We start from the raw sequence: 144,179 nt of genomic DNA on the forward strand, positions 1-144,179 counted from the left end.
ATGAAGTAAACAGGATCAAGAATTTTAGAAACACTCCTTGTGACAATCCCAGTGATTGATTAGGAAACCTAAAAGAAACTAAAGTAGAAACTAAAATATTGGAAAGGGAAGAAAATTAAATATGAAACCCAGAACATGACTATCTGTGGAGCCCCTTTCAGACCCACCTGTAAGTTTTTACATTTTTTGGAGTCAACCCAGCAGTAGGAAGCAGTTGAAAAGCTCCAGTAAAAGTACCCCCAGGTACGTGATTTTTCCTTGACTACAGTTGCAGACTTCAGAAAGCACCCCACGGCTCCGAATACAGTGCTATTTAGGCTCCCATGGTATAAAGGCTCCCGGACACCGCGATATTGCCACCCTGGAATCCAGACGAAAAGCCACATTCACAACAGATAAAGAGCAGTAGAAAGACGCAGGGGTAGGCAGAGAAAGAGGGATATAGAGATAAGTATGGTTTTAGGGGCTGATTACGATGCCATAGTAAACGGCACTGATCCTTGGTCGATGCCGTTGCCACAGCATCATAATGAGCTGTTCAGATTAATTTCTGACCGACCCATTTGGATGGAGTCAGTTGGAAAGGAATCTGAACTGGATTTCGGAATGGCTTCCGATGGACTCGAAGAGCCCATCTGTCATTCGGAAAGCCTCCAGTAATCCCAAGGAAGGCTCTTCCCATCCGAGAAATTACAATGTCGGATTCCGACATCCTTTCAGTGCCGGCTTTTCCGACACAGAAAGGCTGTCATAAGTTGACTTTGGGGGCCCCCAGCAGCCCCCGATGGGTGCACAGCCTCCCGTTGGAGGTCGAGGGGGCACCTGTGGTGCGCCCCTGTTGATAACTTCACCCCATGGCAGGCATCTTGAGGTGCTTGCCATGGGTTGTGGGGATGAACTGCACCTCATCTCTTTACAATGAGAGCAGGCATTCCTGTCTGAATGCATGCTTCCCTTGTAAAGAATAGGAGTAAGAACTAACAGTGTTCGGTCTCATTCTAATTGCTTGGTTGGGACCGCCGACAGGAGGTCGGTCGATCCCAGTACCAAATCGATGTCAGACGGACTGAGCTCCATCCGACATCAAAATCGGGCCCACGGAGTGAAGTGGAGAGGTAGAGATAGGTACAGATAAGGAAAAGGAAATGATAAAAGGAGAGAGGTAGGGTACACTGAGGGATGTATGGGATGGAAGAAAGGTAGGTAGGGCAGGAAAAGAGGCAAGTTACACAGAAGTATATGTAAAGGTAGACAGGTAAAGAGGTGAGTCAGTGACAACAGTATTAGGAGATGCATGATATAGAGAGAGAAAGAGGTGAGCTAGAGATATGGCTAAATGAGAAGAAGTATAGAAACATAGTTTAGGTAAAGAGAGTACTAAAGCATATAGAAGGTGAGATAGAGGCTGAATAATAGAAAAGGAGATGAGGTGTATAGGGAAAAGAGGTGAAGTAGAGAGACAGAGTTAAGGTTAGAGAAAGAGAGGTGAGATTGATAAAGAGGTTGATAAAGAAAGAGAGAGGCTGAGGTAGATAGCTGTAAGGTACAGAGAGAGATGAAGACAAAGATGAAAGTTATATAGATATATAAAACGACAGCTATGTAGAAAGGAGTGCAGCAGAAAGGTTTTTTATTGGGGCGAGGGGGGGTTATATAGCACGAACTTGACCCGAAGTTATCAGAGCACTTTATATGAGCGCCAGTTGTGTTACAGATGGACACATTTATTTTTGTTAGGCACAAGGAGATTCATTGATTTGCTCAGAAGCACAGGATGTTGAGCATCCCTGCCGAGACTCAAACTCAGTTCCCCAGGTTGAGGGCTACAGCTCTAGCCATTAGGCCACATTCTCTCCGTAAGGTTGAGTTGAACTAGAGGAGAAGGTGATAGGAGAGAGAGAGATAGAGAAAGTAATGATTGAGAACAAGGGGGCATATTATCAAGGGAGTTTATCTCCGCTTTTTTGGCTTTAAAAGCCAAAAAAGCGGAGATAAAATTATCTCCCTATTACCTAGCTGTCGCTAAAACCAGTTAGCGACAGCTAGTAGGAGATAGCGACCATCTTGGGCCCCACTTTGCATGTCAGTGATATTTATCACTAATGACATGCAAAGTGGGCGTGCCAATATGTTAGTGACTGAAAACAGTCGCTAACATCGCTATCTCCTATTACCAACTTTTGGAGATATTCGCGCTAAGCGCGAATATCTCCAAAAGCTAACACCTGCCCTGAGCAGTTGTTAGCCATGTTATCCAATGGGAGGTGGATAACATGGCTAAAAGCATTAGCTCGGTAATACATGAATATCGCTGACTTTTCAGCGATATTCATGCATTGCGGCGATTTTTATCGCATTTGCGATAAACCTTGGTAATACCAAGGTTTATTTGCGGTAAAAATCGCCGGAGCTCAGCGGTTAATATTTTTCTCTAACCAAGCAATAGCGATAATTATCGCTATTGCTTGGTAATATGCCCCAAGATGTAGTGAAAGCGGTAGTAAAAAAGGAGTAAGGCAGAGAGAGAGGGGAGGTGAAGGGAACAGAAGTAGAAAGAGCGGGTAGAAGGAGAGGTGAGGTAGTGAACAAATGGTGAAATAAACAGAGAGGTTTGGTAGCAAGAGAAAGAGAGAGTGGTGGGTTAGAGAGAGATGAGATGAGCTATGGAGAGATGTTAGATAGAGAGAAATTAGTTAGTGAGGTAGAGCATGGTAGGTTTGAGAGGGGGATAAAGGGAAGTGAAGTGTAGAGAGAGGTGAAATAGACAGAGGAAAGAGGCGGTGGTGAGATGGGTGTGGACAGGTGCAGAGGTAAGAATGAGGAAGTGAGAGAGTTGACATAGAGGGGATAGAGTGGTGGGAATGTGCTGATAGAGTGGAGGAGGACTAAGTAAGGTTGTGAGACAGAGTCAGAGGTGGAGTAGATATAGGTGTATTGAAAGAGAAGTCAGTTAATATTTCACATGAAAATATTTTTTTATTCTAATTTTCATGTTATTTTTTCCCTATAATTTTCCATGTGGAGAGCCCCACCTAGACTGTGGAGTGTAAGTCAAAAATAAATGTAAACAATATTTCAATTTTAAATACTAGTGTATGTTTACTTTATATATTTACTAGAAATGTTGAACATAGGATGCTACAGCACCATTACATTAATTTCGAATTATTAATTAGTGAAATTATTTGTCTTAAGTTTCAATTAAAAATATATTTTCACCTAATGTTTTTTTTAATGAGCACTAGTAATTATTAAAAGTGAAGTACAGAATTTTTTTAAAAAATAATTATTTTTAAATCAAATTTGTTACATTATTTTTCTAAAGTTGAAATAGGTTATGCTATTAAAATATGTTTTAATTAATTAATAAATATGTATTATTTAAAAATATTTTTTTAACATTTATTTATATTTTAAAATAATTGAATTTAATTTAACTTCATTTCCTATGGAATTTTATGGTCAGTACCTTTCTCAGTTATTTACTATAGGAGGTTGTAGCAATATCGCTGGTTGACTATGTGTAGTGCTGGATTTACTACTGTGATTTGTTTTAGTAATAATTTACACTCAGAGTTTGTAAATTCCAAAAAGTATTATCAATAATAAATTATTTTGGGATTTGAAGAGCGAGCCTAATCATCCTTGAGGGCATCCAGGCAGTGTCCATAGGCACACAGAAATAAAGTGATTTGCCCAGAACCACAGGATGTTTAGCTGATGCCGAGACTCAAACCTGGATTCCAGGCTCCAAAGTCTGCATATCTGGCTGTTGCTTAAGGGTGAGATACCTTTGTGAATCACGCCCTGTATGTTTGCAATAGGGTCTTTTTATATGGAAAGAAATCAATGAAGATATTATACTGTCTGGCTTACTCTAAAAGTGTGATAGTCCAGTTTTTTTTTAATTGTTTATGTATATGATTGAACTAGAGTGTTCCATGGGCTTTTCTTAAGTCTCCACTACGGCAACTTTGTATGGCTCACATGCATCATTGGACCACAGTTTAATCTAACACAATAGTTGTCCTCGAGGCAGAGTACCAGGACCTTTAGTGGCTTCTCGGCGGATTTCATAAACGGAAGAAGCACTGAAGAAAGTTAAAACCACAGGATTAAAAGACCAGAGATACCAGAATCATACCAAAGAATGCTACCATTTTGAAAATCTATGCGGGTTGGAATTATCACCGCATATTAAGATATACTTACTTACAGAAATTAGCCTTGAGAAAGTCGTGGGACGATTTCCCAGTTACGACGAAACACGTGTTGGCTGTTGAGAACTTCCGGGAAAACTTACACTGAATAAAGTGGCCAACAAAGAAGAAAAGAATACTTACCTTCTGTTTATTATTGCATCTTTTTGTGGAAACAAGTCACATACTTGTGATATTTAAACTATCATGTGTGCTAGGGAGTGTTATTTGTTCAAGAAGGCTGTGGCCTATCATAAGGAGAGGGGTGGTTTCTCCTTACCTTATAGCACCGTCAAATACAGGGTTCTTTTGTGATAATTTGTGTACATTTTCTATGTGGCGCCGTTTACCTAAAAAGAATACCACTCTCTGGTTTACTTACCATAGGCCTGATTTGGGCCAACTCCTTCAGTAAACTCCACACACTTGGTCATTGTTCATATTTATACGTTATTGTCATTGATTTTCATAATTTATTATATGATCTTATGTTAATGCTTGCTTCTATGTACTTTCACTAGACTGAAATAGTTTTACTCCTTTCCTAATATAGATTGTCTTTGAAGTCAGGCCACAGACATTTTAATTGGAATTACTTTCTTTGAAAGTAAGGATCAAATAAAGTTTTGAAGCCTTTGCTAGTATATCTTACTGTACATATCGCAAGCTTTTACAGAAACGTTGGCCATGATGCCTGTGCGTCATCACCATCATCATCACCTCCATCAATAATCAAATGTTCATAGCGCTATACACCTTTAGGCATGAAGCGCTGAGAAGAAAAAGACCACGAAAAGAAAAAGGAGAGTGTTTTTTTCTTTTTACTTCATTGAGGTTTTATTGAGAATTCATATGGTCATCAGCAATCAAAAATGTTTACATAAATGTCACAGGACAGCTTGCACGAAGTGAACCTTTTATTGAGGGTTTGGTTGCTAAATGTCCTAAAGGAACCTTTAGAAATATTATCTGCTTCAAATGTTGTTAGTTTGTTGACATATCCGATGTCTGCGAAAATCATTTCTGCAATTTAGTGTTATTGCTCTGGGTTTTCCTTCGGCCTGTTTATGGGGTCGTGTATTGTGACACATGTTCTAACACACAGGGGAAAACGGTGGTCCCAGGCCATGATTCAAATGGCACATCAAAATGGCAATTACACTATGGAGTTTGACTTAGTGCAGTATGCAAATGAAGGCCAGGCAATTTGGCAGAACTAAAATGGCTGACCTTTCAAATGTTCCTTCTGTTTCATGTGTCCGAAGGAATCAATTTCCAGGTCATTTGTGATTTTACATCACTCCTGCTAATGCCAAGAGTGGCACAGCTTCATCAAGCGACTTAAACCTCTACTCAGTTCTGCATACCCGCATGGGCTGGTCATTTCTTCTCTGCTGGTGCCAAGAGGTGATGACTGGTGTATGTGGGCGCTACTACTACCGCATTCCGCTTAGCTCATTTTAAGTTCCTTGACTTGGAAGAAGACAGCAGGGATTCATGACTGTATTTACAACGTGAAAAGACTTCAGGGACAAAGCCGGTATCTCGCAAAAATGTGCACCTGGTAAGATTTTCCATTTCTTTGGTTTCTATTTTCCCATTTTAGTTGACTTATGATTGTTCAGCAGCTTAGCCAAGGGAAATATTCAGAGATGCTCATTTAACGTGTGGAGAATCATATTAAAAAATATTTTGAAGTCAATGCGCGGTTGTGATGGACTCATACACATTGAATTGCGTATACGTGGGCAAATAAAAAGAGACTCCAGAGTAAAGGAACTATATTGTTTCTTGGGTTTTTTTTCCTTCATTTTATAGTATTAATTCTTCACAAGTATCATCAATTCTGGTAACATAATAGTTTTAGATTTGTAAACTGAAACCTCAGTGCATTTTCTAAGAATATTCTGCCAGGAATATTTCATGTTTCCTTCTGCTGTTATAGACTTCTAAGGGGAGCAAGCCGACTTTCTTGCTTTTATATTGCATTCGCAGTTCACAAAATACTTTTTACATTTTTTTTTTTTTTTGCAAGAATCTGGGAATGCTGTGGGGTTGTGTAACCAGCCCTCAGACAGTCCTAATCATTAATGAATTTTACACAAAGACAATCTGATTTTGGCATCAGCAGCAGTGGCTGTGTTAACCACCGCGGCTACTGCTGTGAAGTGAACATCTGCACATTAGTTAAGCAACTGCCACGCTCCCAGCTTTTCGTGTTCCATTACAAGGCACCAGCGGCTCTCAGGGGGGCCAATTGGCAGGAGCGGAGAGCAGCCAATAACAGCAGGAAGAAGCAAGGAACAGGTGCTCCTCCAGTCAGCTCTGCGTGTAAAGATAAGTGCTGTGGATGGGCAGCTTTCTTCCCGAAACACTCAAAAATAGACACGCTTTGGTGCATGCACAATTGGCTTGCACTGTAAGTCTCGGAATTAAGTGTTTGCTTCGAGAGAACGGGTTTTAATTGAAAAGCTGTGACACCCCCCACTCCCCTACTCCATTTTCAAGTAGAACTAATCAGAAATACCGCTGACAAGATTATGAATACGCAGAATATTTCAACTTGTTTCGTTTTCCTTGCAGGTACATTGAAGCAGTGGCGGCCATCTTGATGACCACTTGTGTTTGAGGGTAAGTTTTGGGAGAATTGACATAGTTTGGAATGAGATGCTATCTGTGTTTTTTAAATTGATTACAAAATTGCAGATTTCTGATTTGATACGAGCACTAAGTTCTGAAATGCAAGTCTCGTGGTAAATAAGATAGCCGTCCGAGTGTTATTCGTTCAGGCTCGTTGCTCCAAAAACAATGTAATTGAGTTAGTTTGAAATTACTCATGACTACATATGGTATCCATCCCTTGGTACAATGTGATAGTTACTCAAGCACACTTCAGTGGCTTAGTTAATAAGTATCGGTACTTCAGTGGTACTGATGTGAAAGAACAAAATGCTGAGAATGTTGTCAACATTTAGGAAACTTTTTCACAGAAAAAATAATTTTCTGGATTAGATTTTTAAACAAGTCTTATTTTCTCCCTACAATTAGAAATATTTGTGACCTGCCAAATTTTTGGTCTAGAATACATATGGTGCACTGAAAACTCACTCATTCGGTACGAGGGGGGAGGGGGGGGGATGTGTGAGAGTTTGATGTGTTGTTACACAATCCCTGTACAGTTTTCTGAAATGTCTTACCCGCGTTCTATCTCCATGTCAATGCAGGGTACAATTAGTACCCTAATTGTTCAAAGGCCCTGTCTGCTGCTGTCTGAGGGGTGGGGCCAGCAGACAGTTTCATTCAAGGCCTCTCCCAGCAGCTTGCAGTAAAGGTGTGGCGACAAACGCACAGCTCTGGCAGATGGCGCTCTGCTTTTGACTCCAGCTGAGCTCAGCAGGGTTGGTGCTCAGAAGGTTAGGGCTTGTCAAAAAGACTCCTGTCTGCTAAATGAATAACAAAGTGAAAGCTGACAGTTTGCCTCGTAGAGAAACTTGGATTTTTTTTGTTTCCATTTTCAGTTATATGGTCGGCGGCTGCGAACACCCAGCAGTCAGATGTTCACTCTCGGCAGAAGCGCTAAGTAATGACACGGTCGCAAGCAACTGGGAGAGGAGAAGAAGCCAGCACGCCAAACCAACTGGATATTCGGTAAGCCCAGAGCCAGTCTCTGCTATTTTCAAATTTTGTAGTGCTCTGTAAGAACATCTCTTAGTTTGGAATAATGTGAATTAATGTTTTTTGTGCTCAAATATTTTATTGCATGTGGATAAAAAGAAGTACAGTTTCAAAAACAGCAGCCACACATAAATATCAGAAATTGATGCATACAAGTAAGAAATCAAAAAGTTAAAAAGAGATACATGACAAAAAAGACCTGAACTGGGACGAAAAAGTTATCATATAAAAAAAGGACATTTTTATCATGACAAATAGCAGGTATTTAAAGTTAATCGAGTAGTAAATGTGATCCGAAAGAAAATGGGTCAGATAAAATACCACCGTATGGCGCAGTAAGTAAGGCCATGTGTGACAGAATGTGTATCGCTTGGTAAATATGACTAAAAACGTTTTTACCATTAACAGCATTCAACAACAAAGAGAACAGTGAGAAAAGATGTCAAAACATTGCATACGAATACTAAGCTTTTCATGAATAAGTATATGTCTAAGCTCTCTTGACGTGGATACAAAACAAATAACTGGGGTTGAACAGAACTGATAAAAGTCAAATACGTACAGCATATGTGTGCAAATGTAAAGGACTGCTTATGGAACTTTCCTATACAGCATTGCAAAGTGTTATGCGTTTGGAAAAGTGTTTTTCCTTTCTATGTGCTACAAGTTTTTTTTTGTCGTTTATTGTATCCCAGTCCACACAGCTCACCCTATTCACAGAGCTTTTTCTATGAGCAGCTGAGACTTACTTCCGACTTATTTTTAATTTTCCAGGAGTAAGACATAGTTATGTGCATCAGGTCCAGTAAGAATAGGACATGTGAGCCATCTTCTTGCTTGGACCGTGCTGGCTCCAGGTTTGGCATGCTGCTTGAGTGTACTCTTTCTGCACACGTTAAGCATTCCAGGATTTCAAAAGAATTTCTTAGGTTCTTATACAGTTGTCTGTGCAACTTACTAACACATTTTGGTGGGCCCTTATATCGCTTCTATTAATATAACATTTGCAAGGGAGGTGGTAGTTGAATTTCCTGACTTTAAAATATTGCAAAAGTTCTGCAACTGGTAACAATAGGATCACTTGATCTGTTTGTGTTCCTCACTTTCAGTCTAAATGTGCATCACAGTGCTGCCTTACCAGCAGTGCTTAATTTGAGCCTGTGGTTCCAGTGCTCAGCACCAGCACTTAATTGTCAGCAACGGCTCTAGTGATAGTCCCCTACATAGTGGCGCTATCCGTCCAATTTTGAGATGAGCATAACAACAGTGTTTAATAAGTCAATATCCAGCACTTAATTGTCAGCACCAGCTCTAGTGATAGTCCACCACATGGTGGTGCTATCCTGCCAATTTTGAGATGAGCATAACAACAGTGTTTAACAAGTCAATATCTATTAAAAAAGAATAATACTTGCCGTTCATGCCATTATTATTGCTTTGGGTGGCCTGAAAAAGCCTGAAATATCACACTTGTAGGAAGGAGTGGTGTGCAGATTAGTAGTTGCGTTTGTACTGTCATTGGCAGCATTTGCAGGGGCAATTGGTGGTGCGGGCCACAATGGACTCCAGAGAACAGCCCTGAAACTTACTTTTTTTTACAAATTAAGCACTGCTTCCCAGGTAGTGTTGCTGTATACATATATAAACCTTTAACAATCAAGTATATCTTTGTGTACTGGTGGGTTCACTTACAGGGTTATGCAGAAATTCAGTATCAGCGACAGATCCTAAATTTATAATCCCTAATTAGGGCATATAAACCCTAGTTGAAGGTTTGCAGCTATGGGATGAAGACCATCACCTCCTCTATCCTAGCGGAGGACCTTCCCCCCTATTTACATATTTTCTTATATGATCCCAGGTATGAAAGCAAGAATGAATTTCTATGAAAGCAAGAATTAAATTCATTATTGAAGCTTTGCCAGAATACTTTGCTTATACATTGCAAGATTTTACTGAAACGTTGACCACGATGTTTGTACTCTTTGCTGTGATGGTAGTCACACTCTGGTGGTTTTCCTCATGCATTGCAGGTTTGTCAGTTCAGTGTCCCTTTTAAACTGCCCACTTTGCAAACTTTTTTCATTTAGAGGACGCAAACTCCCAAAGCAGTAGTTTGACCCGGATACACAGGACGTTTTCTTCCTGTACGTCGACCCATTCTACATTTTCCCTACCCATTTCCTTCAAGCCTCTCATGCCGAGCATGGGCAGGGAAAGTTGGCAATTGTTGCCACCATAGTGGCAAAGACAACTGCCACTATGGCCCTTCAGTCTTTTTGCGGATGCATTGATGGTTCAGGGGTTACTTTTAGTGGAGCCTGCAGAGGCTCTGTCAGCAATGTCAGTGCTTAATTTGTAAAATAATAAGTGCCTGGATTCTGACTAGGAGGCCACTGCAGTTTGCACCACTCATCGCCCCTGTCATCACTGCCAACATAACTACTAATCATCTCTCTCACCTGCAAGTGCGACCGTTCATATTATTCCAGGTCCCCAAAGCTAAAGGAATGGCTTGGAAGGCAGGTATTAGTAATGTGTTATGTATATTATATTCATTAACAACTGTTGTTCTGCTCATCTCTAAATTGGGTGAGCAGTGTCGCCATGTGGCAGACTGTCATGAATGCAGTGTTAACAATTAAGTGTGGGTCCCGAGCACCGGAAACCAAATAAGTGCCTGTGCCGAGCACCGGAAACCATCAGCTCTAATTAAGAAATGATCAGCAGTAACCTAGTAGTTTAACAAACTCTTACTAAAGGAGGGGAATAGGCAATTTGGTGGGATAGGGCAGCATTATAAACTCTAAATGAAACCCTAAGTGTTGCTTTACTCAAATAGATAGAACATTTTTTGAAGCTGCCGACAGTGCAGACCGCCTCTGAGTAATCAATTTTTATGGCAAAGTCATTCACTTTCTTGGGTTTACAGCTTTAAACATAAACTCAAAATGTAGTCACAAAATCCACAAAAAATACTTGCAAGGTTGTAATCAATGGATTGTAGTTAGCAGATTGCTTGGGTTGTTTGACAATTTTAGTTATTTATTATTGATGATTTTTTCTTGTCTTATATTAGTCTAATTATGTGCTTAATGGTATTATTTTGTTTGGGGGTATTTTTTATGTTTTAGGGAATCTCATTATTGTTGATTGTTTTAATTCTGTGTATTGTTCTATGTTTGTGCAATTATATAGTCCTACTGTTTTGTATGTAAACTACCTGAAGCTTCTGTTCTGTTCTTTCATTGTGTGTGCAAGTGCCATGCATATGCCTTTAAAACTTGGTAAGAGTAACACCTGTTATGTACAGCGCTTAGAAAGAGCTGGTGTGCTGCAAGAAGTTCTATATTAAACAAGCATTTGCAATTCAATCGGTCTCGCCTTTGGGACCTTATATGTATTTAGCTATGCAGCACATTAGCATGGGTGCTGAAACATCTACTGTTCTTTAACATGGAGGGAAACTAAGCACCAAAATGTGTGACATGCCAGGTATGAGAACACATGGAGAGAATTATTGATTTTCATCAGGAAATGGTATGATCCGAAGCTCTGTTTTTAATATAAAATCAGGGCCTTCGGTGGTCATATCACTGAAAATACAAGAATTGAAAAAAATATTTTGTCTATGGGAGCTCGTGGAAGACAATTTCTATGGACTGGAATCTAGAGAATGCTAAAGTGACTCTGATATTTTACTGAACTCTGTTGGTTGTTTTCTATCAAGAAAGTTAAATAGAGGCAGTTGCCAGAAAAATTTAAAAAAGAAAGTCCCTCAGCAGAAATAGAGCATATATAGAAAGAGGAAGTATCAAGGAGAAATACAGATATTTCTCCTCCTTACGCCTCTCCTGGGAAGGTATATCTTTTTGGTGCAATCCCAGGTTTACCAGTACTGCTCAATCTGGGAATGCATCCAAATCCTTGGGAGTTGTGTGGGAACACCCATGCAGTGCCCATGGAATGCTTTTCAAGCGGAGAGTAAGGCAAGGTAGCAATTAGCGTAGTGCAAGAGCCATGCAAACCAGCTTGTAAATAGGCCCCTTAGACTCCAGCATCAAACAGCAGGGACAAGGGTGCACAGCAGGAAACCTGCACAGTCGGAGAAGTCATTCTGGGATATGCAGCAGAACATATCTGGGATATGCAGCACAACATATCTGGGATATGCAGCAGAACATATCAGATGCTGCTATAAATGCACTTGAGGTGTACAGTGCGAAGAGATTTGAGTGCATACCTCTTATTTATGCAGTTTATCCTTTCACCACAATGCATGTGCACATTTTCAACAAATCTGTTCAAGAAAGGAAGGCAAGGCGAGAGACAATGGCAAAGAGAAACTCAGAAGAGAGTTAGAGCCCTAAAAGATGTGAGCAGGAACAGCCATGGGCATAGAAAATTATTCACAGGAACTATGCATGGTTAGAGTACAAACGGAAAGGCAGTGAGTCAATATGACACATTAATACAAGTCTTCAGGTTTGGAGAAAGACAACAGAACCCACAAACGTCCTTGGCTTTCCTTTCATCAGAAGTGCTCAAAGACTGACTGGAAGGGAACAAGACCAACGAGTAGGCTGCCCTCTTGCGGTGCAGCTTGTAGCTTTTGGTCTGGTCTGAATGTACATTCAGGAGGGGAGAGACCAGACCAGAGGCTACAAGCTGCACCTCAAGATGTCAGCCTACACTTCTCTCCCACCACCCTATGTGGAACGTTCAGTGATTTAAAAAGCTGAGAGCAAATGCAATCTCGTTGCCGGATTGAATACGGCCGGCCGCTTAACCATGTCCAGGGGATAGTGTGCCTCCTGACGTGAGTAATATATAAAAACAAGGGAGGGTTATCTTTTCCCCCTAAAGTTGGTCCTGACAAAAGCCGTTGACCCGGCAAGGGTGCATGTCGCCTGAAACATGTAGACCAGTTTTTAACCTTTCGTAAGTGATGTGAAGGGCACATTACACATCCTGTTTTTCACATTCACCTTTATTTTTAACCATTTCCTCAAGATCACCTCCTGGTGGAGGCTAACACGCCCTGATGATGATACTATCAACCATGACTCCATGACTACGCCAATGGCCAAAGACATACCAAAGGCGGAAGATGGCTGTTGAGGGTCCTACATATTGCTTATCAGGATCCCTCGAGGCCTCACAGCTCCACTCCTTTTTGATGCTTTGTAACATATTTGGAAGCTAAGTTGGACCCAAGACTGCTTCTACTTCAGTCTCTTGATAGATTGTTACTATGTGTTTAACACCATTTTTATATTCAGAGTACAGTGGTATTACAGCATTTGGTAATATGATTGCACAGAAAATATGTGCCTGTTTGCATTAAAGAAACGACAGTCCTTGTCAAAATGAACTATAAAAGTCACTAAATTAACCTGTGCTTAACCCTCTGGTAGCTTGGCACAAAAGTAGTCAGACTTAACTTAGAGGTACTGAGTAAAGTATTTATGCTGCACACAAACAGTAAAAAAGTGAAAATGCACCACAGGAAAAAATCTCACACCAATCTAAAAAACTAGAATAAGATTAAAAAAATTATTTGACTCCAAAATGCCAAAAATCAAATCGATAGAACCAGAGCTATGAATTTATATTTTTTTTAGTAAAAACTAGTGCCTATAAGATCAAAGCACCAACTGCAGGCATCTAGTTAAGTGAGATGGGGGCAAGTCAAAAGTTATGGCAGTCCGCGATGGAGCACAGTACAAATAGGTGAAGTCGATTGGGTCCGGTCTCAGCTTACCTTTGGACTTAGAAGAAATTTTGAAGAAAAATATCTGAAAGGGTTACATTCAGCAGGGCAAGGCAGCTGGAGGTGACCGTGAAGAAGATGTTGTTGTCGGGGAGCTGCTGGACGAAGTTGCAGTGAAAATTTCTGTCTATGGACTTTGTCACTTTTTAGGGAATCAAAAATCCCCAGCAGGATTGTTGCGGGCCAATCACCCGAACTCGATGCTTTTCCAATGGGGCATCTTAATTCCCCAAATCCCAGTGGGACCTCACGTGATAGCAATGAATAGAGACACTGCACCCTTGTGAGTTTTCAAGGAAAAGAGGGATTGGGATAAGAGAGAAAGAGAAATACTAGCTCTTCAAATGATGCTGATTCTTCGCGTCAGGACTTGTTGGGCTCAGGACACCTTGATGTCTTGACTCTGGTATGAGGCCACTGAGATCAGGGATCAAGTGTAAGAAGGAAGTTTGTCCTCTAATGAAAGACACTTGTTAGCCCTACTTTGGTGAGCGCAACATAACATAGTTATACATCGGTCTGTGACATACTCATATACAATGTTTGTTCTGTGAAATAGAGATGTTCTCATCAGAAACTGTGCCAAGAGACTTAGTGACTTTGCAGCATTTAGGGCAAACAATGTTCAAAATGCTCAAACATAATCTAGTTCAAGAAGTCTTTATTCGATTAATTCATCATAAAAGACATAAATACAAGTACACAATAACATATAAAACCAGTATTAAATCATCGACATCGAGTTGACTTCATACAGAACTATACAAAAATTTAAAAGGTGTCATACATGACCATACTACCACTGTATATACAAAAAGTTTAGGCAGTCACCGCTAGATTGTGTTTAATAAACCTGCATCTGATCACCCATGCCCACCCAAGAAACTTAGCAACCCCCACAACAATAAGTGGATCCAGATTGGTTTTTAACAGTCTCAAGGCTTCAGCTGCCGATCTTGTACCTAGTTGTCTACACACTGGTTTGAGCCACTTGGTTCTGGGGGCTGAGTATAGTGGGCACATGTACATAAAGTGAGAAAGACTTTCCCCAGTGCCCTGACAGTTAGCACAATACCCCAAACCATCCGTTCCCCACTTTTTGGTGAAGTCCCCTAGGGGAAGAGAACCACATCTAAATTGAAAAAAGAGTTTACGGTCCAGAGGTTTGGTAATGGTTTCCCAGTACCTTTCTAACCTGGGTGTGTCTTTATGTACCATAAATAGACCAGCAAGACTGCTCGAGCTCGATTTTGAGAAAATGTTATGCATCACCCATTCCCAGTAACATTTTTGAAGCTCATTTTTTGATGGAAATTTGGCTGTCTCGGGCGTAGACCACAACTCAATGAGGCCCAAAGATAGTAAGGTGGCCCTAAGATCTTTGAACCAACCGATTTTAGTGGCTCCAGGACTATTTTTTACCTCCAGACAAGCTTCTGCGTAGTGGTGTAATTCCGGCTTTGTCCACAGGCGTCGCCAGAATGATAATGGTCGAAATTTTGCATAATCGACCACCGAGTGGCAGCCCAGATCAAATACAAGAGGGATTAGAGGAGTTGACTGAGGCAGACCTGTTACCATCCTTAGAAATTTGTTTTGGGCATGTTTCAGGGATTCCAGATTACTTCCACCCCATAGCTCTGCGCCATATAACACCGCTGATAAAACCTTTCCACCATAGATCTTCATCAGCGGTGACATAGGCTTTGTGAATGACCCTTTGTGTTCCTTAATCAGGACTCCGCCCAACTGTTGGTGTTTCAGGGTCATGAGCTCTATCTGGTGAGTCCAGCTTAGGGTGTCACTGAAGGTAACGCCCAGATAGGTGAAGTGCTTGGTCTGCTCCAGAGGGGTATCCCCCATTGTAACCCTAGCCTTGACCAGTTTGTGCCCCCTCATCACCATAAATTTGGTTTTGGCTACGTTCACCTCCAGCTCATGTTCGCTGCAGAAACTCTCAAACCTCGACAGTGCAAGCTGGAGGCCCTGTCTGGTTCGTGAAATCAGGAGAGTGTCGTCAGCGAACATGAGCAGGGGGATTTTCATGCCAGCCAAACTTGGGGCATCAGTGGGAAATCCGTCGAAGTACTTAATAACTCTGTTAATATATAGAGAAAACAAGGTTGGTGCCAAAACACATCCCTGTCTAACACCTTTCGACACAGGGAAGGTCTTAGTCACCTCACCAGGTTTGCCCCACCTCACAAAGGCATAAGTCTCTGCGTGGAGGTTGACTATAATGCGGACCAAAGTGGGAGGCATACCCATTTCTAGAAGGCAATTCCAGAGCCCAGCCCTCGGGACAAGGTCAAACGCAGACCGAAGGTCTACGAATGCCGCAAATAAGTTTCCTTTACCAAGGGTGACCGTCTTCCAGTGTAGAAGCATAAAGCGGAAAGCCTGATCCAGGGTGCTTACTTGGGGTCTAAACCCTGCTTGGAGAGGAGTGAGTACGTTATGTTCCTCAATCCATGCCTGGACCCTAGAAAGGACAAGACGAGATACTATCTTTTGTACCGCATCAATAAGACTGATCGGCCGGTAGTTGGATGGAACCGACCGATCACCCTTCTTGAAGATGGGCAAGATCTCGGCACCAGCCCATGAGACAGGTACCTTGGCGCCCATAGCCAACGTATTTGCCAAATGCAGTAGATAAGGAACCCATAAGTCTTGATCCTGCTGGAAAATATCTGCTGGGATGCAGTCCGGACCGGGCGCTTTGCCCCTGGGGATGGCATTCAAAACGTTTACAACCTCTTTGGCTGAAAACACAAGGGTATCAAAGGTCAGTGGCCAACTAATGGGAGCTTCCCCCTCCCTAAGACACCTAAACTGTTCCTCAAAGTGGGACACCCATTTTAATTGATCAACGGAAGCAGGGCTGGGTCGATCATCCTGGGACTGTCCCCATTTGAGGAGATGCCAAAATTGTGTGAGGTTCCCAGAGCCGCAGGCCTCAACAAGGAGGGCCCAGCGCTCAACATCCCATGCGGCTTTGGCCCGCCGTTTAGCTTCATTGTAAGCCTTCCTGCTAGTTTTGATTAGGGCTGGGTTCCTAGATTTTAGTGCTTTAAACAAGTTTGAATGGGATTTGCCACACTCTTCATTAAACCAGTTCGCAGGTTTTCTCGCCTTTCCTAAGCCCTTTTTGGCTACAATTTTAACAAATAGTGTCTTTAGGGATGCAAACAGGCTGGCATGAATGTCTGAAATATTGGGGTTTGTCCGGTTCAGGTCGTCACACTTCTCTAGTTCCCTAAGGGAACCGGAAACCAGAGTTCTTATTTCCCTACGTGCATTCACGTCTACAGCAACCTTTGGCCATCGAACCCTCCTCATATCGTTAGTTAATACCACGGCCTCTTGAACGAGATTAGAATGTCGCACATCCGGCCCGGCAAAACTAAAGTCCTTCAGTTCTGCGATGAGTGGTTCGTGATCACTTTCAGGCCGTGGACTGATTGACATATCCGTTACCAAGGGCCACAAGGTTGTATCGACTAAGATATAATCGATGCGACTACTATGCCTGCCATTGAAGAATGTTGGGTTGCCCAATCTATCCGATCTTGTACGACCGTTTAGGGCGCGCAACCCCCAATTCAGACATAGGCCTTTGATGTAAATGGCACATTGGGACCACTTAGTAATTGGAGGAAGCTCGAGTTGTGGAATACCCCACATCATGTCCTCGTCCTCAGTTAGCATCCCATCCTCCCTGCTTAGAGGTTCGAAGCAAGTATTAAAATCACCCATTACAACCACATGACCCACTGGTTGGGTAGAGCCAAGGAATTCATCTAAACATGTTAGGGTGGCTGATACACGACCACCAGGGGTTCCTCTGGCATAAACATTAAACAACAAAATATCCAGCCCGCTATTAGATTTCATGTTAACTATAAGGATATCAGGACAGTCGATATAAATTTCCTTCACAGAGACCCCTACAGTTTGGCGAACCCAAATAGTGAGGCCCCCCATGGCCCTGCCTTTTGGGCCTCTAACTGCGGGTTTGTTAAAACTCAGAAAACCTGGTAGAAAAACTGGATGGGTTGACCAAGTCTCCTGAAAAGACCAAACATCACCTTGACTGATGAAGTCAGCCCAGTTAGGTACGCATAAACAGGATTCTATACCCGCCACATTCCAACATCCCAAAGTAGTACCCTTAACACAAGCTTGAACACACGGGACTATTGTATCTAAAGGGGGGGGTTCACAGGGTTGAAGGGAAAATTCTTCAGATGGAGGTACCTCTGTGAACAACCCTTTCCTTCTCGTACTTATTAACCCATCCTGGGTTGCTTGCACTGCAGTAGAGCCTGGGTGAGAAGCAACCTTAGAGTATAGTGTGTCAAGAGACGGTGTAGGTATGACCAGCTCACTTGGGTGAGCTAAACTTCCCTCCTCACAACACTGGAGTGAGACTTTAGAGCTTGCAACAGTACGTGAGAGGATACACAAGTCACCGCCCACACACGAATTGTACAGGACATCGTTACTATTCTCTCTTGTTTGTCAATCATTGGACGACAGCCCAGAGAGAGGATGATATAAGTTTCTCAGGGGAATGTTCCAAAGGTCTTTGGGGTGGGAAGGCCTAATGGTATAGGGATTTACAGGAAATAAACTGGGAGGCTGCTGAAACTGTGAAAAGGCAGGTTTTGGGGGAGCCAAGGGAAACGGGGGATTATTTGCAAATGGCATTTCCAGAAGTGATGGGGGACCAGAGGGCTGGATATATGGCTTAGCCCAGCCCGGCGTTTGTACTGGGCAGTTGTAGGTAGATTGGATATAAGAGCGATATAGCGCCTCTGGGTTGAAGTGGGGTACATGGAAACTTGGTGTGAAGTTGGACCATTTGAGGAGGCTTTTAGTGTTTTTGTTAGTTCTACCAGGAGGTTGACTATTTGAGTTGATCAGGGTTTCGGGGTAGAAATAACTTAGATTCCTTGTGGAAATTCCTCCCTCATTGTTTCCCACATACCAATCTGTAAGGTGAGATACAACCCAATGGTCCCTAAAGTTGATGATCACTATGTCCCCCTCAATATCCTTAGGGCGCACCCCAACCCACTGACATCTTCTGACCGTGACGATATCCCCGTTAAGGTTAGGAGGAAGGGGTCTGTTAGTTTTTAGCCAGAAGATGACTTTGTTTTTTAGGCTTTCGTCATTTTCTCTATCCCCTTCCTGAACTGGAGGCACACCTGTCATAACAATAACAAAATTTAATGAGTCTGGCGGCAAGTCTACATTTCTCTTTGATGGTAAGGGTTTGTTCTTTTTACTGTTGGCGCCAGCGGGTTTACCCATCCCTTTCTTTGTCTGCGGTGCTGAACCTTTAGCCAATGGTTTGCTGACTACCGCACTGGGGTTAGCTGCCGCGGGGGGTAGTGTTAAAGTGGGTTTCGCAACCACCGTTGGTGCTTTATTTGAAATGGTGACTGCTTTAGAAATATTGGTGGTGAGTTGGCTGGTACTTTTAGGTGGTTTGCCAGTAGCAAGAGATGAACCGGCTGGTTTAGTGGAATGGCCCTTGTTCTTATCCAGGCCAGTGGTGTGTGTAGATTCAATGGTCGCCACAAGGCGATCCAATTTTTCACCCATAGTCCTCACACGTTCTAACAGGGGAAGCATATAGGATTTTATAAGCTTTTCCAAGATATCAAGGGACACCTCACTTACCCCTACAGTTACTAACTCCGGGGAAACATGATCACGTGTGTCCAAGGGAAGAGGCTCTACTAAGGGCGGTGGAACAGGCTCAATAATTGGGTTAGGTCGGGGCGGTGGTGGAGTCTGACAGCTACGCCCTTTCCTTTTTACCCCTCCCTTTCTCCTTTTCTTCCTTGGTGGGGAGTGAACAACCCTAGTAGCTTTGTCTGACGTGGTTCCTGGCTTTAATCCACTCGACTCAGGAATGATCTCGCCTGGATCAATATAGACCAGAGACAAGTTGGACAGCATGGGGGTTGGTTCTACTTCCCTAATGGAAGTCTCGGGGATGTTTGTTTCAATTATGCTTGAGTGATCGATAGGAGGACAAACAAGCTGACCTCCGCAGGTGGCACTACTACAGGGCGGAGAGATAGCAGGAAACCTAAATATACTTGGGGTAAGGTTGAGATCAGTCGCGTCGGCGTCAATAGCGCTCAAGCCTTGGGCGGGAAGTTCTTTTGTGGTATTAAAAACTGGTAGTGGGTTTTTCTTTAACTGCTCAATTGAGCGTCTGCGCTCAGCTCTTCTTTCGGCAAGAAGTAAGTCCATATCTACCTCCTTAGCAGATTTCTTGAAAAATTTATCTAGGGGGCCCAGAACAGAGACACTCACACCAGGCGGAGCAGAGTGGCTCATGTTAAAGGAGGATAGTTCAGAATAAAGGTACTTGATGTAATAACTATAAACCACTGCTAACTATCCACAATGTAAGGATACTAAAACACTGCATACAACAAGCAAGATGTAAATCACCTAGCCCAGCCCGGCCTCCTTCGGCCCCGGACGGCCACAGACGGTCCCGCCCTTGTCCCGGGCTTCTCCCGGCATGCTCCCGCGCGCTCCCGCGCAGCGGGTATGTCCACTCCTCTTTATAGGTGTGCTTGGGACACCAAGGGGGCGGGGCCGGCAGGGAGAGGAGCCCAGCTGGGAACGGGCGCGCGGGGACTCCTGGTCCGTGGAGTCCACCCGCTGTTCCCTCGCAGCCCTGCCGGTCACCAGGTGATGCCCCTTGTAATCAGTCTACAGCCGCTGATAACCGCAAAGCGGGACCTGCGCAGCGGGTCCGGCGAGCAGCAGCGGCTCAGCAGGCTGGAACACGGAGTGACAGGGGTGAGTAGCGTGGCTTCCAGAAAACATAATCTACACCCAACCTCTCAAATCCTGAAGGTTTGTTAAAGTTTGTGGGATTGACTGTCTCTATTGCCTTGCCTTTTGAAGGTGGAGCTGTTAGAGGAAATACGTCTTTCCCGTGGCAATATACACTCTGGTTAGCAAGTCATTGTTCTTTGGCAAAGCTTTCTAATAATAAAAGAAATATGCCTAACTTTGTTCAAGCGCTGCTCAAAAATGAATGCCGTGCTTTCAGTCACTGCGCCCTACTACATAGGACTGTTTTACCTTTCTGTTGGGCGTACTAAATCAAGAGTGACTTAGAGCAAGGAGCGTGGCTAAGTTCACCTTTTTGTTCTTGTGCTATGTTTACAGGAAATGCGCTACTTAGACAGCGCAGCGGAAGCAAGAGAGTGATGCTGGAAGATGCTGCATGCCGAGATGCTGTTGCTGAAGAGAGGACTGCAGGAGAGGAAGGCATTGTCGCGAGAATCAGTCGAAATAAGGTAGGCGCCTGCCGGAGAAGAGAATACCAGGCAGGGGCAAGCTGAAGACAGGAGAGTGCTTGCCAGGAGTCATACGAAGCCAAGCACTGGTTTCTGTACAGCGTGGCTTAAGTAGTCATGGGGGGCCAAGTCATTGCATGTGTATAATTGCCAGCAGTTGGCACCTCAGTGTAATTATTCACTTATCTTTCCTGCACGTTGAGCACATGCTTCACAGTTTGGACAGGGCATGTGGAAGAAGTGTTCAACTTGTGTAAAGCACAAGCCACAAGTGCTGTGCTGAACAGTTGTCATGCTCATTAGCATATACATGTTGTCCACTCTTTTTACAATGTGAACAAACAACCAATGGTACCTAGCACTGCCTCCAGGGTTACAATGAGTAAGTAAAGTTCCATGATAGGAATAAACAGCCAATATTATCGCTACCAGAGTTAAGGGGTATGTGGCTGTGAGGTGGCACGCACAGTGTGATGTTGGGGTGGTATTCACGACAAGGATGAAACTGCAGGTTGTACCCAATGAGGGTTCCACAAGGCCTGATACACCTTCTGTGAAGAGCCGTTGACTAGGATCTGATGCTGCGGAGAAGAACATAGCAGGACATTCTGCAAAGTCAGGCTGACCAGTGATGCACCTTGGGCGGACCGTTGAGCACTTACATCTTGGTCTCCTGTCAGTTCTCAAAGCATTTTTGGCTGTACATTTTCTAAGTCCGAAGAGTCCGAAGTTTTGGCTGTTTTGCCACCTTTAGCACCACTTCAGCCAACTTGCCTTGTGGGTCACTCTGATAGTCCTTAGTTTGAGCAGCAAGGGAGTCCTTTAGTGGCAGGACAGTCCTCTGATAGGTCATGGCTGGCTTCAAGCAGCAGGGCAGTCCTCTGAAGTGCAAAGCAGTCCTCAATCAGCAGGGCAGCCCTCTGAAGCACAAGTCATGCCTTCTGAGTGTCCTCCACAGATCCAAAAGTCAACCAAAGAGTGGTCTGAGGGTCCTATCTTCATACCTTGTGCTAGCTTTGAAGTGGAAGAAACATCTATAATAATGTCCTCCCTCACAAGAAAATGCCTCACAATAGAAAAAAACGAATTTTGAAGTTTTTCACTACCAGGACGTGTAAATCTAAAAAGTTCATATCAAACTTTGTAATTTACAATGCACACTGCCCTATGGGTTGTTTAGGATCTACAGTAGGGGTGGTTTATATGTAGTAAAAAGGGGGATTTAGGCCTGGCAAAACGTATATTTTGCTAGGTCGAATTGGCAGTTTAACACAGCATACAGGCTGCAATGTTTTAAAGGTCTGCTCAAGTAGGTGGCAAAAAAGGTCCAATAGTAGCAGTTAATTTACAGGCCCTGGGTAGATGTTATACCATTTCCTAGGGACATATAAGTAACTTAAATATGCCAATTGGGTGAAAGCCATTTTACTCATGTTTAAAGCAGACCGCACAAACATTTTAGCACTGTTTAGCAGTAGTAAAGTGCACAGAATCCTAAGGCTATCAAAAACGAATGTCAGCAAACAAGAGGGGGTAGGCAAAAAAAAGGTTGGGGGGAAGACCACCCTAAGGCTGACAGATCTACCAAGCATGCAGTAACACTCTTTCCATATGTAATCCCCAATATTAAGGCACCTTTGTTATGTTATGTTATGTTATGTTATATTATATGGCTTATAGAGCGCACAGCTGCCCCAGCAAAGGGGCGTTGCGGCGCTAATAGCAGTCAGAGGGAGTGGACCACTGAAGAACAAAAACAGTCTAGAGTGAGGGGAAAAGATGGGTTTTGGTTGCACTGCGGAATGCCAGATAATTGTTTAGACTACGGATTGACAGTGGAAGAGAATTCCAAAGCCTGGCCGTCAGTGTGCAGAAGGCACGTCCCCCCACCCGTGCTCTCTTCGCCATAGGAACCACCGCAAAGTATTGGCCCATTGATCGGAGGTTGCGGTGTTGTATGGCGTTTTAGATTCCGAATGGATTTTCCCGATTCATGCCCTTATATAAGTACAATTCATGTTGCCCTTACATAGGCATAGAAATCAAGCCCTTATGTAGGCATAGCCAATGCAAGCCAAATACAGGCATGGCTACTTCCATCCGTTCACCAAACGTCACAACGATTTCTTGGAAAACCCGCTCAAGCCATTAGGGACTTCCCCTTGCATGAATATTGATTTCTCCAAGAACTCAGTTAGTTTTACAATGAACATCTATTCCTTAGGGGTTCATTCATGACGTTCATATGCCGACTTTATGTCAAACATGGCATTTCTAAACACCTTCAAGGTATAAATATACCTTCACTTGCTATGGCAAAGCACGGTGGTTCGGAGCAGTTTGAAGACCTACTTGCCCGACGCAGCTCGCTACAGCAAGTGCCCAAGGAAGCCGACTCTCCAGCTGACGCACTGATCAGGAAGCTGCCTTTCTCCTGCCGAGAAACCAGGTCCAGTGTTTCCGGCTCCCCATGCAGGGTGTTGGGAAATCGAGTCCAGAGACAGATATACCAACCTTCTTCATTCTAAGGTATGGAGCTGATTAGAACCTAGAAAAACCTTTGGCAATTCTTGGCAGAACTAAAACTTATTTATTTTTATTTTATGTAGTTTGTAGAGCGCGCAGCTACCCCCGAAGGGGTGTCCCGGCGCTAAAATTCAGGGGTTGCCAAGGGAGAGGGGGAGTGAGAAAAGGGAAGTGGATAGACTAAAATCCGGAGAAGAGCCAGGTTTTAAGTTTGGCTCGGAAGATAGTTTCGGAGGGACAGAACCTCAGCTCGAGCGGAAGGGAGTTCCACAGTCTGGCAGCAATGACACTGAAACCTCTGCCACCGGTTCTAGAAAGTCTGAACCGGGGAGAGATCAGGAGGCGGAGGTCATTGGATCTCAGGGATCTGGTGGAGCAGGATATTGAGACCCGTTTTTTCAAATAGGGAGGTCCGTAGTCGTTTACGGCTCGGTAAGTAAGAGTGAGGACCTTAAATTGAATACGGCTAGCCACTGGGAGCCAATGGAGTTCTCTCCGGTAGGCAGAGATAGATTGACGGTACGGGATATTACCGATCAGTCTGGCTGCAGCATTCTGGACAATCTGCAGCCGGCCTATCAGGTACTGGGGAGCCCCAGCATAGAGACTATTAGCATAGTCCAAGTGGGACGTGATGAGAGCCTGGGTCACAGTGCGACGGGAGTCCAGGGGGAGATAGGGTAGAATTTTTTTTATCATGCGTAGTTTCATAAAGCAAGCGGAAGTAACTTTATTAATCTGGGTTTTGCATGACAAGGAATCATCAAATTGGAAACCAAGGTTCCGCGCCGAGTGGACAGGGGACGGGGCAGGATCAAGCGCAGTGGGCCACCACCAAGCAGAGGGGATGGGGGTTTTCTGATTGAAAAACAGAACCTCAGTTTTATCTGCATTTAGTCTGAGGTGGTTCGCAGTCATCCAGCCACTGATGTTATTGAGGCATTGGCGGAACTTGAGGAATGCGGAGTCCGAGTGGTCCCTAAAGGAAAACACCAGCTGTGTGTCGTCAGCGTAAGAGACCACCCTCACTCCGTAGGACTCCACAACGTCAGCCAAGGGGGCCAGGTAGACATTGAAGAACAGGGGGCTGAGGGCGGAGCCCTGCGGCACCCCACATGATAGAGGTTTTTTCTCTGACCTAAAAGGGCGTAGCAGTACCCTTTGACTTCTGTGTGAGAGGAAGGACTCGATCCAGCCGAGGGCAGTGCCACCAATGCCAATCTGCTTTAGTCGATCGAGGAGGATGGGGTGAGAGACCGTGTCGAATGCTGCGGACAGGTCGAGGAGAACCAGCATGGCCTCCTCGCCCCTGTCCACGCATTCTCGGATGGTTTCAGATACTTCCAGCAGGGCCGTCTCCGTGCTGAATCCGGCTCTGAAACCGGACTGGGAACCGTGTAGCAGAGAGTGATCTTCCAAGTATTCCGTAAGTTGGAGCTGTACGGCTTTTTCCAGGACCTTGGCGGGTTTGGGAAGGAGGGAAATAGGACGGTAGTTAGTAAAGACAGCGGGGTCTGCGTCAGCCTTTTTCAGAATGGGGATCACCAGAGCCTCCTTCCAGGTGGTAGGGAAGAAGCCATGGTGAAGGGAGGCATTCCAGACGGAAAGGAAAGGGCAGGCAAGTGAAGGTGCCAGTTCTCCCATGATTTTCGCGGGAACAGGATCAGAGGGGGCACCCGATTTACAGCAAGTGAGTAATCTGATGGCCTCGTCCTGGTTGAGTTTGTTGAATGAGTGGAAGGACGGAGACTCTGGGGGACTGGTGAAGGAAGACTGTGTGACCAGCTCGGTGGGGAAGGAGACACAGAGTTTATTGATTTTTTCCAGAAAAAAATCTGAGAGTCCCTCACAGAGATCCTGACTAGCGGTGTTCTGGGGGGCCCTGGCCGGAGGGTTAATAAAGTCTTTAACGATGCTGAAGAGCGTTTTCGAAGAATTTTTAGCTTTATTAATTTGAGCGGCAAAGTGGTCTTTCAACTTATGCTAAACAATACTTACTTCTTCCCTCATACTAGACCTAGGTTAGATACATTGGGGTACGCATATTTTAGAACACCAGTTGAGTATTTTAGTCTATGTTATTTATGTATGCATTTTTATATGGCTTAGAAACCATACAATGCTATTACAGTATTATTTCATAATACTATTCCTGCTGTACGCATTATACTTTGCATTCTGTCTAACGATTTTATCAGTTCACCTCTCTTGTAAGAGAAAGAAGACTGTTCAATAAACCTTTTATTGAAAACGCCTGTCTCTCTATTTCTCTGCAACTCTGTTGAAACGAAGCATTCACGATCGATTAAGAGAAATACTTATCTATGGTTTCTACGACTCTGAAGATATTTTCCAGTCTTAGGGAAACAAAGTTGTCATGTTTATGCGGTTGTCAGAAACTAATCCCTTCTTGTGAATTCGAGAAAGTTTCTAGGGACCTCTGAGCTAGCTGGCACTCACAATTGAGTTTAGTATATTCGATAGAGACCTACTGACCTAGGTCCTACGTCAAATCTATAGGATATGTTATTCCAATGCGAAGAGCCTATTGGGAATATAGGAACTACACTACAGTGGGGGGAGTATAAGGCAAGAGCAGTGAGGCCAGGATGGCCGGAGAGGAGGAATTCAGGATCTTAAAGGCGATGCACAGAGATTTGAATTCCACCCGTCTGGCCACCGGCAACCAGTGAAGTCGGCGGATGGCAACAGAGGTGGAACAAGTCCTTGGGAGGCCAAGAAGGGTTCTGGCCACCGCGTTTTGGACTCTTTGCAGTCTAAGAATCTCTGACTTATTAGTCCCCAAATATAGCGACTTGGCGTAATCCAATCTCGACAAGATGGCAGCCTGGATGATGACCTGCCGAGTAGACAGGTTAAAGTATCCTAACAGAGGTTTAAGCCCACGCAGAATGCCCATACAGGTTCCTGCCACTTTCCTGGTGGGGGCCTGGAAGCTGAGAGCAGAATCCACCCAAACACCCAGATTCTTTACTAATTGTTTGGGGATGGGGACATGGCCCACAGTAGTAGGCCACCACTGTTCACTCCACAGCTCACCATCCTGCCCAACCAGCAAGATTTCAGTCTTACTAGCGTTGAGCTGCAAACAATTAGCAGACATCCACTCAGAGATGGCCAAAAAATGACTCCGAAACATACTGGCATCCTAAGCTGAATTGCCAGAGAGTGCCACAACCAACTGAGAATCGTCTGCGTACAATATCAGTGTCAGGCATCTACTCCTAGCCACCACCGCTAAAGGTTGAACATGCAAATTAAACAGCGTAGGGCTTAACGCTGAGCCTTGTGGCACCCCTTGTTGAATGGTATGGGTCCAAGAGGAATTTGTGGTACTATCATGATTACCGATAGCAGTAATGTAAATACTAGAATCATGGTTGTTTCTTAAAGAACCAGAAAATCATCAAATGAAGGGCTGGATGAGTAGTGGGCATCATTAAATAAAACCTCTGGCCAATGGGTTTGCTCCTTGCATAAAAAAGAAAGCATTCTGAATACTATATGTGCTGCATATATTGTTTAAGCAGTGGATTATGACACAAGGAATCATTCCTAACAGATCACTGACTGTGGATTTGTGTCAAGCCTGTACCTTTGCCCCAAATATTAAAACAAGTAGCTTAACACTTTCCATTCAAATATTCTAACAATAAACTGTCTATATGCAACTTAATATGAGATAAAGTAATCCCTCCCATACAATATAAGGATATTGCAAGTCACAGAGGAGTTCTGTGATAGTATACAGGAATAAGGCAGCAGTCTGAGTTCCTTTATAAAAGTCATGAATCTCAGAGGTGTCTAGCTATATCCTTTTCACGTATGGCACGCTGTATTTTATTTTGAATACTACATGATTGCACCATCACACATCCTGAACACCACTTACATTTTCATGGTCTTGCTCTTTCACATGAAAGACATAATATGTTTGGAGACATGAAGAATGACTAAAAGTAGAATCTGTACTGTAAAATTAGTTTACGGTAATTCAGACTAAAATAATATTATAGCTTAGAATTTGTGGAAACATGGTGAGTTTCTATCTTTCATGTAATGGCATGTAGCATTAACAAATATAAACATGTTGTTATAGGTACCTTATTTCTGCTTATTTAAAAAAAAAATCAGAAGAACAATAGGCCAGTTCTTTTTTGTTGGTTAAACTGCAGCTGTAACTGTGCTCTGTAACAAGCCATTCACAGTAGCTGGTGGTTCTGCCAGCAGGCATCTTGATGTAACAGCTCTATTGAAATATTGTCATAACGCATTAAAGTTGAATTAGTACACCATTTTATTAAAACAGGCGACTAGAGACATCACAACTTGAAAATAAAATGAAATTAGATGAAGAGATTATAGGCTCCCATAAGTTATCAAATTAGACAGCAAATATATGCATTAAGACATGTATGGAGTGAGATATAATTCCTTGAATGAATGGGTAGCAATGTGGAAACACTCTGACTTACATTTACAAATGAGCAGCAGTTGTTTTGCTGTGCTGTATATTCAACCACCAACAGCTGTGCTACAAAATGTATACTGAGCCACGTGCTAGAGGTGCCTTGGTGAAATGTTGCATGCTGTTACTAGGTGTCAATGTGAATACCAGTGGTATTGTGGAGTGAAGCACACTCATTATATGTGCTGATGTGCAGTGTCACAGGCCATGATGTCATTGAGGACTCAGATTCTTTCACTACATGCTACAGGATGCAGCACCTCAGCTCTTTAATACATGGCATTATGCAGTGAGGCACAAGCGCTCACTTCTAGTGTCAAGTTGCTCTATATAAAACTCTATAAATAAATAAATAAATTCACCATAATGCAGATCCACTGACCCTTCTAAAAGTCTCTTTGAAGTCAGATACCACTTTGCAGTGATATAGTCTTTTACTAGATGTCACTGTGACATCAAGAACTAGCACTAGGTGCACGTTGAGTATGATGCCACCAGACTGTGGTAAATACCCCATTCTTCTTGTCGTAGTGCCTTTATATGTAACAGTATTCCAGAGCAAGTCTCCGTTTATAACATTTTATACAGATAGTTTTTTCACACATTTCATCTGGACAAATATAATAAGATGGCCATTCAGCCATATGTCCTGTGCGTCTGATTACCCTGATTTCAGGCACCTTTCAGACTCTTGCTCTGTTTCTCTGCTTAAACTCCTTGAGAGCCTCCTCTTTTGGATTGTTGGCTATAGGCCACATTTTTATGACTTCTGTGCAGGGCCTAGCATGGTCTATAATGTGCAATGGGTTGGTGGCCATACTACCAGCAGTAACAGATGTGGTTCTTGGAAAGCGGCATATCAGTCTTGGATTATCAATGTTGCTTTGCTGCTTTGCTGTTATGGTTTGGACTCTTAAATCACTCCTCAAAACTGTTTAACTTGTGGTGAGAAACCAAAACAACTGCTTTGGAAGTCTACTGTACACCATGGCATATGGCACCCAAAATTGTCCATCAAATCTAATGATTATAAGTATGAAATATAGACACAGATTATACGGTGTGTCTAAATTAGTGTGAAGAGCAGAGAACATTTGCCCCCAGATGGCAGGGTGCTTAGCCAGTTTTTTAGCATAAATGTCTATGGACTCTGGCATGTGGAGGCAAATGTGCTTTTCGTGATAATCTGGGTACCTCCTTGACATATGTGTGTTTTTAGTAGTTAACCATTTCTGCATGCCTTATTTCTCTGGTTAAGCAGACTGTTTTACCTGCTTTTTAGGTAATCCTACTCTTTTTGGATGCTGAACATTCCAACCTAAACCAAGAAACCAGTGCGCTTTTTATCACTTTAACTTACATCCATTGGCATGATGACAGACTTTCAGACTTATTTTACAAATGGCTGAAACATGTCAACATTTTAATTGACTTTGGCCTTGCTGCCTGATGCTGCAGGGGCCCATTGCATGTAATTTGACCTTCTACCTTCAGGCCTTTGCATTTCCATGTGCTACTTAGGCTCCTGCCACACACTTTGCCCCCTGTATACTTTGTGATTTAGATGACGGTTACTGATTTACTTTGGCTTTATCATACATTAATATTATATATTAATATTAGTATGATTATTGACTCATGCACAAAGTACTGTGTATTCAGGTTATACATCAGTGTGAATATGAACTACTTGAATATGTCTAACATAAACCTCTAGTCATGGTTAATTACCTCATTAAATGAATCTACTTAACTGCCAAACTCCTTGGGAATCTGGGGACACATGTTTATTAGGTCCGGTTTAAACCAAGACCTTTTCATTTGGCTAAAATATGTATAATATACTAATGTATTGGGATTTTCAGTCACCTCTCTTCATCCACTGGTGTGTTTTGTCATTAAGATTTTGCTTTTGTCCACTACTGCATATAACATGAACTGATTTGATTTGAAATTTCTAAGGAATGCGAATCCCGAAGGGCGCCTTGGTGCTGGCATTATCCTACATTCTACTTAATACTATAAACGAGGGGACATTAAGAGCTATAGGGAAAGTGAGAACAGCCAAGATTTTAAGAGCTTATGAAAGCTGAGAAAGTTAGCCTACCTTTTGAGAGGCATGGGCAGTCTGTTGCAGAATTTACAGGTGGAATAGTCAAAACTGCAGCTGCCCCAGGAAGCTTTCTAGATTCTAGGAATGATAACTGAACTTGAGGCGGCAGATCGTAGCAGTTTTTTGAGGGAGTACAACCTGAATTTACTTTTGAGATACTCTGGTTCAATTCCATACAAGGCTTTGTGTGCCAAACATAGAGCCTGAAAGGCAATTCTTTTCCTGACTGGGAGCCAATGAAGCGCTGCCAGGGCACCCGATACAAGCTTAAATTTGGGTATTTTCTTGAGTAAGCAGCAGTCTGCTTTCTGCAGAATCTAGAGCTTGTTTAACAACCTCTGTTTAATGCCCAAATATAGGGCATTACAATAGTCATTTCTAGCTAGAACTAGAGAGATGACAACTGATTTTTGCAGATCAGAGGGAGTAAAGGGCAACATCCCCCTCAACATTCTCAATATGTAAAAACAAGACCAGGTCAGTTTGTTGATCTGATCCATGAATGTCAAATCGACCTCAAAGGTGATCCCTAAGTTTCCTACTTTAGAAACTGGTGGGGGAAGAGATAGCACAGGGATTGAGGCCACCATGATCCGTTCCAGAAAGCAACATCTTTTTCCGAAAATGAGGACCTCTATTTTTTGTGAGTTCAGCTTTAAAGTGTTGCCACTCATCCAGCTGAGAAAGGCATTCATACATCTATTGAACAGGTCAGCAACCACCTCCACAATGCTTAAGATCAACACAGCAATCCGAGCATCATCAGCATACACTGTACCACACATGGGGAAGTGGGGCAGCCCACTTAAGTCACTGTTCAACTTCACTTTGAAACTTTGAGTGACTGCATTTTGCATTCTCACATTGAGCACATCGGCACACAAGCTAGTTACCTTCAGTGCCAGTGTTTTTGTTTTTATTTTAAACGTGTGGTGTGGCGTTTGTGTTTAGAGCCAGGTCAGATAGCTGGACGCTTCTGATGCACAGTCCATCTTTATCAGATCCTATATCCTGCCAATGCTGTTCTAAATTCCTTTTAGAGTCAGTAGAACTCTAGTGCAGGCTATGGTAATTAGCCATTTGGACTTTGGAAATGCCCTGCTGGCCGAAGTGGGAGAGATCCTGCTTATTAAATTACAAGTGATTCAGATCATTGCAGCCAGAATGATTCTGAATCGCCCAGCGGGTTCCCCCTCGGCCCCTTTGCTCAGAGAGTTACACTGGTTACCTGTAAGGAAAAGATCATATTTTAAAATCTGCTGTCCCACCTATAATGCTTTGAAACCTAGAGGCCCTTATTATCTGCAAAAGAAACTCATAAAATATTCACCTTGCAGAAATCTCAGAACCCGTACATTAGGCCTTCTACAAGTACCCAAGATATGTTTGAGTCGTACCGGGGGTAAAGCTGTCTCATATCTTGCTCCAAGATACTGGATTAAACTACCTATGGTCCTGAGTAAAATCTCCATTTACAGCACCTTCAGGAAACAACTAAAAGTCTTTTTGTTTTAATCTGTGCAGTTGGTCTGATTTCTAGCTTCAGGCACTGTTTCTAGGCAAGCGCCGAGATGCCCCCGGGTGAGTCGTGCGCTATAGAAATAAAGATAACATAACATAACAGAGTGTTTGCTTTTCTGGCTGCTACTATTTCATACCAGACTGTGTCCATTTGAAACCGTCCTGTAATAAGGTATTCACTTTTTAGTCCTTTTCTTTCCTTCCTTCTTTCTTTCTTCCTTTCTTTCTTTCTTTCTTTCTTTCTTTCTTTCTTTCTTTCTTTCTTTCTTTCTTTCTTTCTTTCCATCTCTTTCTTTCTTTCTTTCTTTCTTTCTTTCTTTCTTTCTTTCTTTCCCAAAGGCTAGACGCTGGCAGCCATTGCCACACTAATTTACGTTTTTAGCTCTGTGTTTGCCAAGACCTTTTGATTTTATTAAAATTATGTGTATAACATAGTTAATTATAGGGTTTGAGCTAGAATTCATTCATTAGTCTGTGTTTGGTGTCATTTACATTTTTTCCACCCACCATAGCATGCATTAGGGGGCCAATATATCAGCCCACTTCAGCCTTTGGCCAACTTCACTTTGAGTTACTGAATACTGCCTTTTTGTGTGCTTTTTTTGCAGCACAATTTTTTAGATTGAAGAGAGCCCGGCATATTCCCAAACAATAACGTTTTGCAAAAACAATAACAAGCTAATAATTTCCAGAAGGCTTTGTCATTGCCTTTTTTCATTAGTGTATTTCTTCTGTCCTTCATGCTGCTAATCATTTTTGCTTTGCTGGTGAAGGATATACGGATACACGTGTGACTGGCTTTGGGGATCATATCTATACATTTGTTTATACATGTGTGCATTTTCGGGTTGGCAATAAGCATTTGTCCACTGGAAATTATTCCCAGGTATTCTTATAGGCGATGGAAGTAGGGGTGCTGGGGCTTCCGCAGTACCCTTAAAAAAACCATGCTGGGGCGATGCTGAATGAGTAATAAAGCTGCCTTTAAAGTGTGTTTTTATCTTGTCACATTTGCTGTGTATTCAAAGACAGAGGACAAATGTCAGGCTTTGTTTTCTGACATATTGTTCTAGTGGCGCAGTCTAGTGTTTGCACGTCACGTCGGCGACGTGACGTGCTGGCAGCCATGTTGGGCTGCGCGCCCATCGCGCGAGGCATTGGCGCGAAGAGCAGGTACGAGCAGCAGAGGCTCGGCTCTCTTTAGGGAGAAATACAAATAAATACTAAGTTAACTACACAGTGGCTGCAGCGTTATCCTTGGAGGTTCAGACAACGTTACAATGGCGACGAGAGTGGGATGGTAGACCCCCCCCCCCACTGCAAGGAAACAGCACCGAGGGAAACAGCAACTACACCGGTGGCCAGGAAACACCAGCACCAAGCAGGACCACGGAGCCAGGTGCCCTGAGGAATAGAGGGCAACGAACACCAACGGCTACCACACAGGTACCCTAAAGAGCGTGGCAGAGCCCAAGAGCGCCCAGAAGGGAAGAACAGATAAACCACAGAGGGTGGACAGACCCCAGAAACGCAAAGCAAAGCGCGCCAGACCACGCCACGACCCACAAGACAAGGGGAACCGCGCTGGATACCTCACAAAAGAGCGAGGGGGCTGACGCAGGTAGTCCCCAAGCCCAAGCAAGCAAGGAAGAGCAAGACAACACACCGGGGAGCCCCAGAAGCCAAGAGAGCGTGCAACCCACGGTCAAGAGCGAGAAGATGAGCGCGCAAGCTGGATACGCAATGGCGCCGGTGCAGTTTCTACCCAGACCCGGAGAACCACTCATGAAGTGGGAAGACTGGAGAGAATACATTGATAATTTCATGGAAGACGAAAATGAAGAACAATTCAAACCCACGAGAAAAAAACGCATCTTGCTGCTAAACCTAGGCCCGGAAGGTCTGAGAATCTACAAAAGCCTAGTACCAAAACAGAGAGCAAGCACGGTCAATGACGTGTACGCCCACGCAATTGATGACCTGAATGAACACTTCAGGCCGGCAGTGTGTGTATCGGTAGACAGATTTAATTTCCAGCAGTGAAAGCAGCGTCCAGGAGAGACGGTGGAAGAATATGTGGCGGCACTGAAGCGGCTGGCGTCCACGTGCAGATACGATAACTGACAAGAGGAGTTCATTAAGGATCAGGTGGTGATGCACACCACGTGCACTGCAGTACAGGACAAACTATGGGCCAGTGGGGACACCACTCTAAAGGAGGTGATGGTCATCGTCAAAAGAGCTGAATTGGCATGCAGGTGTGCGGACGCAACGAAGAAGGAGACAGCGCCTAGCGTCATGGTGAACAAAGTGGACGACGCATTGTGCTGCGGTGCTCCGTGATCCTGGTCCTCACTTTGCGAGTGGTCATGCCCACATATCTGACCACTCGCAAAGTGAGGACCAGGATCACGGAGCACCGCAGCACAATGCGATGCAAGAAAAATATAAGCAAATTGACAAACCACTTCATCACCCACTGTCACACCCCCAATGACTTCACCTGGACAGTCATTGAGCAAATACCAGTCAGTCCGATTAACAACGACAAAAAACTATTAAACAAAGAACAAAGATGGATATACCGTCTGTCCACAGCCACGGATGGGCTTAATGATGCTATCCCCTGGAACTCCCTGACCCTATGATGGCTATTACATCACCCTGCGAGCCACCTAATTGAACTCTATTGAGTAACCCAGTCTGACCAACACTTAACATTGCCTCCCATGATATACAATGCCACCCTGGTCTTTACCACCTCCCAGCAAGGCGCTACCACCATATACTGTACTAATTCATCCATACCAGCACTTGAGAACAACCTGGTGTCCCAAGCGCTATTCATCTTGCCATGTAAACCGCCCCGGTCACCTATAAGGAGCCAGGGCAGCAGGTATCATACACTGTGCTAATTCATCCATACTAGCACTTGAGAACAACCTTGTGCCTCAAGCGCTATTCATCTTGCCATGTAAACTGCCCCGGTCACCTATTAGGAGCCAGGGCAGTAGGTAACTAAGCGCTAGCGCGAGCTGGGACACCCGCCCATTCGCGCACCAGTACACACGCTACGGCGCATGCGCGGACCACTTCTCGGCCGCGCATGCGCTGATCACTGTCACGGTGACTACGGCGCATGCGCCACTTCCTGCCCGCACATGCGCGATTCACGGCCGCCCTAGCACCCGGCAGCATCTCACGCCCACGCAGCCGCTTCAGATCAGGCACTACACCGCGCATCAGCGCGCCACGAAGGGAACACACCTGAGCGCTATCTAGACCCGCTATGCGAGTCTTTCCACCATTGCTCTTTCCCCCAGGTGCCCTCAATTATTCAATCAATGACAGTATAAAAACCGGCAACAGCAGCCATTCACTACCGGTTCTGCGAAGGAGGCACAACAGGTCCCACGCTGGTGCTGGCCAGAAATCCTGTGAGTATGCTGTACATCACTACAATAGGTAAGCGCTTCCCAAATTTTCTCCCACAGGTCTCCTAACCCTAGTGGTCCTACCTCTTTCTCCCAACTAGGGCCACACCTTGCCACTTCAATAACATTGGAGCAAAAACAAGCCTTGAAAGCGTAAGACATGGTCCTTGCGCCAAATTTCTTCACCATTCACTGCAGTATTTTTTACCGCTGTTTTAAATCACTTCACCCTCGAAGTTCTAGTGCGATTCCACAATAATGATACCACCAGTATCATTACACTTGAGCCGCTCATAGCCTGCACTAATTCGCTATTAAGTCGGCTGTCATAATATATGATCAATACCTTCTAGTGACTCTTTCTCTCCCATGTTTGTCTTGTACCTGTCCTCAATGTTAAACGTACAGGTAAACTTGAGAAGGGAATCCCCCCTCTCACAGTTAGATACACTTTAGGGCGTGTAGACACATAGACTACACTACACAACCCCTATTTTAACCCACACATATTTTATTGTCCTGAAGAAAGCCAGATTAGTAATAAGGCACTGGCTGAAACATGTTGACACTCTAAGGACGTAGGAGGTCGTAACCCGCCTCTAACGTCCCACAGCCTTATTTTTAACCGCTGACGGAGGCCCTTTTAATAAAGTATCCTCACCCCAGGGACCATCCGCCAAGCCGTTTTAACTACACATACCTGAACACCCTACACCGCACACACAGTGACATACCTGCTCCGCTGTAATCAGGCGTCGAAGCACATCCGGGACACGCTAGGTGTCACTGGGTGGGCCCGATGATGAAGCATGCCACCAACTAGGTTGGTGGGTGAGGGCTTTCCAAAGACACCCAACAGGTGCCACTGCCAATTGGCAAAACGATACTGAGTCGCTATGAAAATAATAATAATAATGTCAGATTAACCCCATCTCTAGCTAGTCTCCTTTTGATATACTAACATATAAACCGGGGATCTGGACTAGCTTTCTGGTCCTCTCTCTCCCTCTTGATTCTCGCAGCTACGAGTAAAGTTGGCCACGCTACAAAGAAAAGGAGAGAGTAAATACAGCAAGCCCATGCAGGTGAAGGAAGTACTGGGCAGAGCGGCCTTGCTGAGCGACGGAAACGTATGGTCGCAGGACCGCATGGCGAGATGCAACAAGATTCTAAGTTGGGACCACGGCGGAGCAGACTTAGGAGACGAGAGAAATGGAACTGTTCACCAGGAACATCTGGAGGCAGAACCTGAGGTGAGAGGAGGAGAACAACAAAGAGAAAAGACTGGTGATGGCGACCAGGAGCAGACGGATGGAGAGAACCTGAGTGGAGAAGATGGAAGCGCGGCTGCGCTACGAAGCGGAGGAAGAAGCGAAGGAGTGGCCCCCACTACCCCGGTAAGACTGACCCGGAGGGGTAGAGCGGTGGTCAAGCCAGCAAGGTTCAGAGACTATGACATGAACGGCGGACTGTAAGTTAATCTGTTTCTGTGTTGGAAAAAAGGGGAGATATGTAGTGGCGCAGTCTAGTGTTTGCACGTCACGTCGGCGACGTGACGTGCTGGCAGCCATGTTGGGCTGCGCGCGCATCGCGCGAGGCATTGGCGCGAAGAGCAGGTACGAGCAGCAGAGGCTCGGCACTCTTTAGGGAGAAATACAAATAAATACTAAGTTAACTACACAGTGGCTACAGCGTTATCCTTGGGGGTTCAGATGTTACAATTGTTGATGATCTTTTAACATAGAAACCGATGTTTCCTTTTATTTCTCGATTGCAAAGAGAGAGAAATTTGCAAAGTGAAAATTGTTGCAGTCTTGCTGGTGTGAAAGCAAAGGCTGAAGGATGCCTTTTTTTCTAACACACAACAAAGCTTAAATAGCTAGAAATGAACTGTACACATATTTCAAAATATGTCAGCACCTAGGAAAGCACAAATTAAGTGCTTTTTTCGGTCCTAAACTGTGATGTAAAGAAAGATTTATATAGGATCGAACCAATGCAAGACACTTTACTTGGTGATGCCCAAATGACAAATATTCTCTGAAATCAGATTGCCACACATTATTGTCTGTGGCTACATAGTTTTAACTGTAACACTTTGTCTGTGCAAAATTAGTAGCCATGCCAATGAAAAGTATGTTATCGTTAAATGACAATGAGCCACCATGCCATGCTTTAGTGATATATTTGTGGCAATGTATTCCAAAATTCACCCTCTCCTACATACTACACCCTCTTGCTGAATGGGCGTGCCTCATTTTCTACATTTGTTCGTTGTGCAAAACCTGGACTTTTCACAGTCCCTATGAGTTCAGGGATGTAATATTGATGGCAGCACCGACCCACTCTGAAAATTGTTTCAGCACCACTTGATATTCTGGTGTACCAGTGTTTGTGCTGCTTTGGGGTAGCCTGCCTGAGTTATTTTGTTATTTTGCTGTCATGTGTTTTGTATTCTAATGTTGTTATAATCGTATAGCTTCATTGCATAGTTTTAAGTGGTGTTTTGACTCCATGATTGCGGTTGGTGAACTCTTGACGGGTATTTGCTGGTCCATAATCCCATAAGTGATGTTACCTCACAGTTGGCATCGAACATTCATGACTACAAAATGTTGGTGCTTGGGGCTTAACAGGAAGCCTGGGATTCCTCTTATGGTTGTGCTACTTTCTCTTTTCATTGATTTCTGTTTAGAAGGCCATTGGCAGTTTTCCACAGCTGGCCATGCTGCAGATGTTATATTTTCTGAGCTGTGGGTTTGACTTGCGGGTGACCAACTTGGAGCTTTGTTCATTTGCCATGATGAGCTGTCATGGTGACTATGATGTTTTGGAAACGTCGTGCAGCATTTTTTTTATACTGTGTCTGTTTATCCTAGTGTAATATTTTCCAATTCAATGTGTGCCATTCTATGAACAATAGATGAATGCAGTATTGAATTATGAAGCAGATGAGCAAACACAACAAATCATTTTCATAAAATAGTATAATTCTAACAGAGGTGCGAGAAGGGTCTTGAGAAACCTGCGCTTCTTTATATGGCTTTTTATATTTTATTGATTACTAGCAGCCGGTCCCGACCTTGTCCGGTAGCAATCAGGCTTCCCCGACCCTGCCCGCCCGACATTGTCCAGCAGCCCGGGACCCCGCCCGCCCTGACATTGTCCAGCAGCCCGGGCCCCCGTCCGCCCCGTCCCCACCTGCCCCGACCCCTGTCTGCCCCGACATTGTCCGTGGGGCCCCCGGAGCCTTACCTCAGCCTCCGCTTCTCCCCCGCGCTCCTCAGTTCACCGCTCCGCCGCTCCTTGCCGTTCGTCACCGCTCCTCCCGCCTGTCCGCCGGTCCTCACCGCCTTCCGCCGCTGGTCACCGCTCCTCCCCACGCCATGTCCGCCGCTCCTCCTCGCGCTCCTGGACGCCGCTCCTCCCCGCGCTCCTGACGTCAGCACGCAGGTCGCTGCCGGCGCTACTTCGAAGGGACTACTTTTTTTTTAAGGTACATTTTTTAAATAACGCATATTTTTATAGTTTATATAGCCTATGTCCATCTGCACACCCTGACGATTACAATGATGTATAGGGTGTGTGGATTGGCGCTGTGGTTCCCGAGTTTACCCGCCTCAAAGGTTCAAAGTTCATATTTTTATAGTTTATATAGCCTATGTCCATCTGCACACCCTGACGATTACAATGATGTATCGGGTGTGTGGATTGGCGCTGTGGTTCCCGAGTTTACCCGCCTCAAAGGTTCGAAGTTCTTGCTTTATAATAGTAGTATAGATTTACTTTAACCCCTTCGCTGCGTTTGTCGGCAACGGCCGTCGCGAGCACTACCTCCGTAGTGCTTTGAACGTCCGTTGGCCGACGTGGACCCGCCCACTCCGCTTAACCGCCGCTCCGCGGCGGAATTGCCACCGCTGTTAAGCAGTTAACATTTTTTTCTTAAAGTTGTATATATTTTAAAGACAATTTGGAAGCTAAAAAACGTAAGTATGTAAATTTACGGGTGTATATATTTCTTTTTAAATATATTAATTTTATAAAAAGCAATTTACCTTGTATTTCAAATTAAAGTAATATACATTATATATAAAAATAACTACCTATGACTAAAATGTTGATATTTTTTATCACAATATTTTTGATCATATTTTCGTGCTTTACATTATAAGTATGTAAAGTCAATATATTTGTATTTGATGTCTTTACCATGATATGTGTGTGCCATGATATTTTATTGTTGGCATTTTGCATGACAACCTTGTGTCAATTTCAGTGGATTCAAAAGATACTGCAACTCTTCGAGGCCAGATGGTTCACCCTCTTCTGGTGTACTTTGTATTCCTACAGTTGTTCATCTCAGCATTCTGGTGATGTCTGACCATGTGACCTGGAGTCACGTGGAGGAAATCTGCCTTTTCTGAATGGCCATACCATTTTGTAAAACCTTTTTCTAGATCTTGTTTTTTTCTGGTATTAGGACTCTGTACCCTGTCACACTGCTATTCAGTGGCACAGTGATTATGCTCTGCCACTAAAATGGCACTGTTAAAATATGTTTTAGACAATTGGCCTATTAAACTTTCCTGGAAGGCCATTGGAGATGTGGAAGTTACATTTTATATGTGAGCTCCAGTGTGCATTTACACCACCCACATATACCACAAAAATACATGGGCTCCAGGATCACCACTGTGCTTAGGATGGTCTGCAGTTTGAAAGCACTGCAGTGTCACGCGAAGCGGAAAGGTACCTTTGCCGTGTAAAAAAATCAGTCATCCCTAAAATGTGCCTTGTACGTTCACTGGGCAGAGTGCTCCATATAAAAAAAATAAGTGGCACACTACATATTTGAAAAGTTTGCCTCACAGTGAATGAATGCTTACATTTTGTTTCTCTGTGTATGTACAGCTGCATTCTCCAGGAGCAGGCCTATGTATGACTAAAACCTTTATATCACATCGCAACTCAGGGAATGCCATAAAAATAGCACAGAATTTCTTTCCACTCACTTTTCAAAATCTAATTTAATGAAGAAAACAGATTTATGATAACTTTTGTGTAAGGGTAATTTTATAAAAGCGTACTTTGTGCAGCCTGAGCCAAAACAGTCTTAGGATCAGTTCTGCACTAATTACACCTCCAGATGCTAATTTCTCATTCCTAGATGGAGGTAACAGACTAGCCCTCGAGTTCTCGATAGCTTGGTGTCTGTACCCAGGAAGGCAAGGGTTTGGTAAACAACTGGCCACATAGCAGGAATTAGCCATCTGGGAGTTGACAGGAACATTTGGCAGTTCCATTGCCCAGGAGAAAAACTATCGACTGGAGTTCACTAGATACTGCGCCATGGGCTACGCAGATTTCCCCATTACCACCGACCAGCACCGTACCACTAGTGACACTAGCCCCATTAAAATCCAGTGAGCTGAACACACCGTGTTCCTGAAATCGAGATTGATGTTGCTCGAGTGGAAGAGCCAGATTCTCATCCCCGCATACAGCAGAAGCAATGGAAGTCAGCGAAGGGTCCGCAGCAAAGGAAGCAGCACCTACTGGGCTCAAGACCGTGTCATTCGGCGTTTTGATTGTATTCGGATGTACTCGCTTACTGCTCCCCGCGCCAACAGCGGTCTTCACTTTCCCCGCCTGAAGTTTGAATAGCGCCAGCACAGTCTTCTTTGCCTTGCTGACCGCAGCGGGCGCCGCCTGATTGTTATCCATTCCTCCTGCGGCCTTCACATCACCCCCGCGGGCAGCCTGCGACTCCTTCCCTGTGCTAGCGGACTTTCCAGGGCTAGTTACGCGCGCTGCGGACGCTCGAGCCTTAGCAGTGAGGTTCTTCGCCTGTAGTTTCGGAGCCATATTTCCGGATGTGCATCTCGGTGGACCGGGAAAACGAGAGAGCCCACAGCAGTATGAAGATGAAGATGACCCGAACCAGAACCAGAAGATTTTGCCGGTAAGAATGTTTTGTAATTGCGTTGAACCCCTCAGCATGACAGTCATTAAATTATAGTTCAAATCGGGATACAACACTTGCTTCAGTTTTCCAACATCCCAGCAGGCTTAACAGTCTCAGATAGGGTGAATTAACCAGGAGAGGACGCACCACCAGCTCACACAGCCAAATGACCGGCCGCCATCTTGCCGATAGTTTTTCTCCCGGGCAATGGAACTATGGGAGTTGTAGTTATGCAAGTCATAGGCACTGTTACTTCTGTTCAGCATACCCCTGAAACATCTGCCCTAGGTGTTTCTACTGTAGGCATAGTGGGTCAAGTGGTGTGTCCCAATAGTTCTGCTGCTGTCAATGAATCTATAAGGGAGCCTGAAGGGGGCAATACATTCTATTCATTGTCGGAACATACTGGTTCATCAGATGACGAAGGTCCAGATAGAGAGTGGACAGATGATGACAGCGATCTAGGTGACTGGCGATCTAATGAAGTACTAAACAATGAAGTTTCTCCCCGAGGTCCTCGTGCAGTCCGTAAAGCCATGAAAGTGAAGGATCAAGGGGCTTCCACGTTAAGTAAGGACCCGGGGTTGCTAGGATCAATGGTTTGGGATTATTCCTTCTCCACACAGTCTGGTTCGGCGGATAATGCTATAGCCTCGGATGGAGGCACTGTGACCAATCCCTCTCAGGCTCGGCCTGGTGAGATGACAGTCTCAATCATTTACCAGACTATCATGGTTCATCGTGAAGAAACGCGTCAGGAGAGTGCTCGTACGCAGGGTGCATGCCGCAGGATGCAAAATTCAATCCGCAGAGTTGCTAAAACATGCTCTGATATCGCCGCCAGAATCGTAGAAGCTGAGGAAAGGATTTCCAGAAGGGTCTTACGGATTTGATTAAAGCACAAGAAGACGATATGCTCTGGAAATTGACTGATCTTGAAAATAGGGCCAGGAGGAACAATCTGAGGATCCTAGGGATTCCGGAAGGCAGTGAAGGGTCGGACATTAGGCAGTTTGTCGTGGGAACTCTTCTCTGAAGCTTTTCCAGATGTAAAGCAGTGAGACTGGCAACTTGAAGTGCAATGTGAGCATCGCTTTCCCTTCAAGCAAAGACAAAAGTCTGGCCAGGCTTGCGATAAGCCTCGGGCAATATTAATTTGCTTGAATAATTTCTTGGCCCAGGAGAAGATCTATGATTTAGCTAGGCCACACAAGAAAAGGGCAGGGAAAGGCTGTGAGTGTTTTGTTAGACCAGATTTTTGTCTGGCAACTGTTGAGCGGAGGTGACAGCTCCGCCAGCTAATAGTCCCGTTTCAAGTGAAGGGTGCTCAAGCCTTCCTGCTCTATCCTTCAAAGTTGAAAATAATTTATCAGGGCCAGACCAGATTTTTTCTTTCAGAAGTTCAGGCGAAGGAGTTTTTGAACTCTATATAGTTTAGTATTTTTTTGTCCTATTTCCTTATCATCTCAGGTTTTTTTCTGAGGTATCAAAGGTGAGGGTCGAGCCAATTGCTAGGGCTTTTCAGTAATTTGGTTCTATTTTCCTTTCCTGGATTATAATTGGCTCAAATCCTCAGGTGCGAGTAATTATGGGGTTAAGGATCTAGGGGAGAGTGGGGGAAACCAGCCCATTCCATCACAAGGACTACGGTCCTGTTGACCTATAAGGGGTGTGTCGGGGTGGGGGGGTTTGGCGTGGGGGGGTTCTAGGGGTCAAGGGTTGGAGCAGAGGTGGGGTAAATAGACCTTCATCCATCTGCACGACATACGGGTCAAATTTAGATGACCCAGAAGTGATAAAAGATCTAAATTTAGAATTAGCAACATGCAATTAGCAATGTTTCTCTGTGGGGATTTGAATATTAATTTGGCTGGCAATTTTAATCTTACAAGTGTTCAAAAGTATTCTGGTAGGAAGCCCAGGGTCTTTAAGGCCCTCCAGACTTTAGTTCAAGACTAAGAGCATGCACTGGTCGACATCTGGTATAGGCATAATAATGATAAAGATGGTTACACATATTATTCTGCCCCCCATAATAAAATGGTCCGGCTGGATTATTTCTTTATGTCTGATCAGGTGGCAGAGGCGGATTCTGTTGTAGTATCCCCAAGAATTCTATCCAATCATAATCCATTGGTAGTGGAATGTCCCTGGGCTCGGCTTGCTAAAGCTCCTAGTACATGGACATTCGAAAGAAAACTATTGATGGATCAATGTTATCTGGAACATTCGAGAAAGTGGATAATTGAAATGTTTAATATTATTAAAGAACTGCCTCTGACTGTATAGTTTGGGACACACTTAAGGCTGCAGTGTGGGGGAGACCAAGAGCTTTGCAGCTTTTCGCTGGAAGTCTGTTCAAGAGCTGATTAAGTGCCGTGTGGAGGAGTTGCGGTGGGCAGAGATGGAATTAACACGCAATATCAAAGATGGCCTCAACATAGATCAGAGTCAGCAGACTGTGGCCATAACTAAGTCTAAATTACTGGAATTCTTTGGGCAGGATTTGGCTTCTAAGTATCTGCGATACCGTAAAATGATGTACGAATTTGGGGAAAACTCAGGAAGAATTCTTGCCAAAAGACTCCAACAGAAAAATTTGTCAAACCGAATAATTCTAATTCAGGATTAGCAAGGCGACATTCAGGACATGCAGGAGGGGGTCATGGATGTTTTTCAGGAGTTTTACACCCTGCTCTATACGGAAGATTGTTCTAGACTCCAGACTGAGTCTCTGGTTGAGGGTTATCTTCAGGATATTGATACCTTTAAAGTCACAACTGGACAGAATGAGGCTCTCTCTGCCCCAATTATGTGGGAGGAGGTTATGTTGGCAATAAATTCTCTGGCCAATGGAAAGGCGGCTGGCCCTGATGCCATTCCTTTAGAATTTTATAGGGCGTTCTGTACAGAGATCAGCCAGGACATGCTATCAGTTTTCAGGGCAGCACAGGGGGTGGGGGGGGGGTCATACCGGATTCGTGGTGGCAAACTATGATTGTTCTTTTCAAGAAAAAAGACAAGCCCGAGCTAAACCCCTCATCGTATCGACCAATTTATTTTCTTATTACCGATAGCAAAATAAACTCAAAAATGTTATCCTCCAGATTGCGGAGGTTATTACCCTGCAAGTTTCTCTGCGCCAGCACGGGTTTATCCCGGGCAGGGATACGGCCGACCATGTTCGACGGGTCATTTCCTTATGGGACTGGGCGCAGGCTACTGGCTCCCCCCTAGGTGTGATCATGTTGGACACCGAGAAGGCGTTTGACAGTGTCTCCTGGGGGGTTTTATGGACAGTGCTTCGCTGGAAGGGCTTTAGTACCGAGTTTATTCAGGCTGTTCAGGCACTGTATTTCTCTCCAGCCGCAACACTTCGCATTTATGGTCAGGGGTCAGGGCTTTTTAACATCAGCAGGGGCACCAAGTAAGGGTGTCTCTGCTCGCCCCTCCTCTTGGCTCTGTACATTGATCCTTTTCTCTGTAAGATCGAAGGGAATGCGGGTATCTTGCCAATTAGGATCAATGGCACAGACTATAAGACGCTAGCCTATGCGGATGACATTGTGGTCTTATCCAGTGATGTTGGTCTTGCCTTTGCAGCCTTGAAGACTCTTGCCGAACTGTATGGCTTGTTATCAGGATTTAAGCTGAATGTATTAAAAACGCAGGTTATTCAATCAACTGCTATGTGTTCTTCCGATGTCCCTGTTGTTACTTAAGCAACATATCTAGGGGTTAAAATCACTGCTTCTGTAGCGAATATCCCCGATCGAATGTCCTCCCAGTGGTTGAATCCGTCAACGCCAAGTTGGAAAGATTAGAACATTTGCATCTTTCTTTACATTGCAGCTGTAATGTACTCAAAATTCTGGTCCTTCCAAAATTTTGGTATTTATGTAGAACTATCCCACTAGAGCTCTCCCAAGTGAGTTTTGTCAGGGCTGAAAGGATCTGCCAAAGGTTTCTCTGGGGATATTGTCGCTCACGCAGGGTAGGTAAGTGGATGTTTCTTCCTAGGGATCATGGTGGCTGGGCGGTTCCAAATCATTTATTATATTATTGGTCTTCCATGTTGCAACACTTTGGGGTCCCGTTGTTGGGAGATAGGGCAGAGGATCCGGTATCTAATAGACCCACTATTTATGAGATAGGCTTGGGAGAGGCCGCTAAGGATGTTTTAACCCGAATCCTTGAGCAAAGCTATTTCAAGAAAACAAGGTTCAAAGTCATTGCTACACTGTTTTCAGTCTGGCGGAAAATTCGATACAAATGGGCAATTCCGAACATTAATCTTTACACGCCTTTTACAGCTGTCGGAGTGTTGCCTCCTATCTTCCAGGATCAGGTCATCTTCAGATAGCAGCTATTGGGGTTAAAGGATATAGGCGCTTTAGGTCTTGATGGATAAATGGCCTCTTTTTCCTATTTAAGGGATAAGTTTCATCTAAATACCCACAACTTCTTTAAATATCTTCAGATTAGAACTTTTATTGAGAAACACCTACATGACAACCCAACAATGTTCGACAAGGTTACTGTAATAGAATTAGTCCAAAGGAGGGTTAGAATAGGTACGATCTATCAATATCTGTTATCTGATGTTCCGGATGATCTCAATCTACAGAACCTTAAGTGGGAGGGGAAACTTGGGAAGACTGGGGTGGATATAAGGCCCGCATTTGAATTAGCAAGTTATGTCTTAGTCTCTGGTAGCCTACGGACTCAAAGCTATATGGCAATGTAGGACCTATACTATACACCAGCAAAATCGCAAAGTGGGGGGTCGGAAGGGAGATTGTTGTGCTAGGTGTGGGTTTCAAGCAGCTGATGCCATGCATATGTTTTATTTGTGTCGAAATGTGGGTGGATTTCTTCATGAAGTGGAGTGTTTCATAAATTCAATGCTTAATATCCGGCTCACTATTTCTTCGGAGATGGTGATAATGGGGTGGGAAGGCACGGGGATGGTTGAAAGAACTAGATATGTCTCTGCTTTTTTGTTTGTAGTAATGTCTATGATTCTGCTCTGTATCACCTCCCAATGGTTAATCCTGAAGCACCCACTTTCTTTAATTGGAGAGCTAGGATGCTTGCTGTGTATAATTTGGAGTCTTCCCTGTTTCTATTAAGTGGGATAAGGAGACGTGAGTTGGCCCTTAAGATCTGGGCCCCAGTAGTCGAATGGCTAAAGCAGTGATCTCTTGTTACGGAATAGGCCCAAACTTATATTCTATGTATAATGCTGTTTTCTTTTTTATATAGCTCCCTTGTTCCATTGTCTTTATTCTGCCTATTAGGATGTATTTTTTTCTGTATTCTCCGCTGTGTTTCCTTTGTATCATGCTTTTTTTTTCATATGTCTTTGGTTTTGCATATCTCTGTAAATAGTGCTTGCCACGACTGGTTTTGATTTTCAAATCAATAAAATAAAGTTTTTAAAAAAATGAACATTTGGCAGAAAAAAGGACAGCCTTAGCACTACCGATTTTGATTTGGAGATGCTAAGTTGGGCCACTCCCATTAATTCTGAGCACCCTCCAAGGCCTCTTTGACACAAACCTCAGCAGGTTGTAGAAACAGTTTGAACCCTGACAGAGGGGCCAATACCTCATATAAATAGGAGATTATCAAGAGATCCAGATGCGATTCTGGTGGAAGAATATTTCAGCCATCTTAGATTTAGAGCTTCTGGTAATTTCTACAGTAAAATGAAGAGGAAGTTCTTCAGAAGCGGTGTGCATAGGGCAAGAAAGTAGACTGGTTTGGGTGGCTAGTGCATATTCAAACATTACCTCTATATCTTCAGAACATTCAAACATTTGAGGAAACTACCTCTGAAGAAGAATGCCCAGCTTGAACAAAAAAGACTTCTAACCTGTGACTTCTGCCTGGCATCCAAAGACTGGCAATATGCTCCAAGGGTCAGGTGGCTGATCTCTTGTTTTTCTGCTCCAGTGCCAAAATGCTGAATGTCCAACGCCGTATTTGTGGTAGAGTAAAGTGTCTCCTAAATTCTAATTAATTCTGACTCTAAGTCTGAAGGTAAAACCTTAGACTAGGATGAGGCACCAAATTGTCACATTTGCCCTAACCTGGCAAGCCAAATCCAAAAGGAATGACGCCCCTCTCCTTGCTTCCTCCAACTAACCGATAACCATGCAAAGAATACAATGCTATACAGCAGTGGATTTGGGTAAAGGAAAGTGGTACAAGACATAGAAAAACAGACACACAAGCTATCTTCAGAGTGCCTGTGCTTACAACGGGGCTCAACATGCTCTCTAGAGGTGCAGATGTCTAAAACGAGAACAAACTCTTTTAGTTTTTCACCTTTTAATTTCCAGTACATTAGACATAATATGGTACACCACAAATGATATACCATGTGCCATTCTCTGTACTTCCTTCTCTTTACAGATTGGTGAAACTCTAGGTACAGCTGAAAAACAAATGCAACATCCATATTGTATATAAGGAAATACCTGAGCTAAATTACTTATTTTTAAGTCAGTAACTACCTTCAGTGATTCATCAGTGAAACATGCGCTCTGAACAGTGGCTGCTCGCATAGGGCTTGCTGCGGGGCGGTGAGGCGGGGGAGGGTCAAAGTGGGGGGTAGTAAACTCGGGGATACGACGGAACAACGAAAGTTATTATTACGTTCCTCCGTTCCGTCGTATGTCTGAGTTTACTACCCCCCACCCTTCCCTGCCCCATCTCACCGCCTACAGCACTCCCTATGCGAGCCGCCACTGGCTCTGAATACTTAATAATCTAACAAGTACATGAACTGTAAGACAAGGAAACATTAATTCCTTCTAGGCAACAAACAATCACTTACCCACAACTGTCAATAACTTAACAATATATTGGTTACTCAAAACAAATATGAACAAAGTTTGTACAGGTGAGGTTTCTCTTGTTGAGCAAATAGTGCACCTTAATTGCTATGAAATCTAGCCCTGTCCTTTACAGAGCTTTAGGCACCAAATCCAATGTCTTCATTGTAAGCTTGTTAATAATGTATCCGACTTTGAGGTTTCCTCGTCGGCTTCAGCTTTCATCCTTACCACACTAAAGGACTTTAGCTTTTATAAAAAAGACTAAGGGCCTAAGTACGAGTTTGGTGGTCCATTGGACCGCCAAACCTGCAGTGGAGATGCAGTGGCGGTAAGGGGCGCCGCACTAACGGTTCGACTCCCGTATTACTACTACAGTAGTTGGACCTCCATAGGACCATGGCAACCGCCAGGGATCCCAAGGGTCTGAGGCTACAATATGCTTGGCGGTGTCGCTACGGCACCGCCAAGCATATTACATTTTTCCTCACTGCCGACAGTCTCATGGCAGTGCTCACACCATGAAAATGCTGGCGGTGAGGAAACTAAGTGCCTCAGAGCCTGGGGATACATGCAGGGGGGAACATTGTGTGCCCCCTCCGTGAACACGCACCCCAATTCCTGCATGGCAGGGACTGAAAATACCATACCGTGCAGAACTTGCATTGGCGCTCCTTCGGCTCTGCAGTTCAAAGGCTCACATATGAGCCTTTGAACTGCACTACTGCGCCACCTGCCAGACCATGAAATAGCTTGTAATCTGGTGGGCGTGCGGCTGTCGACTTTGGCTTTGTGGGAGCAGGGCGCGAGGGCCCACTATCACACTGCCAAAGTTGTAACCAAGCCCTTAATCAGAAGTTAAAACTTTGGCCAGAGCGACCTACGTTGTTCTTCCGACCTCTTCTCTATCACATTCGGCATAAAATTGCACCTAGTTCCTGGTCTAATTCTGCTTGTGGATCTCATCTGGCCATGGCATCAAATGCCTGAAAAATTGTCGTGCAGCCACTCAAGAAGGGATGTTCAAGACCTCTCTCACTCTGAACTTGGACACAGTGTTATTTGTTCCTCACCTCCGAGGCAAGCAATCTTCATCAAGTTCATAAATAATATCATGAAATAACTCAAAAAGACTTTGCACCAGAACTCAATGACAGCCATACATTCTTGGGTTTCTACATTATTACCATCCTTGGCTTCAGATTGCTTGATGTCAATTGACTATTCTATACAGAGTGAGGTCATTACTTCCAGCTATCAAGGCCTTGCTGACATGTCATTCCTACGGTGGCAGTGCTCTAATGGCTGGCATCGGTGAGAACCCTCTGTGCCCCCTTTTTCTTGCAGTGAACTGCTGCATTCAAATTTCTGAGAACATGTAAGAGTATAACTCCCAACTATCAGAGAACTACACTGGTCCCCTTTGCCCATACACGTCACTTTCAAGACCTGTGGAACCACACATAGAAAACAAAATCAACATGTCCAGAGGCCTCCACAAGACGTGGGGGTGGCATAGGAGGATTAGAATCCAAGAAGTACAGGAAGGAAAGGGACATATATCAGTCCTACTCAGCTTTGCTTTGAGGGTGTGAAAGTTCATCTGGGTAGAAATCCAGAAATGACCATCTCTACCCTCTTCAGAAAGAGAAAAGAGCTCAGACCCTACTATTGAAGAAACCCCTTACTTCAGTGCAATCACTCGAGACACAGGTGCAAAAGAATAATGCCTACTCCTATCGACCTCACTTGCTAACATGCCCACTCCCCCCAGCCAAAATCCAAATATTCCTTCAGTTTCTCCTCCTCTGCCACTTTTGTTGTTCAACTCCCAAACCCATCCTTCCCTCCCCCACCAACCCTTGGTGCCTTTTAACAGGCTACAGCACTCCCATTGCTCTCTAGCTATGCTTACACTATGCAAATACAAATATATATGACATAAAGTACCCTCTAATGCACGAATTGCTATAAAATTACATCTCAGTATTGTAGGACTTTGGACCATGTACTCATCTGTGGCCTAAATCCCCACCTTTTAAGAAATTAATTGAAACAGGATTACCTTTCGGGAAGTCTGGGTTTTTTTTAGGGTTTGGGCGATCACAAGCCATTCAGGAAGACAACTACAGGTTCGTGAAATCGAAATCCAGCATGTGCATTTTGAAATAACTATAACATACATCAAAATTATACTCATGCGCGTGAAATTCATGAAACACGCCATAAGAGGGAGCAAGAGCACAGGAAAATCTTTGTTTAAAGTGAAGACTTTCATATTTAATATTGTTCCAACCTATTTAGCCCTGGCCTCAAAACCATCACTTTTCTAATATCTTTATGAAAATGTTCGTTTGAAGTTAAAATTTATGTTTTATGTACAATAAATACCGCTACCGAATATAAAACATGCTGCGGAAACTATAAAAATGCTATTTTGGGGGGGGAAATAGTATTGGAAGTAACTCTGGCTATTTCCCATTTTCTTTTTTTCTCCCTCACTAGCCAGCCAATGGACCTTTGACCCGAAGCAGAACCTTCGACCTGCGGTATGGTCTCACGGGACACACGTTTACCTCCTCGGGCTGCTTTCGAATTGAGCTGTGACAAGGGTCAAAGGTCAGTGGGACAGAAGAGAAAGAAATTGAGCTCATCTAAATTGCAAACATGAACATAAAAAATGATTTTCTGGAACAGTTAAAGTGGTTGTCCTTTGCTTAGAAAGTTTTCTACCTACGCCTAGCCAAAAGGGAAATGACACACTAGATGCTATCACAAATACTAGGCACAGTACACAAACATCACTGGAAGGTCAGGTCCTTGTTAGGTCAAGTAAGAGTTTGGCACCCATGATAATATTAGTTTGTATAATGTTTTGGGTTGACAATTTTCCTGGCTGGGCATAATACCTTGTGCCAAAAAAGGAATCGCAGAATACAACCAGATTAGTAAACAAAGGATGACGTAGATTAGTTCTTAAACTTGACGAGTAATGGAAAAGTGTTGATGTTCTTATCCAAAGAAAGCATAACATCGAAGTACCAACAAATTAATTTGCATGATGGCACAACTATTTATTTCGTTGGACTCTTAATGTGTGTTTGCACATAAACGCTGAATTTATATTCTACATGCTGTATTGGAATAAAAATGTAAATATTCATTTCTGAACAGCAGATATTTTGTAGACTAATTTGTCTTGTGAGTTTTCAAAAAAAATGCTTCGCTAAAACCTTTACGAAATGGTCGACTTGTCTAAATAATTTGCAGAAAACAAACAAAAAAATAACTGGTGTTTGCGTGGTATGTGTGTAAAATCAATGTAGGAATCGTGTGAAAAATTTCCCTTTAAATTTCGTTTTATGCAATTTATTGAATCCATTTTAAAGAAAGAAGAACAGTTTTGCTCTTAATTTGTTGCAACATCTGAAAGTTCATTGGGTCGTGACCCCCTCTTTAGGATAATTTTTCTGGGCACCTGCAAAGTCACTAGGCACGCGGTCTGAAACAAAGAAGCACACGCCGAACTACAGTTGCCAAGGGAACAGTTCTGGTTCATCAATGAATGGAAGGTTTTTGCCCCCACATTGACTGTCAGGAGCAGCCCATGCAGGCGCGTGCCAGCTGCTACTGAAAGAGCATTGTGTGAGACCAGAAGGCGGAAAGCACAACGGGCAGGCAAGCTACCACCGGAATAAGTTCATGTTGTGCAGCCACTAGTCAGTCACTTCCAGGGCTCAGCACTGTTACTGCTGTGCATGGAAAATTAACGTGGGTCAATAAAACATGCTATTTGGAGCAAGTGCACAAATAAACATAGATTCAGACATTTAAAACAAATTCCAGGTTGCCACAGCAAAACAGCCTAATTAATGTACCAAGACACTGGTACTGCCCCACTCAGATTGCATAGTACAATAAATGTAAGGAGAACAATTCTACTAATACCACAACGCTTTGCGAATCTCACTGCATGGATGTAATGCCTTGTGTCAAGGTTTTGGGTAAATAACTTGGGCCTCATTTATGAGGCTGTGCGTCACTTTTACGCCGCTGGTGTGTCACTTTTTGTGACGAACCAGTGGCGTAAACAATGCGCCTTGTTGCGCCATATTTACAAAGGGACGCATCTAGGTAGATGCGTCACTTTGTAAACCCCTGCGCCACATTATACCTGCGCCAGGTATAATGTATGCAAGGGGGGCGTATTGACGCAAGGAAGGGTCATAGAAGTGACGCAGTGAAATCTATGAGATTTCACTGCGCCACTTTTAGGACGCCGTTGCGTCAAAATCTTGCGCCTGCCTCACAGCAGGCATAAGACTGATGCAGGCCCTTTCACATGGGGCTTGCCCCATGTGAAAGGACGCATTGCTGGAGTTGCGTCACCTTTGTGACACACTCCAGCAATGCGTCACTTTTGCGCTTACAGATACGTCAGAAATACTGACGTATCTGTAACTCCTTGCGACATGATGCGTCATACATTAAATATGACGCATCAGGAATGTCTCAAGGAGTGCGCAGTGAGAAGTGACGCATCGCTGCTTTCACACAGCGGAGCGTCATTTCTCATAAATGAGGCCCCTAGTGTTTTTAACACGACTACAGATGAAATACAGCTTAGAATAAACCTTTTTATATAGATGCATATAAAATAATGTTGCATTTATTACCATTGTTGAGAAAGGGCAGTGGCGTTATACCCCCCATTCAGCACTGGCAATTAATATCATATTACGCAATGCAAATAAGCAGTTATAGTATCTCATACATCACATAACATCCTGAAGTTGAGTCTTAAAATATAATAAAATCAATGCATGACAAGAAAGTTCACCATGTAAATTTTCTGTTCTTTTCCAAGAAAACTACATTAGTGTTAAGTTCCTACAATGTTGACTATATGTACATATTTCGAAATGGTTTGTGGCTGCCAGATTGTTGTTACGAAATCACACTATGCAGCAAATAATTCTACCAGCACCCTTCTGCTCATCTAAAGTAGCATATGATCATGTAGGACCTAATTTATTAAAACAGAGGTAAACTATAGCACGATAAGCTTTCTTCTTGTCTGGGTGTAAATAAAGTTTAATTATTCATAAAACAATCCTACTGGAACAGGGTGCAAGGAGTTTCTGTGCTTCTGGCAAAGAAGAATATTTTGGAGTGCTTGTGACTCATCAGATCTTGCAGCTTAGATTCTCCCTTGGACGCAGATGCAAAATCCACCACCCAAACAAGTGGGTTGCCGATTCTTCTTTCCAGTGGTGAGTACTTAGGTACTTAGGGCCCGATGTAGGTAAACGGGATTTTCCGATTTCAAAATACCGAGGCGGGCCGAATCGGTATTCTGAAATCGGAAAACGAGATGTAGCAAAAAAATACCGAATGAAAACCGATTCGGTCGGCATCGGTAATGAGATTCGGTACGTTCCGATTCAGCTCGGTCCGAATCGGAAATTACCGAATCGGCCAACAACGAATCGGAAAATACCGATTCGGCTACCACCGAATCGGATATATCCGATTCTGCGAATACCGATTCGGTAAAAGCCGATTCGTTAAAAACCGAATCGGCAATCATAGACCCATGGCGAAAAAGCCCATAGGAATGCATTGCATGACCCGATTCGGCTTTTACCGAATCGGATAATACCGATTCGGATTTTACCGATTCGGATTTTACCGAATCGGTAAAAGCAGACTCGGCAATAGGCGATTCAGCCAATGAGGTGGCTCCCCCTCCCCCACCCAAACAGGGAGTGGCAACCCTGGCAGGTGCAGCCAATTAAGAAGTTTCTAGAAGTTTCTGGAAAGCCTGCCTGAGCCCAACACACAGTTAGCAGCAGTGGGAGAAGGAGGTTGCAGACTGAGCAGGAGCAGGAGAATATGGCAGATCAGGCAGGAAGCCAGAAGTCCTCCCAAAAGAGGAAGCCCAAATTCACCACCACAGAACTACAGGTGCTGGTTGAGGAGGTGGTGAGGGTGCACCGCCAGCTCTTTGGCAAGCTGTCCCTCAACGTGCCAGACAGCACCAAGAGGAGATTGTGGGCAGACATCGCCCAGAAGGTCAATGCTGCTGGAGTCACCCCCAGGTCCATTGAGGAACTTAAGAAAAGGTTTTATGACCTCCGCAGCCTCACGAAGAGGAAGCTGGCCGACCTCCAAAGGCAGGCTGGACTCACCGGAGGAGGCAAGAACCCGGCGCCACCCCTCACCGAGCTGGAGGAAATTGTCTCCAGCACCATCGAGAGGGAGAGCATCGTAGGGATCGGGACCCTGGACAGCACTGCGATGGCCACAGCTACAGGTAAGAAGCATGCGCATCATGACACACCCTACCAGACACCTCCCCATTAGACACAATGCATAGGCAAACACCAGCACTGTACTGTCACCAACATACAAGAGACAAGCATCATGGTACATGTAGTCAGCAGAAGTTAGCCAAATATGTCAGTGCAGAATCACAAGACAGGAAACAGTGTGACACGGTGTAAGGAGATGCAAGGACATGTGGAATGCCATAATTGTACTGACTGTAAAACATCGGCACTCAGTTTACAAATGCTTCTTTGTACCTAGGGGCACCATCAGGCGGCACCACTGTGGCAGCAGAGGGAGCTTCGACATCACATACTGCAGTGGCAGGGCCGAGCACCAGCCAGCCTGGCCAGGAGGAGGAGGATGAGGATGAGGAAGGAGACACCCCAGGGCTTGGAATGGAGGGAGTCCTGGTGATTGATTTCCAGGCAGTGCACTCCCCAGTACTGCCCAGCTCACCCCCCTTGCAATTTTCACCATACAACTCCCCAACAAGGCAGACCATTCCGCCGACAACAGCTCCTGCCACAACCGTGGCCTTGCCACCCGTCCTACCTGTCCTGGGAGCAGGGGCTCCGGGACCGGCCAGCACCACACCACCACCAGTGGCACCCCAGCCCACTCAGCAGGCCGGAGGCAGCAGTGCCAGACGCCGTGCCACCACCACCACCACCACCACCACCACTGCTGCACCAGCACGGGAGGGCAGTGTGTTCCTGGGCCTGGAGGGCCAGATGGTCAAAATCCAGCGCCAACAGGCCAGATCCACCATGGCCTGCCAACGCCAGCTCCTGCAGCACAACCTGCAGATGGGGGAGTTGGTGAAGGGGTTCCAGGCTGTTGTGGACAGCAACAAGGAGGTGGCAGCAGGGTTGGGCAGGCTGACCACTGCCATCACCCACTCCTCTGCCAGGCAGGAGGAGCATGAGGTTGCGCGCAGGAGGGATGCCCGGGTGCTCAACCGGGCCATGGCCCGCCTTGCAGCGGCGACCGCACAGCTGTGCCATCGTAGCTCAAATCAGGAGTCGGTGCTGAGTCAGCATACGGCTGAGCTGACCAGGGGGATGGCCAGGATCACCACGGCCATGGAGGCCATGTTAATATCAAACGCCGCCTCCAATCCTGCCCTGGACCTGGGTGATGCTGGAGACAGCAGCAGCCGCAGCAGCCCGGCCAGCGCTGCATCAGAGCCAAGGAGGAGCACCAGGCGATCCGCTGATGCTGCAGGCCATTCGGAGGGGGCCGAGGGACACCCCAGTGGGTCTGGAAAGCGGGCCAAAAAATAGGCTGGCAAGGGGGGATGATCAAACCAGAACCCTGGACTTTATTTGTTTTGACAGACTCCATTTTTTGATGCACTTCAGTGATGTAACTGTGGTGCATCACTATTAAAAATTTTATTTTCCAAGCAACATTTAGCTGTCTTTGCATCTGTACTCAGTCAGAAATAGTTCTCAGTGATCTCCTCACGTCTGTATCTGCCATCACATGGCGTACACACCCCAGCTGGCTGTGTCAGTGGCACAGCTTCGTCGTCGTCATAGTCCTCGTAGTCAGACAACTCCACCTCAGTGCCCTTCTTGACCGCAAGGTTGTGTAACATTGCACATACAGCTATGATCTTGCAGCAGGTGATGGGGGTATACTGCCTTGCACCTCCACTCTTGTGCAGGCATCTGAATCTACTTTTCCAGATGCCAAAGGTCCGTTCAACAACATTCCTGGTGCGTATGTGGGCACGGTTATACCTCCTTTGGCTGGGTGTGGAGGGGTTGAGGTAGGGGGTGAGTATGAATGAGCGGAGGGCATATGCACTGTCGCCTGGAAGAGAAAGGGGTCACATTAGACACATGCATACATGTATTACACCTACCTACTATGTGTTATGGGGGTCTGATGATGTGGCTCACCTAGGAGGTATCCTTCTCCAAAATCGCCAGCCATCAGCCGTGCATATATGCCGCTCTGTTGGAATATATAGGAGTCATGGGTACTCCCTGGAAATTTTGCTACCAGGTCTGTGATGGTGCACTTGGCATTGCAGATCACCTGCACGTTGATGGTGTGTGTCGATTTCCGATTGCGGTATATGTATTCGGTGTCCGCTGGTGGGCAAATCGGAATATGCGTGCCATCTATGCAACCGATGACTTGGGGAAAGTGTGCCATCTGGTAGAAGTCCGCTTTGGTTTGTAGCAGTTCTGCGTGGGTTGCAGGGAATGAGATGTATTGGTCCATCCTGTCTATCATGGCGTCAAGGAATATGTGGAAGAACCTTGACAGGCTGCTCTGGCTCACCCCTCCTGCTGCTGGTTCTCCACTTTGATAGCTGCCAGACGCTACCAGGTGTAGGCTGCATAGCACCTGGACGTGCGCAGGGATGGCGTGTGCCCTTGGGGTGTGGTGGTCCAAGTATGGCTTAAGGTCCCTGATGAGCTCAAGTATGGTGTCAGAGTCCAGCCTGTATCTCTGTAGGATCTCTGCCTCTGTGAGCATGAACAGGGTTATCCTCTGTCTGTAGACCTGTTCATTTCTTAGCCATTCCCTCAGTCCTTCCTGCTGTAGCCGTAGCCGCCTCGCAATGACATAGAAAGCTGCCATCCTGCAAGTTGCAATGCATTTTGGGACTGTTTATATGGGTTGGAGTTGGTTACCACCTGATTGCAATCCATGGTAAATACCGAGTGAATTCTACCGATTTTGAGCCGATTTCGGTGTTTCTGTGCCTCCCTACATCTCCCCAACTGTCGGAATCGGGGAATTTCCCGATCGGAGATTCATACGAATCGGCATGTTTTCCGATTCGGATCATGTCCGAATCGGTATTTTTTCCGATTCGGTACATGGACCGAATCGGTGATTTTCCGAATCGGTGTCACTAACGAATCGGTAGTAGGACCGAATCGGTGATTTTCCGAATCGGTGTCACTAACGAATCGGTAGTAGGACCGATTCGGTGATTTTCCGATTCGGTGTCACTAACGATTCGGTAGTGGGACCGAATCGGTGATTTTCCGATTCGGTGTCACTAACGATTCGGTACATGGACCGATTCGGTCTTTGTAACCGAATCGGTGTTTTTCCGATTCGTTACATATCCGATTTTCGGTATGTACGTATCGGATTCTTTCACATTCGGTACACATTCCGAATCGGTTTTCTATCCGATTCGTTCTGTTTTTGGTTCCCTACATCTCGATGGCTGTTTACCGATCGGTAAGGGCCAAAAATCGGTATTTTCGGCCGATACCGATCGGTAAAGCCCTACCTACATCGGGCCCTTAGATACTGTGTTTCTCTTGTAGCACTCTTTCCCTTTCTGGGGGGGTCATGGACCATAGCTTGATCTCTTAGCATTGCATGACTTCTTGGTACTTGGTCTTGCAATGGAACTTTAGTGGAACACAAGTTCCACTGGACATTCCGTCCGGGGGGTGGAGGGGTGGGGGAGGAGGGTCAGGGGGTGTAGAATCTCATTCCTAATGCAGCATCACTTTGGGATCCCTGAGCTTCACCCTCCTAGAGTGGTGCAGGTCCTTGTCTTGTGTAGCAGTGTTCCCCAGATCCTAAAAGGGATCTCTTCTTCTAAGCTATGTTTTCCTCCCGCAGGGGCACTCCTAAAGTCACTATTGATCAGTCGGTCATCTCCCTCCCTTTAAACAAACAGGGTCCAGGCAACAACCTTTCTGTCAGTCTTTGTTAAAGTTCACAGGTTTCTCGTCCGGGAAAGGGGGTTTAGCAGTAAGTGTCCTAACTCTTGAGTACAGATAGTTTCTTGGTCCCCACTGTTATAGAGAGGCCAAATGCCTGATAGGGAAATCTTGGCACTGTGGTTTGATGTTTCTGCTCCTTCTGTATAGAATAGTTGCAAACACGAGTTGTTTATTCCGATAGGCAGCTTGGAGACCATCTGGGTAGTTCTACTGCTTATTCCACTCTGATCCAGCCAGCGGCTTTGTCGCAGGGTGCTAGAAAGAAGCTTAGGTGTCGCTTGGAGTCTTCCGTCAAGAGAGAACCCAATTAAGGTACATGATTGTCCCACTTAACTACCTACAAGCTGTGGGAGTTAGGCCTCACAGTGAACTATGGCCAGGACAGGGCAGGGGAAACTCCCTTAGCTTCAAGGGGGCCCCCTGTCTTCTATTCTCCAAACCCAAACATCTCTTCCTCTACAAACAATAAACAATCCCTATATTGTCATCTTCTGTTGGACCATCCCCAACTCTCCAGATTAGGTACCACTTGGATGTAGCAAATACAAATTGATGCCAGTGTGGCTGTACTCCTCTAAGTCACACAAACTCCATACATGCATCCTATTTACCCAGAGAAAGATATATGCATGTGACATACACATTCCACATTTTGCACATGAGTGGATAACTGACCTATTTGCAGTGGATTTGAAGACCAATTTAAAATAGCTGAAGATGCCAGCAGGTGACTATCCCTGTTATGTACAGTGAAAAAAGGACTGCCTTGCCGTAAGGGGAGAGGATTTGGCCTAACAGCTAGGGTGGTTAACCTCAAATCTGGTGAACTGGGTTCGAGTCTAGGCAATGACGCTGAACATCCTGTGATTCTTGGCAAATCACTTAATCTCCCCGTGCCTAACAAAAATGAATGTGTCCCCATGTAATGCAACTAATGCTGCGTAAAGCGCTCTGATACCCGATTCGGGTCAAGTTTGCGCTATGATAAATTATAAAAATAAAATTTAGCAAAAGAGTCAGTGTTGCTGCCACCACTGTCCGTACTCCACAGTACGGCGACCTGATGGTAGTCATACTCAGTAAACAGGGTTCACATGGTGTGTCACAGAGCCCCCTTCAGTGTCACAAAAATGCTTCCATTTGTCATGTGTGCTGAAGCGGGGTAAACAATTAATGGCGTGCTATGATGAACTCGAGTCAGGGGTGCATGCTTTCCAGAGCTATGTAGGGGCTCTTTTTCTTTCCCGAGAACATCCACCTTAGTCTTTAAGAAGAAACTTGGTCATGCTGATCATGCTGTTGAGTATGTGATACGTAATTACATCTGTGAATGCTCACTAAATTACCCCAGAGTTAGAATTCATCACATCTTTGTGCTATTTTGTTGACCACCCCATGACACACCTCTGGGTATACAACAAGTGTAAATTAGGTTACAAGCTACGGTTTACATTGTGAGTTTGTGACTAACCACATACGCATCATTGTGTGAGCATTCATACATCACTCTGTGATTCTTTCCCACCCTGGTAATTATCGAAGATTTGCTCCTGCCAATGCCTGCAGTTGATCCTTTATCGGGGGATTTATTTGGAAAAATATTTTCCGATAGCAAAAAACAATCAAACGTGCCATGTTATATCTGTACTGGTTTTTCCTAATGCGGAATTGCACTTGGTGAACAGTTCTGTATTGGAGAAGTGTCTTCACCTAAACATTTACATGTATTTTCCTGGAGTAAACATTGAAAACTATGATTGGCACCTGTATACACCAGGAAAGGATTATACATTTCCAAAAGTGTACATTTAAAGAAATCTCTGTGCGTACTATTACACTTGTTTGTGAATTAGTCCCTATATTTGTACTTTATGCAAGCATGACTACTTTAGGCACAAAGCAGTGCTTGTACCTACCCCTTTTGCATAACTATTATGACTTTTTGAAGTAGTAACACTGATTTATACCTGGAAAAATCCTTCATCTATTGTTTCCTTCGGATTGCACCACCTCACTGACGTAGCCTAGGCGTAGGTAACAATAACACTGGTGCACAATCTTTCATAGTAAATCAAGCTTCAGGCTCGAGAGCATACGGGATCTGTAGTTAATCCGGAGAAATGCCAATCAACGAAGTGTGCAGCTTTTTATCCACATACTATAGGTAGATGTGTAATACAATTAAGCACACAACTAGGTGTGCATCTTGTCCCTTTGACATTTGCTTTGCCTTTGAAGATTGAGTATGCACACCAACGTAAAGACTTTTTAATGATTACAGAGGATTTACCTATATGATTTTGCTGTACATTTTTATGATTTCACTATTCAAAACTTAAAACTTGTTTCTTTTTAAAACCAAGAGTCAGCTCCCTGCAAGCAAATACATCTACAAGAATTACATCTCTGACAGGGAAATCTCTGCAGGCAACTGTGATGGCATCAAAGTAATCTCACAATTGCTTGGAGAGTTTCAGCAGTCTGAGATCTTCAAACACAAATGCCATCCAAACAGCTTTTCGACAAATGCATCTTTATTGATAGTCCTATTCACCACACCTCTTCTATTGCAACATTTCCGTTATGAAGGATGGTTAATGTTTGTTGCAATCTTAATCTGAAAGAATCATTGCTATGCCACTGACAAGGAGTTTACAGGCTTGCGTGCTATATTCTGATACAAAACAGTGCATGAATTTGAATGTTGACATGTGAAAGCCAATCACATTCTTTGGAATGCAATCAATCTGCTATTGTGATTTGATGCCTGCCAAAATCTTGATTGATAACACTGACACTTGTTTTCTGTTCCTTACTACTTGGTCGTTTTCACCATCTCCCTACTGAAGAAGAACATTGCACAATCATAAAAGTTGCCCAGTTATTTGAGAGAGAAGGAGCCAAGCAGTTCGTGGGATGGAGAGAAACCAGGCTAAGAGTAAGGAAGTTTTCAAATTAATGAATGTTTGTTTGTACATATGTATGTGACATTTCTGGAGCCCAAACCTAGCAAAAAGGCATTCAAGTCCCGTACAAGGTCAAAGACAAGCATGATTTCAACAAGTGATGCCACTGCCTGCTCCTACACAGCCAAAGCCAACCACCACCCGCCCAACAGATTATGAGTTTTCTCTTGGCCTGGCGGAGACGCGAGGCTGACCCACTGTGGTGCCTACAAGAAAGGCACCACAATGGGAGCATCAAAGGCTGTTCCTGCACAGCAAGGACTGTGTAATCCATGCCATGAAGGAAAGGGGGTGCATGCACATAGGGGGCACAGCATGTGCCCCCAGCATGTATCCCCATGTCCAGGGGCAATAGGGGCCCTGTAGGTCCCCCTTTATTTCTCCACCACCAGCATTTTCATGCCGGTGCTGCAGGGGCACTGCCAAGCATATTACTTCCCTAGACTCCCGAGCCACCACCAAGGATCATTTATCCCTGCGGTTGCGGCAGTTTTCTGGAGGTCCGACTGCTGTACTAATAATACAGTGGTTGGACTGCTGGTGTGGCAGTTCTGGACCTCCACCATGAGTTTCCGGTCCTGTGGACTGCCAAACATATAATCAGCCACCAAGTGACTTGGAATTTAGTGAAAGTTAGGGGTTGAAACTGTCAAGGTTCATGCCATTCAGTCAAAAGTTTTTGTATATTCTTCTTGCCAAATAATGGTAATTCTGTCTTGTTCGGGTTGAGCTTCAGGTAGGAGCTGATCACCAGGTCTGGATGATGTGCAGGCAATGATTGGGGCATTGGATGTCTGAAGTAGAGGAGACTTTCAAGAAGAGTTTTGTATCATTGGTGTATTGGTGAGTGTTGATGCTGTTATCTGTGAGTAGAGAACCAAGTACTTCATGTAGAAGTTGAAGGTGACAGAGGACAGTGGGGAACCATGCAGGACTCTTCATGGTTCCCCATAGAAAAGATAGAAATCTTTTGGGACCTGTGAACAAATTGGAATCAGGTGGAAAGGAAGTGAACGACGTTGCTAGTGAATCCCATTCAAGACTCCAGCTTGCATGTGAGGGTAGGATAGTCAACTGTGTTGAAGGAAGTTGAGAGGTCCAGCAATCTCAGAAGACACGTCTCTTCTTCATCTGTGGCAAGAGGACATCATCTATTATGTGTAAAGTAGAGGTCTCCATGTTTAATCATGATCTGAAGTCAAACTGGCACTCATGCAGGAGAAGGTTAGCATTAATGTGATTTTGGAGTTGGATACAGACAGCTTTTTCAATGATCTTGCTGATAAATGATAGGTGAGTTACAGGCATGTAGTTGGTGAGGTCATTAGGGTCAAGTGCAGGTTTTCTTGGGAGTGGAAGGATCTGGACTAACTTGAGATCTTCTGGGAAGATTCCTTGAGTGAGGGAGACAATGGTAAGTAGGGGTGAGAGAACACCTCCAGAGAGAGCTTTGATGAAGGATGGGGGTAAAACACCCTCTTCATAAGAAGTGGCTTTGAGGGAGCTGAGTATGCTGGAGAGATGTGTAAAAGCTCGTGCTTTGAAGGACAACCATGGTGGACTTCTATGGGAAGGAGTGGGCATTAGAGATCAAGCAGGCTTGCTGTTCGGGAAATGGGGATTGAAGTAGGAAGGTATAACTGTCTATCCTTACACCTTCCTACACCTTCCCCAACTCATTCTTCTTTGCTACCCCCTTTTAATCCATTTTCTCTGCCCCACTGCATGGTCTCATTTAACTCTTGCCCTGTTCCCAACTTGAGGTGGACAATAAGGGGGTTAAGACACCTCAGTAATCCATCTGATAATTGACTTTATTACCATGGTACCGATAACATAGCCTCAAGTGGACAGGTTCAGCAAAGACCCTCACCTCCACCTTACTGGCATAGGACTGTCCACTGTATTTTTAGTTGAAGATGTTTCAAAAGGTTTTGCAGCCAAGACAGGTGCCTTCAAACAAAGAGAGATTCTGGAAACCTTAATGGTGGTGGTTGTTGATGAAGTAAGACTGGAAATAAAGAAACAATGTTTACTATTCAGTAGCTAGCCAATTTAAAGGTCACTGCTCTCTGGCAGACATCATTCTGATTAAAGTGCATCTGCCTTTGTGAAGGATGCACCTTTGTCGAAACTGAATGCTGAGTGGGCCACCATGTTTTTTCAGCCAGCTTAACACTCTTTTTTGTCTGAAGAAAGAAACCCTCAAAGCTTAATAGTAGAGCAGTCTCAGTAGTCTGCTCTTCCAGAGGCCAGTCCAGCTGGCTGTCTCCATATCAGTATTGCAATTCCATGAGTAGCAAGTACTACAGACCAGAAGTGAGGAGTTTTCACTAGTCGTTCTACTCCTAGGGGGCAACAGCTAAGGTAAGGGGCAACATCTAAGGTTATCTGCCTATTTTCTCCAAAGACTAGCTGTGAGTCCCCTGCCTCCTTCATCAAATTCAAATAATGATAGGATTTTAAGGACATGGTTGCCCATATTTGTGGGAGTAACTTGGTCGATGCTTATATGTCTGAAGCCTGTTAAATTATTTCAGATGCTCTGTTCCTGCACTGTTTTGCTCAAAAAGACAATACGTCTCAAGAGAGACCTAAATAATTGGACTCTGGTCACTGGAATGTGAAAGGGAATGGTAGCTCATCCCGACTGTGTTATAGGACACAAAAGACCCTGGTACATCCTACTGCACAAAGTCTCCTTTCAAGGCAGAAGAAAGGCCACAATCATTCTTGCCGCATCAGCCCTAGGCTGCTCGAGCATCCAAGATACTCCATGTCCCGGTGTCAGAAATGTTCAACCTTGATAGAAATCATATTTGAGACATGATTACTGCACATCTACATTTACTAATGAATTACATTTGCCAAATGTAGATACGTGTGGCAAAGATGGAGTTTTCACTGTGTTCCCTAATCATTCTTTTGAAATAAGTTCTTATGGTGAAAGCAACCTTTTATAAATAAGAACGGCTACTTCAGCCTGTACAATAAGATGGCACTTTTGATTTCGGTAACTTCTGCCTACATGTGGCATCTGACTTTTCTGCCACCAGAGCTGCTTTCTGTGCAACACTACTTTAGCCTTACCTAAAGATCATGGAGTCAGCCAGTTGTCCCCTTATTTAAGGGTCAGTGCACATGCACTGGTAGTTGTTGTTTAGAAGCCTGCCAGAGCTTTGAGTCAAATTAGATTAGCAATCTAAAATCTTAAATATCAAGAAAACATTGGGGAGACCATGCTCAAAAGTGGAAAGGAGTAAACAATTTTTTTTAAAATGGGAATTTCCTAGATAAAAACAAAACAAGGGGGGCGTGGCTTGGATGCCGAGGAGGTAGGCAGCGTGAGCTCGGAGCTCCGTGCCCGATCCCAGAAAATATCCTGAAAATCTGATCGGACCCCGATGTAACCGATATCATCCGGTACTCGAAGGTACAGCGGAGGGTCCGGTGCCTACGGAGGACGACGCTGAGCCATTCCAAAGCAGTATTTCGACTTTGAAAGTTGGACCCGGGCGAGAAGTCGCAGACCCTAAAATGGCGGCGGTGGCATGAGACTTGGAGACGACGGAGACATCTGCCCGGAGACCCACTAAGGCCTGCTCCCTGACAAATCGGAGGTGCTGGCGGTCGTATCGCGCCTCTCCCGAGGTGTCGGAGTGGACCTTGGGCGCACCCTCGGGCGGTGGCTGGGGACCGCCCCCTGGTAGTGGCGACGATAGTGCAGCAGTGATCCAGTGACAAAGGCCCCGGGCCCCTGGCACGACTGGCGCCAGCCGGGCAGACGGTCGTTCAGAGTTCCTGCTTCCTGGAGATAGCTTTGGATCCGGGGACCCCGCCGGAGGGCGAAACCCGGTGACACTCGGAGAACGACCAGGAACACAATCGGAGGCCACCGCTCGGGCCAGCCCAGATGGGGAAGCCGAAGGGGAAGGGAGATGGCGCGACCGATACTGAGGCTGCGGAGGGAGCGGAGCGAGACCAGGCGGCACTGCAACGGATGCAGGATCGTATCCTAGAGGCCATCGCCACCACAAAGGACGCCCTTCAACAAGACATAGCTCAGGTGGCGACGGGCTTGGGCCTCCTGAAGGCCGACCATGATAAACTTAAGGACAGGGTAAAGTCAGTGGAGATCGCGGTTCAGGAATTAGCCCCAGGCCAAACAACGGTGAAGGCCCAGTTGACGGAAGTGATGGACCGCTTGAAGGTGCTGGAACGGAGGGCCGAAGATGCGGAAAACCGGAACTGGCGCAACAACGTACGCCTAGTGGGCCTGCCGGAAAAAATCGAAGGCGACGACATGGTGGGCTACCTTGACAACTGGTTGCGGACGGAGGTGGCACCGGAGGGGTTGTCCCCCTTCTTCTCCCTGGAACGGGCACACAGAGTTCCAGCGCGCCCGCCGGCCCTGGGCCTTCCGCCTCGCCCAGTGGTGTTCAAGTTGCTCCATTACCGGGACAGAGACTGGCTTTTACAGAGGGCAAGAGAGGCAGGGCCCTTTCAAGTGGACAACAACAGAGTCACCATGTTCCCGGACTATACATTTGAAACGCAGCGGCTCCGGGCGAACTTTCTGTCCCTCAAGTGGGAGCTCCGCAAGGAAGGCATCAAGTACTCCCTGTTGTTCCCCGCCAAGCTGAGAGTGGTGGTGGATGAGCAATCACTATTCTTCACGACCTCCGCGGACGCCTGGGACTGGTGGGAAACTTATAAAGCGGGAACGGACGGTGCTAAGGCCAGGGAGGAGGAGGCTAAGGTGGCGCAACCGATCAGGCAATCCCAACGGATCAGGAGGAACCGCAGGAGGACCGGAAAGCCATCGATGTCGCAGACGGAGGCGGAGAGGCAGGCGGCGCTACAGGCGGTAGCGGACTTATCCAGGGCCGCCAGAAGTCAGTCCGGGAAGGGCACGGAATCAGAGGAACCGGGCACGGGCTCGGAGACGGGACAATCGGAATTTGGTGGAGCCCGGGGCCCTATTGTGACACCGCAGACTTCGGAGGAGATACTGGAGGCGTGTTGAACTGAACTGGTGGAGTGAACTCGTTGGTTGGACACCGGGGCACTGGGCCCGTGGCAGTGGAACGCTAATACTTGAGGTTTAGGGGATATGTAATGTGGGGATTGCGGGGTGGAGTGCGCGGGGCTGATTTGCTTTGTGGTTCTATCGCATCAAGCCACGCCTTACTGGCCCCTAAGGTCACCGCAGTGGGGACTGCGACCATTACCACCTTTCCTTGAGGGGTGGTCGGGAGTGTTGGTTTGGATGGGGGTACTTCCAGTTGCGGGGGGGCCTGTCCTGGGGGGGTGGGAGTTGCGAGCAGTTGGGGTTGCTCGGGGGGTAGTTGTTGTTGGAGGGGTTCGGCTTCCTGTTCGGAGAGGGTGGGTGGGTGGGCCCGTGGTCGCGGGACTTGTAAGGACATTGTTCTTTGTTGTTTGGTCCGGTTGTGTAGGGGGGGATGGCTAGTACCGGGGCGTTGAAATGTGTGACCTGGAATGTGCGGGGTATGCAATCCATGACGCGCAGACATAAAGTTCAGGCGTACCTCAAGCGTAGGGGGGTTCATGTAGCGTTCCTGCAGGAGACACATCTTAATAAGCAGGAAGGGGCTGCTCTGCAAAGGCGCTGGAGGGGACAGCTATTTTACACGACATTCTCAGCTTTTGCAAGGGGGACACTGATTTGGATACGGGCGGGGGTCCCCTTCCAGGTCACAAAATCATTGGTGGACCCAGAGGGCAGATATGTGGCGGTGGAGGGGAGGCTGAGAGGCAGGGTGATATCTCTCTGTAATGTGTATGCTCCTAATGTAGACCTGCCCGCCTTCTTGTCTACCATCTCGGGCAAATTGGCGGGTTATTTGGCAGGGCCGGTCCTCTTGGGGGGGGACTTCAACTCGGTTGAGGATGTGTTACTAGATAGGTCCCATCCCCCGCTGCGCGTGTCCCCAGTGCATAGGGTCACCAAGCGTAGGTTAGAATGGCAGGAGAGCTGGGCCCTCACGGATGCATGGAGGGCGTTGCACCCCACCACTAGGGACTACTCCTTTCACTCGCACCTACATGACCTGCATGTGAGGCTGGATGCGTTTCTTTGCTCGGCGTGTGTGCTCCCCGCGGTGGGAGGGGCGGAATACTTGGCCAGGACGCTATCGGACCACAACCCTTTGTTGCTTTCTCTGGACTGGATGGTGACTGTTAATTGTGTGCCAACATGGCGCCTGCAACCCGACACCCTAGGTGACTTGTTGTTCAGGGAGGCCCTGGGTGAGTGCATTGAGAGGTACTTTGAGGAGAACAGTGGCTCGACCTCCATGAGGGCGGTAGAATGGGATGCGTTTAAGGTGGTGGTGCGGGGACACTGTATTGGACACACGGCTGGGGCTCGTAAAACTCTGCTGGATGACTTAGATAAGGCTGAGGCACGGCTGAGGGACTTGGAAAAGAGGCGCCCGAATCACCCTGAGTTGCAGGAGGGGCTTAGTGGGGCACGGGAGGGGCTGGCGGTAGAGCTGGAGCGGCTGCGTAGCTTTGATCACAAGGCGTACATGACGAGGGCACATGAGGAAGGCGATAAGGTGGGGTCGATGCTGGCTTGGCCCGCTAACCCAGTTCGGAGGGGAGTGCCGATCATGAGGATCCAGGAGACAGGGGAGGAGCCCTACCACACTCAACCCGGGATCCTGAATAAGTTTCGTGCTTATTATGAGGGGCTCTATGAGAGTGGTGGAACGGGAGGAGCAGAGGAGCTTGAAGAGTTCTTGGACGGGTTACAGTTACCGCGAGTGGAGGACTCGGAGGCGGAAGAGCTAGGTCGACCCATCTCTCTTGGAGAAATAGGTTGTGCAGTAAAACAGATGGCCAGAAATAAGACCCCGGGACTTGACGGGCTACCGATCGAATTCTATAGTAAATACTTAGAATACCTTGCCCCACGGCTGCGGGAGGTGTACAATGAGGCACAGGCGAGGGGTCGACTCCCGGGCTCCATGTGCGAGGCCCTCATGATCCCGCTCTTGAAACCGGGCAGAGAGGGTGCGGCTCTGTCCTCGTACCGTCCGTTGTCTATGTTGACGACGGACTACAAGATCCTCAGTAAAATCCTGGCCAACAGACTGCTGGTACACATGACGAGCCTTGTTCACGGTGACCAGTGTGGTTTCATACCGACACGCAACACCACTCATAACATTCGTAGACTTACGAGACTGATGGGTGCGGACTGGCCGGGTGCCGTCTCCCCATTTGTCCTCTCCATTGACATTGAGAAGGCATTTGACAGCCTTGAATGGGGATACTTGTATGAGGTGATGCGCCGCTTCGGGCTGGGGGACGGATACATAAACTGGACCAAGGTCCTGTACACCGAGGCGGTAGCGAGGGTTCGGGTGGGCACACTGATCTCGAGACAATACCCGATCGGGCGTGGCACTAGACAGGGTTGTTCCCTATCCCCGCTCCTATTCGCATTGGCGATGGAACCCTTCGCAGCGGAGGCCAGACAGGGCCGCCACTACGCAGGTTTATCATTTAGGGGACGGTCGCACTTCATCTCCCTGTATGCAGATGACCTGCTGATGTTTCTGGCCGATGCGGGCCCCGAGCTCCAGGGGGCGCGGCAGCTACTGGAACGGTTCGGCCGGTTGTCGGGCCTGAGGGTCAACTGGCCTAAATCCTGCCTGTTCCCCCTGAGGCCGGGAGAACCGTGCCCACTCACTGCTCAGGAACTCCGGTGGGAGCCGAGTTGTCTGCATTATTTGGGGGTCTATGTTTATCATACCCCGACCGACCTACTGGACGGCAACATCACTCGCTGTATTAATGCCCTGCGGGGATCCATGGACTTCTGGGTGACTCTGCCGCTATCCCTGGCTGGTAGAATCTCCCTGCTTAAAATGATAGCACTGCCCAGGCTTTTGTACTATTTTAGGACACTCCCGGTATGGATCCCGAGCTCTGTTTTCAAACGCCTGAGGTCGTTGGTCATAGCTTTTTTATGGGGCACGGGAAGGAGGCGCATAGCGCTCGACACTCTGTTGCGCCCCAAAGATGAAGGAGGTATGGCGGTGCCGGATTTTGAAGGGTATTACCTGGCCGCGCAGCTGCAGATTTTTACTCAGGAGGTGGCGAGAGTATATAGAGGCCCCGAGGACGCGAGAATGGAAGGCACCCGCGGCACGTTCTGGCGTACATTACGCTGCACCAGAAGCTCCGGGTGGGAGACCTGACGGTCGAGGAGCAGACGTTCCGGCTATGCTGGGACCGGGCCCGTAAGCGGGCGGGGGTCCGCCTTATGTATGCCCCCGAAATACCGCTGGGGATGGTCACCGCCCTCCCGCATGGAGGCGACTGGTCGCGCTTACTAGGATGGGAGGAAGCGGGAATACAAATGATAGGTGATCTTTACGAAGATGGGGTGTTGCTGCCGTTCCAGGACCTGCAGGAGCGATTTGACCTTCCGAGGGGCGACTACTTGCTGCACGCGGCAGTCACGGGCGCTATGCAAGCCCACTGGGGGGAAGGGCTGCAGGAACCGGGCACCTCGATGGCCTGCCAGTACACTATGATGGCGGCGGGAACTTTTAAGGCGGTCACGTGCTTGTATTCTAGGATGCAGCGGGAAGCCTTGCAGCCTTTGGCAGCCCTGAAGGCCAAATGGGAGCTGGACCTTCAAGTAGAGATCCCTGACACGACCTGGGGCCAGTTGCTAAGGCGGGCACGGAAGAGTGCGAGAAATGCCAGGTTTCAATTAATTCACTTCTATGTCATCCACAGGGCGTACCTCACCCCCGGGAAAATCCAACAATATTTTGGGGTGGCCGACGCCATGTGCCTCAGATGTAACACAATTGGGGCGGATTTGGGCCATATGCTGTGGGATTGCCCCTCTCTGGGAGACTATTGGCAGGAAGTTGGGCGGGCCCTTAACAGCGCGACGGATAGGGATATCCAGTTCACTAAAGCGGTTGGCGTCCTTCATTGGTTCCCTCACACGCCTAGGAACAAGAGGAAGAGTAAATTTATAGATTTAGGGCTTATCCTTGCCAAGCGGGAGATCACGAGAAACTGGAAGTCCAGAGTGGGACCCATGTATAAAAGATGGTATGGGGAGTGTCTGAGATGGGCCGCGTGTGAAAGTACTCTACGGTACCAGATGGCCTGGAGGTTGAATGACGAGAAGGCTCTAGAAAGGGCAACTGCATGGGAAGTGCTGGTACAGGCGCTCTGTGATATGGATCTTGAGGAGCAGGAGGGCGAGAGCGAACTGGACCAGGCAGACCCTATCACTACACAGGAGAACACACCTTAGCAAATGAATACTTCCTCCTGCAACACACCGGACACTTTCACACTGTTAACCTAGCACAGAGCGACCTCGGGGGAGGGTGGGTAGGAGGCTGGTTTGGAGAGGGGTTGGGGTACCGAAATTTGGGGTGGGGGCGGGGCGAAAATCACAAAAGCAACCCAGAGATATTTGCCTACTGTAGTGGTCAGACGTTGTAAGGAGTTACGAGAAGTTATCAGAGATGAGGTCACCCACACCGAGGACGAGGGGGACCCCCCGGATGAAGAAGAACTAGACAATAATAATCATGTACAAGCTGTATATTTACTGATGGTTATATTGTCTGTACATTTCTATTGGTGATGCAATAAAAATGATGTTAAAAAAAAAAAAAAAAAAACAAGCTGAGATCATTTTCTCCTTGGTTGACAGAACAAATTAAACGGAATAAGGGTGATTATCTTCTAGGACGTGCTTTTGCTAGGAATACCTAGTCAGATGTTCTTCCATTGTCCGATTGTCCGAAACAGCCTGGTAGCAATTTTAAGCGCCCCCACATTAAACCCTCAGTTGATTCTATACAACTCTGCACTATGTCAACCTTTCCATATGTGCAATTGTATAATGCTAATTTTCAGTCGGCAGCCAAGAAGATAAGAGATGTTAACTTTGTTAACGCACGCTATTACTATTCTTTACAATCCATTCATCTTACCGCTATTCAATGCATTTTATGAAATAGGTATTCAACGCATCTTTTGGAATATGTATTCAGTGCTTCATATTATGGCTCAAAATATTGATATTCTCTTCAATATTAATAATGTTGTGCCGCTGCTATACTCTGTCAAGCAATGGTGAACGTTGTTTTACTTTTAATTGTGACCTGTTATGATATTATATTGGTTAACTGTCATGTAATGAAATATTTACATCGTGATGGAGGAAGACCATATTTAAATTGTTTTGTTAATTAACTAACCTTGTCCCCATATGTAGATCCAGATCCAGATCCAGAAAGATATAAATAATTAAACAGATCAGACCTCACATGACAACACGTATAAACAAGAATGACAAGATTGAGGATAAGTCATACTTTTGATGCATGGTTTTACGCGTCTCTCAAAATAGCAGTCTCAAATACTACATGCCACTTCTCAGCAACTTCCTATTCTTCAAGAGTGCTGTGCTGTTCCACAGCTCTACACGTTCTTATTTAGTGACTGTAAGTTGGCTCCTATTTGTCAAGGAAAACTCTCTAATACCCATCTGCTGTTTATCCGCCTCACTCTCCTAGATTCTTTCTACTGCGCTCTTTAGCCCAGTACACATCTAAAATATCCTCACCCACATACTTAGCTTCAAACATTCCACACACCCACCTCACTAGCTCAGCAAATCGCTAGTATAAAACTCCATACTGTTTGACTGTCCTAATTGGCACTGCATGCATACGAAAACCACAGCAAGTTCAAAACTCCGCGGCTAGACTACTCTGCCGCGCTCCCAAATTTACTCCCATAACCAGACTGCTGGCTGACCTCCATTGGCTGCCTGTGGAAAATCAGGTCAAATTCAAAGCCCTAACCTACATGTTCCGCATTAAGCATTCAAAGTCACCCAGCTATTTGCAACTTTTAGTGTGCCCTTATGTTCCCTCCCGTAGTCTTAGATCCTTTACCCAAGAAAAATTTGGAATCCCAAAAATCAAGCTTTCTCGTATGGTGGGGGGGGGGGCGCTCTTTTGCCTACTTGGGCCCCACCCTATGGAACACCCTGCCATTGCCTCTCCGTCTGCAACCCAATCTTCTTTCATTTCGCAGATCCTTGAAAACATGGCTTTTCAGCCAATAGACTGTTCTACTTCTCTGCTGTTCTTGTCCAGTGCCGGCAAACCCTCTTGGGTAGCTGTGCGCTGACATAAAAATTCAAAAAAATAAATTAAATGTATAAATTAAATAAATATGGCTCGTCAGTCTCTAAAACACTTCTTGCCACTGCTAGGTTTTGTAACGTTATCCTCTCTATTTCCAGATAGAAGCAAACATCCCAACTCAGGGCGGTCTTTAGGACAGTGTGACCTGTGCTGCTGCACTGGACGCTAATCTGTGGAGGGGGGTGCTGACCTCAGCGAGGGAGCTGTGTTTAGTAATAACTTATGATTGGAGAGATGAGGAGCACTTTTGCTTGGTGGTAGTGAGAGAATTCGAGGAGGAGGTCACGGAGCATGGGAGTGCCCAAAATATGTGTTGCACGGGGTGCCAACTGTGATAAAGCCGGCCCTTTACCAGCCAATACACCATCGAGTTCACTCACAGCCCAGCTTTAAAAAATCAGAAAGTATCTGCTGCCTTGCTGTAGGTGTCTGTACTTTGGCAGCTATTGTATCTCTATGTGGTCAAGTTGGCAGTGTATTGATTCTGATGCTTCTTTGGTCAGTATCTTTTTGAACCCTTATACTGCACATTTCCCACTTTGTGAGCCATGCACAAGCCTATGTACCTGCACTCTCCAAACTGTAAAGGTTCGTGGCTTACCTACTGATCTCAATCCGTTCTGTTGGCAGTCACAACTTTCTACATGTTAAAGTGGTCCTCCAGTCTTTATATGACCATCAGATCTGGACTTTGGAATTGTGATTTTGTTTGTGATGTTTAGGGTGTAATTAGAGATACTATTTGTGATGGTGACTTTGGTGTTATTAGCTACGTATTCATGTTATCTGTGGTAAACGTTTGAGGCCATGAGCTCCCACCCAACTAAACCACTGTCAAAGAATTTGTTAGATGGAATTTGTAGTGATGTTCCAACACAGTCCAAGTCTATAAATAAGGCTTATTGATAAACGGGAGCAGCCGGAACAGCATCAACCTCCGTCTGTCTTGCTCACCACCTCCAACATCTTTCCCAATACAAACCAGCACATTCCAAACAACTTATGTGCAATAATAATAAAATAATAATAATACTGAGCTTATAAAGTGCCTGGTTACACTAGCCAGTGTGTCCCCGCGCTAATAGTGGCCAGAATGATCCCTAGTACAGCTTGAAGAAAAGCAGTTTAATATTTGGGGAACAGATATGTCTTGAGTTCCTTGCGGAAGACTTTTTCGGACGGCTCCATCCGGAGTCTGAGAGGAAGAGTGTTCCAACTCCGTGCTGCCAGAAGGCGGAAGGATCTGCTGCCCATCCTGGCCCTGCATGTCTTCGGAATACACATTAGCCCAGTGCCCTCCGACCGGAGGGGCCTAGTTGGTTTATACAATGTGAGCAAATTCCTCAGGAAGCTAGGGCCCTTACCGTGAGCGATCCGATGGCCTATACACAAGATTTATACTGGACACGCTCTTTAATTGGAAGCCAGTGCAGCGTCCCCAATACCTTTTTGGTGGAAGATCTTTTTGGCAGCGCCAGCACTAGGCGTGCAGCAGCATTTTGAATACCTTGCAAACGTTGAAGACATCTCACGTTAGCTCCCAAATATAAGGCATTCCCGTAGTCTAGCCTGGAAGTCACCAGGGCATGGACCAGGGCCCTCCTTGCTGACACTGGGAGCAGGTTGAGTGTCTTTCTCAGGCAACGGAGAATGCCAATGCAAGTACCGGCTACACGTCTAGTGTGATACTCAAAAGATAGTTTTGAGTCCATCCAAATACCCAAGTTCTTGACCTGATCTTTAGGTTGAGGTAAGGGGCCCAAGGTCTGGGGCCACCATGCGGATGTCCAAACAGACGGAGACTTGCCTACAATAAGCACCTCCGTCTTGTCTCCATTTAATCTGAGACAGTTGTTTGACATCCAATTAGCCAGGTCTTGCAGGCAGGATGTAAACTGACTAGCTGCCTGCTCAGCTGGCTGAGAAAGAGCTACAGCCACCTGAGTATCATCCGCGTAAGTCACCACAGCAACCCCATGTTTCTCCGCGATAGATGCCATGTAACATGTAAGTTGGAACCACATAAGGCACCATCACCAAACATGGTATACGCTACAGTATTAATGATATACTCCAACACTTCTGCTAAGCCTGTAACCAAAATATCCAGTCAGCCAGTGCCTTTAAGTGAATTTCCTTAATTTCCTGATGATATGCTATCAAAATACATATATGTCCTTTCCTGTGTTCTGCATTTGTGTGAGTGGTCTACCAAATAGAGACAGTGGTAAAAAAGTCCTTGACATGAATGCAGCAACAAGGCAGCCTCTTGTTCCAAAGCAGCATGATTTCCCACATTACCAACAAAAACCGCAAACTCTGCACTATCGCAATACTCGAGGTCAATAAAATGTCACAACACAAGCAGGCGCATCTGTATAAGCTGAGTCATTGACTCTATAGTCCTTGGAGTGATGCATAAGGTTAGCCTGCCAATCATCTTCATTAAGATTATGGTAGACATGGCTGCAGTACAGACTAAATGGTCAGAGTAATCAAAAATTTACGGATTCCCATCGTTTAATCTATGGTTTTTTGGCTTCCCCTGTTTTAAATCCCACTGTCTCTAAACACTTAAATTATTTAAGGACTTTTCAAGATGTCCATTAACTTTTAAACGAGAAAATGTGCATTTAAACAATTTCTTCCTTTAACCTTGGTTTAGTGTGAAATATCCCTTGATATGGGTGGATTGCTGCTTGTCATTACCAATGCATATACTCTACCACACATTTTTACAGTGGAGGTGTTTTTTCCACTTTTAGTCAAAAGATATATTAGGGCGCATGATAATACCTGCGACTCAAGTTTTATCACAGTCAAAGCATCTCAACTGCATCAAGCTGACACCCAAATAAGGGTCATATGTGCAAGTCATTGTTCCATCTTTAACAGCTCCTTGCCTGGCAGAATCATATATGAAGGGACACTATCTACAGGTTATGCCATAAGGTCATGTCTTTGGTTACAGTCACTCACCTGAAAATGTAGACGGTCCAGAGTGAAAATTTGGGTGTTCATTCTTGGGTAAAATATTACAAAACTAACCACAGAGCGTCTGGTTCTTCTATAGATTGTCACTGGGAAGCAGGCATAGCTACAGCACGCGGCTGAGGAGGGTTAGCATGTGACCTACCATTGTGATTAGTAGCTGGTGCACAGTAAGATTAATGCCATTACTTTGCTTTGTGTTTTTGAGAATCTTCAATAGAAAAGTCAACCTTCTCCAACAGAACTGCACCCCACTTGATCCGAGCCAGGAGCGGAACAAACCTCCAAATATCTCCTATAGTAATGACCCTGCTTAAGATCGGGAAAGGTATGTGCAAACATAAGTATTGCGGAGACGTGCTGTCATGCTTTTGTTTACAGTGGTACAAAAGGGGGTGGTCATGGAATGTGTGCACTATTCATAAAAGGTAAACAGACTTTTTCAGAGTACAATATTGTATGGCAAGCCACCTGTGAACATGGAGAAGCTTGCCACATACACCCCTTTAATATTCACTGGCACTGCTGCACCATACGATCCATTGCCCATGAGTGGTGAGAGGCTAGCTGGCCTCTATCCTACCCAGCATTAAATCCAAAATCATTAGGATGAGCTGTGCAGGGCCCATCCTCAGATCTTCATTCATGCCATCTGAGGCTTAGGGAATATTCACTTTTACTCTTCTTGAAGAAGCATAAGGAAAAATCTTAGAGCAATGTTTAGTTGAAAAATGAGTCTAATTCCTATGGCAGCACATCAAGTGGGGTGTATACATTTACTTAAGCCAATCAGATGTACAACAGAAAACAGTCAGTGGCAGCCCATCTCTAATGCTGGACAGTGGTCTCCCTCCATCCTGTCATACCTCCATATTTCCTAACACTTACCAGAACCCTATGGTGCAAACGAAATAAGGTTGGTTAATGGAAATGTCCTGCCTTCTCTGGCACTGAATATCTGTGGTTCAGAGTAAATTATTGGGCAACAGTCCTGATCATAGCATTTAGTCTGAGGTAGCGTGGACTCCGGACACAAAAGAATGCGCTGCTACAGTTCTTACACTTTCTAAATTACAGTTGTCTGTTATATAATAAAATAATGGATTCTAAATGACAGAGAATACTCATTGCCAACAAAGCTGCAGCCAAAATGGGATACAATAATAAGCACTGAGTATAGAAAACAAATAAGACCTGATTCACAAAGACAACTTACACTTTTGAGTAAGTCTCCTACTTTTCAGTAACATACACTTTTGTAGTAACTTACACTTCTACGGTAAATCCAGTAGTACACAAGGCCAACCAATGGTACTGCAACACCCTCCCACAGAAATTAATGGAGTTGGTGACTTACTTCAAAAGTGTAAGTTACTACAAAAGCGCATGTATCTACAAACGTGCAGTTTGTGAAGATCGAAAAGTAGTAAGCGTACTCAAAAGTGTAAGTTACTATAAAAGTGCAGTTTGTGAATAGCAGTTTTAGCAAGTATTAGAGTACTATTGTAGTACTTCAAAATGTACTACAAAGTGCAGTTTGTGAAGCAGGCCAATAGTACTTTCTCATATCCTAAATTAATACACATCATAGCAATAATATAAAATAAACATTCTGCCAAGGAAGGAAAAGGCATTCATAACAAATGTGTGCTCAATTCCTACTTCCCTATATACCTTCTTACAGAGAGCACAAGGGGTCTTGTTTAAGAATGCAGCATGTCAGGTTCAGAGCTTCTGTGGGTTCTCTGCTCTCTGTCTCCTAAAAAATCAGTCCCCCATTGAGATACAAGGTGCTTTTATAGGGGCACTGCTCCAGATGTTATGGTTATATCTTTTTGGTTACCTCGAATGTTTGTGTACATGTCTACAATGCCAAAAACGTCTGCATAGAAGTCTACTGTCTTGCAGAGAGAGTGTGGAACCCCGTTGGTTAAATTGTTTTGCATAAACTTCTAAAATGAAATTGCAGAGAAAACTTAAAAATGATATTCCATCAATGTATACAACATGAGGGCACGGAAAACGTGGAACATTTTTTTTTCCAACAGCGTTCAGCCGCTTTTCAAGGTCGTTCATCTGCAAACTATGGCCAAAATGCATACCACTTGTCAAAGGCATAGCTTAGAACAGTGTACTCAGGAAATTAAAAACATAGCTAATTCAACATGTAGTCAAATAAAGAACGACTCTTATAATATCTCAACAGTGGTATTTACCTTGGAACATAAATTGACATTTGCACTCAATAGTATTCAACGCCGGAAAATTATTTTCAAAGTGTTAAATAACTTGATTAGTCAAACATGGCCTTCCTTTGTGTAAAATAGATGTACTTCCTTATGAGAGGAGTTCTGCCAGAATCCTACCCCTTTTTTGCTCAAAACTGTACATGATGTGTGCACATATATTCGCTGATAGCTCTGGTTAGGCTTTCATGCAGTTGTTTGCAGGGCCTACATTTTGCCCACTTGAAAAAAACTGATGTTGACAAGTTTATGTTGTGTGTGCGCATGCTTATTAGCTAGTGAATTTTGGCCTCCGCCCCAGCCACATTGTTGAAAAACTGCTTAATTTCCTATTAGGCAACGAAACAATATTTACCATACTTACTTCTTAGAAGGGTTGGGTGTTGAATCTTTGAATCTGTGAGTTACCAAGAGACATTTTAGAAGTGTCCATGCATGGGGAAACCCATTGATCCACCTTGCACGCGACGAGCAATGTGCCACAGAACTGTGTAAGAAAGGCTCAAACAGACATTATGAAATGATGCTGACAAGTACAATATTATGAAATTTAAAACGACTTAAATAGATTTATATTCTGCTAAGTACACTTTTCATCACTAATAACTTGGAAGAACAATTACTTAGTTAACTGGTGTCAGGACCCCTTCCAGAGGGACAAGGGCCATGCGGGGGTTGCTGGGTCCAACCGTGGTGGTTGAGGCATTTTGGTCCTGTTGACCCAGGGTTCGGTCTACTTCAGAGTCTCTCCTGATGTGACAGGTGCATCTTCCCCTTGAAAAGCCATCTGTTGTCATACCAGGAGAGACTGCGATGAAGCTGATAGTGCCACAACGCAGGCCATGAAAGTGACTAGAGTTCAAACCTGGATGTCAGCCACAGATGATGAGGTTAATCACATGCTCCCAGCCTTACTCTTTATGATTCCCTTATCAGCCCCATCTCTGAGATGTGTACAGGCCCCTTCATTGTGATCTCTCACTGAATCAAAGAGCATCCTTTTTAGTGTACAGGAGGAGTCTCTCTTTCCCTTCTCCAGTGTGTCCCCACCCAACTCACAGGAATGCAGCAATACACAATTCTGTCTGGGGGGATTCCTCTACCTCCTCTTGCCCTCACCAGGCAGGTCAGGCTTTCCAAAATGCAACTCTGGATCTTCAATGTAATCTACTGTTGCTGGAACTCTGGGACTCATTGTATGTATAAAGCGCACACACTGTCCAACACTGTTACCTCCATGTATTGTGCCATCCCACGCAAATATTCTTTTAGCACACACATTCTCGCAGCGCGTCCTGCTAAGTACTGTAGCCTTTCTCTATTGTGTCACTTGCAGGCACACGTATAGCCAGCACATGCATTCACCATGTGCGTGCCGCACAACACTACACCCTTCATGTGCTGTACTCCGCACAGGTATATATACAACCAGTACATGCGTTTACCATGCATGCTTTGATCAATCATGCTTTGTCCGTTCTGTACCCTTCCCAGGCACACATGCTAGCGGGGCAGAGTCACCACTCCAGCACTGCACAGCACTTTACATCCAACTGATGTAGGCCAAGGGTCGAGTCAAGCACACAGCAGCAGAAATTGAGAAAGGTGAGTGAGCCTGTAGGCCTCACTCAAGAGACACAGTTTAAAAAGGTCCTGTTCACTCGTACTGACACTGTAAGCAGCTACCACCGCACTCATGCTTCTTAACTCCTGGTGAAGCGGTAGTCTTCCACCACTATGAGAGTAGCGCTTTGGGCACCCCTCCTAGTCGAACAAGACTGCAATCCAGGAGACAGGCCTATGTCAAGGTGCTCACGCATGATCTTTGTTTACCGATGACAACAAAAATCAGCATTAAGTTTGCAGAGAGCAGTAGAGTTGGACACTCAGGGCAGGGGTACACATCCATTACCATGCAGAGGACTTTTCCATTCCAACAGACCCCACTCTAGATCAGAACACCCCGAAGCAACACCTAATCTGGAGAGACTAGGTGGTCAGATTGGTAAAACCACATGGAAAGTTCATTGGCATTCCTGTGACTCAATCTAGTTCTGTGCTCCACTACAAAGTCTAACCCTTGCAAACAAATAGATCATTTCAACAACATTGGAGTCTCTCTCTTTATAGCCATCAACCAGTTCAGTGACTTAAATCTGTTTGCACCACACATTTAGTGCCAAACAAACATGGGCAGAACTTACGCAAGGCCCACACTGTGGCAAAGCACTCCTTATCAATAGTCGCCCAGTTCTAATATCCGGGTAGGAATCTTCTACTAATAGAGGCTATTGGATGCTCTCTACCTTTGTCATCTAGTTGAGCTAACACCTCTCTAAGCTCGTTGTCAGAGGTACCCATCTGTACAACGAAAGGCTGACTGTAGTCACGTGCTTTCAGTACCAGTGCATTGCATAGCGCCTTCTTCACTTCCTCAAATGTTTCCTGACATTCTTCACAGCGAAGTGCATAGTGCCTTCTTCAGTTCCTCAAATGTTTTCTGACATTCTTCACAGTGCAGTGCATAGTGCCTTCTTCAGTTCATCAAATGTTTTCCTACATTCTTCAGTCCATATTACTTTCCTGGGCTTCTTCCTAGAGGTCAAAGCAGTCAATGGGGCAATGATACTGCCATAAATTGACACAAAATTCCTGTAATACCTAGTGAGTCCTAAAAAGGCACTCACTTTAGTCTGGGTGGTAGGCACTTCCCACTCCATCACAAACTGAATCTTGGTGTCCCATGGGTGAATCTTCTCGTTCCTCACTTCGTGCCCAAGAAAGGCTATGGGGCTGCCTACCTGACACTTAGTTCCCTTGATGGCCAATTTTTGCCTTCTGTATACTAGCCAATAACTGCTCGAGTTGCCTTATGCAGTCCTTCCATGAATTGCTGAACACTGCAATTTCATACAGGTCGGCCACACAGGACTCTTCCAACACTGCAAGAACATGGTTTGCCAGGCACTTAAAAGTGGCAGGAGCAGACTGTCACCTGTGTCAATGTCATGCACACACACAGGTGTCAGCCCTGGAGTCAGTGAGAAAAAATTGGCAAATCTTCCCAACATCTCTCTGCTCTCTCTGCTTTTCAGGTATTGACTCAGGAACGTACAGAACCCCTTCAACAGTTCTTTCCTTCAGGTCCCTATGCAGCAAGTCAGGAAGAGGTTCACTCTCAGCCTCACTTCTTCGTCCGTAGCCTTGACATTTGCATAATACTCTCTTCAGGGTTAAGGCTTCAGTCTGTTCACATGGAACACACTTTTGGGTTCCCTTGTGGCACCTGTGTCCACCAAGTGGGTAACCTCAGAAAACTACTTTGCACACCATTTGTCCTCCAAAGCCCTTGGTCAAGTAGGCTTTAGCACAAACATCTACTGGCCTTCCTGATATCCACTCAGCGTAGCTTTCTAGTTGTATAATTCCTTCTTCCGCTCTTGGATGGCCTAAAGGTTTTCCTTTGCTTGACTCATGTATTGCACCATCAACTTCCTGAGGCCAATCACATAGTCCACCATATCCTTCTATGGAGACTCTGAGGTTCCTTCCCACCCATGTCTGACAAAGGGAGTGATCCCAACTCCCTTATGCAGAATCTCTTGGTAGTTAGATATGAGACATGGCAGAAGAAGATTCATCTTCCTCCTGAGATTCTGTGGTAGAGTTTCCATTATGCTCTCCAGTGTTTTCTTAAACCGCTTCACCAAACCATTGGTTTGTGAATAGCATGCCACGGAGAATCCTTGGAAATCTGACCCTATGAAAGAACCACACAAGACACTGCGGTCTGTAGTGGGAGTACCTGCCGGGCGGTGACGTGGGGAGGGGCAGAGTGGGCGGTAGTATTCTATGGATTACGGAGGTTTACAGGTAAGTAAACATATAAATAAATAAAACGAATTTCGTTGCATGCACTGCATCGCACTTGGGGATGCAGTGCATGCAACAAAATTTGGTTTATTTATTTATATGTTTACTTACCTGTAATCTATAGATAACTACCCCCCACCCTGACCCTCCTCCTCTCGACGTCACCGCCCGGCAGGTACTCCCACTACCGACCGTGGCTGCACACGAGAGCTCTTGCTACCACCTCTGCAGTCATGATCCTCAGAGTTTCAGTTTCAGGGTATCTGGTGGCATGATTACCACAACCAAGATATACATGTTGCCTGACTGGGGGGGTGAGTGTTGAATGGACAAACTATTTCTATTCTCACCCGCTCAAATTGAACACTTCCAATGGTAGAGGCACTAACGATGCCAAAATCCTTCTTTCTGCCTTGCCGCTTATCTGGCAAGTGGGACAGGTTCTACAGAACTGCACTATGTGTCTCCGTGCCTCTCTGGCCAGTAGAACAGATGGTCCAACCTATCCTATCCTGGGTTTTTCTAATCCCAAAGTGTCCAGCTAAGGGCACTTCATGGGCAAGTAACAACAGGAAGTGCCCCCGCACTAATGGAACTATTCACCTCTCACTAGTTTCTGGCTCAGGATTTACCGGTTCACTATAAAGTAGCTCATCCTCCCACCCAACACAGTGTTTCCTGACCACTCCTTTGCCGACCTCTTCCTGGGCTTCCTTCCGAAGGCCCAGATGCATAGGGCACTCATCCTGTACGTTAGGGACATCTTCCCGGTTAAGGCTCCCAGCAGCTAACAAACCCTGCAGCCCTGAAAGCAACCCAGATTCCAGCAATTAGTCCTCCTCAGCAGCTTCATCCTCCCCTCTATCTGGATCAGAAATCCCCAGCCATTGCCTTCCCACAGTTCTGTCCTTTCCTGCAAACTACCTTGTCCTGGTCCCTGCAAATTAGAGTTGATGCCAGTCCCACTCTGAGACCGATGTGTAGCCTCTGCTCCGGTTAACACAGCTGACATTGTTCAAGCCATAAAGGTTTCTGAACCTGGCACCAAGTCTGGGGCAATTAAAGAATTGCCCAAGACATCTCCAGCGCCTTGTTTTTCAATTACCAGAACATCAAAAATGGCTGCCTTGCCATTGAGCTCAGTCTCTACCCCCATGAAAGCACACATGTTACATGTAGGTGAAGGTACCCAAGAGGGACTGTTTGCTCCTAATCTAGCAGCTATGGACATTTGGGAGAGGGTCCCAGATGCTCTGAAGCACAATCACCCTAATATAATGTGATTCATGCAGGACGTTAGAGCCCTATTTATCAAGGGGATGCCTCACTTTTGCACCACTTAGTGTGGTGCATGCGTGATGCAACTCCAAAATGCAAATTATCAAGCCACGCAAGGCCGCTTTGCATGGACCTGAGTGGCTTAATAAATCCAGAGTAAAGCAACACAGTGCAGCGCAAATCACTTAGTTGAGTTACTCTGCCCCAAGGAGGTGTTCCATGGCCATTACGTGGGTGTTCCAATGCAACATCCATGGATTTTGGCACATTCCCAGACTTGCCATTACTTGTAGATCTGAGAATGTGCCAAAATGCTATGCTTTCCCGGGTGAGGAGTAACAATGGGAAATATCTTTATTTCTCCTCATTGCGTATTCTTTTTATGTGTGCTGCAGCACACATAGAAAAGGGAAAATGGCTCAGGGGATTGATTTTGTGCAGGAAGGTGCAATGCAGGCACCTTTGCATCATAGAGCAAGGGTGCCTGCATTGGCGCAAGACAGCCCTTTGGGCGCCAGCGATGGTGAAAGGCAGTAAAGCGCCTATTGTAATAAATACGGCACATTTCTGCCCTTTCACTGTAAAGCATCGGATAAGGTTACTTGCTGTGCTACACTGCGTTACTTTTTGTTAAATATGGCCCATAGTATCAATGGGAGGAGAGTGCCTGCCCTAAGGGATGCTGGAGCCTTCCCCACTATGGAAGTATGTTCAGCTTGAGGATATACTCCCTTGATCCAAGTATTCAGGGTTGGTAGCCAGTGGAAAGGGCTTGGACACACTCGGTGTACAAGTATTCTGCTAAGGGCACCTCAGGGACAAGTGACAACAGGCAGTTCCTTTGCACCTATGGAACCACTAGCCTTGTGCTAGTCCCCAAAAATGAGTGCGGGTGGCCCCCACTGGCAACTACAGGCTAAAATTAAGCGATTGGAACAACTAATTAGGCTTATTATATTTTTTAATTTATAGTAAGCCAAAAATGTTTAGCAAAATCTGAGAAAAATTGTAAAACCAGATATGAAACAGACGTAATTGTTAATATGACTTAAACCTTCGGTTTTTACAAAGTAACACCTTTGATGTTAAAGGATATTTTCAGGTGTAGTCAGACTTATACTTAGATACAGGTGTATCCAATGCATGTGTAAGTTTCACCTGAATTACAATGTGTTAGTACATGTGGCAATTTTTGAAAATAAGAGTGTATGTGTGTCTGACAAACACACTCATAAATTTAGCCGGCGTTTTCATGTGTGGATAAGAGGAGTTGTCAATTTAACTCAATGGGTATTCAATGTCAAGTTCAATTGCATTTCTGTGGGTATAAGTTGCCCTAAGCATTACTTGTACCATAATGTCAATGGACATGCTGCTAAAAAAAGTTTAAAGTGCTCCCTATTTTTACTGAGGCCTGTACCAACGAGAAACATGTAAGGGAAACATATTTTCAACCAAAAGAAAAATATTTCAAAAGTTAAAATATTTTTTTTTTTACATGTGGAAAAATACACTTTATCAAAATGACTGCGGTTTCTTACAGCAGGCATACACTTGAACTGTTTCAGTTGTGGATTTTTGTAAATTATGTAAACAGGCCTACCTTCCGCCCACACATACATTTAATTGTAGATTACTAATGTTTTTGTGACCCAGATTCATGATTTATACCCTGTTGGATATTATTTATAATTATGCGGTCCCTTTAATGGATATTTCAAGACCTGACTGGCCCCATTCCTTGAACCAAACAATTTCAAACCCAGACAGCTCTGTATAGTCATATCTGATTCTATTTAGAGTATCTTGAGGAGTTGATGTGCATTGCAGATTAAATACTTGCAAAATGAATTCCACATCAGATACCTTCCCAATAGATAAGAACATGCCATCCTTAATTAAATTGTTTGACATCCGAGCAGACATTCGAGTCAAACTTTACCTGATCTAAATATTTTAGATTCTTCAAAATGTTTTTTTCCTTGTGGCATGCATTTCTTGCTATTGGAAGGAAACAAGTCAGCTTCAGAGCAGTACAATGGAAGCTAGATTATTTTCGTTCGTTAAATTGGTTGTTCTTTTCACATATGGTCCTAGATAAATTTTCAAAGCAGATAGTACATTTCAGCTTTAATGCAGAGTTAACTATCTAGAGATAAGAACGTTTTAAAAATTAAGTATAATGTGAGATGGAGGTACATGAGACTAAGAAAAAACTGATCCTTTGAAGGATTCTATTTTCTAAGATGCCTATGCCTCGGTGGACTTGGAAATGCTAAAACCACTCCCCCTTCATCACATAAGACACACATTATCGATCTGCATGACAGTTGACTTTTAATTAGGTGTCCCTGGTTCAGACCGTGACTGTGTACCCGATTGGAAAACATGTGCTATTATCAGAGCAGGTGCAAACTCATGCTTACCGTGGCAACAGCGGTTAGTCAAAGGCAGAGTGGATGTCTTACAATCCTGGTCTGCCTTTCACTGTGGGCAGTTTATCTGGCCTCAAGTGCAAAGGAAGGCATATATATCTCCACAGAAATGTACAGAGTGTGACTGCACCTGCCTTTGGAGAATGCCAGGAGGGGCTTTAGGATCTCTGTACCCTCCTCCAAAGGGACACTACCAGAGGATGCATTAACAGTGTGCCACCACATACGCAGCGTCCATTCCCCTGACCACCTGTTTGCCTTCAATATGTGCAGGGCAAAGGGCCAGATGTACGAAGCTTTTTTCAGCTCGCAAATGGCACGATTCGTAGAATTACATATTAAAATGTACAAAGCCCTATATGTGAATCGGTAAGCTATTACCGAATCACAAACTGGGTTTGCGAGTTGCTATTAGGAAGAGCCCTGCCAATGGCGTTCATTCCTAACTTAGCGAGTCACACTGGTATGTAGGAATGTTTTGCCACCAGAAATGTGATTGCAAAACATTCGCAGTTAGCACCAACTTGAAGTTTGTGGTAACCCATTCGCAAATGGGAAGGCGTCCCCAAGGCACCCCTTCCCCCTTATGAATGTGTGAGGCATAATTTTTTAAGAACACTGCCTACTCTTAAAAAATTAAAAGGACATTTTTCATTTTTCTTTTTTAAATTCAACCTGTTTTCCTTTAAGGAAAACGGGCTGTATTTCAAAATAGAAAACTGGTTTATTTAAAAAGCAGTCCCAGATATGGTGGTCTGCTGACCCCAGCAGGCCACCATCCCTGGGAGTGCCGTCCATTCTCAATGGGTCGCAAATTGCAACCTGCCTCATGAATATTAATGAGGCAGGTCCCTTGTGACTCGTTAGGAATTGCAAACAGTCTCAAACACCCTGTTGTACGTAGCTCTTTGCAATTTCCTATTTGAGAACTACAGACATTCTCTATTAGGAAATCACAAACGCAAGTCTTTGTACACCTGGCCCAAAGTCTATCCTCATTTGCATGTGGTCATGCATCCATGCAAATGAGGTGCCAGCCTCTTGGGATCACTCCCGCCCAGTCTATATTGCAGAAGGGGTTGCTCAAGCATCTGTGGCGCCTTCTGTAGTACCAAAGTGCCTCAGAGAGAAAAAAGTGGGCAATAATGATTGGTGCATGAACAAATAGCGCCACCTTCATAATATCAATTTCCTGCTTTGTAAAACTGTGTGAGTAAGAAATACAAAGATATCTGTGGATGAGACTTATAAGGCCCGGTTCACAAATTAAAGGCTTGTAAGAAATCAATGTGATACTTCTGTGTTTCTACAATTTGCATAAATTTACGACTTTGATGGAATTTCCAGAAATCCCCTAGAGTATGCATAGAAAGCCCACAGACTGTAAATTGACGTGTAGTTCTTCGTAATGGCAACTCCCGAGCATTGTTCAGAAATCCGTGTGACAGATACATGCATTAGCACATTTCTGCGGTTTTTTTTTACCGCCCCTGAAAAAAGGTTTCCATTCAGAGAAAGCCGTTTCATGTACTGCCACGAAATTTCGGGGTGTTCCAAGACCTTTTACACTCTAAAACAAGGCCGACTTTAGGGCAGTGCGACCGGTGCAGCTGCACTGGGCACAGACCTTTGGAGGGGCGCTGACCTGGGGGGGGGGGGGGGGGGCGCCGTGTTTGGGCTAGCTTATGACTGGAAAGATATGGGGTACTTTTGCCCTGTGGTAGTGAGAGAACCCAAAGAGGCGGCCATGGTGTATGAAGGCACAAAAAATGATTGCTGCAATGGGCGCCAACAGTGCAAAAGCCGGCCCTGCTGCAACATAACCCATTGCTACTTTTTGTGTGAGCCACTTTCACTTTTCGTGTGTGCCTGAGTGACAGTAGCCATTCACAATGCTTTTTAAACACCTATAATATTCTGATTTTGCAACAATTTTAAGCATTGTGTATGTTCTTTCTCACAACCTCTTGACTTCCTTGCCCTCCTTATTACCTGCCTGTACACCATTATCTCCCAACATTCTCCTTTCCCTGCACCTAGCCCTAAACTTCCTGAGTATCTGCCATCATTCTAGTAGCTTTTTCCCAGCAGTCAGGGGAATCTGTGGTCTGAAACGCCCCCAATTCCTGAATATGTGAATCAAGACTTGCTATTTGGCATGACATATTCAACATTTTGCGCTCCGAAATTAAGTTTTTGTAAGTGAAAAGGAATCGGTTAGATTGGCAAATCTTTCCTTCATGACTAGTTTCGAATTACTCATGAACATGGCGGGTTTGAGTCACAAACCTTTACTACAAGATTAGATATGACTTACACCTGGGCTAATGCAATAAACTTTTCTTGTGAGCAGTGGTCTTTTATTCCAGGCTTAGGTGTGAATTACTCCGTGAATTTCTAGGCGTAAGACTTAACTTGTAGGTCCCTTAAGTGAATGTGCCTTACTCTAGAACATTTGCCAAAAAAACGCATTTATGTCGCAGGTCTGAATATTCATGTACACCTATCATACGAGGCAGGAGTAAGACACAACAACTCATCGAAAACGTTTTTTTATAGTCATTAGCAAGTCACTAGCAAATCCAATCTACTCAAACAATTTTTTTGTTATTTGAGCACTCTGTTAATTAGGCCCCGGGTAGCTAAAATGAGAATGCATTTAGGGCATTTTGGTACAATTCTTATTTTTACTTTACTCTAGTTCTAACTTCTAACATATTTTCACCCTTAAACATCAACCAGTCTCAGTTCGTTATTAGCTATTTGCTATAGATATGCCACAAAGGAACATGCAAGCTTTATTGGAAAAATAGAATCTCGAAGCAAATTAATTAATGGTGAAATTATGCTGGGCATGTCTCAGGTTTGGAAAAAACAACTGTTGGTTTTGTAGCTGAGTCATCAGGATACTTGTTTTGACAAGCAGTCAGCTTGTCTTACATCAATTAATTTCCCAAGGAATTCAAAGCATGAGCATTTTTTATCCGAGCTGTACTGCCAGCATTATTAGACATCTAGCAATAACAGGGCATGTTTGTCAAGGGCTTATGCCATGGATGCAAACTGAGCAAAACACTGATAAATCAATCTTGTTCTACTTTATTACTAGGGCACACCTGCGTTCCATCAGACTGCATAGCTTAATAAATCTGTGCTCTTTGGTCTGTCGTATTGCAATGTGGTTTTCAAACTAAAAAAGTTTGTATAACCTTTTCGGGGGTCGGAAGTGCCAAGTTCCAAAGTTTCTTGGAGGAATGCCCAAGGCATAAGACACTCCCGCTGTCCCATTTGTCATAATGAGAAGTGACCTGGAAGTGATATTGCCAGAAATGACACCACCAATGATACCATCAATTGTGACATCACTTCAATGCATTCGACATTGATAAGGTACATTTTCGATAGAAAATAGGTTAGTTTCATTCCAGAGTTCCCACAACACCAAAACTCAGCTGCTTATAGATAATGAAACCTTTTATTTGATAAACTGCTCTCCCCTGAGGCGGAAGCCGGGGGATTCTCCTACTATTCTTGCTTTTAAAAATGCTTGCTGAGCTCGTGATTGTCCGCGCATAGGACTTTCATTTTGTGTATTTTTAAATACATAACCGGCTGATAATAAAATTGCTCTTACTTTCTGTGAACAACGCGCGGTGCAAAGCGCGATTGCTGCTATTACCGACAACAGCGCTGCCCTACTCGATCGCGGTCACGTGACCTGACCCACCTCACCCGCCATCTTGTGGAGGTAAGGGCTGCGCTCTAGTCCACCAGCCCTCCCGCCTTCTTAGTTTACTTAAGGGGCGACCTTCTCACTCACAGGCAAACCTTTTATTTGATAAACTGCTCTCCCCTGAGGCGGAAGCCGGGGGATTCTCCTACTATTCTTGCTTTTAAAAATGCTTGCTGAGCTCGTGATTGTCCGCGCATAGGACTTTCATTTTGTGTATTTTTAAATACATAACCGGCTGATAATAAAATTGCTCTTACTTTCTGTGAACAACGCGCGGTGCAAAGCGCGATTGCTGCAATTACCGACAACAGCGCTGCCCTACTCGGTCGCGGTCACGTGACCTGACCCACCTCACCCGCCATCTTGAGGAGGTAAGGGCTGCGCTCTAGTCCACCAGCCCTCCCGCCATTACCTCCCCTCGGATGTATAAAATAGGAGGCACTTCCCGTCCGCACAGCGGACGGGCGCAGCGGGCGCGCCGGCGGCGCGCCGGAGGCGCGCCAGAGGCAAGCCCGTCTGCGCCCGTCTGCGCCTGTCTGCGCCCGTCTGCGCCCGTCCGCGCCGGGACCGGGCCTAGGGCCATAACCCCTGTCCAACAAATGTCAGAATCTTGTAAAAAGTATTCCAGCCAAAACCTTTTTGCACTTCGGCCACCCATTAGTACCAGCTGCCTAAACATGAATCCCTCAGAGATCCACAAACATCTTGCCATCTCTTGCCCTCACTGTAACTGCACTATTCCACTTCTTCCTGACTCCAATATCGCAACAACCAAACAGGAGGAAGGAGCTGGCACATCCATAGCCCTCATTAATGCACGCTCCCTTGGAAAGCACAGGCAGGAGATCTTTGATCTCATTACAGATTTTAAATTAGATGTACTGTTTGTTACCGAAACCTGGACTGACGATACTTCACAGCCAGATCTAGCTATCGCAGTACCAGATGGATATAAAGCTTACTGTCAGGACAGGCCCAAACAAAGAGGGGGTGGGCTGGCCATAATAGCCAGAGACTCATATCCCGTCAGAATAACCCCTATTCCGTCAAACCCATGTGAAGCCATGCAATTTGCCATCAACTCTTCCCCCTCGTTTAACTTCAAGGGGATATTGATATACCGACCCCCGGGATCTAAAACGGCATTCCTATCCAGTATTAATTCCATGATGGAATCTGTAGCTACAGAAAGTGCCTTTACGGTTCTAGGCGACCTAAATTTTCACCTGGACCTAACTCATTTAACTGACTCCGCTACCCTTATTTCTGATCTAGAAACCCTAGGGCTAAAACAACGTGTCACGTCTCCCACCCACCAAGCGGGCCACATCCTGGACCCCATTTTTTCTAATTTAGAAGGCATGCAAATAACTAATATCCTGCCTATGCCCTGGACAGACCACTACGCTATTTTCGCAAATATAACCACTAACAAGCATTGCTCTAACAAACCGCATCTTACGCCCAAACAATCCTTTAAAGATTGGAAAAATATTAACCACGAAGACTTGAAACTTATACTGGAACACACCTGTCCAACCATGTCTAAAGAACCCAACTTAGCTCTCCAGCAATTTTATACTTGGGTGGGCCAGGCTACAAATCAGTCAGCTCCTACCAAAGAACTTTCCAGAAATAGGTCTAAACCAACTGCCCCTTGGTACAATGAGAAAATAAGGGCACAAAAACAAATCAATCGTAACAAGGAAAGACAATGGAGAAAAGACTATTACACAGCCAGTAAAACAACTTATAAGGAAGCCCTGGCACTTTACAAAGCCATGATAGCCAAAGCAAAAAAGACTACTACAGTGATCAAATCGAGAAAGCCAAAAATTCCAGCAGACAACTGTTCCAAATCACTAAAGCACTATCAGGTAACTCCCCTGACCTTACTCCTCCTCCATCACAACTGTTATGTGATTCTCTCGCTTCCTTTTTTTACACCAAAGTAGATGATATCTACCAGGCTTTTGCTGCCAACTCACTCTCGAGTATAGTCAATCTCCCCACCCCACCCCCAGCTAACATGTTCCCCAGCTTCCAACCAGTTACCCCCGACCAAATAAAAACCACACTGTCCTCCATCAAATCAGGATCACCTTTGGACCCTTGCCCACTCTCAGTACTCCTGCCGGTAATGGATTCTATCATATCATCACTCACCCAGGTCTGCAATTCTATTCTCCTATCAGGTAACTACCCAGACCCCCTTAAAAATACGTTACTAAAACCCCTGTTAAAAAAACCATCTCTTGATAAAAGCGAGCTAAAAAACTATCGTCCCATCGCGAGCCTCCCTTTCATGGCGAAGGTGATTGAAAAAACCATGAATACCCAGATCTCCGAATTCATAGAAAAACATCATCTCTTGGACAACACGCAATTCGGATTTAGGAAATTCCATGGGACAGAGACAGCCTTGATTAAGGCTGCTGATGACATCAGGGTAATTAGGGACCAAGGAGGCACAGCCATTCTAGTTTTGCTGGACCTATCAGCAGCTTTCGACACGGTCGACCACACCATCTTGGTCGACCGTGTCGAGGGATTTGGCATTTGCCACACTGCCAAAAACCTTATTGCGTCCTTCCTGGCTAAAAGAACGGAGGCTGTCATTCTAGGACCCTTTCAATCGGCCCAACTCTCTGCTCCATGTGGCGTACCTCAAGGCTCATCCCTGAGTCCGACACTGTTTAATATCTATGTGTCGGACCTTGCTAAAACCATCAAAGCACACGGGATGAGCCTAACTTCCTACGCCGATGACACCCAACTAGTGTTGGCAATCAAAGGGGACGGAGACCAAGTAGCCGAAAAATTTAAGAAAGGGCTCCTAGACATAGGAGAATGGATGTCTACCAACTGTTTAAAGTTGAATTCTGAAAAAACGAGGTACTCATTTTTGGAACACTCCTGCCAGCCTGGCCTTCAAGCTGGTGGCCAGAGACCTTCGGTATCCCTCCTACTCCTACCGCCAAAGTCAGGAACCTTGGCATCATCTTTGACGATGGCCTAAATTTTATGGACCATGCCAACAAAACGGTGTCCACAGCACACCTGAAACTTAAGATGATCAGGAAAATACGCCCTTTTCTTCCTGATTCTGCCATCAAGACACTGGTCACCTTTCTTGTCCTGTCCTCCCTGGATTATTGTAATGGTCTTTTCCTTAACGCTCAATCCAGAGTTATCACCAAACTGCAGACCATCCAAAACGCGGCAGCTCACCTGCTCGCCGGCAAAACTAAATTTGAACCTATCTCCAATAACATAAAGGACTTTCACTGGCTCACTGTGCAAAGAAGAATCCAATTCAAATCCCTGTGTATTGTATTCAAAGCACTCAATAATCAAGGACCCCACTTTCTAAAAGATCAATTACAACTACACAAACCCTCCAGGGCCTTAAGATCGGCTACTCTCAATCAACTAGTCACTCCCCGCACTAAAACTGTCACTTGGGGCGATCGGCGTTTCCTGGTGGCTGCCCCCAAGCTATGGAACACCCTGCCACTCAACATCAGACAAAGCCCCACTCTTCTTCAATTCCGTAGACTTGTGAAAACTTGGCTGTTCACTCAATGATCAATTCAACGCTTATAGTCAGTCTCAAATAACTGGTTTATCAGCGCCAAGACGCCTACGGGTAAATGTAGCGCTTTATAAATATTAAAAATAAATAAATAAATAAATGAAAGACCATAGGCTGTACACACACTTCGGAAGATTTACAAGCCCCTTGCAACATGTTTACGACACCGTTGCGTCATTCTGTGATGCAGCAGCATCGTAAACAATGTGCCACCATTCAACAGATTTACAACGTGACGCATCTAGTGAGATGTTTAAGATTTCTGCAAAGGGTTTTTAGTATTCGGAAGTGTGTGGCTCACACCGGGTGACGGTGAAAGTAATCAGAAGATGCAGAGGTAGGAACGGTGCTGCTTGGTCAGGGGAAAACCGAAAACCCCTGAAAAAGAGTGGCTCAGAGATCCACCCTATAAGACGTGAATGCAAAGTCCAGAGCACATTTGGAGCTAATAAATGTCAGTAAAAGGGTCCTCAATATACAAGAACAAAAGTAAGAAAACAAGAACGACAAAACATTCATTGATGCTTAAAGGAGATCCAAAAAAAACCAGCCGACGCGTGTTTCATTAGAGGGACAGTTACCCGTGACTCTTCAGGGCTGAAAATCTCACAATGGAGAAGTATCGGGGAACCGGTGATAATTTCAACCAGGTCCTCATCGGGGCTAATTAATTTAGAATTTAGTGTTGCAGTAACCGTAGGTTACTGCAAAGCTCGCTCGTTTTCAAGCTGGACTACATCTCCGGCCCTTAGCCACTATGACAACATAACCCGGTTGTCCTTGGTAGTTTTCCCTATACCTGACGGAACTACTCGTTTTGGGCGAATACGCCATTTCTAAATTCATTAACCCCGATCAGGACCGGGTTGGAATTATCACTGGTTCCAAGCATCTGTTTTTTTTGGATCGCCTCTGGAAGGAGGATCATAACCACCTATAAAAACTTTAAGCATCAATGAATGTTTTGCCGACCTTGTTTTCTTACTTTTGTTCTTGAATATTGAGGTCCCTGTTACTGACATTTATTAGATTCAGATGTGCTCTGGACTTTGCATTCACATCCAGTGAGATGTGTCACATTGTAAAGCCCTGAGCTACATTATACCTGCGTCAGATATAATGTATGCAGGGTGGGTTTTCTGTCACAAGGAAGCCTCGTAAAAGTGACGCAGTGAAATCTACAAGATTTCACATAGTCACTTTTATGTCCATGCTGCGTCAAAACCCTGTGCCTGCTTGAAGCAGGCGGAAGGAGTGACGCAGCATGTTAGGCATAGTGCGCCCTTGAGCATTGCTGGAGTTGCGCCGTGCTTGAGGCATGACTCCAGCAATATGCCGCCCTTACGACAAAAGATGTGACATGCATCCGACTATCCTTGCACCACGGTCCATCGCATTTACAAAGCGACGCATCCGTTGTGGCGTAAGGGTATTCCTGAGTGTCGCATCTTTACTGGCGCATCCCTGCTATTATGCAGGGATTCTCCAGTCCTTGTAAATCTGCCCCACAGATTTACTGTGACTTATTCTGGTAGTGTTGCTGACTTACTCCTAAAATCCAGGAGAAATGCTGAATTATTGGAGAATTCGGCCCATTGGTCTGTGCTGACCTCATTGCTTGATTTGCAAAACGTAATTAGGAATGTGGGAAACAAGAAAATTGAAGATTGTTAAGCTATAAAGAGTTTGAGATCCAGACAAAGCGATTGATAATAGGCATACTAAGGTTGCTAAGGAAAGATCACACCATCTGGCCAGGACTGGAAGCAGGGATTTCAGTACAGTTTCCAGTTACACAGCCGGTAATGCAACAAGATCATCACACCCCTTTGTAGTTTCACACTAAAGGCTAGTTCTTTAGGCGTAGTTGTCTTTCAAGAGCTACAATAAAACTCGGGGTTCAATCATGTGCTTGTCTAGATAAAATAAGTGTGGGGACTAATTAGCCTTCTGAAATACTCAATGACGTTAATGGAAGTGATATCAGGAGAAGTGGCATCACAATCTGTGACTGTCAAGGGAGTGGGTCTTCTATTTTGCTTCTCATGACATTTCAGTATTCTATTTATTCACTTATGAAGCATTCTGTCTAATCACCTTGAAAGTGTTAATCATTAGGTTCTTCTATCCAGCCACCTTTTGAAATGCATTGACTCAGGTCTTTGAATAGCTAGAGAGATACCATAAGCTATTAGTACTGGATTTTTGCCCTCCTATGAAGTCTAAACAAGCTCTTGTAATGTTGCCCTAACCTAAGGGTGAAGCCACTACTAATAATAGTAGGAGGCTAGGAAAGGCACAAACAGACCCCATAAGTATACCAGTCTAGCCAAAACTAGGGTGTGGTGTTAATACTCGAAGAGCCAGGTCGGCAGCTTCTTGCAGAATTCTAAAAGTGATGAGGAGGCTTTTATGCGTACCCTCAGGTTGTTCAGTGCTTTAGGAGTGATGCACGGGAAGGCTTCACTGCCGGATCTGGCTGTTTGCATGCAGGGGTTGTGTGCAAGTAAGAGTCCAGATGCACAGGGGTGTCTTGAACATTTGTAATAGCTGATGCAATTTTTGAGGTATGCTGGGCCAGTGTTTTGGAGTGCTTTGAAAGTGTGGGTGTAGAGTTTGAACTCTGCTTGTTTGTTTATGGGTTATGGTGGAACTTCCTCAGTTGTGGTGTGATGTGGCCTGGGGGGTTAAGAATGGTTGAAGGTGATTCTGGCAGGCTAGTTATGAATGGTCTGCAGCCTTCTGCTGAGTTTCTTTTGATTCCGGTAGAGGAGGTATTCTGGCAGTCCAGTTTGCTTGTGATAAGGGCGAGCGTGACAGTTTTCCTGGTGCAGATTGGGAGTCATTTGATAATCTTCCTCATCATCTTCAGGGAATGGAAGCATGAGGCAGTGATGGCATTGATTTTGGCAGTCATGTTGAGATGCAGATCCCGAGATTCTTGGCGTGGGTTGTGGGTGTGACTGATGGGTCTAGCTCTGTTGGCCTCGAGGTGGAGCCCCACAGTGAAGTGTTCTTCCTGAAGATCACGATTTCTGTCTTGTAGGTGTTCAACTTCAGACAGATGATCATCCTCTAGTGGGTGATTTCAGTAATGTAGCCATTGAACTTAATCTAGGTACTGGGTGTCTTGTCTGTGAGGGAGAGAATACATTGCATGTCGTCGGCCTAAGTGAGGAAGCTTAGGTAGTCGTAACGGAAGATGCTGGCTAAAGGGATCATATATGTATTGAAGAGGGCCAGGGTTAGGGAGGAACTGTGCTAATTGCCAGAGATGAGGTTGACGACATCTAATGTGTACAGTACCAGTCTGGCTGACTGGGTCCTTCAAGTTAGGATGGAGTCGATCCATCGGAGTGTGTGTTTTTGGATTCTGATGTCATGTAGTGTTGGATGAGGATGAGGTGAGAGTCCATGTTAAACACTGTGTAGAGGTCAGGGAGAATGAGGGCCTCTGAGTTTCCTCCATCCAGACTCATGCAGATGTTTTCCGTGGCAACAATGAGGGCAGTTTCCTGCTGTGAATGGGTCTGAAATAAGACTGTTGAGAAATTGATGATCGTTCATGATTTTCTCTAAAACCTTGCGCCCGGGAGTGGTAACAGGGAAATCTGCCTGTGGAGCTTGGAAGACTCAGTGGAGAATTTTTACAACATTGGTAGGATGGTTGCATGTTTCAAAGCATCTGAGAAATACAGACTTGCTTGTCTTTGGCATGCCTTTGATGTACCAGCTATGTGCCTGCTGTGTTTGTCCACTGCACACCCGAGCTGCAACTGCCATTAAGTAGGTCTTGGGAGGGGGGGTGATGTCAATTCCTGTGCAGATGGATGATGGGTAATCGAGAGATGTCACTTCCTGTGCAGATGGATGATGGACAATGGGTTGTTAACAGATTTAAATCCAAGGAGGAGGCCATACTTCATAAGAAGTAGGACATCTGGTTTAGTTCAAACTGTAGGAAAACCAGAAGGGAACTATTGCACTCTATTAAAGGATACTAAGTGTGTCTGATATTATTCCAGCAAAGCTGGATATGGGACTAATACTATGTTGGCAAAATAAAAGAAAAATGAAGGGATGAGCTGGCTGAAGCATTTGGTGCAAGAGTATATTCCGGACGAATGTGGCAGGGAGAGACAGGGTCACACAGCAGCTGATGTTATGCCCAAATTTAAATGGAAAATACATTTGAATTTGTATGGTAACAGGATGCAGGGAAACCCATTAACCTAGACTTCACTGAGCCTCGAAACATATATATATATATATATATATATTACCTACTGGCGATAGCCAGTAGGTATATATAGTTAGGATTTTTTCTCTATGGGATTTCTGAAAATTCTATGCCTAATAACTTTGGCGTTTGTGGACGGAATTGGCTGAAATTTTCAGGAAAATGGCACATTTTGTTTCTGAGCAGCTCCTGGAAATTTGGGGGGGGTTCGTCAAGGGGGGGCCGAGAAAAAAGGGGGGTCCCAAAACGCGTTTTTCCCATGTTAATTTCCATAGGGCGGTTGGCCTCACTTTTAGCCCGAACGGCTGAATGGATTTCCACGAAACTTGGCAAAATTGTAGGGACTGTTAGCCCGATGTGCCTTTGCTAGGTCTCAATATATGTGCTTCAGTGGATTTTGAGAAATTAACGTTTAAAACAAGATATATATCTGTAACAGCGCTCCGGGTAGCGATCCGGTTAGCGAACTTTTCGCGTATCGGAACTTTGCGAAGCGAAGCTGATTGGTTCTCCGGTGTCTGTCAACATTCTAAACAGTCCGGAGCGGCCGCCATCTTGTCTCTCGGTAGGATCGAGAGACAAGAGGAGGCCAAAACAAAGGGGGAAATGAAGGAAAGGGGGCAAGGTAGACCCCTTCTGACCCCCTAGGATTGATGAGGGGGATATTATAGAGCCACGCGGGGCCCCAAAAAAAAAAAAATCAGATTTTTCACCGTAGAGACGCGTCTTGGTAAGCGAACCGGGCAGCTAACCGGGCAGCTAACCGGGAAGCTAACCGGCAGTGTAACGGGAGTCTGAGGAGTAGCTGATTGGCTGTCAACATTGTAAACAGTCCGGAGCGGCCGCCATCTTGTCTCTCGGTAGGATCGAGAGACAAGAGGAGACCAAAACAAAGGGGGAAATGAAGGAAAGAGGGCAAGGTAGACCCCTTCTGACCCCATAGGATTGATGAGGGGGATATTATAAAGCCACGCGGGCCAAAAAAAAAAAAAGCCGATTATTTTGCCGTAGAGACGCGTCTTAGTACGCGAACCGGGCAGCTAACCGGACAGCTAACCGGGAAGCTAACCGGCAGTGTAACGGGAGTCTGAGGAGTAGCTGATTGGCTGTCAACATTGTAAACAGTCCGGAGCGGCCGCCATCTTGTCTCTCGGTAGGATCGAGAGACAAGAGGTGGAAAAAAAAAAGGTGTAAATGAATGAAAGGGGTAAGGCAGACCCCTCCTGAACCCCTAGGATTGATGAGGGGGCTATTAAAGTTCCCTGCGGGGCAAAAGAAAAAAAAAATTGCGATTTTTCGCGGTAAAGGTGCTTCCTGGTACGTTAACCGGGCAGCTAACCGGCAGCGTAACGGGAGTCCGACATATTGTGTTTTTTGAACGTTTGTGATATGTGCACGTGTGGATTTTGTCTAATTAAGGTTAAAAAAATATATATATATCTTTAAGCGTGTTCTGGCGCGCTTACGTTTTGGGTTTGGTTTGCGCTGCAGAGACGATACGTCACGGTTATGCGATGCATCATGAGGCGTCTCACGGGCTACGTGATACGTCACTTAATAAAGAATATATTTTACAGCTATAGATATTAGCTTTTAAAAAACCATTGAAATTCACAGAAAAAACCATAGGTTATAGACCATATATAGTTAGGGATTAGCATTTAAAAAACCTTATTTTATTTGCACAAAACCATTGAAATTCCATATATAGTTAGTTGCACTAACTATATATCGCGGACCCGCAATCCACTGCTAATGATGTCACATATTACATCATTCATGACATGGTCAGTGACATCACTGATGACATCACTGATGACATCTCAAATGACATCACTGATGACATCACTGATGACATCACTGACATCTCATTTGACATTACTGATTACATCACTGATGATATCATTTATGTGATAATACATCTTCAGACTCTAATATAACCTTAGATACACTCAGTGTAAACAGGCACTCACAGACTGTCACACATCCATGGAGTTACTCACACACCTAGTCAGTCATGCAAAGAATCAATCACATCTCCATTTCCTCAACTATACAGTTATACACACCTTACTTATTCAAACATATAGTAACACATATTTACTCTCTTATACAATCCTTGATACAAGTTCACAATGATTCATACAGCCACTCACACATTCACTGGCTCTTATGTTCAGTTATTTATATATGTCAACTCTCACATGGAGTGTGTTTTACATATGTACTTACTTTGACATGTAGCACTGAGATATCCATTCACTCACCAATATACTCATGCACACAGTCAACTGTCCATACAGCTGTTTCTACATGCACTTTTGAACCCATACACCTAGGGAATCAACTGCTCACACATCTATGCACCTCCCAGCCACCCACACACATACTCAGTCTCCCATACAAATACTTGGGCAACCATTCAATAACCCATATAGTTACTGATATAGCTACTGATTTAAACATGCAGCAGTTTACAGAACAACATAAATAATGATTGCCAAATTAAGACACTTTAATCACTAACCCATACACTCAGTGAGACACATTTAATCATTCTCTCATACAGTCAGTCATGCACCTACTAAATCCTTCATCCAGACACTTATACATCCACTCATTCTTCAATATGTAAGACATATTTTAACTTTACAGAAACATACAGTCACTGGGTGTTGTCATCAGTGATGTCATCAGTGATGTCATCAGTGATGTCATTTGAGATGTCATCAGTGATGTCATCAGTGATGTCACTGACCATGTCATGAATGATGTAATATGTGACATCATTAGCAGTGGATTGCGGGTCCGCGATATATAGTTAGTGCAACTAACTATATATGGAATTTCAATGGTTTTGTGCAAATAAAATAAGGTTTTTTAAATGCTAATCCCTAACTATATATGGTCTATAACCTATGGTTTTTTCAGTGAATTTATATATATATGCGCAAACAGAAGTCTTTCACCACAGAACCACCAGGCAGGCAGCAACGAGGAAAAACCACGCAAGTCCCAGTCTTCTTTCGGCAAGTTTATTTAAAAAGGCAAGTTCACCAAATCTGACGCGTTTCGGGCGTCCGCCCTTGGTCACAGATCGTCAGGCAAATGAAAGAACATCCCTTTTAATGGGTACATTGCACGAATTTAATTAGTGATTTTTTTCTTTTCGCAACACCATGTGATTAGAAACTGAAAACTGAGGACACCCTACATATAGCTAACATAAATAGTCTGTTTTCTGAATCACAATTTGATATATATATATATATATATATATATATATATATATATATATATATATAAATCGAATAGTGGGAGGTATAATTACAATATTTACATTTTGTTGCCCAAATTTGTGTTAACATTCCATTGTGAGTTGCCATGTTACATATTTTGTAAATTTTATATCAGACAATTATTGTCAGTGTGCATTGAAAATGGCACATGATATCCGCATAAATGCGCTTATATAGTAGATTGCAAAAAAAGACACAGTGTTACTGGTGGTCATTTGTCATGAAAAAGTGCAATGCGCGTAGATAAAGTGCAAATGCAATTGTGCAAATAATGCAAAATATTCTGTGCAAGCATAGCATATAAATAAATATAAATATTCATAAATAATTTCATATTAAAATCATCTAAGCTTCTCAATTCATGAAACCTGATGCTAGGCATATGACCATATAAAAATATCATCTATGTTTTACTCTTTTGCAATCTCTCAATTAACTGCATGAATGCAATAGACATGTAACGACAATATGGAACGTAATGATTTACAATCAATTCCTTTATATATATTTAGATAAAGCAACAAATATCGACCACCTTCCCCAAAAAATTTACTCTATACGTGATTCAAAAGGAGGACACGCCCCTTCTTCATGGACGTAAACAAAATGCACAGAACACTCACCACTTCGCTTCGAATGCAATTTATTCAAAACAGGGCCTCCCTAAGTGGGCGTGGCTCATCTCGCTGTGCGTCTGCCCCGAAACGCGTCGGACTTCGGATCAAAAGCTTGGAGGTAGGCCCTGAGATTGATTGGGGCATAAGAAGGCTGAATGGTCTTGTTGCGCCGTGGGTAGCCCTCCTGAAGCGCTTGGCGCCTTGCTTGCATACATTACTCCGGTCTGCCATGACCGTGGGAGGGGCTCCGCTTCGTCACACGCCTTGAGCTAACTACATGACGAGGACTGGAGCGAAGATACTAATCTTTGCTTGTACAGCGCGACGCATCACGAGGAATGATTATCATCCCAGAGCCCACCCCCCACCTACAAACAGGAGGTACAATAACCAAGATGACTGATTGAAAACAATTATGCACAACCCACTCAAGGGATACTGTTACACTCACCATTACAGACTACAGCTACCAGGATTCCTGGGAGCACAGCGAGATGAGCCACGGCCACTTAGGGAGGCCCTGTTCTGAATAAATTGCATTCGAAGCGAAGTGGTGAGCGTTCTGTGCATTTTGTTTACGTCCATGAAGAAGGGGCGTGTCTGCCCCGAAACGTGTCGGACTTTGGATCAAAAGCTTGGAGGGAGGCTGTGAGATTGATTGGGGCATAAGAAGGCTGGATGGTCTTGTTGCGTCGTGGGTAGCCCTCCTGAAGCGCTTGGCGCCTTGCTTGCATACATTACTCCGGTCTGCCATGACCGTGGGAGGGGCTCAGTTTCGTCACACGCCTTGAGCTAACTACATGACGAGGACTGGAGCGAAGATACTAATCTTTGCTTGTACAGCGCGACGCATCACGAGGAATGATTATCAGCCCAGAGCCCACCCTCCACCTTCAAACAGGAGGTACAATAACCAAGATGACTGATTGAAAACAATTATGCACAACCTACTCAAGGGATACTGTTACACTCACCATTACAGACTACAGCTACCAGGATTCCTAAGAAGCACAGCGAGATGAGCCACACCCACTTAGGGAGGCCCTGTTTTGAATAAATTGCATTCGAAGCGAAGTGGTGAGTGTTCTGTGCATTTTGTTTACGTCCATGAAGAAGGGGCTTGTCTGCCCCGAAACGCGTCAGACTTCGGATCAAAAGCTTGGAGGGAGGCTGTGAGATTGATTGGGGCATAAGAAGGCTGGATGGTCTTGTTGCACCGTGGGTAGCCCTCCTGAAGCGCTTGGCGCTTTGCTTGTATATATATATATATATATATATATATATATATATATATATATATATTTTTTTTTTTTTCACCTCATCTGCTATCATTCTATTTTCCTCCTAGATTTTTCTGTTTGGGGCAGAATACTGTTAAGTAGACACAGGCCTGGGCAGAAAATGCAGCAGTAGTGTTCATCCTTTCCAAGTAGTGGTAGTTGCACTCACCAAACTCTATTAACCGCTATAATGCACCTACAACTAAACACACATTCAAAAACATCACATTATCCACACACCTATACAGTGCTGGTTATACAACTGAAGCACTCAAAAACCAGATTCCTGCTGTGGATGATGGAATCCTCTAGAACAAGGTGTGAAGGCAATTGAACTCCGAGATAACATGTTAAACTTGAGAATACCATTTTTAACTAATAATACAACCATGAAAGCCGTAAGAAAATAAATGTGAACTAACGAAAACGAATAATAAAACACCATTACAGAAGCCAAAAACACAACTCTTGCGGTTGAAGACATGTCTCCGACTTAAATATTCAAAATTAGGGCCAATGATTTTTCAGGTTTTGAGATCCAAAGTTAAGCCAGTAACCCTTATGACACGTGGGTCTGAGTTGCAAAAAGAGATGCAACATGTGTCATGTGTAACCCTCAGCATAGTTTGCGCAGTAGCGCTACGTGTAGCTACGCGAAGTGCACTTCGCACTACGCAAGCTACACGTAGCTACGCAAACTGCGTACTGCACTATGCAAAATGCTGTTCGTACTGATTGTACAGTGCCAGATGCTTGTCTGCACTGTGCAATCATTGCAAACCGCATCCTGCATAGTGCAAGCAGTTGTTTTCTGCCGCTCTAGTAGATTTGTACTCGAGCTGCAGCTTTCTCAACGAGGATGGTAGTTTCTCATTGCGAGCGGTTGCGAGCATTCGCGACCACTTGCAATGAGAAACTTGTCCTCCCCACGTTGAGAATCTCGCCGGGAGGTTTATTTTCCACTCTCGCGATCGGCAACTTGATGTTGCTGATCGCAAACGAGGAAAAAGTCTCGCTGGGATGTTATGTCGCTCGCTCGCGGTCACCAACTTGACATTGAGGGCTGAGAGCAAGCAAAAAATGCCCTCTATGCTATGCTACTCCTTTCTGCACTGCACAATTTGCGTATCGCGTAGTTGCGCAAACTACACGAGCGTAGCGTAGTCCTACGCCCATGGTTAGTCATGTGTAAGTTACACCCTCATACTGGTGGGCGTTAGCCCCTGGTTAGCGTATTCATGAAAATTGACTTTGCATGTGGACAGAAACAGGTGTGATTTTATTGTATGGACTAGCAGCCCGTCCCGACGTTGTCCGGGATCAATTAAGCTTCAGGGCCCCCGCCCGCCCCAACGTTATCCATGGGTCCCCCAGAGCTTTCCTCCATATATTGCAGTATACCTCTATGTTTACTTTGTATGCTTTTGTAACCTGCACACGTAACTTTTTCCTCCTGTAATGCACCGTTTGGCTCACTTTTTTAATGCTCTGTTTGCTTCCTCTTGCTACCTGCACACGTCACTTTTTCCTCCTATACCTCTATGTTTACTTTCTACGCTTTTGTAACCTGCACACGTAACTTTTTCCTCCTGTAATGCACCGTTTGGCTCACTTTTGTAATGCTCCGTTTGCTTCCTCTTGCTCACGATGTACGCTTTTGTAACCTGCACACGTAACTTTTTCCTCCTGTAATGCACCGTTTGGCTCACTTTTGTAATGCTCTGTTTGCTTCCTCTTGCTCACGATTTTCATTTTTGCTTCATTTTTCCGCTGCTCACCGCTCCTAAATAAATAAATAAATACCCTACCTCATCCGCCGCTCACCGCTCCTCCCCGCCTGTCCGCTGCTCCTTACCACCTGTCCGCCGCTCCTCACCGCCTGTCCGCCGCTCCTCACCGCTTCTCCCCGCGCCTTGTCCGGCGGTCCTCCTTGCGCTCCTGGATGCCGCTCCTCCTCGCGCTCCTCACGTCGGGCACGCACGTCGCGGCCAGCGCTTCTTCCAAGGGACTATTTTTTTTCGGTAAATTTTTTAAATAACGTATATTTATTACGTTTATGTAGCCTATGTCCATCTGCACACCCTGACGATTACAACGATGTATCGGGTGTGTGGATTGGCGCTGTCGTTCCCGAGTTTACCCGCCTCAAAGGTTCAAAGTTCTTCCTTTATAATAGTAGTATAGATAAATAAAGTAGACGTGCACCTGTTTTCACAACACTGTCAATGGTTTACTTCTTTGCTTAAAATATGTATTTTAGAAGATCTAAGAAACAATGTGCTTTATATTTTGAACCTTCAATTTAAAAAAATTTCAATAGCACTTCTCTCCATCAAAAACCCTATGCACCCTGAGAAAAGGAAGGCACTTCTCTCACATTCATGATCACTCACACAGGGATCTTTTAAGTGTGACTCAACATTTTTTGTAACACATTAGATATGTGTTTGCACTTGCTTGTAAGTATCCATTACGTTGCACCTTACTTAATTTTCAAAACAGTACTCAATATTTTTGTACACCAATAACTTCACCGACTCCTGGGAAGACACATATGTTCAAAGGAGGCCATAAAAGGCTTCATGCCTAGTTATTCACATGAGTAGATTATGCACATTTATCTCATGTGTGCACACTTATAGTTACAGCTTTGTGAATCATTAGTAGCTTGTGCATGTGTAAGTTGCAAATTTTTCCAGTGAAGAGTAGGAGTTACACCTGGAAAAATCTTTCCTCAATTGTGCATTTTAAGAGTTTGGTACTCCTTCTTATGGAGTTCTGCCGAACAGGAAATTACTTCAATGCACACCAGAATATTAACAAAGAAAAGCCAGGAAGTAGTGTGATGGGTAGGCGCAAAGGGATTACCATACAAACATGGCAAGATACATTTAGAACTCAATGAGCCAGAGTCATAGACAGAGGTTGAGTTGTTGGTGGAAGGAATTCAGTGTGTCTTTTGGACCTGTGAGGCAGGTTTAATCCAGTCTGTCATTATATTGGCAACATAGATATGGAGGGTTTATATTCTATTTTGAACTTTAGCTAATGACCCCAATAAAACAGCTGAAAAGGTTGATGCAGGCATTATTAATCATCCAAACACCAATGGTTCTAGCTTGTTCGTCTAGACAGTGGCGGAGTTTGATCAACAATAAAGGTATTAACTGCACTGTTTGGTGAACACATTATTCTGTTGTTTAAATGTCAGGGGGGGTCATGTAAAAATGACCAAGTGTTTACAGTTGTTTGAGAAAATTTCAGTTCTAAAGATCAACAAGGAAAAGGAAGAGCAAGAGTTGACCCAGTTTGGTAATACCATGCAGAGATAGCTCTATTGTTTTAGCATTTAGGGATTGACAGTTGGTTTCCATTCAAGACAAAATCATTTTGACTTGCTCCCCAAGTTCATTGTATTATTTGATGATAATCCTGTGCAAAGATATTGGAAGCTTATTGAACAAGACGCAAATAGAATAAGTGATTGCACAACATTGACAGGGCTCTTTTTACAAACAAAACCGTGGTCGAGCTTTGAGTACTACTGGGATGCAATTTCAAAGCCCTTTGATCGCAAATTGTCTTTTCAATTCAGAGCAGGCTGTTTGCCACTAAAGTCTTTTACCGCCAAATGGACCACATCAGGTGACAACAAATGCCCTATTTGCACTGACCTAGAAGAAACTTATTTGAATGTATTGTTTGTCTGCCCTGCTTATGTTGGACTACGCAATGTATGGTTGGTGAAGACATGCAGGAACAAGGGCACCAGTTCATGTAGTATTGCCTTGCGAATCCTGTGTACTGATCCATCACTCCGCTATGCAATCCCAGTAGCAAAGTTTTTAAGATGGATGGGTCTATAAGATCCTAATTACTGACTGTAAATGAAATGAATGAATGAAAAAAAATTGGTTCTGGTATAGCGCGGTAGCTACCCTGGGGCGTCCTAGCGCTACGGATACAGGCAGAAGCAGAAGAAGTTGAAAACTAAACAATTAATTCAAAAGGAAGGTTTTTAGATGTTTGCGAAAGGTGAGAAAATTGGGTTCAGCCCTCAGGGGGAGGGGAAGTACATTCCATAGCTTGCCCGAGTTGTAGGAGAAGGAGCGGCCGCCACATCTTGATCTCTGAACTTTACGAACAAGGGCAAGATGGGCTGTAGCAGATCGAAGCTGTCTGTGGGTCTGATAGGGTGAGATTAGGGAGTGGCAGATGTCCTGGCAGCTTTTCCAGAGAACTCTGTGAGCGATACATAGGGCCTTGAATTGGATTCGCTCCTTGACTGAGGGCCAATGAAGTTCCCTCAGGCCAGGCCGAGAAGAATGCCGACGAGGAATTTGAAGGAGAGTTTAAACAGCACAGTTCTGAATAATCTGAAGCCTATGGATAGTGGACTGAGGGCCCCCCAGATACATGGCGTTCCCATAGTCTAAGCAAGACAGGATTAGGCCCTGAACCATAATCTGTCTCACCTGAAAAGGGATCAGAGGAATGATTTTGCGTAATAGTCTGAGAAGACCGTAGCAGGAGGCAGATAGCACCACTGCCTGTTGGTTGACATTGAGTGAGCTATCCAACCAGAGGCCTAGGCTTTTTATTGTACTTTTTGGAGAAGGAGGAGGCCACGATAGATGTGCATTGAATGAAGGAAATAAGTGAACTTGGAATCATGCTACCCGTGTTTGTGAAATTATCCTTTGAATACTGAGCTGTGGTGCTTTTTAATGATCCCGATGCCGTAGTCACCAATTGATAATATTATTGTTCATGCTTCTCCTTTTAAGATTTTGCTGTATTATAAGGTATTATGATAAATTGATTTTAACTATTTGTGCACATTTTTATAATATTTTAATCCATTGTCTTATTGTTTTACCTGTGTTTTATGTTTAATACTTTTATGACATGTATTGTCGAACAAAGCTTACTTTGGATTGAATTGAAACAGATATCCTGTGAGACTGAAGAACAACTGATTATCACCTGCATAAATGTGTAAAACCACAGTCTTTGGATCTTGCAACAAGTTGATGCCAGAGACATAAATTAAGTTATCTTAAATAGTTTATATGTAACACTATGTACTTGAGATTTTTATGATGTGTATGATCATGTTATTGGTCGATTAAATAAAATAAATAAATAAATTAAAGTGAACAGAGACAGGAGTAAGACTTGAAACTCTTCACCAGTCCCTATAATTGGACCTGCCATTTTTTCTTAACCTTTTATCTGGGTTATCTTATTCTCCAGGAAATCTCCAAACACTGTTACACTACTTTTGTATGTTGTTGTTGATGGTGTTGAATACTACAGACAGAGCACCAACAAGGTGGCTCTTCCATAAGTAGTCGCCCACAACAAGTGCACTCAGATGTCCATTTATGCTGACTCAATAGTGCTTACTGGATGAAAATCAAACTATGATCTGGTATTGAGTGTGTCACTAGACATTTAGCAAGCTGGGTCTTTTTTACCTCTTGCTTCCAAAAAGGGAGATTCACAATTGGGCAATAATGGGCAAGATCAAAACCATCCAATTTGAGTTTCTTTAAAAGAGTGTTAAAAGAGTGATGAATCAAGCTCTTTTAAAGCAACACATAATACGTTTTTTTGTAAGGACAGGTCCATGATTCCTAATATTGTCTCATATATGGAGTCAATATGCTCCTTAATCATGCTAGATATGTCAGTAAGAGACCTGGTTCATCCAAACATTTTATGATAGAAATTGTTTCAAAGATAGCAAAGACCTCTTCGGATGTTACTGTTTTCAGGCTAACATTTTGAATAGCTATAGAAGGTTTCCTAAGCAAGGATGATGAGAGGCTTTTTGTTTCAATGGCTACTTTATATGTCTGTTACTCCAGGTATATGTTTGGTGATATGGATGGCGTCTCTCAGCCCCTAGTCCCCAAGTTAAAAAGCACTGATTTTATTTAAGATTCTGAAAATCTCTTCAACTGTATAGAGCGTACATCCAAACCATATTGTTAAGAACAGTTGTTTTGCCCATTTATGCCACCTTGTAGTTGCAACTCTTAATTTGGACTAAAAAAGGCACAAAACTTCTTTGTACTATTTTTCGTAGGGGATTCTCCTGCATCAGCCTGTACTCCATGTCCAGGAACTAACCTGTCAAGGATATAAGGAAGGTAATATATATCTCGCTCTAAGCACTTCTTGGTATGACCCAGATGGGAATGCTTCTAGATTCACCAAATGTGTCTTAACTCTGTTCATCATGAGCTCTTTAAGATAGCCTTCAAAGGACTGGTGTGTATTTGGCCTATACAGCCCTGCTAAGTTTCCCAGATTTAAATGAGATGTGCTGCTCCAGTCTAGGTTTTTTTCTTTCAATTTTAGTCTTGTTTATATCATTGCGTAACAGGACTAAAAGTCCTAGAATTCAAAGGAAAAACAACCTCGCCTGGAGCAGTAGGTACATCTCATGTGGACCTAGAAAACTTGGCAGCTATCCCTATAACTGTCACACAAATCTGAACTATCTCACCATTAAGATTGTGGTCTTTTCATGGAAGAGACCCTCACAGAGACGGATATTCAGAACATTACTTGAGGCCAGCATCCAGTGGTCTTCCTTATGGGTTACCATAACCCCCCCCCCCGCCCCCTTTGTTATGCCCTAGCTCCAACATGAAACCCAACAGAGAGTAAATCCCAGAATCTTCTATATCTGCACAGCTATGAAAGTGTTCAAGGATTATAAGATGACAGAATACATATTTCTGATTTCCATTCTTCCTACCATGGTGTCTGTACAACAGAGCAGTGGGCCTGGAAACTTGTTTACTTGTGCATATTTTATAGGTCATAACCTCAACTAAATGATACGACAGTGAGAGACCTGAGTGTGGCACGGGCTCACTGCTAGTACAATTTTACCCCTTTGACTTGAGAGCCAATTGATGTGATGTATGGCATAATTAATTGTCATCATAATATTTGTTTTTATCTCTGAATGATGTTTAAACCACAAACAGAGTTAACTTTATTTCTTTCAACACAGCATATATATCTGCTGCTTTAGTTATTGCTGAGAGGGCGTTTATTATGCATAGAGTCACACCTTTGGCAGTGGTTGTATAGCCATATTTTGTATGCGACATTAAGCCTCAGGCAGCTAACCTTTAATCAAAATTTTAAAAAAATGCATTCATATAATTAAATTGTTGATACAGATTACTAACTTTAAAGAGCATCATGCCAGCTTTTGTAGACTGTCAACAGAGAACCACTAAGTACATTTCAACAACAAGGCCAGCTCTCAATTATAAGCATGAGAGATCTGCCACTAATGGAGAACCTTAGCCCTTTCACCAGCATATACTCCTGGCAATTGTCTCATTAACAGGTGGGCAGGTTCTGCAGAACTTCTGTTACTGTGATTGATGCATAGATGAAATATGGGATACTTCAGTGAGTGCATTTGAAGAAATGTTGTAAAGAAAGTGAATATCAAAACATGGCTCTAAAATAGTAATATATTCACATCAATTTACTGATTCTTGGGAAGTACCAAAATATTTGCTCTATCCTACTCCTCTAACACACAAAAAAATATACATTTTGCTCATAACCACTGTTTTACAAAATGTCCATAATGTTAAAACTAATGAACCCAATGAGCAACTTAAATGACTTAGAGGTTGTTAAATCATACATGAACCTAAAGAGAAATAAGGTGTCTGCAATAACCGTCTACTTTCAGAGAATAGACATCTCTGCCCCTGAAGCTCTGGGATAGCACTACCCGCAAAATTAGGAGAGCTAGGTGTTAACCCTTGCATTTTTGCATTACGTTTGCAGTCTTATGGTCTGCAAGCTTCTCCTTTGCAATAGATAATTGCACAGTTTGAGCTGCGTTTGTGTTTTTATACTACTTCTAAACTGTAGCCATGTTTGGCAAACCACAGCCAAATGTAGCTACGTGATAGAACAAGAAAATGAATTCTGTGGGGCGGTTTGGTCCCTTTTGTGTTGCCCCTAAAAGAAAACCAGCTAACTTCCAGCTAAAATGTGTCTATCCGTGTAGATAGCTCACTTCAGTAAGTCAAGTCATCATAGCTGCATACTGGGTTGAGCAAATTATATGGCATGAATCACATTATTACAATTATTACAATTAGGCATACCTATAAATTATTACTTTACTCACAATCAATAGAAAGAGATTTCTGAGTTCCAGTAAGTGTTCCCCTAATAGCTGGACCAAGATTATTGTTCAATGACTGGATGATGGTGCTGACTAATTGGGTCTGATTCACAAAACATTCTCCCATGTGAAGTGTGACTTATTCTTGCACAACCAAAAGGAAAAAAGAACTCAGCGCTCAGGACCATGGTGTTCAGAATTTCAGCTACCTACTGCTATTTATCTACTACATTTAAAATTATTAGACACATTCAGTAAGTCAAGAGGGAGTTCTTGGAAAGTGCTGGGTGCCTTCACAGATGTACTTTGTATGCAATAGGGACAGTGCAATATTCATGTAGAAGAGTTCCATAACTACCCCTGAAAACATTATTGGTTTTCAATGGGGATTCAGTTTCTTGATTATGTTGCAGGTTTGTTAGTTTTGAGGATAGACTCCATAGAAAATTGTCTGCCTTTAGATCTGTACACCCTTTATGTACAGTACTACCTTTCAAACTAATGGGTCAAAGGCTCTAGGATCCTAAGATAAGGGGCCATATGTATCAAGCTAATTAGCATTCGCAAAGGCCGAAATTCTGCGAATTTCGGCCTTTGCGAATGCTAATTTGACAAATGGTATGTATCAAACATGTTTGATGCAAAATAAGGAATTGCAAAATTTGCTATTCCTTATTTTGCGATTGCACTTAAGGAATCGCAAATTTTGCGATTCCTTAAATGCAATGTATCAAACAAAAAATATCCAAAAAATGCCATTAAGGATTCGCAAATTACCACCAACTTCTAGTTGGTGGTAAGTTGCGAATTCTTTACAAAAAGCTTTTTTCCAAAAAACCAAAGGTGCCATATGACGCCCATACATGCCCTTAGGACATGTATGTGCGCCATATGCCCCCAAATGTCTTTTTCAGGGATGCAGCAGGGTGTTCTTGAGACACCCCTGAACCCTTGAAAAAATTCCTAATTTGCGATTAGCAATTTGCTAATCGCAAATTGCCCCTTCATTCCTATGGGACTTCTGGCCCATAGAAATGAATGGGTAATTTGCGATTAGAAATTTGCTAATCGCAAATTAGGAATGGGAAGGAATCGCTATTCAATAGCGATTTTGTACATACATACCGTTTTGCGAATTCCAAATAGCGATTCCTTAAAATTCGCTATTTGGAATTCGCAAAACGGAAGTATGATACATATTTTGCGATTCCTTAAATGCAATGTATCAAACAAAAAATATCCAAAAAATGCCATTAAGGATTCGCAAATTACCATCAACTTCTAGTTGGTGGTAAGTTGTGAATTCTTTACAAAAAGCTTTTTTCCAAAAAACAAAAGGTGCCATATGACGCCCATACATGCCCTTAGGACATGTATGTGCGCCATATGCCCCCAAATGTCTTTTCAGGGGTGCAGCAGGGTGTTCTTGAGACACCCCTGCACCCTTGAAAAAATTCCTAATTTGCGATTAGCAAATTGCTAATCGCAAATTGCCCCTTCATTCCTATGGGCCTCCTGGCCCATAGAAATGAATGGGTAATTTGCGATTAGCAATTTGCTAATAGCAAATTAGGAATGGGAAGGAATCGCTATTGAATAGCGATTTTGTACATACATACCGTTTTGCGAATTCCAAATAGCAATTCCTTAAAATTCGCTATTTGGAATTCGCAAAACGGAAGTATGATACATATGGCCCTTAGTGACAAAAAGGCGTCAGAAACAGAAGACTTGAGTGGGGCTTCAGCTTCTTTGTATTTTGAACGTTTATTCAATTGCTTGATTGAAACAGGCTTTGGCTTCTTGATCCTTATTGTTCAAGATTAGAGATATTTTTAAGTTAAAAGCAGTTGTCTATTTATGTAGTCATCATTCGATCCAATAGAAATGCTACATGGTTTTCATAATCCATATCATAAAGAACCTTAACTCAGACTGGCCAGGAAAGCATACAATAAAAGCATTCTAAACTCAAAAAAAGACTTCTTCAGGAAAGAGCTGGACATCGCAAAAAATAGACCAAGGAAACTGTTCAATCTGCTAAAAGATCAATCCAATAAAAAGGCCAAATCTGCACCAACTAGTACAAATTCGAAGTTAAGCAGTGAATATTTCTCCTCCTTCTTCACAGCCAAAGCCAAATCGAGGGAGCTCAAAAGAGCAGTTGAAGGACCTTGTATCACTAAGAGCACCCCAGATGATGTTCAACTGCAACCAGTTCTGGAAACGCCCAAAAATAATGCGGTATGGTCAGAATTCAAGCCTTTAAGGGAACTAGATATTGCGAAGATCATCTCGACCATTTAACCAATCTCTTGACCGATCCTTTACCTGCAAAGTGCTGGTCCTCAATAAACCAACTGCTCATCCCCTCATGGACAAAGATCATCAACGCTCAATACTGGATTGCCTAAAAACAGGACAAGTCACCCCAATCTTAAAAAAACCAACAGAGAACCCCTCTGACCCTAACAATTTCAGACCAGTAACACACATTACCATGCTAGCTAAAGTCCTGGAAAAATGCTTACAACACTAATTGAGCCTACATATCTCTGATTTCAATCTGTTGAATGACTTCCCATCAGGATTTAGACCCAACCATAGCAGTAGTAGTAGTAGTAGTAAAGCTTTATTTCAATATAAAAACATATCTTAAAAGCACAAACATAAAAGCAACAGTAAAAACAACAATAGTACTGAAACAGTGATCCTACACATCGTGGATGACGCTCTACTTGCCCTTGACCGCAATGAAACCTGTCTCCAATCCTGCTCAACCTCTCTTCAGCATTCAACACGGTAAACCATGCCAAAATACTAGATGGCATGAAAAATAGGATGGGATTAGAACGTACAGTCCTGAAATGGTTTAGATCGTTCTTAGAGAGTAGAACGCAAAAATTCACAGTCAACCAAACATTATCAGCCTCTTCCAGAAATGCGATTGGAGTTCCTCAGGGCTCAACACTATCCCTGGCACTATTCAATCTGTACGTAGAGACACTCACAGAAACCTTACAACGCGCAAACATCTCCTTCACATGTAGGCAGATGACACACAGCTATACATTAAGATTACATCGACAGAAGAGATAGATATCATGAACCAAGCACTAAAGAGTACCATTCATTGGCTAACCAGTAATCACTTGAAGTTTATCCCCCATAAAACTGAATTCCTGCTGATTTCCCCACAGAAAAACAATACAAACATCCTAGAGTGGACCAATCTGATCACAGCACTAAACTGTACACCAAGGATTGTTGATTCTACCAAATCCCTGGGAATCATACTAGACAAAAACCTGAATATACTATCTCATATCAACACAATGACAAAAAATGCCAGGTTCCACTTAAGCTACCTCAGAAAATTTAAACCCTTCTTATATAAGTTATTCCTGAAAACAGCAGTCTAGGCTCTAGTAATTTCAAGGATCGAGTATAGTTGCACAACCCTAGCTGGTCTCCCCAAGATTTCAACAGCCCCACTGAAAGCCTGTCTCAATGCGCCACAAGGCTTATAACCGGCTCCAGGATATTCGACCACATCACCCCTCATCTGAAAGCGATTAACTGGCTGTCTTACAAAGCGAGAATACAGCTAAAAATGGCTTGCATAACCCACAAAGCGATACACTACAAAACACCAGTGTACCTAACCAAGAAAATCACAGTATCAAGAAGGATGCCGTGTCTCCCGGAGTCATGCAGATCTATTACTGAAACTGGCCCAATTCCGTAAGAAAATAACTTATGACCGAGCTTTCTCCGGTGCAGCACCTAGAATTTGGAATGCTCTCCCCCATAACATTAGAAGAATTTCATCAATCTCTGCTTTCAAAAATGAAGCCAACTCTTTTTACATAACTAAATATCTCCCATAATCGCAGCAGACTTGCAATCATCATTGTTTCACCATGATCACACGCATGCTACCTATCATTGAACACTAACTTCTTTGGGGTATTGTATATATGTTTATTAAGCTTTAATGTTTTTCGCAAAATTATTGTACAACTACTGATGACTTGGTAACAAAACTGTTTATTGATATGCAAATGTAAAGGGTCATGTTCGCGCTATATAAAACACCAAATAAATAAATAAATAATTCACCCTACAAACCTCATTCATTGTAAATTAGAGAACATTTTAGTATAGGATTAATGATTTAGGATTGAAAGAGACAGACTTGACAAGACCCTTTTTACTTTTTAAGAAAACAAAGATTGTCATTTTGCCCTAGGATTGTGTTGACTGTAAAACAGTCAAAACACTGTCAACATTTTTCTGAAAGTCCACTCTAGAATGCCTTTTACAATTCAGCAAGGTAACCATCATGGCTGATCATTTGCTTTACCAAGACTGTTTTTACCTCTTTACAGAACAAATTAACTTTGGCTGCCAACAAAGCAAGTACACCCTTACCTGAAGGACCATGACTAAATTAGAACTGAGTGTGCCATAAAACCTTTAATGTTCACAGTGTTGAACTGGTTATGGTCAGAATGAAATGGTGATATGTTCAATGCAGTAACAAATGGTTAGGTATCCCACTATAAGGTAAGTGTGTGTGATCATAAATATTAGTAGGTCTCGTTAAAGGACACAATGGACTAACAGAATATTAAAAATTGTTATTTACTGACCTCTCTGAGTATTAACCCAAGTACTGGATAACATTACTATTGATAGTACTGCTACAAGAGCCATTGTGATACTTGAAACACACAGTATGGCTGCTCGCTTTTCATAATAATTTATATTACAACATTGGGACATTGAGTGTGCCACTGAAGACATTGGAGTAGCTCCAGGCTTCTAATGGTTAGAATAAGCCCGTAGCACCAACCTTCCAATGTTTATCTTATTGTTTCTCCCTTTTTATTTTAGAACGTTCTACCCTTAGTGGGTGCAATGTGCTAACAGCCTTATAATCCTTGTGCCTCGGGCTATACCGGTTGTTAAAGGCCCTCTCCCTTGTTATAGACCATAGCCTGTGGCTCAGTCATATAACTCGGGTTCAGGGCCTTTAACAACTAGTATATTCCTCGGAAGCAGGCTATAATAGCATGTAGAAATGTCTACCAGTCCCTTTAGAATTATATGCAATGTCAGGTTTTACTGAGATTAGTACAATATAAAGGCAGTAGCTGAGCCACTTGTTAAAAGTAAGCATTACCTGAACCATGAATCACCCGGCATAATGAAGTTGTAATAGTATTTGGATTGACAGTTATACAAATTCTAAATGAACACAATAATGATTGCCATTTTCTTTCTGTGTAGGGTTCACAGTTGTAGTTGAAGCTGGATTCATGATACCTGGGAGCCACCAAAGAAGGATTCTTTGCCTCTGCTACACAAATTCACCAATATTATATTTTATACTGTATAAAAAAATCAACGCGTAGAGTAGGAGGAATCTACCCTTTCATATTGCTGTGCTTTCAGATAATAATACTCAATAGCATCCTAAGATCAGGCACTGTAACAGCAATATAATGAACAAAATAGGTGTGCAGTCAGTATTATACTTAAAGTCTACAGATAGATCTCTAAATCACAATCAGGCTAAATGGATTGGCTTTGATATCATATGTGTTATTGATTGTCAATTTTTGAAATGTTTATCTTGTGCTATGACTGACAGTCTTTCAAATCCTGCTAGTCTTTTGGTCTCAGATTGCTAATTGTTTGCTAATGAAGTGTTATAGGCTACTCAGGAGCATAAAGTAGACGTCTTTTCATCACCTACTTTCCACAATTTAAATATGCTTCTCAAGAGTATCAATAGGAACATTTTATCATAACATGAGACAGAACATGTGTTTTTGTTGGGCACTTTTTTTCTGTATTTGTTGTGTGGCATTACATTCGAAAGGCATGTGAATAATTTACCTCTGCTACATCACAGATGTTCATCTGAGTCACATCACTCCAATTTGTATGTTTTTTCAAGGGTGTGCTTGTTTTTGGGAGAAAACACATTATTCTAAAACAGGTGTCTTTCCTGAACAGGTGAAGCAGGTGGATATAAGTTACTAATAGCTCCTTATAATAGTAATGTTATCTACACTTACATCAGCAGCGGCATAATATAGGCTTTGAAAGCACTATTGCAGGGATACCACCCCTTCGTGCCCAAGGCTTTATATATCTGTGAGCCTGTCTGCTAACTAAGTGAAATTCTAGAGAATCCTCACCTAATTTTGCAGGAGGGACATACTATATTTGGTTGCTTTAATGTATTCAAGAGCTACACTTTTTTTTGTTTTAGTAATTTCTCCATTTTTAAATGTTAAAACTATTTGCATAATGTGGATCATTCAATGTTTTTCTTCTACAGAACTCTGTGTGATGACATTTGAAAACCAAGAGAATGAAGAAAACAAACATATAGTTAACAAAGACCTCAGAATGTTTAAATTATGTGAATATGTGCTTTTTAGAGACTCAAACAGTGTTCCACAGGCATTTAATGTTATCCCAACTCAGGAGTGATTAGCCTATCCAGGCTTGTTTTTTTACTTTGTTCTAACTCTTGCCGATCTAGCAGTTACAATGAGAGAAACAAGAAATGAAACATCAGACTGCAAAGAATAGCCATAAGTGGGTTATCTACCAGTGGTGGCTGGTTTTTACCAGCAATGGGGGCAGTCGCAGGGAGGGGGGACAGAGGGGGAGATGGAGTGAAAATAAAATAAAATACACTTACATCTCTGCCGTTGTTGCATTTGCCGCCTCCTCCTCCTCTCGGTCCTCTTCGACCGCAGGGCAGGAAGCAGTAGCACCCGGCTCCTAGCCTCCCAATAGCCAATCACAATGCTGTAATTCAGCGCTGTGATTGTTCTGAGTGCCGTGCTGGGCTTGTTCTCTATGCAGGCTGTAATGCAGCCTGCATGGAGGACATACAAAGTGTGCAAGATGGTTTGACAGGCCCAAAAAGGCCGGCCAAATTGTCATGCTCTCTTGGAGTGAGAAAACCACTCCCCCCTTGCCCTGCTCTGTGAACAGAGCATCCCCCCACCACCCCAGCTTAGCAAGGCTGTTAAAAACAAATGATAATGACAATAAGTTATTATTTTATTTTTACCTTTTTGACCTTCTCAGTGGGTTGATGCTCCTCAACAACTCTAGATGCCACAATTCAATCCCTAAAGTCTGAAAAAGTAAATATCTTCTTTTGTTTTGTACATCCATGCACTATTTATTAACTCTGTATTTATTTAAATTCAGTAATACTTTTTTTATTACCACTTACCAGCAGTCATGGAGCTTGGCAACGACTGACTACATGTTATGCACCATCCTATTGAATGACCAGGTTTTCTCACTATTCTCTCAACATATTGAAAGAGTGCTATGAACACATGCACATTCTCTAATGACTACGTTGGTACTAAGTGGATCTGTGAAATTTTTGATAAATGTTTTTGATAGAAAATATAGGAAATCTAATTCCATATTAAAAGGATGCTTGTGGAACAATACGTATGTCCATAATGCCCATCATTTTATTACAAACTCACTCTACTGGATAAGTATTTAAATTCTGTAACACTCCTTTCATTTTAAACGAAGAACATTCATGTAGTTTTATCATGAGATGAACCCATGACCCCTTTACCACTTAATGGCTTTTTTAAGAAGTGCTTTCAGGCAGCCATGGAAAGTTTGTAACCAAGGGATATCACTCATCTATGCCAGCATGTGACAGCAAGCATCATCACAGAAAAGTTGCTGACACTAAGGTTTTTTTCAAATGATGAACGCAAATTAAATACTCAATACAATCTAAGTCAATAAAATAGTACGCCTTAGTAAAAAGGCCATTTTGCACCCGATTTCAAATTGGGTGCTCTAGTAAGGGAATGGGAAAATGTAAATTCCCAGCCCTGATTCATAGAAAAAAGAATTGTGGAAAGTTATATTTAGAAATGTGACCTGGGAAAATATTTCACTGAGGAGCAGCAAAATAGTTACCCATACAAATATACTATAAGATCAATATTGTACATGGAGAATATTTCACTTAGTGGAAATTCTGCATGAGTACATTTTAATCAAGCATGTCTTCCTGGAAAACTAAAATTACCAAAATTACCAACGTTTCCCAGGAGTACCCTCAATGATTTCTTGGAAAGTTAATAAAATTAAGACATTTGCCTAATTTATCCTTCAGATGCAAATATTCATAAACTTTATGAATCTGATCATACTTTCTTACAAGTGTTGCATGTTTTCACTATCAACGGGACAATGTACCACACTGTGATTAATAATATCCAAGGTTAAAAAAAGATTTCATTGACAACCTCCTCAGTCTTAGGCCAAAATATGTTAACACTTCAATAATATATGTATAAATTACCTGAATACACTACATTCACAATACTAAGTTTGGCATATTATTAGTTTGATTACATCCCTACTCCATTTATTTTCTTGCTTTTTTCCTAGCCATCTATCCACAAGTGCTTCCATATGACTGATAATGTGACATCTCACACTGCTTAAACAATCTATAGCTATGTCTTTACATACAGACTGCCTACAATAAACAAGAGTACTTTTGTTCACGATATTTGTAACTTCCTTAAAACCTGGCATTGGAATACCTACATCTCACTGAAAAGGTACACACTGTCATAAAACAACATATTTAGGCTTATATAGATTGAAGATATAATCTGGGATTGATCTGTTTACTGTTCTAAACCTTACTTTATTCGCATATCTACTGACATGTTTTTCCCATACTTCTTTGCTGCTAAATCTTACAGCAATGAATGACACATTTTAAACCTCAATACCTTCATTAAAACTATTATTGGTTTGCACGGACATCTTCAGAGAAAATGTTTTTAACTGAACTTTAGGCAACTGAGAGCAAAATGTTCAGCTCACTGAGAATGTGCACCTGCTGTCCCTTAGGAACTGGACTTTTCTATTTTCAATACACGTAAAACTCTACAAATTAAGCAGGTCCAAAGAACAGTTCTTGGTAATATGTAAATCGTCAATACTTTTCCTATTTCCTAAAAAAATAGCAAAACATGTGTAAACATAGGGCCATATGTATCAAGGCCAAATGGGTTCGCAAACTCCGAAATTCGCAGAATTTCGGCATTTGCTAACTAATTCTCGCAAAATGGTATGTATGAAAGAATTTGGTTGCAAAATAAGGAATTTCAAAATTTGCGATTCCTTGTTTTGCGATTGCATTTAAGGAATCACAAATTTTGCGATTCCTTAAATGCAATGTATTAAGCAAAAAAAAAATTCCAAAATGCCCTTAAGGAAGCGCAAATTACCACCAACTTCTAGCTGGTGGTAAGTTGCGATTTCCTTGAAAAATGCATATTTCAGCATTTTTTAAAGTGCCATGTGACGCACATACATGCCCTTAGGGCATGTATGTGCACCACATGTGCATCCATACTTATTTCAGGGGTGCAACAGGGTGTCCTTTGGACACCCCTGCACCCTTGAAATTATTCTCAATTTGCGATTAGCAAATTGCGAATCGCAAATTGAGAATAAATTCCCATTCCTTCCTATGGGCCAGGAGGCCCATAGAAATGAATGGGAAAGTATTCCTTAATTGCAAATTCGTAATTTGCAAATTCGCAATTAAGGAATATCAAGAAATCGCAAAAAATGTGCGTTTTTCTTGATACATACCAATTAGCGATTCTGAAATAGCGATTTCTTAAAAATCGCTATTACAGAATCGCTAATTGGCATCTCGATACATATGGCCCATAATCCCTAATACATGCACACATAGTACAGAGTGAGTAAAATCTTCTAGTATTAAAAGTAAGCCAGTCACTGTCACTTCTGCCACTGTGTGTATGACACTGTCAGGCACATGCATCAAGCGATTTTGGAATCGCAAACAATGCGAATCGCAAAAATCGGCCGTTTGCGATTCAAAAATCACTAATTGGGATGCATCATTTATTTTTCATGTATCGCAATTTAAGAATTCGCAATTTTTTGCGATTTTTCAAATTGCGAGAGCATTTAAGAAATCGCAAAATTTGCGATTTCTTAAATGCTATGCAAGATTAATTTTTTTTGCGAATTCGCAATTTTGAGGGAAAAATTACTATAAAGTACACCTTCATGGTAATTTTGCGAAAAGTGTAAAAAATGCAAATAAATGCATATTTGACACTTACATGTGACACGCACACATGCCCTTGGGACATGTGTGTGAGTAAAATGTACTTACTAAGCATGGGCGGAAAATCCGTTCCGCTCGCGGATTTTCGGTAAATTCGCAATCCGCGAGATTCGCGAATTTCCCGCAAAATCCGCAAATCCGCGAGCAGCGGATTTTATGGCTTGCTCGCACTGTTCGCGTTAGTTCGCGGCTTCCCAGTTCAACTTCGCGCCCCGCGAATAAGCGCTAAATTGCAGAAATACGATCTTAGCAAAACTGAAACTACTTACCAGGTTCAAAAGTTCAAGCTCATCATTAGTAGCCATTTCCTGTAGTGCTTCCTGAGGGGCCCCTCCAGAGTTCAGTTGCCTACTTGCAACTATTATGTGACCCTGCTCTGACCCTCAGAATAGTTACACAAAGGTCCTGAATTACAGCTAAGGCAGACAAGCAGGAGCCAGGCTGGAAGTTCAAATCCAGTGACACATTAATCAGCCCCTAATTCATTATTGTCAGTTGGGGCAGGGCAGGTGTTGTAACTAATTTTGCAACAATGAAAGCACTTAGCAAGTGCAAAACATCACTGATCAGGAAGCACTAAGGAAGCAGGTGCCAGCTAAAAAAATATTCTGTGACACATTAATCAGCCCCAAATTAATTCAGGTCACTTGAGGCAGGGAAGGTGTGCTTTGCTTTGCCACAATAATGTACACTGGACAACCAGAGGGTGCTGTGATGAAACAGAGGGTGGCATGGGTAGGCCAGAGGGTGGCATGCATGAGTAGTCAGAGAGTGGCAGTGGTGACAGAGAGTGGCAGTGATGAAGAAGAGTGTCCCAAACAGGCTGGACACATAGAAACAACAAGTTCGCAAAACTTGCGACCCGACAGGTAAGTTCGCGTTTGCGAAATTGTACAAAACCCTCGCGAACTGGCAGAAACCCGCGCGAACACAAAAAAAAAAAAATCAGCAAATTCGCGAGAATTCGCGGATTTTGCGGATTGCGAGTTCGCAAATCCGCAAAATTCGCGAACGCGAGATTCGCAAAATTCGCCCATGCTTAGTACTTACGTGACATTCCAGGGGTGCAGGGGGGGTCCTTTGGACCCCCCCTGCACCCTTGAAATTGCATTCTCATTTTGCGATTCCTTAATTGCGAATTCGCAAAATGAAAATGCCTTCCCATTGATTCCTATGGGCCACTAGGCCCATAGGAATCAATGTAAAGCGATTCCTTATTTGCGATTAGCAATTAAGGAATCACAAATAAGGAATATTAAGAAATCGCTAATACTTTTGCGATTTCTTGATGCATTGCCGTTTGCGATTCCTTAATTGCGATTCCTTAATTTTCGCAATTAAGGAATCGCAAACGGCACCAATGATGCATGTACTGTCCTACATGTTTAGGTTTGGGCCATATGGATCCAAATTTCTTTTCAGTGATTACTTAAGCAAAAGTTTGCAGTAAATCGGGGATCCCACACAAAAGTGTTTGTTCATTGCCTGCCCCCTATGCGTGTAGGATTGAGGGCTCCCTGCTATCCTTCAGTTCCCACAAGGATACACTACATTTCTATATGTTCATTAAAGGTGGACTTTAAGTACATTCCTGTAGTACGTTTGACTCTTCGCATGACCTTACTTGAAACAATATGCAGTGGAAATCGAGTAAAGGTAATTCGTCCCTCTTTCCCATACGGGTGTCTGCATATACTGATGAAGGTATGCCAATGATTAAATCTGCTGTTCCAGCAACTATGGATTCAGTTTGACTAAACATGCCATAGAGCCCCTTCTGTAACACAATAAAGCATCAAAGGAAAGCGCAAAGGTTTCACATGGAGGACAAGTGCATACGCAATAGGCTAGTTGCAAAAACTTTTACATTCTTTAGCTGCTCAAAATGTATGTTTGTTTTAAATTAATATAATTTTGCTTTAACTTTACTCCTGCACGGTGAGTACATCCTTTTTACCACCACAATTTGGACAAAGATCAAATCAAAGATCCAATGAGAAGTAAACAAGCATTTCTCAGAATTTGAAAATCCTTTATATAACCCTAACATAGTTTGACTAATGTACCAGTAAGTGGTCTACAGACAGTGTATTAAAATGTGTTTAATGTGAAAGGACACAGAGGCCCAAAGGTTTCCCAAGTATGAGTTCTCAACGTGCCAGAAGCTGTCTGTGGAATGGTGCCATTCATTCTATAAAGGCATCCAGGGAACGCACCTGGCATGACTACACTTGTAGGTCCAACCAGGATGGCTGTCTTTTGGCTTAATCTCAGCTGGCAACTGTGAGTGCTTACTATGCTTCTCTCACAGTGGTTTCTGAGATTCTGTTAAGCACAGCAATTTCCTTCGTGTGCCAAGTCAGCAGGGATGCATTTTCATCTAAACTAAGGCACCTCTGGCTTCTTCTACATTTTAAAATTCTCAGGTAAATTGACTTTGTTTTGAAATTCTGTCATTTTGCATGCTCTTTGTAAAACACACACTCTGTTTTTTGTTTCCCTTCTAAAGCCTACCACAAGTAAAAGCTCCCAATCTTTCTTCTCTTTTAAATTTAGATTATTATGATATGAAACATGAAGTGGACACATTCTAATGATATAAATCATGGGTGCCGCCACATGCAAGCTCAACTTTTTTTGATGTCACAGATACTGCATCAGGAACTGATTGGATCATTTTTAATTACCATCAGTTCCTAATGCATTGCCTTCAGCATCTAAACAACCATTCCATTTTTCAATATCCTGCATCATTCACTAGTTTGATTCGTAATTATGCTCATTTTATATCTAGGAGATGGGAAAAGCAGGTTAATTGTGGTAATTTAAAAGAACTTATTGATAGTGCTCTTTAATTTCATCATAAAGTTATGACGTTACAACACTATAAAAACATTTATAGATTCTACTTCACTTTACAGATTGAGAATCAAAGCTAGGCCAACTTGCCGTAGAATGTGATGTAAATCTAGCTCACTGGTGCATATCTTGGATCAAATGTGAAGTATCAAGGATTTTAGAAAAGCACAAAGATGTATGTCTAAGACTGATATTAGGCATGCATACCAGTATATAGGCCCTGAATCAAAATAATTAGGCCACTCACTGGCAAGGAGTATACAAAAACAATGATCGAATTAATCTCAACCACTGGTAATCATTCAGGCCTCAACCCAATCCATCATTATTTTTCACACCACACCACCTCAGTATTAAACCAGCTATATGCAAATCAGTATTGACCCTGCTCCAATAGGAACAGGCCAGCCCGAACTGTCAAGTCAGGTCCTCCCTGATAGGGAACACAGGCAAGCCAGGGCCTTTTGTGCCCTAGTTATGGGCTCATCTACCGGCTATGTTACGGAGTGTGCACGGGACCCACGTCTGGGCATACCCATCCCACTTAGGGCAACACAATATCTATATAAAACAGTGATGGTTGAATTAATCTCAGTCACTGGTAATCACTTGGGGCTGAGGTTACATGGTGTGTAAAAATAACAACGGATTGGTACGCGAGGGATTACCAGTGGCTAAGATTAAATCAAGCATTCCATCCGTCACTGTTTTGTATTTTTATTGTGTCGCTAAATTGCAAGGAGCATAATTCTCTTCGTAAATGTGTCCATCTTTTCTGTGGCTGAGGGTTGCAGTTCACAAACAGAACCTGCAGCAAGTGAGCATGTTGAAGAGCAAGTGCAGATTCTATGCTTGCATTTCTCGCATGCACCCAAATGTGGGTCCCACGCACACTGTGTCACTGGAACATTGGTTTATACGGCTGATGGACCCATAACAAAGGCAAAACCACTCCTGCTTTGCTTGTGTTCTGGTTCAGGGATGACCTGCCGTGGCCGTTCAAGCTGAATTGTTCCTATTAGAGCAGGGTCATGACTGATTTGCATACAGCTGGGTCCAAACTGAGGTAGTATGGTGTGCAAAATAACAATGAAATGAGATGCAGAGTAATTACCGGGGGCTGAGATTAACTCAAGCATTTCATTCATCACTGTTTTGTGTGTGGTTATATATATATATATATATATATATTCACTGAAAAAACCATAGGTTATAGACCATATATAGTTAGGAATTCGCATTTACAAAACCTTATTTTACTCACACAAAACCATTGAAATTCCATATATAGTTAGTTGCACTAACTATATATCGCGCACCCGCAATCCACTGCTGATGATGTCACATATTACATCATTCATGACATGGTCAGTGACATCACTGATGACATCACTGATGACATCTCAAATGACATCACTGATGACATCTCAAATGACATCACTGATGACATCACTGATGACATCTCATTTGACATTACTGATCACATCACTGATGAAATCATTCATGTGATAATACGATGAACCTCTTCAGACTCTAATATAACCTTAGATACAATCAGTGTAAACAGACACTCACAGACTGTCACTCATCCATGGAGTTACTCACACACCTAGTCAGTCATGCAAAGAATCAATCACACCTCCATTTCCTCAACTATACAGTTATACAAACTTTACTTATTCAAACATATACTAACACATATTTACTCTCTTATACAGTCCCTGATACAAGTTCACAATGATCCATACAGCCACTCACACATTCACTGGCTCTTATGCACAGTTATTTATATATGTCAACTCTCACATGTACTGTGTTTTACATATGTACTTACTTTGACATGTAGCACTGAGATATCCATTCACTCACCAATACACTCATGCACACAGTCAACCGCCCATACAGCTGTTTCCACATGCACTTTTGAAACCATACATCTAGTGAATCAACTGCTCACACATCTATGCACAGAGTCATACACCTCCCAGCCACCCACACACACACTCAGTCTCCCATACAAATACTTGGGCAACCAATCAATAACCCATATAGTTACTCATATAGCTACTTATCAACACATGCAACAGTTTACAGAACAACAGACATAATGATGCACAAATTAAGACAGTTTAGTCACTAACCCATGCACTCAGTGAGACACATTTAATCACTCACTCATACAGTCAGTCATGCACCTACTAAATCCTTCATCCAGACACTTATACATCCACTCATTCTTCAATATGTAAGACATATTTTAACTTTACAGAAACATACAGTCACTGGATGTTGTCATCAGTGATGTCATCAGTGATGTCATTTGAGATGTCATCAGTGATGTCATCAGTGATGTCACTGACCATGTCATGAATGATGTAATATGTGACATCATCAGCAGTGGATTGCGGGTGCGCGATATATAGTTAGTGCAACTAACTATATATGGAATTTCAATGGTTTTGTGTGAGTAAAATAAGGTTTTGTAAATGCGAATTCCTAACTATATATGGTCTATAACCTATGGTTTTTTCAGTGAATTTTCAAGGTTTTGTAAATGCTAATTCCTAACTATATATAGTCTATAACCTATGGTTTTTTCAGTGAATTTTCAAGGTTTTGTAAATGCTAATTCCTAACTATATATGGTCTATAACCTATGGTTTTTTCAGTGAATATATATATATACATACATATATAAACATATATCATCTGTATATCTATATAAATACAAACATAAATGCATGCATACATATACTTATATGCATACAGATGCATGTTATTTACATGAAAGTTGAAAAAACACTAATAAAAGCAAAGCTAAAAAGCCACCTCATTACAAACAGAATGGCTTTAACTTAAACGAGGGCGAGATCTATTGCATTTTCAATGCTTGTTTACTTTGGTTCCATCAAGAAGGCATTCAGATGTGTCACACATTTGCCATAAATTCTGAATGTTAGCACTCTAGTTGCACATTAGATCACTGTAGTAAAGCTACTGCTCACCAGGGACGTCTGCTGCTGGTATTCAAAGTGCATGTTTCAGTCTGCATGTCAGAATTTTTTTAATGAAATAGAAGAGGATTTGAGAAGTCACTCAAAATGATCCCTAATTTTTCTTTCTGAAGCACTAATCATACTTTCTATGGCAAAATTAACCCCCTCATGTTGTTCCTTTTTAAATTGAGTGTTTTCAGACTTACCACTTCATTCCAATCAAGATGGCTTCTGGTGTGCCATACTTTTGTCATAAGTAAGACTGTTAGCGCTCTAGTTGTTCTTTAGAACACTCTGGGACATTCTGTCATTGGGCTATACTTGGGGTACATCTGGGTGATATTTGGGCTACATTTAGGCTCTTTTGTCTCTGGTGGCCATCTTGGGAGACTGTATGTCAGAATTTTTTAATGAAATTGAAGAGGGTTTGAGAAGTCACTCAAAATGTGCCCTAATTTTTCTTTCTGCAGCACTAATCATAAATCATATGGCAAAATATACCCCCTCATTTTGTTCCTTTTTAAATTAAATGTTTTAAGAGTTACCACTTTATTCCAATCAAGATGGCTTCAGGTGTGCCATACCTTTGTAATAAGTAGGACTGTTAGCGCTCTAGTTGTTCTTTAGAACACTCTGGGACATTCTGTCATTGGGCTATACTTGGGCTACATCTGGGTGATATTTGGGCTACATTTGGGCTCTTTTGTCTCTGGTGGCCATTTTGGGAGACTGCATGTCAGAATTTTTTAATGAAATAGAAGAGGATTTGGAAAGTCACTCAAAATGTGCCCTAATTTTTCTTTCTGCAGCACTAATAATACCTTCTATTGCATAATATACCCCCTCATTTTGTTCCTTTTTAAATTAAATGTTTTAAGAGTTACCACTTTATTCCCATCACGATGGCTCCAGGTGTGCTATACCTTTGTAATACGTAGGACTGTTAGCGCTCTAGTTGTTCTTTAGAACACTTTAGGAGGCTGCAGTAGAGCACAAAGGAATCAACTGACAGTCTCTGTCCTTGTTGGATGTACAGGTTTTACTGAGAATGTCAGACTTCATTTTCACATGACTGAGAAAGATAATGTGAATTTACAGAAAATATGCTTTCAGTTTAGCTTATAGATCCCCTTCCAAACCACTGTGGGAAAATCATGAGATATTAGTTTTCTTTCAAACAATATTCATGATATCACAGCAGAAGGTTTTTTCACATGGTAAAATCACCTTAGAACCCACCACAATTCCTAAAACGAGTATGGTACCATCAACAAATGATTTATAATGTAACTAAAGTCCTAAAACCCTCTATTAACTACAATGCTTTTTAATGAGGTGCTATCATGTATATTGGTCCCAAGATGGCTGCCAACACTTCTTGGATGAAGTGCTGACAGCCAATCAGATCAGATGTGTGGTTAGGCTCCGCCCAGATATATATCTTTTTTTGAACCTAAATTACTCAAAATCCACTGGAGCACATATATTGAGACCTAGCAAAGGCACATCGGGCTAACAGTCCCTACAATTTTGCCAAGTTTCGTGCAAATCCATTCAGCCGTTCGAGCTAAAAGTGAGGTCAACCGCCCTATGGAAATTAACATGGGAAAAACGCGTTTTGGGACCCCCCTTTTTTCTCGGCCCCCCCTTGATGAAACCCCCCCAAATTGTCAGGGGCTGCTCGGAAACAAAATGTTCCATTTTCCTGAAAATTTCAGCCGATTCCGTCCACAAACGCCAAAGTTATTAGACATAGAATTTTCAAAAATCCCATAGAGAAAAAATCCTAACTATATATACCTACTGGCGACCGCCAGTAGGTAATATATATATATACATATATATATACATATATATATATATATATATATATATATATATATATATATATATATATATATATATATATATATATATATATATATATATATATATATATATATATATATATTCTTTTTTACCACAGTCCATCGTTACCAAGGATGACGACGCTGTGTCTTGAAGAAAACAATCATTTAGTGTCAGCCGACAATAAATGATTGTTTCTTTAAGACACGGCGTTGTCATCCTTGGCAACGAGGGACTTGGTAAAATAATTCGGACCATGCTTCGGTGGCCTTTGAGATGACGCGCCCTCTGTTCAGGAGCAGCAGAGGGATTCACAAGCAGCGAGTGTGAAATATATATATATATGTGCTTTTTTGTTCCCTGAAAATTAAATCACTGGACAACTCTAGGTCTATGAGTGCTGCCTCTTTCTTTTGAAACTGAGAAGAGTTTTCGAGCGTCATATATATATATATATACACACATACATGTACATACATGCATGCATTCCTTGCATGGTGCTCTATGTATCAAAAAGCACCTGGTTCTGTTTTGGTATTCATTAGCTCCCATGATCCATGTAGGTAAAGTGACAGGACCTGTTGATATTAGCAGACTCTCACCCCCATGGTCATATTAGACATGACAGCAGAGTTCAGAGTTCAGAGTACACCTCTTAGAGGGCATGTTACTGTCAATGCTTAGACCTACATTTCCAACTCTAAGTTAATGGTGGAAATGTAAATCAATTCTTCTAGATATGAAATCCACCCTGGGAACATTTTTGGCTCCTGTCTTTATTGCACCATCTCCTTTCAAAGCCCTGAGCCAGGCCTGGTTAGCCATAGGGGAAACCAGGGTACACCAGCCTCAGTGTAGTCTGCAGATGATAACCATTTGTCTTATAATTTTTACAATTCTCTCAAATTATTTACGATTTTGAAATACCAAACTCCATAAATGTATATATATATTTTAATTCTAACGATCTACATGGACTATTCTGTGCCTTCATTCCAGCTGTTACAGACTTCTGCAACATTTTCTTCATGATGAAACAAGAATACTTCAAACCGTTCTCTTGAACTTGGTTAATACTTTGAATGAACCATAACATTTTCTATAACATTTATTATTCACAGTGTGGAGTAATTCTATTTAACAGGACAAACGAGGTGTATGCTTATAAATATAAGGTGCTCTATTTATTAGATTGAGTCGCCTGACTAATAAAAGCAAATCCACCCACTGGCCAGGAGGGGTGCTACCACAGGCCTGTGAAACATGCATAAGAGACTTGAAGAGGCACATGACATTGTCACACTTCTCTTTTTATGTTTGACAGTCTGCAGCTTCAGTTAGTCTTGACTATAAATAGATCCCTCCAATGTGAGACAGTGGTCTTCCGCAATCTTTCTCTGTATCAGCCTCTACTTACAAGAATTATCCCTCTATTACTCTGGCCAAACATTGTGAGAATATACACTCAAGTTTTGCGTCTTTCTGTTGTAAGTCACTAGTTAGCAGATAGAGTAATTCCTCAGTATACCAGTGCCATAGATCCTCTCCAGAATTCTGCTTTTATTTTGAAACACCATAGACACTTTCCCACCAAATATAATCCATCAACAGTCATGATAAAGTAACAAACTAACAGTCCAACTCCACTGTCAGAACTCAACTCCAATGATTTATTGATCCTATTGTTACTTTTGGCCTTGTACAGCACTCCACAGTCATTTTGCTAGGTATGTGCTAGTCAAATACCACATACATGCACACAAACATTGTGAAACTACTGAAGCTTAATTGCTCCACTTACACTGTATTTGATTCTCAGTCACTCACAGACCCTAATGTGTTCAAATCACTGCCAATGAGAGACTGCAAAAAGGATCTTCCCATTTGTCATTGTATGAGGACAGCTTCTGAGGTGTAGTAGACACTTCTTGTCTCTGTGTCCCCTAACACTATAAAAAACACAGCTTACGGTATTCTTTTCTAATGTGGGTAATTGGTTAACAGTGGCCCTGCTATTACAACAACCTACCTGGTCAGTAACTCAACCGACCAATACATTCTCTGTAAACCACTTCAAAATTGAAGGGAGCTTGTTATACATAAAACTAAACAAATGTTATTAGAAAAATATAAATCCATGGTAAACATCAACTTTACAGTCTAAAAACTCATGCTCATTTATAAAAACTGTGACATCCAATAGTGCATAACCAAATGGTCAAGGAGTGTTATGATACATCATGTTCTGGATTCAAAGTAAAGATTGGAGCAACATATCTATGGTATCCTCATTGAGAAACTCATGTCCAATACAGCCTCAACTAACATATGTTTTGGGGCATCAACAGCCATTTCTTCAGGGCTGAAAAGAGAATCATAAACTACAATCAACATTTGGATAGTATGTTATCTCCTCGATGCTCCATCCGTGTGTAGTAAATTATTAGTTCAACACATAACTAACATTGAGTGCATAGCATATTCAGATTTTTCTCATATACAATATAAACCAATTCACATTTAAAAGGTTAGATAAAATCTTTTTATTAATTTAAATAATAAATATACCCTGCACGTCTCATAAAGTGACCATCCTAACTGTTTAGTTCATCAACACTCCGTAACAATAATTGCGATATTGCAAAGCTTTTCATGTGTATAACAACTACCTGCATGCCCAAATATATATCACATTACAAAGAAAGGAACAAGCTTTACTCAGATCCAAAATCTATTTTCATATATTTAGCATCTTCAATGAACAATGTAATAAAGAAATTCAAATTCTCTATGCCTCTCATTTGTACTCTCATATTATTGAAAGTTGAATACAAGCTCATTGCATGATCATTTTATTGTTTGTATGACTTTTCATTTCATCACAATTATCTGGGACATCAGATGTCCGTAATTACTTGTCTCTTAAGAATATTGATATACGTGTGTACAGTACCCATTTATACTCTGCCACCTTGTGTACTTAAAGAGATATATGAAGCTATTTCCATTTCTCACCTCATTTTGGGACATCATTCTTTGCCTATTCTGATACGAGTTCGAGATGTAGCTATATTATAGCCCTTCTTCAGACTGGCTGAGACATTTTGAGTATGTAATCAATCCCAAGTGATGTAAGTAAAATTCAAATCCATATGGCGTTCCTACCTATGGGTTAGAGACAGGACCACAGCCAATTTATTGGTGGATCCGCATATACAGCCTTTTCATATATTTAACATTGCCACCTACCTTACCTCATTTCCTTTATAAGGCTCACTTTTTCCTTTATTCGCTCCTGTTCATTCTCCGTTCGTCTTTTACACTTGCTTTAAGGGACACCGTCCCAATCACGCATCAAACTCTGTCATAGAAGCCCCAGATAGAGTGATATTACAAATTCCAATGGTAATTCCCAAAAGACAAAAGATAGTTAGTCAAGATTACTCATTTACAATAATACCTTTGAATCCTATACTTGGATTGAATCACAAGTATAGTCATAAATCAAATCTATGTTGTCCTCAGGTCGTTATAACAGGTGCTATCAGGGCCACCTAAATGACCAAATGGCCTACTTTCCATTACTCATCCACTTCACTTTCAAATCGCTAAATATATGGAGCTGTTTGCATTGCTCATAGTATTTCTTCATCCAATCCTAGCTTCCATGCCAAAAGGGGTTCCACAGATATTCATTGGAAATCTCTCCACACACTTGCCAAAGCATCCAGCCCCCATTTGGATTGGTAATCTTGTAAAAGGATTTGATTGCTACACTCAAACTAAATCTGGTGTCTGTCATCATTTCCCATTGGTTTTGGCACCCCAAAAAATGTTAGGATGACCTCCAGCACAGCCTGATAACAGATCCTAAATGGATTGCTTTCATCGGTAGGACGGAATTCCAATCCTGAACAAGTTGTGGCAGATTTTGCGCGTCAACCATTCCGTCACACTTAAATCAATAACTACCTCTTTAGTCAGCAAAAAAGATGTATTGATCTTATAGAGTAAACTAATGGTCATACAATACTTCCATGATTTAAATACAATTAGTTGATATCTACACCTCAGTGTCATACAGGTCTTGAACCACTATTCGTTGCAGCTCGCAGTCCCCTCTTTCCTCCAAAAGTACCTATTGCACTATAGACAAGGACAGGAATGTCTCTTTAAACAAGTTGTGGTAAATTCTGATAATCAATCATTCACTCACACTTAACTCAATAAATACCTTTTTAATCAGCAAAAAGATTATTCGACCTTATAAAGTAAACCTTGGTCATATAGTATTGCCATTATTTCAATAAAATCAGTTGGTACCTATAGCTCAGTGCCACCAATATCTGTATATATATATATATGAGAAAGTAGAATTACAATTTATACATAATTTGAGCATAAAGGTCTTGCTCTTGTCATAATTTGCAAATTCCTTAGCTTTCTTAGCCATATAATAACATCATTTACAGTTATTACATTTGAAACATCCATTAGGTTTGTCATTCAACCAATTGCAAGAGTGAGTTCTTGCATATCTAGTTGTATCACTTTGGCTGAGGATATTCCTCAAAGTATGTGCTTTTCTAAAATTCACCAGCATGTTTTCTGTAGTTACGTTATTCAATGCCTTATCAATTTTAATAATATCTCAATGTTTTTTCAACATGTTGTATATTTTCCATTTTCAGCACAGAATTTGGCTATGCATCTAACTTTTTGTTGTCTAGCAGCATGCTTCCTCCTATTGTCCTCAGTTAGTAACATCTGTCTTTGTATTGTACGGACCTTCTTAACTGAGTCCATCAGGATTCTTTGTAGATAGTCCCATTCATTTAATCTCAGCTCCCCTAAGTTCTTCCTCCTTGTAATCGTATGGAGTTTAACAGTTCCTCCTGTTTCTAATGAGTTCAATCAATCAATCAGAGTACTTGTAAAGCGCGCGTTGGTCCCAAGGCGCTGAGGAGAGGGGGGGGGGGGGTGCTGCTACTGCTCGAAGAGCCAGGTCTTGAGGAGTCTTCTGAAGGCGAGTAGGTCTTGGGTCTGCCGTATGTGGGTAGGGAGGGTGTTCCAGGTCTTGGCGGTGAGGTTCACCATATGGTAAGTTCTTTTTTTGATTAATGGGATGCCCTGAGCTAAAGTGTAAGATACTATTACTTGCTGTTATCTTTCTATAGGATCTAGTATTGTTTTATGTATGCACTTATATGTGTCCATGTAGTATACTTTTATGATTTTAACTAATCGAATAAAGTATTTTTGACTTGACTTGACTTATAGGATCTAGTATTAAGGTTTTTTTTCACAAATTATTCCAAATCGAACAATTTGATTGAAGTTTTGTGATATTATAAAGTTAATTACACATTCGCATCATTCATATTACAGTACTGATGGAAATCTTTAAGGTGATCCTCTGATCCATCCCAAATAATCAATATATCATCAATAAAACAAACCCAAACGGCCACATGATTATATCCGTCATGTCTCATTTCAGGCATGCTCCCTCTCATACCAATCCATAAAATGGTTAGCAAAAGAGGGAGAAAATCTGGCTTCCATTGAGGTACCACAAACTTGATTATATAATTTGTCCTGATATAAGGAGTAGTTGTTATAAGCAAACATTTTACACATTCTAGGATTATTTTCAGAAGCCGATAGTAACTCACTGATTTTGCTTCATAAAAATGTCTTAATTCTTTTAGACTTTAGTGTGTTTTGTGATAGTGTATAATTTCTTCTTTACTGCAGCTGGATGGTCCACCTAGGGCATGCACCTTAGAGAAGCCGAAACTAGTGGTATCTTAATTATCACCCTTAACTGAATTTCCACAGTAGAAAAGATGTGTATTATCAATAGGGCTTTGAGCTGTTACTGGATGTGTTGTACTAAAGAAAAAGTAGGAAGAGTTTTAGAAAAGTCTGGCTGGTCTTAGAAACTCATCTCCAGGGTCTCCAATTTTGAGTTAATAGAAACCTTTGGGTGCATCATGGTGGAGAATCTGCTTAGGTATTCAGAGAAACATAATGATTTCCTCTGAAGAAAAGAAGTAAAATGAGTCATACTAGATTTGGGGGACAATCAATGACTATGTAGAGGATTCAATGTATGTAGATTTATCTCATGTAGATATTTTGAAAATCCTAATCCAGCCCTGTGGGCAAACACTGGATACTGCACCATAGAACCATTTGCGTTACATTGGAAAATAAAGAGCCATTCCACCCTTACTTCAGTCTCTGAAGTCACACAGCCCCACTACCTTGGTCCTCGTGTCTCATTTCCTGTGATCTACATTTAGTTAGAGCAAACCCCTCCTTTCCGCCAGGGAATTATTTGAGGCATTCCTATTTCCCAAAACATACTTTACATTTCCCAGAGGCCCCTTCTGACATTTTCTCACCCTTATTAATAAGGTTCATAGCTAAGCTAAATAAAATATAGACTTCAGTGCTATGTAGAAGAACACATTTCGGAACTTTAAATGTTGTGGCTATGGACTTCCTCAAAGCACCGACTGGCAAACAATCAATAAAAATGTAACACTTCAATTGTTCTCATTTTTGTGTGCAATTTTGTATCGTATTGGTGGTACTTAACTTTCTGCCAGCATATTTATGTAGCGATCCTTTAAATGTGCATGTTTTAGTAAGTAAATAGAATATTGTTTGGTACAAGAAAAGAGCAAGCAAGGCAAATGTGAAACAGTTTTAAGAACAAAATGATGGATGATGACTTTCATTTTTTACCTTAAATATTCTGTTACTAAACTTTTTAGTTTCATCATCCTCCCATCAGCTTAAGTATGTAGTCTGCATGAATCTGTACAATATGCTACATATGAGCCGGATTAAATTTAAGGGTCCAGATAACACCAAGAGCATGAGACCTCGCGAGGACCTGAATTACAAAAACTGCATAGGTAAGTATTTTTTCCAGAGTGGGACAGGGAATGGAAGACCCCAAAATTTGTGGGGTATCAGGGAGAAAGCATCTCCATGGGAAACTTATTTACCCTGTGGAGAAAAACAAATAAATGTACTTTTACGCTAAAAGCAAAACCTATCACTAAAGTAAAATTATGTATGGGAGAAATGACTTTTCAAAAACATACACATGAATAAACAAAATATTTCCTGAAGTAGGTCAGGGAACCTGTGACCTCTGTGCTTTCATTGGACCATACAAGGTTGAACAATGAAGACAATGCAAGGGTAGGTCCTAAAACTCAGAAATATGGACAAATGTACTAAACATGTGGTTGTAAAATTGCATACCAAATTTTTACAATCACTAAATTATTTTGTAAACTGACCAATTTGTAAATAGGTCAGTATACAAAATAAGGACTCGGAGTAGGTCACAATTTAACCTACCTCAATATTAGTCCTTAGGTAGGTGACACATTTCACCTCAGTATGCTTAGTGGCTATCCCAAGGATAAGGTCTACTGTGGTCAGAAGACAACGAGATCTCAGATCACCTTTAAATAAAGACAACTACGTTTTTAAAATGCATCCCAGTTTCCCTACAGTTTCTGTAAAAAAGTTTTATTTTTTAAGAAAAAGTTTGCTTGAGAGTTTTCAGTGGTCCTCTGGACCACTGTCTAGTCCTAAACAAACTTTCTATACGGTAACAACTCGAAAACGCTTTCGTTTTGCAAATGGTTTTCCACCCCTTTGCATGAGTCAGCAATGGTTCATTGTTTTTGACTGGATTATGGCCATAAACCATTAATACGAAGAGTACTGAATCTTTTTTTTTAAAGGGACGCTCACAACACACCCTATCCAAATTCCAATTTGGTATCCATTTCTAAATGTATTTAGTGTTTTAGAAAAGGCTTTCTGATTCACTGTGCAAGTTTAGTACATAGTAAAAGGATTTCAGCATTCGCAAACCCTCTGATTTACAGATTTGGAGGGTTTGCGAATGCTAAAATCCTTCATACATCTTGCCCTATCTGATGAACTACAGTCTTCTTTGAGCAATAATACAGAATGGATTACATCAATAGCCGTACCACTGATCCAGTGGAAAACCAAGGTTGAAAAATTCACTAAACCAAATATTTCAATGGGCCCATACTCATTTATCTGAGTGTTCATTCACACTCCCTGGCCAATTCTCTGGGGGTCACGCTTTAAATTCACTTAAGTTCTGATTAGTTAATTCTCTGTAACCACGAAACTGGTTTAAATTAACATTTCAATGCCTAACTAACCTTCACATATCAACACTCTTTCCTCTGGTCAATGGACCATTAGTTGAGTTAGTTGATGGTGATATTGACAACTATTTAACTAGTTTACAGATCTCAGTGAAATAACCACAGACTCTGGGTAAGATTCATAAGCTTTATCTAAGACTTCAGTCATAAATTGAAATGCTCATATTACAGATTCACAGTGTAAACACCATCATTCTTAATATGGGAGAGAAAAATGTATTTAGCAAGAACATTATTTAACACATAATTCATTCAACAAAATCAAATGCAAAAGAGTGGATATATGTAGAGAAAACAAGACATATAATAACATACATTTGCAAAGAAATATGCAAATTTGAGACAAAAATGATAATTACCTGATGAAATACTGACAACCACCCCTCTGGCCAAAGGACTGGTGGGGTCCCTTGAATTAGGGTCAGGAGACAAAGATTATAGGACAGAACAGATACTTACTAGATTTCTCTATAAACCCAATGCACCAGACCGCATCCCTCTCTTACACTCTCTCCCCCTTGCTGTTCTTCCGGAATCTTCTAATCTAATCAGGCTGTCCTTTGGATCTGAATCTTCCCATTCGGCCCTCTCACCTTTTTCTTCTAGCAGCTCTTGCCTCTCTCTCTCTCTCTCTCTCTCTCTCTGTCTCTCAGCATCGATGTGTATTTCACTAACTTAAGTCACTCTAGCTATAGTCTTTATTTCTACATGTCCCACCCTCAAAGTTTTCATCACACCACGCTGACATGTTAATTTTTATTAAAGTTCTTTTTGTCTTGCAAACCCTTCCCCTTGAGCTCGTTCACAACTTTTAAATTCTCATACATGTATCGTTGCAATATTAAAAATCATTTAATACAGGCTCCGTGGAAGTGACGTCTACTGTCCTTGCTCTTTTGTAGCCATTCAGCTTGTCGTTCATTAGGTCACATTGCGAATCCACTGAGCATGCGCGGCTCTCTGTCATCCATCGCCCTTTTTCTTTCAGTCATGTGCGATAGCAGGCCAAAATGCACACTATTAATAAAGGAATCCTAAACAGATGTTAATTTCGGAAATATATAGATCTCACTGTTTGCCACCCACTTCTAGTCTATCCCATGTTATTATTATTCTCTTGAGCAAAAGCATCAACAATAGCAGCTTTCTTTTGAGTTCAAGCAAGCAGATGCCGGGCATGCAGTGCCTCAAGACTGCACGTTAGTCCTTCTTTCGCATGTGTAAGAGTTTTTCCCTCTCAAAGCGAGTTAGCCACGTTACTTCTACGTAATTCAGGTTTGCACATGTGCAAAGCATTTTTTCAAGTTAAAGCGAGTTTTAGTCGCATTGCATTTACTTCACATTAATTTAACATTCGTAAAGCTTTTCCCCTGCGTGTCAGTGTCTGTGATATATTAGTTTAGTCTTATTCTACAGTTTTTAAACGCTTAGCAAAAGTTAATGAGGGATTGCTCCGAGCAAGTTTCCTTTTCATGAATCCTTGCTCCTTCACCACAAATGGATAGTATTGTTCAATGTCTTCCCTGAATATTGTTGCATTATAAACCCATATTTCAAATGATCTGGCACTACTTCAGCAAAAGTCAGAAAACACTTAGCTCTGCCTCTGTTACAAATTGGTCACTAATTTAAAATCTTCAAAAGTTTGCGTTTGAAAGGTAAATAGCCTTTACAATGCTGCATTTACCACACAATACCTTTATCATGCATCCTTTACCACACAGTGATTTTAACATGCATTGCTTTTACCACATAGGTCTTTAACACGCAAATGCCTTTACCACGCATTCCTTTACATTGAAATGAAATGATAGCAATATATGAGGTAAGTGTAAATATATGTGTGTGTGTGTGTATGCGTGTGCGTGTGTGTGTGTGTGTGTGTCTATATATATATATATATGTTTTCACTGAAAAAAACATAGGTTTTAGGGACGTTATAGTTAGAAATTAGCATTAAAAAAACTTTGAAATTCACTGAAAAAACCATAAAAATTCATTTGAGATGTCATCAGTAATGTCACTGACCATGTCATGAATCATGTAATATGTGACGTAATCAGCAGTGCATTGCTGGGGCGCAAGTTATTGTTAGCTGAATTAACTATAACCAGGGAATTTCTAGGGTTTTGTACAAGTGAAATGTCCAACTAACTATAACGTCCCTGAAACGTATGTTTTTTTTCAGTGAATTTCTAAGGTTTTTTTTAAATGCTAATTTCTATCTATAGTGTGCCTGAAATCTATGTTTTTTCAGTGAATTTCAAATGTTTTTTTATGCTAATTTCTAACTATACCGTCCCTAAAACCTATGTTTTTTCAGTGAATTTCAAAGGTTTTTTAAATGCTGATTTCTAACTATAACGTGCCTGAAACTTATGGTTTTTTAAGTGAATTTCAAAGGTTTTTTAAATGCTAGTTTCTAACTAGCATTTAACTGACATCCTTGGGGGCAAACTTCACAAACAATTTCCTCCAGTCAGTCCCACACAGCAGCACTGGTAGATATTTGTACCAGGCCACGCCCACTTTGCCCACCACTCTACAAACGCGTTCCCTGGCACGCTCTTGGATGGGGATTGAAGTCCCCTTCACTGCTGTGGGTCCTTTAGGGGCCAACTAGCCTACATTTTACCTCCAGTTAGCCCCGCGCAGTGAGATTGGTGAGAGGTAGACAAAAGACATGCCCCCTTTCTCCACCACTCTACAAATGTGCCCCCTGGTGCGTTGTAAGTTGGGGGATTACGTCCCCTTGAATCCTGAGGGTCCCTGGGGTCCAACTAGACCCCCAGGTACCTTCAGTAAGCACCACAGAGCTGCGTTGCAGAGAGGTGTAAATAGGGGCATGGCCTGGCCTACCTCTCTGCAACGAGAGCAGTGGCGCTTACTGGAGGTACCTGGTGGGGTTGTTGGCCCCCAGGGACCCTCAGGATTGAAGAGGAATTAATTCCCCAGCGTAAAAAGTGCCACAGGGTGTATTTGCACACATGTCACCTCAGGCCCCGCCCCCTCCCTTCACCACTGTGTAAACGCGCCCCTTGGCACGTTTCAAGTTGGAGGATTAAGTGCCCTTGAATACTGAGGGTCCCTGGGGTCCAACTAACTCACCAAGTACCTCCAGTAAGTGCCACAAGGCTGGCCCACCTCTCTGCAACACAGCGCAGTGGCGCTTACTGAAAGCACCTGGTGGGCTACATACAAAAAGGTAGGACTGTTTTTCAGCACTCCATTAAGTTCCCATTCAGTTTTTACTCTAGTCATCACTTCTTGGGGTATAAGTAACCCTCTAGTGGACAATTGAAACAAATCAATAACACTAATTAAAGAACCTGGGGGCATATTACCAAGCAATAGCGATAATTATCGCTATTGCTTGGTTAGAGACAAAATGTTACCGCTGAGCTGCGGCGATTTTACCGCAGATAAACCTTGGTATTACCAAGGTTTAGCGCAAATGCGATAAAAATCGGCCGCAATGCATGAATATAGCTGAAAAGTCCGCGATATTCATGCATTACCGAGCTAATGCTCTTAGTCATGTTATCCACCTCCCATTGGATAACATGGCTAAGAACTGCTCAGCGCGAATATCTCCAAAAGTTGGTAAAAGGAGATAGCGATGTTAGCGACTGTTTCCAGTCGCTAACATCTTGGCACGCCCACTTTGCATGTCATTAGTGATAAATATCACTGATATGCAAAGCGGGGCCCAAGATGGTCGCTATCTCCTACTAGCTGTCGCTAACTGGTGTTAGCGACAGCTAGGTAATAGGGAGATAATTTTATCTCCGCTTTCTTGGCTTTTAAAGCCAAAAAAGCGGAGATAAACCCCCTTGATAATATGCCCCAAAGATCCATATAGGTCAATCTTCTTCCTCTTCACCAAGCCTTTATTTGCATATAGAAAACGAAAAAAACTCCCAGCACACGGTTTGCCGACACGTGTTTCATCTTTTTCTAAGACTTTCTCGAGGCTGGAATATCAAACAATGATATAATAAATATAACATACACAGTACAGACAATGACACAAAAACAACATATATACATTATACAGTTCACTAACAGATATAAAAAAGTCACATTTTCAAACATATAGTTAAAAACATCTATGCACTTGTATTTAGACACAAGAATAAACCATAGACTAAATGATAAGATCATAATACGTATATTGTTATATGTACATTAGCCTAAACATCTGACACACATGTAATATACACATTGGACGTGTATCTCCTATGTAATTATAAAAGTAAGCAACAGCCCCAAATCACCAAGAAATAGAGATAGTGGAAGCTCAGATGTGCACAATAAATCCAACCATCGCAAATGAGAATAAGTGGCATATGTGATTATGAAGGCGAGCAACAGAACCAAAAACACTGTGGAGTGTACCCCATAAAAAACAGAAAAGCAAAAATAAAACCCACCATGAGCACTAGTTTTAGGTGCCCCGATATTCACTGGACCAACAAGATCATCAAACGAGCTATGTGTGTGCAGAGCCGGATTCGCCAGTGTGCCACTGTGTATTCCCAAAACAAAGATGCAAGAACTATAGTTATAATGAGAGCTATGTTAAATCCCGTATACAATCAAATCAACCAACGGCCAAGATCGTAGCACTATGAACTACAAAATACATAGTTGGTAAATATAATAACAAATCCATACACAAATAGCATCTACCACAAAGCGAATAACCAAGGTTCATGGTTAAAATTGAGTATTCTAGTTTGAATGAGTGTCCCGGTCCAAGGTGCAACCATATACGCGGATATTACCGGAGAGGACTAATCACTGTATTGAATGACTCCTATTCTGATAAGATCGCGGCCTATGAAATATCAACCCCATGGTACCCTGGTTGATTAACAACTGTCTATCACCTCTGATGCGGTGGAAAACCTATAAATAGAAAGACACTTGGTTGGGCTGGTCCAGGTGGTGTACTCACCCCAATATCAAAAAATTACTTCCCCACAAGATCCTAGTTCCTCCTGAAGGGAACTTCTGAGTATCAACAAGTTGCACCAGCTGGGTATGTTCTATCAGCTGGCCTGAAATATAATAATGCATGCATCACATGTACTGCTCAATCATGTTTAGGTATGATAGCAACTAAAGCTGGATAAATATATCCTACTACACTCACCACTAGACGTCTGTACAATACTGCAAAGTATCTGTAAGTGTCACTATTTGGGCAAAATTGCAGCGTTCTAGAAGGTCTTGGGTGGTTACTTAGTTAGTAAAACATCATGCCCCCGCTCGAATACGAGTAGAGACCTAAAATAAAAAATCATGAACTTCGATATATACACCCTCTTGACCTCTTAGTACCAGGTTCCCCTCGGATGCAGGTTCCCCTCGGATGCCACATGTCTCACACTCACCTCAATAAATCACATATAGTAGTCCCTTAACACCATGCGTCAACCTCAAGTTACTGAATGGGGTACTGGGTTGCTATAAATCCATCAGCCTAATCCGCCCGAGGTTGTCCAACCATGATACGTTGTGACCTATAAGAAACAAGCCCAAGCTCAGCAAAATGCGCCAATACGAGTAGCACCTGAAGAGCACCCTTGCCGCCTCCTTCCCTTGTAAAGATTATAACTCACCAAGGAATGAAATTAGTGGTGGAGAAACCGGGCGTCCCCTGCTGTAAACAAACTCGACCATGTCTCCCATCTCCATTTATTATGCGCGTCGTTATGTTTCCAGGCTGAGTCACACTGCTCAGGGACCCGGAAATCCAACAACAGAGAAGAAGGACTGAGGGAAACTGTAATGAAACACTCATAAGCGCAGCCATCTTAACCTAACAAAATACGGGGAGCAAGTTGTAGGCACACCCTTCTAGGTACAAGGGGGCGTATGTGAAACAATGGCCAGACTAGCATATAAATTGTCTATATGATGTTTTTCAACATAATAAAGTAAGTAACCATCAGTGATAGTCACCATATCATCAACGGGGTAACCTAGCACCGCTGTTCAAAACAATATCCACTCAGCCTATCAAGAAAAAAAAAGAAAAAACCTCCAATATGATGATGATAATAATCCTCCGACAGTCAATCTCATATGATTGATCTGTCCGCTAAATTAATTTCCAACCAATCGAGCATTAAGTGATAATCTCAAACAGGACCACACGATATCAATTAAATCTTCTCAGCAAGTCCTGTCACCAAATTCCATATAGATAAACACCTTTCTTATCCCATTACGGGTGCTCAGTAGGGGGATGACACAATGTTCAATAGTGGGAAGACACAAGGCAAGGAAAAAATTTGAAAAGAGAAGAAAAAGAAGAAAGAAGGAGAAAAGAGGTACATAACCTCATTTGTGGTCTACTCATAATCCTACGAGTAAATCCAGGAAAGGACCTACAGTTCACACTTCAATCTTTATACAATCTGCCTCAAAACTATTTGTTTCCTTTTTAGTGTATACGCACCTACGTGTTTGACATCACTCCTAGTATCCTACATATCAATACCATCAGATGATAATATGGGGATACACCTTTGGGATGAGACCATATGAAAGATTTCTACATATTAAGATATTATTTAGTCCCGCAGAAACACATGAAGCTCATGATCAGTGTTGAGTCCCTTATCTACTGCTCGTAATGTGATAAGCCATTTGGACTCAGTTTCCTGAGGGCTGTCATTCTATTCCTGCCCCCTTGGGTTGATCCCAACCTTAGCAATTCCATGGAATCTTAGTGACAGTATTTCAGAATTGGCATGCACTCTATTATAGTGTGCCACTAGGGGATAGTTATCATTATGATTGCGTATGGCCCTGACGTGCTCTTGTATCCTCTCCGTCGGTGGCCTTAACGTGCTGTCTACGTAGATTTGCTCACATTGACATATTATACAATAGACAGTGTATTTAGTATTACAGGTAATAAACTGCTGTATGTGGTGGGTTTGTCTGGTGTTATAACAGAATGTTTTCTTTTTATCATCCGCAAACTGGCAGACACAGCACATAGTGCACTTGTAGAAGCCCTTTGGTTTTCTTGGCAGCCACATACTCAAGGTGGTATTCATGGGATTTTTTATCACTGAGGGACTCAGTATATTTCTTAAGGTTCCACCCCTCTTGTATACAATCCGTGGTTTGTTGGCCATATACGGGTCCAAGTCATGGTCCAGTTTCAGAAGTTGCCAATACTTGTTTAGAGTTCTAAAGATCTGGTTGCTGTGCGAGTTGTACTGAGTAATTAATGCAAATTTGTCTCCATTCATTTTCTTTCTCTTTTTGGGGTTGCGTTTGAGTACTTCTGTTCTCGTTGTTCTGCCAATCCGGTTATGAGCTTTTTCTAGTAGAGACTGATCATAACCCCTGGCCAAAAAGCGCTTGTTTAAGATCACCATTTCATGTTGGAACTTGTTTTCAGTGCTGCAATTACATCGTAGTCTAGTCATTTCACCGTAGGGGATGGCCTGTATCTGTGGGAGGGATGGGCATTGCTGGCATATAATACAAAATTACATGAAGTATCTTTCCTATACAGTTTGCACTCCAGTTTGCCCTTCTCAACAAACAGAGTAACATCAAGAAAATCCACACATGCTGCTATTAGAGGTGAAGCTCAAATTGTACTGATTATGATTAATATGCTCCATGAATGTTCTCAGGATTGGTCCTATCACCGCCCCATACCATAAAGATGTCGTCAATGAATCGACACCAATAGATTTGTTAGTTCAGATGGGCACTGTCTCCATATATGGTGTTCCTCAAAGAAATCCATATAGATGTTTGAGGGGCCCTCAGGATTGAAAGGGAATTAACTCCCCAACTTTAAACACGCCAGAGGGTGTGTTTGCACATGTCACCTCTGGCCCTGCCCCCTCCCTTCACTACTGTGCAAACGCGCCCGGTGGTGCGCTTTAAGTTGGGAGATTAAGTCCCCTTGAAAACTGAGGGTCCCTGGAGTCCAACTAGCCCACTAGGTACCTCCAGTAAGCGCCACAGAGCTGTGTTGCAGAGAGTTGTAGAAAGGGGCATGGCCTGGACCACCTCTTTGCAACGCAGGCCAGTGGCGCCTACTGGAGGTACCAGGTGGCCTATTTGGCCACCAGGGGCCCTCAGGATTGAAGTTGAATTAATTCCCCAACTTAAA

The 144,179-nt window shown here is 43.2% G+C and overlaps 1 long non-coding RNA gene across 2 annotated transcripts; it reads left to right on the forward strand.

Annotated features, from left to right (window-relative positions):
- The first annotated feature begins 6,362 nt into the window (after nt 1-6,362).
- Nucleotides 6,363-116,963, forward strand: LOC147708903 (uncharacterized). Of its 2 annotated transcripts, XR_015296663.1 has the most exons (11): nt 6,363-6,506; nt 6,783-6,830; nt 7,718-7,847; nt 20,860-20,990; nt 50,386-50,499; nt 60,773-60,861; nt 71,178-71,406; nt 75,329-75,436; nt 107,799-107,862; nt 114,275-116,519; nt 116,560-116,963. It is a non-coding gene; the product is annotated as an uncharacterized LOC147708903 (long non-coding RNA). The 2 variants fall into 2 exon arrangements; XR_015296662.1 differs by lacking the exons at nt 6,363-6,506; nt 60,773-60,861; nt 71,178-71,406; ... (2 more) ...; nt 114,275-116,519; nt 116,560-116,963 and adding an exon at nt 6,538-6,618 and having other exon boundaries at nt 50,386-50,506.
- Nucleotides 116,964-144,179: the final 27,216 nt, after the last annotated feature.

Source organism: Lissotriton vulgaris, chromosome 6 (genome assembly GCF_964263255.1).
Source record: "Lissotriton vulgaris chromosome 6, aLisVul1.2, whole genome shotgun sequence".
Taxonomy (NCBI): domain Eukaryota; kingdom Metazoa; phylum Chordata; class Amphibia; order Caudata; family Salamandridae; genus Lissotriton; species Lissotriton vulgaris.